Raw genomic sequence first — 119,630 nt, forward strand, 5'->3', positions numbered from 1 at the left:
ATACTGAACTAAAATTAATTAAATTTCGTTACCACTAGACAGTTTTTTTTTCACTAAGTGGAGCAAGTTAGCACATCTGTTGTTATATTTAGGAATTAAGTATATAAGATCATAACATGCCATGTGCACACTTGATGGGTTGGTACACCGTTCAGCTGCGTCACTTTAGCTGAGCGAAGTGCAGCAGCAAAGGGGTTAAATGGAAGTTTTCTTTAGTTAGTTACCAATTTCGGTACAGAGCATAACTGCTTGATTTCAGAACAAGATATTAATCATAAGTTATATAATTTAATATTGATGCTATATTCCGGTGGATAGGAATATCCAGCTTATAATGAAAGATTTGAGTTATTTGTCTTTAACATTTTGAAAAAAGAGACATGCTCCAAAAATTGAACCTTGGAACATTATTGATAATCATTCAACGCCTCCTATAACTGAAAGCCTCTACACGGTTTCTTAAAAGTACATACCTGCCAACTTTTAATTCCTTCCATTACGATTTTCCCCAGTGGTAGTAAAACGGAATTAATATTTCTATTTTATGCAACGAAATACGTTGTATTAGAAAAATCTTAACAACCATGAATGTACACATATTAATATATATGCTTAATTTTTTTAAGAATAGTGGTGATCAAAGTCATTTAAAAATTAAGTTCATAAAAGAAAAAGTAGTATATATTTACTACCACTTTAAATATAAAAATAAAATTTTACGCCAAATGCGTAAAAGTTGGCAGGTATGTAAGTAGTCAGATCTGAGCACTATGAAGGTAAACCAATGTATGAAAGAGCCCTTTAATACAAAATATAATAAAGATAAGAAAGTGGTAGCAAATATATGTCTAAAAATTAGCTTAATTTATGAATATGATTGGTTTGTCTTATTTGATTGTCAACCACTACAGATTCAATTCTCAAATATATATGATAATTTTCTCTTAAGTACTTTTAAAATTATGTTCCTTTGGGATATTTCATGATGAATGGGATAAGGGCCATTGAGTCCTCAGATGCCCAGTTCTACAACAAACGAACGAACTTCTAAAATTAAATTTTGGTTCATGCGCATAACTGGTTAACTTTTTAAGTAGTCTGCTCAGACTACTAATAAAAAACCGTGTGGAGGCTTTCTGGTGTATTGTATAGCTCGTTCAGCAAGAGTTGACACTTGACTCCACCCTCTTGGACGAAGAGTTCATTTCAGCGAGGGAGAAAAAGGAGCAACGCAAACAGGGAATTATTTTTCAGTTAGTTACTTCGCTTTATCAACTGCTGTTATACCTTTCCTTACTCTGAATAATTAAATACATTGCAGCAAAATGTCTCAAAAAGGACAAACTATTCACTCAAATAAGAGAAATATCAAATTTCTGAAATATTTAATGTTAAAAAAATTTATATAAAGATTTTGAAATAAATATTTTTGTCATAATATCACCACAAAACAGTCTTGTTCAGGATTGTTCACATTCTTCTCCCAAAAACAACGAAATTGTATGATCGGATACCACGTGATGAAGGCGGAGCCAAGTGCCAACTCCTGGTGAACGAACTATAGGAGGTGATGTACCATCTTAGTACACCACTAGAATAGGATCAATTTCATCTTAGTATCTTGACGATATATCTTGATGATATAGTATCTTGATGATGATGATATCTTAAAAAGTTACAGATTTCTAACTTTCACAGGTCATAAAATAATTACCTTCGCACACAACAGCTACATCAGTCAAAATTACATGGCTTATACAGTGAGATTCATTACAGTATTATTAAACTTGGAAGAGAGATAAAACACATAAGAAAGAAAGCAAAATTTGGCTGGAAAGCTTCATCGTGTTACATTAGGCACGCTCCTCTGTTATGAACTGGCTGTTCGTGCGAGTTCAACTAGCACTTTTATTTATCTTAATTATTTAATTTAAGATTTTCTAATAATTATGGTCGAAATTTTCATTCAAACAGTCTTTGAGTTATCTGTTTTATTGTATATTCTTGGTCTGGCTCTTCACCTGAATATCTCGGTTGCCAAATCAGTACAAATAGTTCTAGAGAGCCGTGATGGCTCAGGGTATAGAGCATTCGCATTCCAATGAGGTGAACCGGGTTCGAATCGCGGCAATGGCAGGTCGATACGAATCCGCATTCGGCTTGCACTGACCACAGTGCTGACATAAAATATCCTCAGCGGTAGACGGATCATGAGTTAGAGTCCCCTTGTCATCAGGGGCTAACCGTGGAAGCTTCTCGTGGTATTCTTCTCCATGTAAAGCAGATGCGGATTAGTGCAAAAAAGTCCTCCACGAAGGCAAATTTCTCCCAATACTTGATAAGGGAGTTCCCTTGTCTTCTGGATTGGGTTCAAAATTACAAGGCTACGAAGTTGAACATTAGAAGTCATAAACCCGAAAAATTGGGTTAGCTTTTCAACGACGGTAATAAAATAAAAATGAAGTATAGTTCTAGAGAATTAATTGTAATTTTTAATTGAGAATCTCATTTATCAAGATGTTATATTTTTGAATTTTTATTTTTAGGTGAACTATTCACACCGATTTATAAAAAATTAATTTTATACGCAGTTATTAAAAATTATAATCATGAGGATTGCTGTTTTATTATTCAAAAACTTTTGAACATTATGAAATTAAATAGTAAATAAAAAAAAACGTACTACAATTTCTTTTTGCAAGAAGTTGTGTCTGAATAAATGACTTTCTTCATGCGGTGAAAAACGTAGAAAGTATAATTTACAATAATAGTACTAGCATTTTGACGATGCTAAATAATTTAAATCATCATATTTTGCTAAAGCTTCACTACTTCTGATGAAGGTCAAAAAACGGTATGCGTCGGAAAATGATATTTTTAAAAAGAGAGGAAAAAACCATTTTTGCATCTTACTTTATGACTTAATTGGCTACTTTATGACTAGCAGGTCTTTGAACTAAGATTGCATCTTGGTACACAATTACACGAAAATCTGATCATTAGACTAAAATTTAATCAGTTTGATGCATGTTTAGCGTTCTTTTCACTTTTATCAATAGTAATTACATTCAAAAATACTTATGGCTAATTTCATCTTAATTAAAGCAGTTATAAAAATCAACCATTCTGAGCACAGATCTTTCGCATATATATTTCGTAATGACAGTTTTTCTATATATTTTAAGAATCCTTCGTAAAAAATTAGGTAAAAAAGTCTACAATTTACAGGTTGAAAATAAATATTTAATCAAGAGACAAAAAAGAAAAGCCATTAAAAGTAAACAAACCGCTACTGAGGAAAGTGAGACTGAAACTATTAAAATCAATTTAATTGTTCAATGAAACTTGGAGACATTTCTTTAAATCACCTGTTAATTTCTTCTTATTTTTTTCTTCAGATTTCAAACAGGTTTCGGTTTTTCCAGTCCCACTTTTTTATCTATTAGATTGTGATTACTAGATAATTTTTCCTTGTCTAAATATAATAGCAGCACCTTATTTGCATAAGTTTGCTATATTTTTTAAATAGAGAAATTATTTTTATATTTTATTTTAAGACAAATGTTTACAAATTCATTATTATTTTTATATAGTTCAAATGTTTTTTAACATGTTCAGTTAAAAATAAAATGCTTGAGGAAAAAATGGCATTAATTTTATATTTATAAAAAAAAACATGATGTTTTTAATGTCGAACCTTCTCTATGACGAATAAACTCATTAAACTTAAAATATTCTTATCAGGAAATCAGTTATTTAAGAATGTGTATCAGTGGCGTAAATGTTTAGTTATCTAATGAATCAGATTGATAAGAGAATACTCTAGAGATTTTTTTCTGCTGTAAATATTGTTTAATAAAATATTTTTCTTGTTTTTGATTTCTGATGATTTCTCAATGGACATTTTTGTAATTTTTCATGTACTACTTAAATTTAGAATTAACCATTCAGTCTTCAGTTTCTTCTAAATGAAACTTTTACGGATTTCTGTAAAATTAATATATCTAAATTGTGTTAGTATTAATATAATAAGTGTATATATATATATATATATATATATATATATATATATATATATATATATATATATATATATATATATATATATATATATATATATATATATATATATATATATATATATATATATATATATATATATATATATATATATATATATATATATATATATACAGGGTGTCTCAGTTAAGCGTTTCAGAACTTCTAAGAGGGGTAGGGGGCATCCTGACGACTCAAAATCATATAGCAATGTGGGGTCGGAAATGCTTTCCTGAAGCGGTGACGTACACAGAAGTACCATAAAGAAATGAGACCGTAAGAGAAAAATCGCTATAATAATACATTGAAAAAATTATATGGTACATGGGCCAAAGTAAGTGTTCGAAGTTTCTGCCACCGGCTACAATGTACAACTCACATCTCCGGCGCATGGACATTCGAACATTCTGCAATACTCCAGGCATATCTCGCAGGCAGCTACTGCGATTCTTGTATCCAGCATTATCAACAGGGGTGTCATAAACCAGTGTTTCATATGACTCCAGAAATCAAGACATGATAGGTCGGGTGACCGAGGAGGCCATATATGATTTTTCACTTACGGTCTCATTTCTTTATGGTGCTTCTGTGTACGTCACCGCTTCAGGAACGCATTTCCGACCCCACATTGCTATATGATTTTGAGTCGTCAGGATGCCCCCTACCCCTCTTAGAAGTTCTGAAACGCTTAACTGAGACACCCTGTATATACGAAAGATTAAAAGAAATCTATTTACATTCAGCAATATGGGATTTGCGATAGAGCGAAAATAGAGCTTGACCTTTCACGCAAAGAATTATTGTAAGACAGTGATAAGCAATGAGCATAAATGCTTTAATTAACCCCTTGGGAACGGGTGATTCAGAAGTGCATTCGTACAAAATCAGAATCAGAATGTAATTAAATAAAAAACGGTAACTTAAATGTAGTCGTTTCTAATTTGACAGACTTACTTGGCTTTTACTTTAATTATTGTTAGTTTAATCATATATATAATCAATGTTAATTCAAAGTATAACTAAATAGTTTTATTCTGAACAAAGTAATAGTGAATTAAATAAATCAAACAATTATAACTCCTCCCACAAATAAACTGCTAAAGAATTACTTTGATTACCAGTTTTATATTTTTACCCTGAATGATACGGTTTTATGCTGGCACGTATTTGTTACAGTCGGCCCAAAAGGGTTAAATGTTATTAGCATTAACACAAACACGTCGGTTAACAAGTGACACTCGTTATGCATTTATTTCAAATTAATAAGAAGTGGTGGCCAAAATATTTTGCTCTCAGTCTATTTCTGAAAGAGATAATGCATTGATAAGTACAACATCTTAAAAATGGCTCAGTAAGGGATAGGCATCAGATTAGATTTGGTAACTAATGAACTAAAATAAAATTCCTACCATTCTTTAATTAAAAACTTACTACCACTTTTTAATTTGGATTTATAATTAATTTTCATTTCAATTCGAAATCTAAATAAATCGGAATTCAAAGGGTCAAAAAAGCACCATAACAAATATATATGAAATAGTGAGCTATTTTTTGTGTTGAAAATATAAATGTATCAACTCGTAAATAAATTTATCAAGAGTTCAATTAAATGTAACTAACAGGCATTTTAAATTTATATTTATTTGTTACGGGCGCCGTGTTATCACTGTATTTGGTGCAAGTTAGAAACAGTTATGTACATGTGCTTGGTGCCATACCATCACCTCCTACATCAAGAAGCCTCCACACGGTCTTTTATAAGAAGTTCGCGCAGACAGTTTAAAAAGTGAACCAGTTGTGCGCATGAAGCCAAAACATTTTATAAAAGTAATTGAGAGAAATTTATCTTATATATTTGAGAATTGAATCTGTAATGGTTGACAAGTGAATAAGGCAAACCAATCATATTCATAAATCAAAAAAAAATTTAGTCTTATATTCGCTACCACTTTCTTATTTTAACTAGATTTTGTATTAAGTGATTCGTTCGGAAAGTGGATATCCTTCACAGTGGTCTGATCGGACTATCCATAAAAAACCGTGTGGAGGCGTTGGCTATACCGGGTAGATGTGCCAGAAGTGCACTGAAGAAAGTTGATACTAAAAATTCACGAAGTTGCTTTTCGTTTATGGTGAAAATTTCTCCTGGGAAGTGCTCCGAGCACAAATTTCGTCAAATTAAAAAAAAACTGTCTTCATTTGCTTGAGAAAACTGATTTCATTCAAAGCATTCGTTTTAATGACATACCTATGAATGAACACAACTGATTGAGTTATACAACATAGAATAAATTGAGCATGAAATAGTAAGTACGAGGTCATGGCCAGCAATTGAACAAGATAAATATGAGGAAGTACTAACTCGTGTACCCTTCTGTCAGTCAATGCAATTTTGTCAATTCCTTAAGAAATTACGCTTCAGTTGATTTTGTAAAACAGATTGTAAAAAGACGAAACTTAGATAAGGATTGTTAAATCATCGAATATGAAAGTTTTATTTCTTAGAGAGCAAGCTCCCTTTCAAAAGAGTATTTTTATAATTAATTAAATTATATCTTTTGTACCACCCTATCTGTCGGGGTGATTTCGTCAATTATTTTAAGAGATAACTCTTCAATTTAATTTGTGAAGAAATGCTTGTCAAAATATCAAAACTTATAAGAATCGTTAAATCATCGATTATTAGAGTTTTAATTCTAAGAGTGCGAGTTCTCTTTCAAAAGAATATTTTTATTATTATTTGAATTATATCACTTGTTTTATTTTCGTTAAAAAGTTATTCTAAACTACAAATAAATTACTTTTTTTAAAATCCAAATTAAATTGAAATACTTTTTGAATGTATACAATAATACTATACAGAAACATTTTATTGGTTGCAAGTTTCAAGAATTACAATAAAACAGTCTCGAACTTTCTTTTTTAAAGTAGAAATTCACGATATTAGAACCCTAAGGCAGTTTTTAAGAAAGATACATGCCAACGAATTTTGCATGCAGTTTGCGACATAAAGTAGAAAGGAAAATCACTTTGAATCATTCTCAAAATATTCGTTAATTTTCAAGAAAACTTTAAGTTATGCTTTTTGAATATTTATGCAGGGATGCCAACTGCTCCGCTTTCTGGAATAGTTTTAATAAAGTAGTAGCAAAATAGTAATATTAGTTATAAAAGTACAGTTACGACTACTTTTTACTTGAGTGACCAGTAGTTTGAAGCTTTAACGTTGCATTTTCTATGATACTTATAAGTTTTGATGTTCAGTGGTGAAAAAATTACTTAAAAGGAAAAATACTAAACTAAAAGTAACTTGCATTTCGATACCATTAGAAAATACTACTTTACAAAGAGGAGCAAGTTGGCATCTCTGTTTATGACACAACAGAAATTGTAAACAAAAATAAAAGATAAAAAATATCATTTATAGTTATTAATGTTAACTATAGATAGAAAAATATACTGGGAACTGTTAAATAAGTAATCTTAAGAAACTAAAGCGGTAAGATATTAGTTGATTAAGTACTTTATTCGCTTCAAAAATATACAAATTGGAAATAACAGTCGACGTGTTGAAAGTGTTCAAAATTAGTCGCGAATTAAAAGAAGCTAAGTTATTTGAAATAAACGGAAATTAACCCCTTAACATACGAAGACGTCTGGGAAACGTCATTTGTTTCTTATGTCAAAACAATAATTGACGTGTCCCAGACATCGTCAACACAAAAATGCCAGCTTGCTCCCGACAGCAAATAAATATTTTAAAGTGGCAGTTCATCAATTGTGATTCTTGATTTAATAAATTCAATTTAGAAGATTTTTATCCACCACTATTTTCAAATAATTCGTAGGCTTATATAATTCACCATTTTATAGTAATTATGTCATGCTATACCTTTAACCCCTTGGGGACGGGTGATTCAGAAAAGCATTCGTACAAAATCAGAATCAAGTTGCAATTAAATAAAAAACGGTAACTTAAATGTAGTCGTTGCTAATTTGACAGACTTACTTTGCTTTTATTTTAATTATTGTTAGTTTAATCATATATATAATCAATGTTAATTCAAAGCATAACTAAATAGTTTTATTTTGAACAAAGTAATGGTGAATTAAATAAATCAAAAAAGTTATAACTCCGCCCACAAATAAACTGCTAAAGAAATACTTTGATTACCAGTTTTATCTTCTTACCCTGATTGATACGGTTTTTTGCTGTCACATATTTGTGACAGTCGGCGCGAAAGGGTTAAAGAAGCAAGTAAAAATAGTAAAATATTTGCGAAACTTAGAATGTAGTTATTGACCACTTTTTTAAATTATTTTGGCATGCCCGGAGCAGTTGGCATCTCTGTCAACATTCCGTTGAGAGTTGTTGTTTACAGTGCAATCAAAGATCATTTCTATATCAAGAAATTTAATGATATTTCAAGGGGTTAATTTAACATTGGTCACAAAATTAAAAAAATGAAAATATTTGATAGATTTCAAAACACTTATGTTTCTTCGTATTCACATATCTGCCAACTTTTACGCATTTGGCGTAAAATTTTATATCTATATTTAAAGCGGTAGTAAAATGCATGCTTTCTATATATTCCTCGCATTTATAAACTTAATTTATAATCTTTTTGACCACCACTATTATTAAAAATATTAAACAGATATATTAATATGTAATACTGTCTTAATTGTCCACACTTTCGAAATACAACGCATTTTTCTGCCTAACCTTGTAATTTATCTACCACTTGTAATTTATCTACCTTGTAATTTATCTTCCATTTTACTACCACTGGGAAGAATCATCCTCGCTGGGCTTAAGAGTTGGCAGGTATGTTTTCACGTCTTGCAAGTTGTGGAAATGTGTGCCATATTTGTGAGCTTGAAACATGTCTACCGTTATTCTTAAGGCGTATGACGTTTTTAATCAAGTAATATTCTAGTCCTAGTGTTTTGATCTTATTGGGCACCTGGGCCGCGAAGCGGCCCCTATCTTATTCATCTGGAATTTTAGAACAGTTTTGGTTGAGCAATGAGGTAAGCAGGCAATGGAGTTGCTTTTATGAATGTTTCAAGCTCTTTGCTTGAATAACTAAAAAGGAATCAAAAATAAATTGAGCAGCTTGCTCTAAACTGTGTTTGTTTGACTTTGGAGTTGTTCAGAATTGTATCAGCATGAGTAAACGTTATTTTCAGAAAGGTTGATGAAATTATTTGTTTTGATAGTCATGATATGAGGCGTCGGAGGTGAAATGTGCAGCTATTGGTCTGTAGTTTTTATCTTTGATATAATTTTCAAATTTAAAGATTTCATTAAAATTTGCTGTTTTACATTCTATGTCTTTATCGAAAAAATCTGCGTTTAGCTTGTATATATGCTGTGATAGAGTTGGTATTTTGAGGTCTGCATGTATATTGGTATTCCGGATGAACCATCTTGCACAGGTTATTTTTCTAAGGATCTTGCTTTGGCGGATAATCAAGTAACAATAGAAATTAATCAGGATTCATATGCAACTAGAAATGATTAAAAAGTGGTAGTAATAATAATATAATTTTTAATATTTTTATGTTTGTAGCAATCAGAATATTTTACTTTCTCAAAGTAAATACATATAGATTAGCAGATATGAAATTTTATTTCAATAGTGAAAGCTAATGATAAGAAGTTAATATTTTCCAGATGGTACAAACCCTGCCGATTAACTTTTATGAAAGAAGGGAGCAATTATATAGCTTTTAAGCAAAAACTTTTTTTTCGCAAACAGCTACATATTTTTTTTTTGTCTTTCAGAATTGAAAAAAAAATTTAACAAATTTGTTTTTTTACTTTGCTCTGAATTTCCAGACTTCAATTATCTTCATAACTGAATTAACTTGAGTGTTTGAATGTCTAATTTTAACCCTTTCGTTACTAGAGTTGTATTTAACGATCATCAACGTAATCCCCTGTGTGTAAGAGCACCATAAATTGTCGGCGTCAATATCAAACCGTTTGGTAACTACCCCAATTTGTCACTGGCTAATATTCCCCTTACCTACATACATTGATGGAGAAAAAAAAAATCCCAACGCCGAAAAAAAAAATTATGGTAGAGTAATAAATTTTCGGCAATTCATTTGTCTGAGTAGAATATTTAATTGTTTAAAGTTTCAAGATCACAGGTTAATGCAAATAAGAGAAAAACTATTTCAAATGTGAAATACTGGTATAATAACAACCGTTTTAACCACCAGAATTCTGAATGCAAGCATGCAAACGGGTATGCATTGTGCCATACAGACGCTGTATGTCATTTTGAGGTTGATTGACATACGTTAATGACATACCCGTATGTCATTAACTCCCTACGCTCATCTTGGACAAAAGAGTTAGCATAGGCCAGGATATCCTGGTTAGTAGGGCACTGGACCCATGTCCAAGAATTCGTGGGTTCCATCCCAGCCGGCGGAAGACTCCCTGCGTAGTAAATGGTGACTGATGTATATTAAATCCGACTGGTCACAAAGTCCTCCATGTTTCCGTAACAAATCATACCTCTAAGAGTACAGATCCAGGAGTTTCCTTGTCTTCTGGATTGGGTTCAAAATTACAAGGCTATGGAGTTGAACATTACTAGTCGTAAACCCAAATTTGGGTCGGCTGTTTAATGACGGTCATAATGACGGTCAAAAAGAGTTAGCATAGAGCTGTGGTGGCTCACGGGATAGAGCGCTCGTCTCCCAATAAGTTGATACGGGTTCGAATCCCATCAATGGTTGGTCGATACGCATTCCACACCTGACTCACAACGACCATAAAACTGACATAAAATATCCTCATCAGTAGACAGATGATGGGTTAGAGTACCCTTGCCGTCAAGCTAACCGTGTGCAGTTTTCGTGGTTTCCATCTCCATCTAAGGCAAATGCTGATTAGTTCCTCCACGAAAAAGTCCTCCACGAAGACGCATTTCTCCCAATACTTGATTCAGGAGTTCCCTCGTCTTCTGCATTGGGTTCATAATTACTATACTACGAAGTTGAACATTGATAGTCGTAAACTCAAAACTCGTTGGGCTTTACAATGGCTGTTATAAAATAAAATAGAGTTAGTATAAAAGTGTTTTTATATTTTTGTGCAGCCCCTGTATACTTTAATAATAAAAGACTCAACATTACTTTGAAATAGCATATAATTCGATTTTTGCAGTAAAGTAAAATAAATTCGAATAATTCAAAGTTACGTTAAATTTAAATCTTAACGCAAAGTTCATTAATATGAATGGTAGAAATAAAATAAATTTAAATCTTTATGTAAATATGTATGTTTTCATTTCCAAGATTTATTCGTATTTGAGTTTTCCGGGTTGAATCCAATGTAGTTTTCCGGGATCTGAATTTAATAATTTATTCGATGTTATCAATATTTACACTGTAAAAAGTAAAATCAAATTTATAAACAAATTCCTTTCCCCAAAAAAATATGTGGGTCATACTCTATCACTCACTTAGAAAACCATCGATAACATTATTTAATCGTTCACTTAAAAAAATCAATCTAAAACATTAAGTGATTGCTATGTTTACAACAATTTACATACAAAATTGTGTCACTAGTGTGGATAACTATTCTCACTTTTAATCGATAATTATTTCTGACGATTAATCGATATGGTTTTTGTGTAAGAATATCCAATGAGGATGAAGAGGTCAAAGGACGAGTAGTTTCCCTAAGGTCAGGGAGGCCGAGTATATAAAGGAAGAAATAAGCAACAAAGTCCTATCTCATTAAAGATGGTCCTGAGATTAGGGATTCTACTGTGGTTAGGAGCTATTGTATATGCAGGTAAGCCGCAATATTCTTTTAAAGATATTGATGGTGAAAACTAAAGTGAAATTACATAAAAGAATTTTTTTAAATAAATAAATTTACCCAAAACAGCTTTGAAACATAAATATTTTAAATTTATGACATAAGTATTAAAACCTTTGAATAGTTTTTGCCAAAAAAAAATATATGTATGCTATTCTAGTGAAATAAGTTAATAATAAAACTTTATTCTATTCAAATTGAAATTTTAATATACTATTTGCAAGAAAAATATAGATATATATGTGATGGTTAAAATTTAGGTGAAATTAGATTACAAAATTATGCCATAAAAGAATTGTAAAAAGTTAAATAAATATACTTTGAGCTGTTCTAAAATATAAATATTTTAAAAATATGACATTAGTATTAAAATTATCGAAATAATTTTTACCAAAGAAAATTATATGTAAGCTATGCTGATGAAATACGCTAAGAAAAAAATTTGATTCTATTTAACACGTTTACGTCGGGAAAAGTGGAAATACTTGTAGAAGAATAGATATAGAATTTCAATATTAGATAATATTCGGGAAGAGTTAATCTATTCTCAACAATAACAATTCACTGTAAGGAAATTTATCACGGTGAAGAAGCAATTCAATATAAAAATTGCATCCGTTAAAAACAATTGGTAGTTATGGATTTTTATTATTCCCGGAAAAAAACTAAAAAATGAAATTTATTGTTACCAGTTTTTACTCCGGTGCGCTGCCAAGATGAGACAATCTAGCGTGACCCAACAGTGGGTCACCCCGGCGTGAACGTGTTAAATTGAAATTTTTATATTAAAAAATACATGATTTTAAAACATGAAGGGGAAAATATATTATATACTTATGCCCTTTAAAAAATAATAAATGTATTTAATACTATTTTGAAGTACAAATGTCTTATATTAACGAAATATATTTTAATACATAAGCAACAAAGAGCTATCTCTTAAACCGTTTAACTGTCGTATTTTCGTTTTGTACTAATGGAATAGGTGCCTTTAGCATAGCTGCCAACAACAAAGGATTTTCTGTAGTATTTCATTTTCATATTTAAAGTATCTTCTTAATTCTTGGATTTATAAGTTTAGATTTAGACCATCACTAAATGCAAATGAACCAATAAAAAAGGTAAAAAATAGGGAGAAATTAGATAAGAAAATTTTGTCTTCTAAAAAATAAACAAATTTACTTAAAACTATTTTAAAAGGCAAATACTTTAAAATAATAGAATTTATTATTATAAATAAGCAACTAAGTTCTATCTTTTTAACCATTTACCTGCCGGACTCTTATTTTGCACTAATGGAAAAAGTGCCTTAGCATAGCATAGCCGCCAACAACTACGGATTTTCGTAGTATTTAATTTTTATATTTAATAAATTTTAATGAATCTTATAAATTTCTTTTTAATTCTTGGATTTACACAAGTTTAATTCAATCTGATTTTGACTACCACTGAATGCAAATAAATCAATTTTATATATAACAGCATGCTAAAGAAACGAAAAGGAGTGTAAGCACTTGTGAAAAATTAAATTTATCTTCATTTTCATTTCAATTAGACTTTCGTTTCTTTTCGAGAAATATTTTTCTTGGAGAAAATAAAAGATGGCAGGTCTGCATTTTGAGAAACGTGGTAGCAGTATATCATACAAATTAAATGGAACATTCCTCCATTTTTCTACTAATTTTATTAAAAATTGCGACAGCTGTTTGATTTTAGAACAAGATATTTGTCACAAGAGGTGAAATGTTTTCTAATTAATAGATTTTGGTTGCTGGGGATATTTAGTTTTTCCAAATGTAAGTGCAAAGACGAAATATTTGAACGAAATTAACGAAAGATTTAATCTACCAGTTTTTAACATTTTAGAAATGATACATATTCCAAAAATTCCTTACTGGTTAAAGACACTGAGACTATGAAGTTTACTATGGATATGAGCTTTTGAACCTGTAGTTAAGCCGCAATAACGTTTTAAAGAGATTTTCTTTAAAAATTAAGTTAAAATTTCCTTAGAAAAGTAAATGCCTTTCGAAAAAGTAAAGCAAATTCGTTTCTTGAAAACTATTTCAAAGCCGAAATATATTTAACATAAATATTAAAATATTTTTAATAAGTTTTAAAAATATTTTACATGCATGTCATCGTGCTGAACTAAGTTGAGAAAAATACTTAATTCTAATAACATATAAATCGCAATATTAGCACAGCGCTTCACGTAGAAATACGTTTTGGAAATTTCGTCGATCCATACAAAAGTTTAAAAAGCGGGAACATAACTTCGTTTCCGCTCTGTTTTTTCAAAGAAATTATCCCCTCGTGAGTTCCACATACATAAATGATTCAGTGCGTATGTTATCAATACTACAATCATTCATCGTAATTTTTTTTAAATAGAAGTTGCAGTTAAGGAGACAAGAATGCTCCAACTTTTAGGAAATCTTGCAAACTACTTTTTTTTTAAGTTTTAATGTATAACAGAAGTAATACACTTTTGGAAAAGTTGCCTACATGCAATGCGTTAACTTATTAATTACATAAATTGTATGACAGGAAATGTTAAGGTTAAATTACAGTAAAAAATAATGCTTTTTTTAAATTAAAAACATAATTTATAAAAAACAATTACAAATTTAAATATTTTAAAAATATGGCATTGATATTATAATTTTCGGAAAAGATTTTGCAATAGAAAGTTTCAGATTTGTTATTGTGTTGAAATAAGTCAAGAAAAAAATGATTCCATTTGCTTATTAATTATAAAAAAATATTATAATATGACTAAGAGAATTCAATTTCCTTTTAATTAATGACAGTAATTTTAAGATTTTTTGCGTTATTTTTTTCAGAAGAAAATTACACTTATGTGAAATGAGTTAAGAAAAAACTTCATTCTATTCAAATGTAAATAAAAATGTAAACTTATTTATTACAAGAACTTTATTGGTGATATTTATTTAAAAAAATAAATAATTAGCACTTTCTAAATAATTTTAGAAAATTAAATTATTTGCATACCCTTCTATGAATTTATAAATAATAACTTCAGACAAGAGTTATTTAAAATTTTAACGTATCAGTTGCTTAAGTATATGTTATTATAAATATTTGAAAAATCCCACAGCGAGAATACTTTTTTTATTAATAAGTAATTTAAAGAAAACTTTATGTGTAATATTGTTTTAAGATGATTTCATGAATATTTGCTGCTATACGACTTTCACAATTTCAAACAATTAATCTAGAAGACATTAATTTTGCAAATCCTAATTTTAGCTAAAATTAAAGAAAAAAAATCACAAAGCATTTTTATTTTTAAAATAAAATATTTTAAGGAACAGGCTTTCACAATCATTTTCTATTTCATTGCTAGAGCTTTGAAGACGGCTAAAAGTCTCCATTATAAATATCTTTTTTATATCTAATTTGTTCAACATTTTAAAATCTAAAGTATGTCTACCTACAATGGGATTTAACAATATAGAACACAAGAAAAAAATTGTTTATCTCTCACCGCATTTTTTTTTAAAGAAAACGTTGAGTATTCTAGAGCACAATTTTGCTCTACTGATTTAATTGTTTATCATTGGTACTTATAATTTTTCATCAATGGGAAAAAAGTTTTTGTGGAAAATGTGGTTGCAAGCTTACGTTTAAATTAAATGGAAATTTTCTTCAGACAAGTACCAATTTGGTTAAAAATAGCAACTGTTTGATTTCAGAACATAATATATCACAAGACGTATTCTTATATTATAAATATATTCTAATTTATTGGGATTAAATGGAAATTTTCTTCAAAAGAAATACCAATTTGGCTAAAAAACATTACAACTGTTTGATTTCAGAACATTATACATAACACAAGATATTTTTAGATTATAAATATATTTCAGTTGATTCGAATTATTGAAATTAAATGGAAAATTTTCTTCAGACAATTATCAATTTGGTTAAAAAATACATAACGACTGCTTAATTTCAGAATATGATACATAGCACAAGATATATTCTTATATTATAAATATATTCTAGTTGATGTGAATATTCAGCTTCTCCAATTGCAATTGTTAAGAATGAAAGATTCGAGTTAAAAGTTTTTAACATTTTGAAAAAGAGTCATGCTCCGTAAACTGAATATTGGTGTTTAAGTGATTAAATTAAAAATAAATAAGCAAACAAACTTATAACAGATGATGAAATTAACGCACTGCATTTTCAATTATATATAAAAAAAAATACAAGCACTACTTTTTTTAAGTTTTTTACTTATGCAATTTTAATGAATGCATAATTGAAGATATTTGGAAACATTTCATATACCAATTAAACGAAAAAACATCATAAAAAATTTATTTAAAAGGGTGAAAATAAATTTTAAAAAGTTGACCCCCACATAAAATTACCCCCACATAAATTTTCAAAAATTTTTATTTAAATTTTAAAATAATTCTTTTTGCTATTTAAACGAAACGACATATTTCGCTTGCTTGATTTTCTTCTCTTGGAAACTAAAAAAATAAGTAGATAAATTTCGGATTAAGAAAAATGAAATATGATATCATTTTTAATATTTGATTTCTAGAGCCTGAATAATATTTCTAAGAGAAGACGTTGTTCGGAAAGTAAAATGCATTTTCCTTGGTACATAATTATTTAATAACAATTTGTTTTTACATTAAATAAACCGCAACCTAAAGTCAATTTATTTTTTTCAGTTTTGTTTGTTAAAATATTTATAATTTTTTTGAAATTGTTCAATAGTTGGCAGAACAGAAGAAGAACTAGCACTTCGGTTCTATATTCGTTAAAGTTATGTCATTTAACTAAACATTCGAGAATTAGTTTTTTGAGTCATAATTGTGCTTTACTTGTATTAAATAAAACAATTTATCATAAACATATTCAATATAAAATACGCAATAACAGTAATTGGTAGTAATTGATGATAAGGAAAAACTTCAAAATTCTAATTAAAAAATCGTTTTTAATAACAGAAAGCATATACGCTTAAAATTGTATTCTTAGCTGGAACTTTTACATTAAAAATATTCTTTGTGGTTAACTAACGTGTATAAATAAAACTTGTTTAACCGGATTTAATTTTTTTGTTACTTTTAAAGCAAATGAATTACAATGACCATTTTACATAGCTGATTTTCATACCCGCTAACTGTTAAAAATTTTTTGAGGAGTTGAGCATTGATAGTTATTAACTCAGAATTGGATCGGCTGTTCAACGCCAGATAATATGAAAGAAATAGATCACTAATTATTAAGATGTGAAAGTTTTAATATCAATAGTGGTAGCAAAAGGTTTAATAATTTTGAATTTGATAAAAACTTTTAAAATTATTTCATTAAAATAAAAAGTCATTTAAAAATTTGTAATTTTCGTCTGAAAAAAGGTTTAATTTTTTAAAAACAAAATTTATTTCTTTTAAGCACATTACTTTGCCTTTATCAAAAATAATGGAATTTTATATAAAAATGATATTTTAATAGAAACTCTTATGTGTTGTGAAATGTTGTCCAATATTGTTAAAATGACTTTTTTTAGCTGTAATTCCTAAAATATTTTGAGGATTACTTATTTTTTGATTGTTGATTTTATACTCTCTTTGTATTTTGAATAATTTCACTTTTTTTTTAATTTTTCTTTATTCAAGAAAAGAAATATTTTTAAAAACCTAATGGGAATTTAAATTTATTAAATGTTCAGTGTCCTTGAAAAAAATTGGTAATTAGTCCCAAATATTTTCAGGTCTTGAAAATTCTTTTCAAATATTTTTTGAAATGAAAAATTATTTTAAAATTCTTTAAAAATATTTTCAGGTCAATCTTACAATTTTTAAAGAATACGTTAAGGATTCTTAAAATGTCTTCTACTAATTACATCAATTAATAGCGTCATTAGTATCAATTAATATTTTAACCAATCCTAACGTGTTCCGCATTCTTTTTTCTTAAGCGATTGGATTTCTTACATGTTTCTGAGTAAAAACTGATTTAGGCGAATAAGTCAGAAATAAATTGTCTAGAAATAGCAACAAGAAAGTTAGTTACAATTTTCAATGACTATCGAAACGAAATAATTTAAATAACTTTTGATAAAAAAGAAAAAAAATATTAAATCATTCATATTTGTACATGCGCTGAATAATCCTTTATGAAATAATTACGGAGAAAACAATTTGTTGAATTAATTGTATTTTAGAACAATAGTAATTTTTAAATCTTGCTTAAAACTTACGAAATATAAGTCAAGGGTAAAATTTTTATACAAGACTGTTTCTTAGTATCGTGTTGAGTTAGGTATTTTACGAGCTTTCGCAGTTTTTGCTTGATAACAGCATAATACTCCGAAACATCTTTTTTTATTAAAGATAAAATCTTTTCTAAAAAACGAAAATGTGGTTTTTCATTATATTGACTCAAACCTTTTTATTACAAAGAAAAAATCACATTTTTACAATTTTGTGCATGAAATTTTTTTTTTAAGAAATTAAATTAAATATTATTCTAAAAATTCTTACTAAGTTTATTTCTCATATATTTAATGTCTAGAAAATATAGTTTTAGGAATTCAGATTCAATTTTATTTTCAAATTTTTAGGACCAGTTGCATGGGATGACTCCAAATGCGCTCAAAAATGCAATGGAGGTAAAATACTTTTCAAATTTTTCTAAACAATTTTGAGTATCCTGGTTAAGGAAATTGATAAATTTTTCTCTTCTTATTAGGTTCAAAGTATCAGTATTCCGAGCAATCTTCCTATATTTATTCGTTTGAATCACAGAATAAAATGGCTGCGGACGGTGCATCTGATTTGAATATGTGGATGAAAGCTACTGTGAAAGTAACGACCATCTCAAAATGCGAAATGGTCTTACAAGTAAATATCTTTTACCGTTTTTTTTCTGTCGAAAGTATGGTCAAAGCTTTCAGAATATAGAAAAATTTACCGCGTTTCGTTCTCTATAGGAACACAAAAAAGCTCGGTATATTTGACCAAAGTGATTTAGTTATAATTTTAGTAAAATTAACAATAAAATACCATTTTATAATACGTGATAAAATTTGGGGAAAGTAGTAAAACGTGGTAATTTTATAATGACACCTTAGCGCCTGGTATAAAAACCTTTTATACAGGTAAAAATACTTTCCAGTTTTGTATCTTTTACTAAACGTATAGCAATAAGAACCATCTATTTTGAAAACCAGAATTTAGGTAAACAGTTACCATATGAACAGAAAAAGTACTAAATAAGTGGTTTAAATACCGTATATTTTAGTTTTATTAATCAGAATTGCTTCCCTTTTTTATCAGAATTGTCAGTGCCATACAGTACGTTAATTTTACCAGCATTCTCTGTTAATACAGTGCGTTAATTTTACTTTTTCTCCGTCTTTTTTTACCTCTTTTTTTCAACGAAATGTGGAATATGTAAGATGATTTTGCTAAAATAACATTAAATTTACCCATCAATACCAGACACTAAAAGTGGTCTATATAAGAAAAGAGCCTATGGGAAAAATGTATACATTTGATTGTATTAAGTGAATATTTATTTCTTTAAACTACCACTTTAGCTTAAAAAAATCCCTGTGCTTTAACTTAAGATTCTGTGGAAATATTTATATTGTAATATATTGTGGTAGATAAAACTGATTTGTTATTGTAGAATATATTTTAATAATAAATACTTGTGCTGCTTTTTTTTTTAAAAAAAAAAGGAAACCAAGTGCTTTAATTTCTGATCCCAAGGAAATATTTAAATTGTAACATATTGTAGAAGATAGGACTGATTTGTTTTTGCAGAATATATTTTAAGAATAAAACATTTGTGATAGCTTTTTTTTTCTTTTTGAGAAGAAGGAACCATACTATTTAAAAAAAGGAAACAAGGTCCACATGTATAATGAAATATCAGTGAATTATTTTCTTTAGTTAATTTTAATTTTAATATTTTGCACGACTATCATTTGAAATATTTCTTTGTTTTTTTTTTAAATTGTTTAAATACCTTTTTATTTGAAATAATTTTTAAATGCATGAATTTGTGAAACATTTTAAGGAACATAGCTTTTAAATAATTTTGTCTCATTAATAAAAAACTTGATATATTTTAAAATTTTATAATCTGTCTAATGAAAATTATTTTTAAATGAGAGGAAATTTCTTACTTCCTTTAATTGAAAATAAATCTGATTAGTAATTTTAAAAACTATTAAGTATTTTCTTAACATTTTGATATTTTTATAACTTTACCTATTTAAAATTTTTTGAACATTTTTTTACTTAAAAATTATTTTTCAAAGTTTTTATAATTCTTTTGATGAAAATAATCACAATTTCCATAATTATTTTTGTTAAACAGACTTTTTACATGTTTCATACTGTTCGAATTCCTGAATTCTGATAATAATCATTTTTATTTTGATTTAGATTACAGATGTTGCATCCCAACATGGAACGATCAAAGAGACATCTTCTGTGTTCATTGAAGAACTCAAAAGGAATCCCTTACCATTTGCATGGGATGATGGCAAAATCAACCATATATGCCCTAGTCCTGATGATTCAAACGAAGTTAATAACGTAAAACGAGCTATCTTGTCTGCCTTTCAGAACACTATGAAAAGTTTTGACGCCAGTAGATATGACACAGAGGTAAGAGTTTGTTTTGTTTTTCAAAGCTCTGCTGTCAGGAAAGTAAACAAAAAAAAAACCACAGTCTAAGTTCCTTACACTCAAAACAAAGCGATGATTTTCAACTACATATATCATCCTGCGAAGAACTATCTGGGCTTTAGAACGAAAAAATAACAAATATTTAAAAAGTTAATTTTTTTAAAAATCGCCAATTTGGCGACATTTTTTCACCAAAATGAAAATTGACACAGAGGTAAGAGTTTGTTTAAAAACATTGTTTTTCAAAGCTCTGTTGTCAGGAAAGTAAAAAGAAAAACCACAGTCTAAGTTCCTTACACTCAAAGCAAAGCGATGATTTTCAACTACATATATCATCCTGCGAAGAACTATCTGGGCTTTAGAACGAAAAAATAACAAATATTTAAAAAGTTAATTTTTTTAAAAATCGCCAATTTGGCGACATTTTTTCACCAAAATGAAAATTGACACAGAGGTAAGAGTTTGTTTAAAAACATTGTTTTTCAAAGCTCTGTTGTCAGGAAAGTAAAAAGAAAAACCACAGTCTAAGTTCCTTACACTCAAAGCAAAGCGATGATTTTCAACTACATATATCATCCTGCGAAGAACTATCTGGGCTTTAGAACGAAAAAATAACAAATATTTAAAAAGTTAATTTTTTTAAAAATCGCCAACTTGGCGACATTTTTTCACCAAAATGAAAATTGACACAGAGGTAAGAGTTTGTTTAAAAACATTGTTTTTCAAAGCTCTGTTGTCAGGAAAGTAAAAAGAAAAACCACAGTCTAAGTTCCTTACACTCAAAGCAAAGCGATGATTTTCAACTACATATATCATCCTGCGAAGAACTATCTGGGCTTTAGAACGAAAAAATAACAAATATTTAAAAAGTTAATTTTTTTAAAAATCGCCAATTTGGCGACATTTTTTCACCAAAATGAAAATTGACACAGAGGTAAGAGTTTGTTTAAAAACATTGTTTTTCAAAGCTCTGTTGTCAGGAAAGTAAAAAGAAAAACCACAGTCTAAGTTCCTTACACTCAAAGCAAAGCGATGATTTTCAACTACATATATCATGCTGCGAAGAATTATCTGGGCTTTAGAATGGAAAAATAACAAATATTTAAGAAGTTAACTTTTTTAAAAATCGCCAATTTGGCGACATTTTCCCACCGAAATGAAAATTATCAAAATGGCTGCCTCAGTCTCAGCTTTTTCATATTTTTATGAGCCCAGATAATGCAGCATTGAAGTAATTTTTTAAATATTAAAAAATTAGACCACAAATGCTTTTCATTTTCTGTCTGGGCTTTTCATTTTTCTGTGACTTTTAATAATAAGTATAGACAGCGCTGACTTTAGATAGGCTAAACTTGGCCCAATAGTCATGAGTAAGTGTTGCAAAGTCTCAGCAGTTACAAAAAATAGCATATTATTTTCTCAAAAAAAATTTAATAAGCTGACGGAGACTTCGAAAAACGGGCTTGCGCTTTCAAAGACAGAATTGATTGATGCCGAAAAAATTACATTATATACAATTTTCAATGTAAACTTTTTTACGCAGATATATAAAGTTTACGAGAATATTTAAATAACTTTATGAAACCAAAAAAGTATTATTATAAATTTTTTTATGACTTAATTAAAAATTTAGCTAAAATTTATGCAATAGCAAATACATTTTCTTGATGAGCTATCTTTTATTTTACAATGTTTTGCTATGCATATTTTAAATGAAGAGAAAAATCCTTTATCGATATTTATTTTTGTTTTTTCATTCTTAACGAATTTTTCTGATCTCAGTCATTTCTCTATTAAGCGAATTTTTTTATCAAGCGTTCACTATAATTTAAAATAATAAATTCTACATTTCATTTTTAAAAAAAATCAAGCCACCAAGTTTTGTAAGCATCTAATTTTATTATTTTATTATTATTACAATTTTATGATTATCATTTGCTATTTTAAATGCCTACTTATAATTTTCTCCACCGCAATATCATGCTATTTTTTTTAAGTTTATTCATATTGATAAATTTAAAAATTAACTGAAATATTCAATTGAACAGTACAAATTTCGTCATCAAGAAGCATTCGCATAAAAAATAAAGAAAGAAAGAGTTTTTGCATAAATAATAGAAATGTTTCGGCTTTAACCCTTTCAATACGGCGAAAAATCACTAGGGACAGCACATGTCCCGTCCGGTGCGAATGGGTTAAACAAATTTGCATGTTTCATTAGGAAGGGTTCATGCGCACTTGGAAAATATTAATAACTAGTATCGATTTTGTTAAAAAGAAGTTGAAAATTTCTAAATATTTGCTTCCACTATTGAAATAGAAGTTCACGTGCGCCAAATTTGAATCTATATGTATTAACTTAGTGAAAATGAAATATTCTGGTAGGTACAAGCATAATAATATAAAAAATATATATTAATATTATTACCGCTTTTTAATTCTGTCCATGTGCGTATGAATCCTGCACCTGTCTTCTTTAACTGTTTCCGCGTTACAGACAGATTTTGGTTTTCATACTGATTAAATTGATGCTCTTTAACAAAGGTTTTTCCGGGCCTTTCGAACATTTCAGCTTTAGAAGAAATTTTGCTTTATACGGCTTTTCTTTTGAACAAAATATACTGTACCATGAAAATTATATATTTTTTCAAAATTACTTATTAATAAATCATATATATTTCAGGTGGATGTCCTAGGTTCATGTGATACAAAATACTCTATTGATAAAATAGAAAATGAGAAATATATTTTAAAAAAAACCAAAAATATTGCAACTTGTACAAATCACTTGAAAGGACAAACTATTTTGTTGGCTTCGTTTTATGAATCTGCATCGGTAAGACTTTTTTTTTTAATTTTATTTATTTTTTATTATTATTGCATTTCTATATTTTAATTCATTCGAATGAGATAATAAATTTCAATTTTTAAGAAGAATTTTACCACTAAATTTCCAATTTTGGCGTAACTTTTGATAATTTGTCTGATCAGAAAGTTAATAACAATTTTGAGGAATAAATATGTAAGTCATCATTGTCGCAAATATTCTCCACATTTTCATTAGTTCAAATAGAAAATTCACAACAATTGTAAAGAAAAATGGCAATGAAAATTCAATATTGCTAACAAATGTATCGATCATAAATTAACCAATTGAAAATTTATGACAATTTCAAGGAAAAACTTTTGCGATGAATATTTAAGTTTACAAAAGAAACATAAAATTATTAAACATTTATTCGGAGATAAAATGTATTTGGCATTTTGCTTTAAATAAGTGTGCTAGGAGTAAAAAATTTGGTTAATTTGTGTGAAACTGAAATAAGGTGTTATATCGTGTTGTGTCTAAAACCCTGATAGGATTACATCTTTATCAAGCATTAATTACTCTTAAAATTTATAATTTGTGACAAATATTATGTTCCTGCTAATGTGCCTTGTTATCTTTCTCATTTACACAAATGTATGACTAATCAATCTAGCGTAATTTCTCGATAATCATCACATTCCAATCTTTTGGTTTCTATTGTTGATGACAATGTATTTATTACGATCATAAATAAAATGATAAGTAAAACCATATTACTTTACTTCTTAAACTTCGTAAATGGTGAAACTTTTGAATAAGCACCGCGTTCCATTCTTTTTTGTTTCTATTGTTGCGTTTAAATAGGAGGATGAGTTGAACCATATTATCTCACTTCTTAAACTTCGTAAATGGTGTAATTTCTCGATAACCAAAGCATTCCATTCTTTTGGTTTCTATTGTTGCTGACAATGTATTTATTACGAGTTTAAATAGGAGGATTAGTTGATCTATATTAACTTAGTTCTTAAACTTCGTAAATGGCGTAATTTCTTGATAACTATCCCATTCCATTCTTTTGGTTTCCATTGATGCTGACAATGCATTTAATGCGAATTTGAATAGGATTATAGGTCAAACCACATCATTTTGCCTCTTAAACTTGGTTGCATGCTATTATTTTTTAACTTGAACCAAAAGTTTAACTTAGCTTCTTATTATATATAGCTGTGAATCTGTATCGGATTATGGTTTAAGAAACGGAAATTAAGGTTCAAAATTGAAACTCTTTTACTGAGAACGTAAACTGAATTACCAATTTAAATTAATAACTATTTAACTTAAACTAATGGCGTTATAAGGAGTAAGAAATGAGAGAATTATTATTTTTTTACTTTTGTAGACAAGACAACATCTTCCATTTTTATCTGGTGAAACTTTAGAGTGCATGCAAACAATAGACAGTGGTATAGTTGAAGAAGTTACTTGCGAAGAAAGTGCATCATTTAAACCACTATCCGACTATGGCTATGTTGTAGAGGCAAAAGGAAAAACAATATTGAAGAAAATATCTTCAGAACCAGCAAGCAGGATATTATGTAAGTAAAAATTTACTGTACCATATTTTATATTTTCAGAAATACATTTAAAGTTTTTTCATTCAAGATTCAAGTCTTCATTCAAGTTTTCATTCAAGTTTTTTATTTCAAGTTTGATGTTAAATTCATCAAAAACTAACGTATTTCATTTATGTTGTTAATTAACCGTATTTCAATAATATTGCTTAAGAGACCTCGTTCCACTCAATTGAACTTAAAGGTGAGTAAAGAAAGTAGGAAATTATAAATATAGTTTTAATCATCCACATCTAATTTTCTCAATTAAATTGATAAGGAATATTTAATTTACTTGGCAGTGCCATTTTATATATGTGCCATATGTGCCATTTTAAATATGTAAGTTTAAACATGTAAGTTTAATCTGCATCTTGTCCTTCAATTGTGCCAACTTTTTGCAAATCAATTTTCTCAAATTCTCCACATAAGGAATATTTAGTTTACTTGGCAGTGCCATTTTATATATGTACCATATGTGCCATTTCAAATATGTAAGTTAAAACATGTAAGTTTAATTTGCATCTTGTCCTTCAATTGTGCCAACTTTTTGCCATGTCATAGACATCTTAATTTTACGAATGCCATGGCCATCTTATTTTAATGAATGTCATGGACATTTCAGTCTCTTGAATGTCATGGAAAAACCCACTTGAACTTCGCATGGTAACAAAATTTTTGCCATGTCATAGACATCTTGATTTTACGAATGCCATGGCCATCTTATTTTAATGAATGTCATGGACGTTTCAGTCTCTTGAATGTCATGGAAAAACCCACTTGAACTTCGCATGGTAACAAAATTAGAACCCACCATTTTTATCAGATCTTTCAAAAACTGCTTGTCATTTCCGAGAAATTTCCGTAATAAGTAATTCTTATAAGATAAGGATGAAGTTGTTATGATAATAAAAATGAGCAATATTAAACATACATCAATCAATCAACATCCTCACATTCTACTTTATTAGTGACCCTTGAGATTCAGTTTTAAGAAAAAGTTCAAATGTCAAAATGATATCCATACAACTTGTGTATGTGAGTAATTAAAATTCCCTCGCCTGTTAAATTACTTCCTTAGATATTATGATTTTTCATATCTCAAATTACTCTATAACGTAAAGTGGGTCACTCTCACGAGTAAAAAGATAATATTTGAGTAAAGGTTCAAATTGATAGCCTACATCAGATTTGAAGACTTACGTAGTTCTTTTGGACCTAAATTGGCTTTAAATTGATCTCCAGTTATCAAGAAAATCTCTTATCTCATAAACATTTATTTTGCGTTTTTTAACATGCTATTAGTTTATTTATGAATTCTGTGTCTCTGTCAAAAAAACCAACATAATTGCTAAGTTTCCGAGACATTTATCCGCATTCACTTATGTTTTATATAATTTCACTAAAAATTGAAAATTAATTTTCTTTCGCTTGGTTCTTACGCACAGGGAGAAAATTTCTACTTAGTTTAAAGATGCTTCAAAACATATATATTATCACTTTTTGCACATTGGGTTAATACTTTATCCATACAATTGTTTAGTCGTAACGTTCGTTCGTAGTCGTTCGTAAGTGTTTGAAACTTTTATACATATTCACTTATCTTTTATGCACTTTCACAGGAAATTGAAAATTATTTTTTGTCTCATGGCTCTTACACACAGGGAGAAAATTTCTACTTAGTTTAAAGATGCTTCAAAACACATATATTATCACTTTTTACACATTGGGTTAATACTTTATCCATACAATTGTTTAGTCGTAACGTTCGTTCGTAGTCGTTCGTAGTGTTTGAAACTTTTATACGCATTCACTTATGTTTTATACACTTTCACAGGAAATTGAAAATTATTTTTTTTACTCATGGTTCTTACACACAGGGAGAAAATTTCTACTTAGCTTAAAGATGCTTCAAAACACATATATTATCACTTTTTACACATTGGGTTAATACTTTATCCATACAATTGTTTAGTCGTAACGTTCGTTCGTAGTCGTTCGTAGTGTTTGAAACTTTTATACGTATTCACTTATATTTTATATAATTTCACAAGAAATTGAAAATTAATTTTCTTTCGCTTGGTTCCTACGCACAGGGAGAAAATTTCTACATAGTTTAAAGATATTTAAAAATATATACATTATCACTTTCTACACATTGGGTTAATACTTTATCCATACAATTGTTTAGTCGTAAAGTTCGTTCGTAGTCGTTCGTAGCGTTTGAAACTTTTATACGTATTCACTTATGTTTTATACACTTTCACAGGAAATTGAAAATTACTTTTTTTACTCATGGTTCTTACACACAGGGAGAAAATTTCTACTTAGCTTAAAGATCCTTCAAAACATATATATTATCACTTTTTACACATTGGGTTAATACCTTATCCGTACAATTGTTTAGTCGTAACTGGTTATACAAGAACTTGATCTTACCAAATTCGGTTTTAGTTTTAGCCGATGAATTTAGTGTTTGTGTCAAAAAATCTACGTAATTGCAAAGTTTTTGAGACTTTTATACGCATTTGTTTATGCACTTTTACAGGAAATTGAAAATAAATTTTTTTTCATGTTTCATATTCACATAGAGAAAATTTTTACATGAAGAAAAATTTTGCATAGTTTAAAGATATTTCCAAAAACATGTATATATATTACAATTTTTTACACATTGGGTTAATATCTAACCCGTACAATTGTGCAGATTTAATCGTAACGGGTTATACAAAAACTTGATCATAGCCAGTGGACAGAAAAACTACATTATTTTTGTAGTTTACCACAATTACAACTACTTTGTTACAAATGTAGTTAACTACAACCACTTTTTTGAAATGTAGTGACAACAAACTGCTTTGGAATTGTAGTAACTATTTAACTACTGTAAAGAGACGAACTTTGCTGGCGAACTTAATTTACACCTATGTTCAAAATGGTTTTGAATGAGAAATTGAGTTATATTAAATATAAGGGAATATTTATTCATGTTTATATGAGCCAGTTTGTTATTCCAAAACATTTTTTTTTTCGAATTTGATCATTTAACCTTAAACTATTTATGCCTTTTTCGACAGCAAATACTTAATTTAAGAAATGCAAAATTATCAAATAATTGCGATTATTAATTGCTTAATGCTCTTTTGTTTCCTCTAAGAAATTAAGTGCATCGAAATTATGTTCCATTTCTTTAAAATAACATCGTTTCACAAGAGTGCATTCGCGTTTGAAAGTATGACCAAAGTGATTAACTATCTATTTTTCGTAACGGCTAGTTTATATATTAGTTATATGAGATTTTAAGCACGCAATTTCTGTTAAAGTTCAGTTGCAGTCACATGGTTATTTTCGTTGCATCGATTGTCAGATCCGCGAAGATTTGTACCGATCAAATTCGAAAAATTAGTTGCGTTTGAACCGTGTTTCGTTTCTAAACTAACGTAAACCTTTTCGGGACGGGAGAGTCATAAATAAATGTAGTCGTACGGATTCAGAATCAGGAGAGTAAAAATTAAAAACGGTAGCTTAAGTTTGGGCATAGCTAATTTGACAGATTTATTTCTGCTTTCACTTTAAATCTAACACATCTAATCCTTATGTGTTAAAACTGTAACTATACAGTTTATAACTCGAACTAAGTCGTGCTGAATTACCTAGTTTATCCACCCAGTTTTTCAAATATGATCACATGTCTTCGGATCATCCTGGAATTTTTCCCGAACTATTCCCGATATCCCGTTTTGTAGCTCTAGAGCAACATAAATAAGGTACTACTAATACTGTAATTGAACATCTGTGAGATTAAGGATTCGTTTAGGAATATTGTATCTGATTTGATTGCTACTTTTTTGTGAATTTTACTCAGCAGTGATAATAATAAAATGTTATCTTGGGATCTTTAAATTTGATAATAAATATAGATATTTCTGTTTCAGATCGAGCTCCTCATAAAGAGAGTCTTGTATTTAAATATACACCGAAAGTAAAGAAGGATGAAAATCTTGTCAGTGAGGCTCAAGCTATTTTAAGAAGCATTTGTGAAAGTTCAGAAACTCTGTTGTCAAAAGATGCTGCTAGCAAAGTTCATCAACTAGTATATGTTATCCGAAGATTAAGCCTAGAATCTCTAGAATCCATATACAATTCAGTCAAAAGCAAGCAACTATGCAACTCCGGCAAAGCTTTGTAAGTTTTCAGACAATTTCTATCACATATAATCCATTAAGAAAATAAATGAATGAACTATGCAAAACTTTATTTTTAATGATTGTCGTAAGAAATTTTTTAACCACTGATGTAAGTCATACAATTTCATGTTTGCTTAGTAATATTATGAATGTTGCAACTCTGGATACAAAGCCTTTTATATATTACTAGATCACGAGTTTACTGAAATGATAATCATTAAACCTTAATTTCTTATTTTTTAGAACAATTTTCCAAGACTCATTGAAAGCAGCGGCATCAGGAGGATCTATTAGTCTTTTATCAAAACTTGCTGCAAAGGGAGATATTTCAAAACTTGATTCAATTATTTGGTTGTCTCTTTTACCATTTACGTCTTATGTAGAAGAAGAATCCATCGCTGCCACATTGGTAATTTTTTTTAAAAATCTTATTTAACTATCTTTTTTTATTATATTAAAATTCATCAGCAAAATCCGTCACTGTCACATTGGTAACTTAATTTGAAAATATAATTTAACTATATCTATTATATTAAAATTCATCCACACAATACGCTGGTAACTTTTCCTAAAATCTGATTGAACTATCTCTATTATATTAAAATTCATATTCAGAATCCGTCGCTGTTACATTAGTAACTTTTTAAAATACGATTTAACTATCGCTATCTATTATATTAAAATTCATCCTCAGAATCCATCGCTGCCACATTGGTAACTTTCTTTTAAAATATGATTTAATTATATGTATTATATTAAAATTCATCCGCATAATCAGCCACTGTCACGTTGGTAACTTTTTTAAAAATCTGATTGAACTATCTTTATCTATTATATTAAAATTCAACTGCAGAATCCGTCACTGTCACATTGGTAGCTTTTAAAAATACGATTTAACTATCGCTATCTATTATATTAAAATTCCTCCTCAGAATCCGTCAGTACCACATTGGTAACTTTTTTCAAAATGTGATTTAACTATCTCCATTTATTTTATAAAAATTCACCAATTCATCATTGCATTATATATAAACATAATTTTGCTATCACTTAAATTATAAAGATTAAATCTTCCGGAAAATCAGAAATTTTGGCAGCTTTATATTTTAATAGTTATGAATTTAGTTTCCATAATTCCTGAAATCTCTTTGTTACTTCCAGCCTCTATTGAAGAAGGATTCTGCTAGCAAATATGCTTTGCTTGGTGTTTCAGCTATGGCCTATAAATATTGTTTTACATACGGTGGTTGCGAGACATCAAAAGCTGTAGGAGATGTGTCAGCTAGTTTAAAGCAGATTCTCGGTGATAAATGTCAAGCATCAAATGAAGATGAAGAAATTCAGGTAAGGTGGATTTCTTGAAATATACAGAATTGATTGTATTCTGGTTTTTTGTACCATCCTTCCTAGGTCTAAAATCAAGGAGTGGAGCATGTAATTTTACCGCGAATTTCGCGGAGTTCTGATAAGACAGTTCGACAATCAATCTCAGGACAATTGGTTCGTAAACTTCCGCAAATCAAAAACTTATAATCCGAGGAAATTTTCACGGAGTTGCACAATTTAAAATTTTGATTTTGAAACTTTCGCTAAATCCCGTTAATGAGATGCTTACTTACTTGTGATTCTTCTCCCAATTGACAAAAATCTGCCAATTTGATTCGTTTGGTTTAGTGGATTTTCGTCTTTTTGAATATTTAAAACTTTGTCGGAATCTACTAGTATCACGATTCATAGTCACGCACTTTTAATATCAAGCATTGATTTTCGTATTTATATGAGTTAAAAGTTACACAGTGCGATACGTATTCACGCAATTTAAAAATCCAATATCGTGATTCACATTCACGTCTTTTTAAAATCCAATGTTGCGATTCGTATTCATGTCTTTATTATAATAAACATCAATTTTCGTATTCATCAGATTCAAAAGCTGCACCAAGCGATTCATGTTCTCCCTAGTAAGAAATTTAAAAATCATGCAGCAGTATTCGTAATCACGTGATTTAAATATCGAATATCGCGATTTGTGTTCTTTTGTTTTTAAAATGAAATATCTCGATTCATGTTTACGTGATTTTAAAATTCAATATCGCTCTTCATATTCACATGATTTTAAAATTCAATATCGTGCTACATATTCACGTGATTTTAAAATTCAATATTGTGATTCTTGTAATAACTAAATTCTTTCTTGAATTGGTTACTATAAAGGTGTGATATTCTTCATTGGTGGGTAGTTTAATTACAAATCTTATTTCAAAAAATTATGTTATACATGCACAGTATATAAATTGGTATGGTACAAAACTTGATATCATGATCTTGTACATAACATTTTCAGGGTTTTCCACTGTGTGTCATAATCACTCGTGAATACGTATTTCATAAATCATACTTTCTTACATATTTTTTTCTTTGCGTAAAATAAAAACAAATTGATTAAAGTACTGTTTTTTATTTTTAATTTAGATTATAACAGCACTGAAGGCATTTGGAAATCTTGGTTATGTTGGAGAGAGTGCAGATAGTATTTTTGAATGTGCTTCTTTAGCAACGAATAAAATCCCTATTCGAATTGCAGCTATTGAGGCCTTCCGTAGATCACCATGTACAGAAAATGTAAGTAACATTTTAATAAATGCAATGAAACTAAGATCTTTCTCTGGCATATTTTTTTCAGTTTACTGTTGAAAGTGAATTCTAATAATGAAAGTGAAAGTGAATTTTCTCTTTAATATGAATAGTTTGTAATGTAAGCCACAGTGGTTGTTACGATTGATTAATTTCCCTTGCAAAATATGAAGGTATTTTTGAGGTTTATATGAAGTTGTTTTAAGGTGTCGAGGCTGATTTGAAGTTTACTCCAAGTTTATTTCAAAAGCAATTTTAAAAGATCAACCGCCCAAGATCTGTAATGATGGTGTATGAAGGTTATGTTTCACACTTGAGGTTGTTTTAAGGATGACGGAAATCTACTTTAGAGCAATCAGCCTAGGGAGGTTGTTTTTGAAGCGTACGGATTATTTTTTTCCCACTTCAAGCAAATATGTATAGATTTTTGAATAATTTCACCCGATCTAAACTTAAATTTTTAATGAGGTTGATTTTGTGAGATGTAAAAGAGGTTGAAATTGAGGTTTATTAATGAGGTTATGTTCGGTTTGAAATATAACCTCTTTCTCTACCTCAGGTGTTTTTTTTTTACATTTGTCACAATCAAATCAACCTCAAAAACACCTCCTTTTTTGTAAGGGTAAACATATTATAAATAAAAAAATAGATTAAAATAAAGAATTTAAAGCATAGAAAAAGAGAGGCAAATCTAAAATAAACATTCAAATTTCAAATGCTGAAAAAAATTATCGAAATATCAAAATGCAAATAAATTATGAGTGGAATACTTAGGATTACGTTGTGGCAAAGTTCTTCAGCTATTTCTTTGCATTTTGATATTTTGAAAATATTTTCTCAGTCATTTATTCTAGGTTTACCTAAACACTCCTTTCGTTAATATTTAAATTTTAACACACCAATAAAGATGAAATAGAATTTGCATTGAAAGGTATCTCCCACGACGGTACAGCATCTTCTTAAGAGCTCGATCACCTATTTCAAAATGGTAGTTTTAAAATCCCTTCAAAATGTTGCGTAAACACAAGGGTAACAGGTAATATCTATGAAACTTAAATGTCATAAAATTTTACAGGTAGTTTCCAAATTGTTGGACATATATAAAAGTAAGACAGAAGACGACGAAGTCAGGATCGCATCATTGATATCTCTCTCAAGGTGCCCAACTGTAGAGATTGTACGTCAAGTTTTGGAAATCTATGCAGCAGAAACTAGCAATCAAGGTATATAAGCTTTCCTTTGTGCAATATTATTTTTAAATTCAAATCACACCTATCAAGCATTTTTCTTCAATATTTTAATGCATGTAATCACTCCCTACGTCCCAAATTAGTTGTTACAATTTAGGTCAAATATTTGATCTTAAATTGCTGGTGGAAGAGTTCTTACAAAATGGAGAGTGGCTTAAGAGTGTAGGAACCCTGGATTTTTGAAACTAATTTATTACTGATATAAAAGGGGAATTCTGGGTAATCTAGGGACAATGTTGTTGATTGCTATGTTGTTGTCAGCATAACACTCTGAAATCACTGAATAATATTAAAACAAAATTAGAAAATAATCAGTTTTAATAATCAGTTCAAAAGTATGCAAACGCAGCAACTAATTTGGAACAGAGGGAGTATTATTGTTTTATTTTTTTTAATCATGCAATAAGCATCTCTTTTTACACTGTAAAAAATTTTTCGGTAAAACTACATGAAGATATGCTAGAAATCATGTATCAAGAATCTTTTGTAAAATTACTGAGAATTTAAAGCGGAAAATTCCTAAAAAATTATCCGCATGAGATTCGGTAATTTTACATGAATAAAGTTAAAGTTTACTCAGCAAGCTACTTCATGGCTCTTTGACCTTAAGATAGATCAGAAATCATCTAGGACATTACGTTAGAGTAAAATACATTTAAATTTCTGAATCTCAACTATGTTTTGTTTATTATTTATCTAGTTGCGTATGACGTTATTTAATTCATTGAGTGTCTTGGAAACATTTCTAAAGGACTGGAAGCTCAATTATTTCATTCTCGAAATTTATATAGGAGAAACAAGGTAGTAGTATTTACCATAATTCAGTAATAATATAAATATTTATATTTTGATCTGGAATTAGGTCATTTTGATATTTAAAAACCAAAGTGGTAACCAATGCAGAAAATTAAAAAATGAAAGCCTTGTTACTTTTCCCAATAAATGCTTTTTACGCTCAAACCAAATGTAAAATTTTTACAACAATAGTCTTAAATGGATTAATCAACTAATATTATTCATAATTCAAGTAACGAAATGTTCTGTCACTTTTCCCAATAAGTGCTTTTTGCGTCAAAAATAAATGTCGCACTTTCGCAACAATAGTCTTAAATGAGTTAATCAGCCAATATTATTCACAATTCAAGTAAGTTTTGAAATTTAATGTTTATTTTGCAAATAAGACATTAGGTTCATTTAAAGAGGTAAGTATTATTTATACATATTATTGAAGCACGTTAGACTGGTTTTGCATCGTTGTTATAAAAATAAGGTGTAAGTGTTGTAATTTATGTACAAGTTTTTAAATGGTTGTATCTACCTAAAGCTATATTGCAAAGGTAAGTTTTTGGCACTAAAAATGCATATATATTGTATGACAAAATCATTCATTTTAAAGAACACTTATGTATTATTTGTATGATGTAAAAAGTTTTCCCATATTTGTTTAAAAAAATGTTTTTCTTTGTTAAAAAATATAATTACAAAAAAAGTTTCCTTTATAAAAAAAATTTAGGTAACTTCTATCTATTAAAATACATTTAAAATAGTTATCTGTAAAATTTACTGATTTTTAACAAAATGTATATAACCTAACAACCTTTGAATCCATTTGGTATGACTTAACATGACCCCCCCCCCCCAAAAAAAAAGTAATGCCGTCATCGACGAATTCTCTTTCTTGGAGATGTTGAGCTACTTCCATACTCTGCAACTACTACGGAAGTTCCGTAGTTTTGGAAAATGCTTTTCTTAGTGGTAGCAAAAGTAATCTATTAAAAATATTAAGAGTAAAATTAATGTCTTAAAAGTAATGTATGTACTTGTATTATTTTGAATAACAGACGGTAGACATCGTAATATATGTAAACAAATATCATTCTCAATTTTCAATATTATTTAAATTACCTGATTAAAAGCCTCATTCGCTTCAAAAATATATAAAAAGGGGAAAAAACTGTCGATATGTTTCAAGCTCTTCAAAAATAGGTGCCCATTTTCAAGACTAGCCAGACATGAATGAAAGGAAACAAAAGTGATTTGAAATATAAATTTATTTATCTAATTTATTTTTTACTTTTATCATTTATTTAATTTATTATTCATTCAATTTATTATTCATTCAATTTATTATTTATTATTTATTTAATTTATTATTTAAATTGCAAGCTTTAAAGCAACCTTAAAATTATTACTTTATATTATGCATTTGAATTAATTATAATTAATAATTAGTAAAATATCACAAAATTTTCAACTTGGGTATTTCTAAGCGTATAGACATAATACTTTTTTAAATGCCCCATAACCTATGAAGCATCTAGTTTTGCATTTTGGAAATATATACATTTTTTATCAGACTACTAAGGAATAGTAATAGAAATATTTAGTTCTCAATAATCAAATTTATTTAATTATAAATTTCTCCTTTTATAGAAAAAAAATCATGTTCCCCTTAATAATTGTAAATATTTTTTTACACAATAATTCCGAAAGTTCATTTAAACCCCATCATGAGGGAACCGTTTTGCTTAAATCTGTTATTATTGTTACTGTTAGTAGTATTAGTTAAATTTATTTAAATCTAAATTTCTAATTTTAGAGGAAAAAAATTCCTTTTCTTCTTAATAATTGTAAATATATTTTCACAGTAATGCAAGAAGTGCATTTCTTTCCCCATCAGCAGGGTATTGTTTAAATCACTTACTATTGTTACTATTAGTTGATTTTATTTAACTCTATTTTGTATAAGTTTATATTAGTTAAATTTATTAAACTCTAACTTTTTCATTTTAGAGAGAGAAAAAAAATTCGTGTTCACCTTTTAATTATGAATATTTTTTTCTTAGTTTTACAAAAAATCAGCAAGGATCTGTTTAAATTACTTACTATTGAACCATCATTCATAAAGATTTATGAGGAATAATTACAATATAATGCCATTTTTTTCATAATGACACTTTTAACAGCAGTACAAGTCGGTGCATATTTTCTCCCTTCCTCAAAGAATTATTGATAAATATTGGACAATCATTATTAAGAGAATTTTATGAAGAATAAGAAGAATAATGACAAAATATGTAAGAAAACACTTTTATCAAAAGTTCCAATGCACTGACATTTCACAGATTTCAATTATTTGCAAATGATTTTACATTCAAATATTTAACAAAATTACAATAATAACAGAGCCATCAGGGAATTGTTAAAATTGGGTACCACTGAACAATCATTTCTAGTTTTACGTGGAATAATTTTAACATCATACCGTTTTTTTAGTGGTATTTACCCTGGTGGTATTTACATTTGAATACTTAAATAAAGACGAATTAAGTTTCTACCACTTTTTTACAATTTTAGTCTCCCGGAGCGTCCCTGCAAACTTTTAATTATTTAGAAGTAGTGGTAAATAAAAACCCTATTAATCGAATTTACTAAAGCAAGTGTCATACATTAGAAGACAATCACTCAAAAATATTTATCCGCTGTTCATAACAAGTTGGCATCTCTCCAACTGCTCCTCTTTCTACAAAAGTTTTAAGAAATTGGAAGCTAATTAAAAAGTAAAACTTGTAAAGTAAGGATAACAACTCCCACTCTTTCAAAGTGTCACCTCGAGCTTTATTGGAATTACGCACATTTTCAAGCGTGTGTGCTAATTTGGGTTTATGAACTTTTGTCAAATAGATGGACAGATAGGATAACACAGAGAAGGACAGCACGAAGATTCAAGGTATCAGCGGGATTCGAACCCTCTACGCCCATGCTTTACACACCACTCGGCGGGTGATACCGCTCGTTCAGGGAGGCCCTTGTCACCTCTACTTTATTTACTTTTACTTTATTTACAAAAATTGGGCACCTGGGCCACTTAGCGGCCCCTATCCCATACATCTAGAAATTTACAGAAAATGTATAGTAATAACATTTTGAATTTAGCAGTCGATGTGGTAGCTAATAGAAAAACAGGCACTTTGCTTCAGTAAATATAACATTTGAATATCTGATTCATCGAATCTAAGTTGACATAAATAAATATTAACATAAATTGATAAGTATTTCACTAATTAAATTTCTATATTTTAACTAGCACATATTTAATTATGGCATACATTGAAGTTCATTCGAATACATTGTGGTAGCCATAAAAAAAATTCAAGCCGTTTGCTTGTGAAATAATAAAACAATGAAAAAAATTAATATGACAAATTGACGTTTTTACTTAACACTAGAAATATTGATTGTAGACTTAAATTAAAAATAAAGATAAAACATGATTTGATAAGTACAGTAATTGATTTTTGAAAAATGAAAGGCATAATTGATGAATATAGATAAATCATACCTTGATACAGGATAAAATAACATATTTGGAGAAAATGCAGTAAATATATTTTATCAGAGAAACATTGCTCATTAAATACAATAGAATTTTCAAAAGAATTTAACGTGCATGAGTTGATAAATAGGCGGGCATAAATTGTCTATATTATCAGAAAATAAATTCTGGGATTGAGATGTTTCCCCGATGATCCCCCGCAGACCTTGTCACCTCTAGCTAACTGCAACAACACCTCGTATGATTGAATTTTTGATATGTAGTGGTGGAAAAATAACTTTAAAGAAAAAATACTAAACTAAAACCAACTTAATTACGTTACGACTAGAAAATATTTTTTAACAAAGCGGAGCAAGTTTGAATCTCTGCATTTCATAACGTCACAGGTTAAATAAAATAAGAAATCTTAACATGCCATGTGCAATGCTCGCTGATTGGTACACCATTCAGTTACGTCACTTTATTGGAATGGACTGTCGTAATGAAAAGGGTAAAATAATTTATTCAAATATTAAAGTATTTTCTTATGTTTTAATTAAGTATTTCCGTAACAAAATGCCATTATCTTTCAAATTAAATATAAGATAGGTCAAAAAATATAACACACTCAATACAGATAGTTTCTCCCATTATTGCTTACAATAATCTAATGTTTTAAAATTCAACGAAAACACTTAATATGATGATAATTATAATTAAATAGGAAAATATATTTCATAAGAATTGAATTTTTATTGCATATAGCATAAATATCAATAGAACTCAGAATTAGCATCCGTTAAAGTTGATGTTTCCACCTTTTGAGAAGTTCCCAGTGAATGATGAAAGATACTCAAATCAAACTTTTTTATGGTTTTCCATTGATGTACCAACCTAATATTGATGGTAACTATCAATAATTCTATCATGAACCATTATAATGTTTGATAGTAATAAACATAAGTAACCATCACTCCGATGTAGGGAATTTGGCCTGATTTATGATGGTCCAACATAAGAATAGAAACTTGTTTTGTTGGTTTGTACATTTTGAACCATCAGAAATTTTTCTTAGATATCAAATGTTTTAACGATCATGGACCACCATCATCCCAATGTTGGAATTCAGGCTGATTTTTGATGAACCAACATGCAAAAACACAAATTGTTTTTATGGTATATTCTTGCTTAACCAACAATAATTATTATTAAACCATCATGGAAATGCTTTGCAGTACCATTATAGACCATCACGAATTCCCATCTTAGAAATCAAATGTTGGAACGTTCATGAACAACCATCATCTTAATGTAGAAATTCGTACTGATTTATGATTGTCCAACATAAGGAAACCAAATCGTTTTTATGGTATATTCCTGAGAACCAACAGGAACTCCCATTAAACCATCAAGGAAATATATAGTTGGAATCTTCATGGACCATCATGGATTGTTGGTCAAACTTCTCTTGCCGGTTAACCATCATAGCTTTGAAGTTGTCTTTTCAATCATCGAGTGATGGAAGTTTGTTGGCATATTAAAAACCATGAACGCATAATGGAAAATGTTGGATGATGGTGATCATCAAATTAAGTTGGATCATCAACCAACATAACCATCAAAATATTTTGATGGGACTATTAAGAATTTTGACGTGTGTACTGAAATGGTTTGTGGTTTAGCAACCATTTAAATTTAAATATTTTTCATCGTTTAGACATCAGAGTTCTTTATGAATATTAAATTGAATTATTTTGGTGCTTAAGAACATTGTTTAATTTTTTTTCTTTTTTGAAAATATGGGATACATTTTAATGGATGCATGGGTGCAAAGAACAGACAGTGTGTGCAAATTTTGATAGGAGGAGCTCCCAAAGGTCGCCAAAAATATTCCAGTTGTAGCTTAGCTAATACTTTATATTTCTTGTTTTTAATTATGGATCATTCAATTTTCTTAATCACCACAAAGATTTGAAAGCTTATTGCATAGATAGAGAAATCTGATTCATATGAAATAAGGAAAATTTCAAATGTCTTTACAGAGATACCAACTTGCTCCGCTTTATAAAATAGTATTTTCTAGTCGTAGCGAAATTTAAGTTAATTTTAGTTACGTATTTTTCCTTTTAAGTAATTTTCACTCTACTAAATATCAAAAATTATAAGCATCATCTAAAATGCAACGTTAAAGCATCCATGTATTGGTTACTCTATTAAAAAGTAGGCGTAACTATCCTTCTTTAACGAATTTTACTATACAATTTGCTACCACTTAATTGAAACTATTCCAGAAAGCGGAGCAGTTGGTATCCCTGTCCTTAATACATAGTTTGCTACCACTTGAATATTTTTAGCGGCTATTTTTGAAGTTCCGCCTATCGAAAATGGGCACTAACTTTCCTGGCCACCCAATATAGTAATAAGCTTTCTACCATTTTAATTGTTTTTGGTTCAAAGCCTTGTTATCTCATAATAATTATCATTCACTTTACAATATTTTTAAGATTAATTGAATAAAACATTGAGAACTGTTTTAATTGATCAGTTACAGTTTCTATCCCTTACTTTACAGTATTTTTACGGTTATACCTAAAAAACATTTTTATAATTCTATTAACTTTCTCTATCTGATACTAATTATGCCATAGTATTGAAAAAACAACGTAAGTGCATTTAGATTGATTCAGAGTAAAAGTGGCTTGACAACTATTTTCCATCTATTGATAATGCTCTGAACGTTAAATAGAATTTCAAAAATTAATAAAACAAAATTTATATTTTTGAAAAAAGTTGAAATATGTAGCTTACCATACGAAGATGCCAAATATATCAAAATCTCAATTTTGAATTTTTTGCCACTTACGTTGATTAAGCAATTGCACGGAACATTTATGTTCTTTCTTATGCATTTTAAAATTGCTTGATGAACACAAAAAATAAAAATGATTACAAGGTTTCTTATTAATCGTAATAGTTTTTAGTTTCTTAAACTCTCTTTCTTCTTCATGATTTACATAAAAATACTACTAATTGCTTTCGATTCATACAATATTTTGATGACTTGATTTTAATTTATTTTATCCATTTGATATATATGATAATAATTATGTTAATAGACATTTTTGTCATTATTAGCTTTTGCTTCCTTAATAAATTTTTTTTTAATAAATACATACTTATTACCTTTTTATGAATTCATTAGTATACTTTTACGTACTTTGATTTAATTTTTTTACTTTACAGTCAAAGTTTTTACATGGAGTTACCTAGAAAATTTGCAAGAAAGTAATGACCCAGTAAATCAAAAAATTCAAAATATTCTTTGGGCGGAAGAAATCGAACGTCCTTCTTCAACAGATATTACAAAGTTTTCCAGAAATTTCCAAGTGTCTTTATTTTCTCAACTTCTTAACATAGGAGAAACTGTACAAGCTAACGTTATACATTCCAGAAATTCCTTTTTACCACGATCAGCCAATCTTGGATGGAAAATTGATTTTTTTGGAAATCAATTAGATTTACTTGAGGTAACAGAATATTTCTGTTTTTTATTAATATCATGTATATAAGGGTAGATAATAGAATTTTAGAGCGTTTTAAGCTCATAGCGCCTAAAACTGTTAAAGGTTTTGACTATCAAAAAGCAATAATCTGTTAAAGGGGATTAAATTCAGCTACTTTTTCAAGCATATTTCTCAGTTTACGATTGAAAATGAATGAAAAGATTGTTTTCTCTTTAAATATATATAACTTACAATATAAGTCATAGTACATTAACAAAACTAATGATCTCATTGATAAGGAGTGTGAAAACTTGCGGAAACGGTCGTAGTAGTTATACGTTATTTACGTCGTACCAGAGCTGCACAATTGACTTTTGGTAATGGTCTATGACGCATCCCGGAAACTTGCACTACCTTCCTTAACACATTGCATGCGGGTACCTTTGCCACGAAAATGTATAACAATTATTGTAGATTAAAATTTTTGAGAAAGTGGTAAGCAAGATTTCATAAAATTTGGAGCAAGCTTGTCACTTCAAATTAAAAATTACGAAGAATGATTGTAGTACTGATTACCTATATACTGTACCATTTATTCCTTCATTCATGTGTGGTAGTTATCTTAGCATCAGACGCACGAGGGGCTCTAACTTATTCATCTGAGTGGGAATGTATAATAAATCGCCGAAGCGCAATTGAATGGTGAAAGTTGGGGTTCAGTAACATTTACTGAGAGAAAATTAAAATAAAGTAGCCAGATTAAGCAAGCAAATATGAGAGAAGAGGTTTTTGTGGCAGACTGCCTCGTACTGTATCATTTGTATTTGCGGTAATCACGAATGGATAATTTTTTTGAAAAACACAGCGAAAACGAAGCAATTTTGCTACTACTTTTTCAGACTTTTGAAGCAGCAATGTCAAAAACGTACTTTTACCACCTTGCAACGTGTTAAAAACAATTCTGAAAGACAGTTTGATGAAAAATTCAGGAAATTTGTAAAGCAAACTATTCTAAAAATCCTTTTAATGTAAAATTCCGGAAACGTATAAAGTACCATCTAGAAATTAAAATACTACACTTGAGTTTGATGTAAAATTCTCGAAACTTGCAAAAATAATACTAAATGGCAATTACATATAAAAATGCTCTTCTTGAAAAAAAAATTGCGCTTTTATCACCATATTTCCTTAAACATATCTGATGTATTGTTGCTGTAAATGGTTAATAATGTAAACAAATATAATAATATAAAGCAGGTGATTAGTACTTATGTGAAACAGTGTTTATATGTAAATAAATATAATAATAATATAAAGCACATGATTAATATTTATGTGAAGCAGTGTTTAATAATAGTTCACAAAGAATCAACCTATTTCAAGAAAGAGTCACGATTTTTCATTTAAATAAACAAATTCCGTTAATAATGTTGAACAGCCGAAAATAAACAGTAAGTCTCTGACATTTTTTTAAACGATGATTAATGATAGTAACATTATTTTTCCCTTTCTTCATCTAAATGATTTATTTTATTTAAATCTATTTCAGGTTGGAGGTCGAGTTGAAGATTTGGATTTTATTCTTGAAAAGCTATTTGGACCTCATGGGCTGATGCCAAATCTTAAAATCGACGACATTCTGTCACTTATTCCCCCAAATATTCTAAACCGCATAAAAAGATCCGCAGATTCATACAAGTCAAAAATAGATGCTTTAAGTGAAAGGGTAGGTAAATAATTCCTTCAGTTTATTTTAATATATGAAAACGCATCTCTGACAGATAAAAAAAATTAAGGGGTCACGGCACCCTGGCATTATTTTTTTAAAAATAAAAGTAAAATCACTCATTTCATGAATGCTTTTCATGTCTACTTAACTGGTAATCAATAGTTTATCTTCAAAAAATAGTTATACTGTTTAATTATTTTAAAATTATCAAAAAAATAATTTCAAAAATTAAAAAATTTTAAATCCCTAAAACTTATTTTTGATATTTTTTTTTAAATATTTCTTTGTGATTACAAGAATCATCTCAACAATTCTGTGCATTCATTTGTTGATGTATCAATTATATCATTTCTTATAGATAATTGTGCACACAATTAGGAAAAAAAAGTGTAAAAATTCCAGTTACACGTGTATAACATACTATAATAATTCATTACCTTATAAAATGCTTATTCCATGCACAGTTTTAATAAGTGTATTATACTTCGTGTAAAAAAGTTTACTTCGAAGCCTTATCTTGAGTATAAAAAAATCCTTTGGGGTTTAAATAAAATGTAAAAACAAAAATATCATACATGCAAAAAGCACTTTAAAGTTTTTTTTTCTGAAAAGGTAATTATAACAAACCAAAATTAGCTTCAAACATTATACAATATAACTTTATAGAGTTATATATTAAAAAAGCAAAAAACACGTAAAAAATATTTTTAATTATACACTTTTTTAAAATTTAAGAACATTTAGCGAGAAATATAAATTATTCATGATGTTTGCACTATTCTGAGTTCCTTTCTCATTATCACATTTACAATGAATCATATAATTATATAAGTACCAGATATACATAAACATGTCTTTAACTTCCTCTAAAAAAACCTGGATCGGTCAGCTATACCTTATTATTCAGTACCTCATTATTAAATCAGAGTTATTTCTGTTGATAAGTGCTATTTAAGAAGTTAGAAATCAAGTTATGAAGTTAATCAAAGTTAAATCAAGCTATCTACATCTGAAGACTATCTAAATCTAAGGATAGTAAACAACATAGTAGCGTTGTCCTCTAATATAATTTTTCAGAAATAGTATTAATTTCCTAACATTTTAAAATATAGATTATTGTCATTGAGAATTTTGTGACCATTTGGTTACAAGTGTATTAAAATATTTAATGTTTTAGTTTATATTTCAAACAAACTTAAACAATAAAAAATGACTTAAATCAAATGAGCAGTTTATAAAACGTCTTATTTTTTCCTTTTTTATAAATTTTGTAAAAAATAATTTGTTTGTTGAATTTTTATGAATAATTTTTTTGCTATATTCTGTAACATTCAAAAGAGTAAAAAGAAAAAAAAATATTTCATAATGTAATAAAACAAGTCGATGAAACTCTTCATAAAAATTTAGTTCCTTTAGCTTTCTTTTTTAATTTAAGAAAGTTCAAACGTAATCACTTATGATTCGGCATAGTTAGCTATCTAAATCAAAGGGATGATGTAGGCTCTTGTTAATTTTTGTTCGAATTTATAAAAAGCAGTAATATTTTAAAAAATAATTAAAATGAACAAAATTTATTGAACTAGGTTATTATTCTTTCGTCAAAAACGATTCTTCAAATGGCAACAGTGATTCAAAATTAATGTGGATTTAAGTCAAACAAAGAAATAGATATAAATATAAATATATAATAATAAAGAAAGGAATCACTCTTTCATTTATAGGTTAACTCGTATCACATGTAATATGAAATACGAGAAATTAGAGATTTAATTTCAAAATGTGTTGTCATTTCAATACCATTCTACAATTATTTTTTAAATTAGTTTCTAAGCGCTTTTTTATAGATCAAATGGCATGAAAATTTCGAATTAAGTTTATTAAAATCTGAAAATTTAGAATATATAAGAAATTTTTATACTTTACTATATAATTTTTATCATTAATAAATTAATCATTAAAAATAATTTAATTCATTTAATTCCTCATTATATTAGATATTTGGCTTGGGGATGAGGGCTTATAACTTTTTGTGAAAGAACTTTTTGATGCTTTACCAATCATTTAAAAGACATGAAGAAGAACGTGACGCATTAAATTAGCATAGGAGTAGCATTCTTTTAATCGTTATTGTGGTTAAACTACGAGAACCAGCCTCTCAAAACTGTCTACCTCCCATTATTTCATAGGGGGTAAATATGAATTCGATTGCAAAAAGGTATGTTTCTTCAGAAAAAGCTCGTATTTTGGTTAAAATAAGCATATTAAGTCACGGTATTTACAGGTAACTATTATGCATATTTTAAGATATTTGTTTGAGAAATTACCAAGACATGATCGTTCTAACTGTACCAACAGTTTTGTCATGTAAAACCTTGCAGAACATTTTCTTGCTAAAAGAAAAGTTAATTTTTTAGGTTTAGTACAGAAGTGTTTCCATATTTTTGTTTTCCACTATTAACTTAGCTAGTTGGACAAAATGAGATTCTTTTTTAAATTTTAAAGACTAAGATTTTTGGGATTGCAAAATAAATTTTGTTTCAGTAATAAATGTTGTACGATGACCATATAGTTTGACAAATATGAAACTATTAATGCTTTAATGTATTATGTATTACTCAAATAAACTTCTAAACTATATTCCGATAATTATATAGTTATGTATTATTTACAGCTAGGGTACAGTCGAGGAAAATTACCTCATGGAAATGGATATATTCGTGTTCTTGGACACGAAATGAATTGGATTCATTTGGATAAGGATACTTTAAGTAGATATAAGGATAAAGGAGTAAACCTTAATAGCATTGTAGGATTCCTTCAAACTGTGAGTATCTTGAGATAAATTCATATTTTTGTAGAAATTTAAATTAATTTAAAAGTTTCAAACTTTTCTATACATATTTATGTAATCAGATGTTTTACAACCATTCAATAAAATGCTCGTGTGAACTTCAACGAAATTTAAACAGATATATGCACCGAAGAGCCATTACACTATGACCACCCTCCATCTATAACAATGGGCTCGCCCAGGTTTTCATGGTTTCTCGCCCAGGCACAATGTTTTCATGGGGCACATTAGGACTTATAATCCTCATAGAACAATCCCTGACGTCTGTAAGCTACTTGAACATAGTCGCAGACCAGGTTCACCCATTCATGGCAACAGTTTATTCTGCGGAAATGGTGTTTACCAACAGGATAATGCACCATGTCATAAGGGTCGATTTTGAGGCCTAAAAGTGGCCCTACATGTTATTAGCAGGGTGGTCATAAGGTAATGGCTCTTCGGTGTATATGTTCTTGCGCACGAAATAAATTGAATCCATTTGAATAAGGATGCCTTAAGAAGATATAACGATAAAGGAGTAGACCTTAATAGCATCATAGGACTCCTTCAAATTGTGGGTATCTATTTCTTTAGCAAACTTAAGTTATTCTAAAAATTTCGCATTTTTCTAAACATATTTATGCAATGAGATGTTTTACAATTAAACTGTTCGTGTAAACTGCAAGGAAATTAAGCGTAAAATGCGTCATGATAGTTTTTTAAAATCGTCCATCGTTTTGAATCATTTGTTAGTTGCGACAGATTGGGGCCACTGCTCATACATCTGCGCATCAACCGTGAATTTTTTGGAGACCACTTAATTTCCAAACAAATGCGACCTTTTTGAAGTCTAGACTATTTCGCTTCTGGCCTTTTTTTCTACAGGGATGTCTAAAAGACTTTGTGTACTTAGATTGCCTGACATCCATTGCGGAACTAAAGGCGAAAATCGAACAACAGTTAATCATGCTAAGCGTGCCAATGCTTGTAAAAATGTTAACGTGGTTTTTCAAAGCTCTTTCATTTAGGAAAATTTTTAAAAAAAACACAGTTTAAGTGCCTTATACTAAAAGTAAAACTATAATTTTATACTACATATATCATCTATCTGTAGAGAATTACCTGGGCTTAAGAGCTGATTAATAACTAATATATTTCAAAAGTTATTGAGCTTTTTAAAAATCACCAAATACCTAAAATTATTCACCTAAATGAAAATCATCTAAATCAAGACTTTTTTCGATTGTTTGCGAACTTTTGTGAACCCAGATAAAGCAGCATTGGAGTAAGTTTTTAAATATTTCAAGTTTGACCACAAACGCTTTTTATTTTCTCAAAATTGTTAGTTTTCTCCCTATTGAACGTTTCGCGCCACTTTAGAGAACAAGCATAGAGGGCGCTAGTTAAAGAAAGGGTAAACTTGACCTAACAGTCATTAGTAACTCAGTTCAGTTAGCATATTATTCAGATCAGTTAGCATATTATTCACAAAATAGCATTTAATGGAGGTCATTTTTAATTGCTTGTACTTTAGATTCATTAAACACTCCTTTTCTCAGCTGTCCATGTTACGTTTTTCTGGGTAGCGTTTTATTTGAGGCATGCACTATGTCATGTTTCTGTACGTTCGAGACATACGGTAGAATGGTAGAAATAGTTCAAATCTGGGTACACAGCCGCGAAGCGTCTTTAACCCATTCATCGAAATTAGGTGGATCTGAGATATTGTTTCAGTCACTAGTAATCTGAAAATAGAGAAAAAATAAAAGAACACAGCGAACTGTGATCTTACAAAAACAAAAAGTTGAGAGGGCGTGGCTTCATGGAAACAGGCATCTGATTGGTCGATGGTAAAAAGTTTTTGCTGAGTTTGTAGATGTTGTTTCAGGTGCTCTAGATTTTATGAGTCCGATCAATAAATTGAAGACTTCTCCATTTTGAATAAGTTTTTCAAGTTCTGTGAGGAGTAAAAGGAATCTGGCAGTAGGGGAAACATCTTTTTCCATAGATCTGGTGTTGTTCGATCTTGTGTTGTTGACTTGTTTGTGGGACCTATCGAGACATACAGAGTTGCCAACTTGCTCTGCTTTGTAAAATAATATTTTCTAGTGGTAATGAAATTTAATTTATTTTTAGTTCAGTATTTTTCATAAGTAACCTTTCCACCACTACATATCAAAAGTTCAAAGTATCATGAAATTTAATACAGTGGCTAACTTAAGATTAAAGGACAAAGCAGTGAAAGTTCACAAATTTGAAAACATCAAATTTGTGAACTAGACTCAAGCAGGATCTTGTCCCTGCATTGCAGAAACTGGGGCCTTGACCCAGTACTGTAACCAGAACATCTTTTCTCCCTTCCGGCGATTTTGGCCACCTTACAACAGACTTGACTTTCGACAAGAAGAAGCTTATTCGGAGATTCGCCTAGATATAACAGAAGCAGTGTATAGGATCGAAGGTCCTATATAGTGTCTATAAGATGCGTATTCGGAGATTCGCCTAGATATAACAGAAGCAGTGTATAGGATCGAAGGTCCTATATAGTGTCTATAAGATGCTTATTCGGAGATTCGCCTAGATATAACGGAAGCAGTATATAGGATCGAAGGTCCTATATACGAGTAGTTATTGATTTATTTTCCATGTCCGTAACGTGACAACCAACCATCATATGAAATGCATTTTTACTGCAGCTATCTTGCGGCGACACTTATAAAAAAGAGACATAATTATTTTCACTCTAAAAATTTTTTATATTTCATTCGCTACCAACTAAGTAAAACTTTGACATAAAGTGGAGCATTTGCCTACCCGGGTTACTGTATCTTTATTGCTTTTTAGTTTTGCTTCATAATTGACTCCAATTTTCTTTACAATTTAATACTAAAATAATATTACATTTATCAAATTTATAACATTATGCATTTTCTAGTTAGCAGGCACCAACAGCGTAGATGCCACAAAAAATCTACTTTTCCTGGATCTCTCTGTTCTATTCCCAAGTGTAACTGGTCGAGCTTACAAGTTAGCTGGTAATTTAAGCTCTACAATTGGATATAAAAGAGATGGAAAAGTTGACCTAACTCAACCTGATTTACCTTTTCCACGTGCTGATATTGAAGGAAGCATTCAACCAAGGTAAGCTCTATACAGAGTGAATTAAATTAGATAGAGAGTTTTCAAATTTTTAAAGAGAAAACAGTTGTAGTAAAAAAAAATCGCGTGGTAAATTTATGTGGCAAGGCATAAGCTTTTACTCGACAGAGTGTTTGAGTTTAGATCAAAAATAAGTTATAAATCAAAGAAATGTAGTTAAAAATCACATAACAGATAGTCGCATTAAGACATGTGATTTCAGTAAATAGAAAACATTTCAGAAATATTAAAATATGATTTTCATTTATTAAATGATTTCGAAAATCTTCGATGGAAGTTATTTATTACTTTTCATTGGTTCATAGGTCTATAAGCTGCAGTGCTGTCGGTTTAAAAAAAATTTAATTAAAATCAGAAATTCTAAAAGGAACAATTCATACCAATACACATAAATGTGAAGATTTTCTGATGACTATTTTGCTATTATAATTTTTAGAAAAATGGCAACCTGCTTTTTTATAACCAAGTAATTGTTTCAATTAAATGTCTGTCTCAATGATAAAGAGGCCGATACGAAAAGCTTTAATTTAAATTACACATTCGAATAAATTAGAACTAAAAATTTAGATTAGTGTTGAAGTTATTAATTTCACAATAATTTCCAATTGAATAAATTTAAATTGAAAGATTGCAAACGAGTTTTTAAAAAAAAACTGAAATTCCGCTAATTATATAATTTTTTTTTAAATATAGTATAAAAATTGCTTTCAATAAATTATTTTAATCACTTGATAAAATAAATCACATTCGAAAATTAATTTCAAAACTTACTTTATATTGCATTAAAGAAAATGATAAAATTAAGTGATTCTTAATTTTATTTTAAATATTTTCTCCAAAAAATTTTTTAAAATTGTTGCATTCAATTTTCTTAAAGTTATTCCTATCATGCATTAAAGGAAATAATAAAAGGAACTGAAATTATCATCAATTAACTGAAATTGTCATCAAGATCATAATTACGCAGGTTAACTAACAGCTTAAGGAGCAATATCCCTCTTCCTTTATTGATTTTTCAAGTAAATGGTAGTTTTTGGGACACCTTGTATAATGGTTTTTCAACTGATAACAACCGTGGTGACTCTTGTTTTGGTTGCAATTTTGTGTCATATGGCCGTACAGTCAAATTGCCTTCATCACTTTGAATCAAAGAATAATTTCTTAAATTGTAACTTCGAATTGTATAAACCTAAAAAACCTTAATATATATCATTATTTTTACTCATTTTCAGCATCTTGATTGATTCAAGCGCTTCATTCACAATACATTCAGAGAATTTTGAACCAGGAGTCAGAGTTGATACTGTTGTAAATGCTGGAATAGACTTGGATGCTAAATTTGAAATGAAAGAGGGAAGATTACTGCATTTAAAACTTAAACGCAGACAGAAACGACAAGAAATTGCAAGCATCAAGTAAGCACATACTTTGATTGATTGATCTTTTCCAGGTATACGACGATATTTTTGGACTAAAAAGTTACTATACTATAAAAGTAATACCACTACACACCCATCTCCTTCTACATCAGAAAGCCTCAACGCGGGATTTTACAAGTAGTCTGCGTTGATTATTTAAAAAGAGAAGCAGTTGTGCTCATGAACCCAAATTCTATTTTAAAACTTACTTACTTTATTTAAAAACAACTGGGCATCTGGGTCAGTTCCACATCATCATCATCATCAATATTTATATGGGCGCCTGGGGCCGTTAGTGGCCTTTGCTGAGTTCCGCAACAGTATTACATATTATTATACATGCTTAATTTTTTTAAAAATAATGGTGATCAAAAAGAATATAAATTAATTATAAATGTAAGGAATATATAGAATGCATACATTTTACTACCACTTTAAAAATAGAAATGAAATTTTACGCCAAATGCGTAAAAGTTGGCAGGTATGCAAAACGGTTTCGTCACATATGTCATGTTTTTGCAATAGCGTGCTGGCTTGAGAGACTCTGTGAGCATTTTCACTGATTAACCAAATCCGCAAAAAGCAAAATTCGATTGAAAATCGGTCAGACAGGACATTGGTAAATGCGACCTTAGCACCAGGGATGCCAACTGTTCTGCTTCCTGCAAAAGTTTTAATAAATATTTAGCGAATTAAATAGTAAAACTTGTAGAATAAGAATAATTGCGACCACTTTTCAAACGTGTCACCATGAAAACAGCAATGATGTTGCATTTCATATCATAATTTGAATAGTTGTTAGATAGGGGAAAAATTACTTAAAAGGAAAAATACTAAACTAAAAATAACTTCAATTTCGTTATCACAAGGAAATATTTTTTTACAAAGCTAAACAAGGTAAAGTGATATGCTTTAACTCTTTGTTGTTTGAGGAATAGTGGTTACTAAACATTTAAATGCAATTAGCTTCACATTTTCAGTAGTTTCTGCGGTGTTGCGGACTGACTAAACTGCAGCGGAAAGGGTTATTTACGATATGTTAATCGTTATCTTACCTATATTAACTATTCTGTGGAAAAGAGGGTTAATCAAAAACTATTCAACGATTAAATCATCTAAAATGATAAATGAGATTACCAGATATCTTTTTTTAACCTTTTTTCATTAAAATAATTATTTGAAAAACCAGAAATACTACTACATTATTTTGATAATGATTATAATGATGATAATGATTATGTGGTGATCAAAGAATATAAGAACAACCTGTAAAAGTATTTAGATGGCATTTTACGGTTTTATAAATTATGTCTTACCAGTATCCTCGAAAAACTTAAAAAACCGAAAGTAAATATTCAATGTGAATATTATAAAACTGTTCCTTAAAAAAATCTTTCCTTGTGGAGAAATTAGTTCTCTGTTATGAGAATTTTGTATTGAAGTGGTGAAGTAGGGACTTTTCAAATATCTTTATAAAATTTTTGCTATCAGGTTTTAAGTGTTCTTAGGACACTACAAATCTATGCATGACACAAAGTGAAACGGAGAAAAACTAAAAAGCAAACACAAGAAATGGGGTAAATGTCACGAAAAAAGATAAAGCCATTGATGGTTATTTGGCACACGCAAAAATAGCTGAAACAGTATTTTTATTGTTTCTATCTTCAAAACTAGGCAAGGATTTAACTAGCTAAGATTTTTGAACAAGATTTTGTATAACAATTTATATTTATTTATTTCAGGCGTACTTTATATTGTATGAATGAGAAAGGAGAAACTGAACTTCCAAAGCCTCAGTCTTACAATCTGAATTACTGTACAAAATATTTACAGTATCTTACTGGTGCTAAATACTGTGCTTCAATGGTTCTTCCTCACATTTACAATGCACAAGGAAAACCGAAAGTTCCTTTTGTTCGAGCAATGGAAGCTTCTTTGGTAGTAGAAGAAACAGACTCCAGCATGGATGGTTACGAATTTCTTCTAGAAATTCCTAAATGGGGGGTAAATATCTTTATTTCTATTTTTTTTTTAACTTTTCCAAATTGCACAATCTTAGAATCAAAAAATTAGTAAGAGAAATTTGACATTAAAAATAATATGTAAAACCAGAAGAATCCGATCCGAATCCGATTTGATTTGATAACATTGGGCATACCCTCCAACTGCTACGGAATTTCCGTAGTTTCAGAAATCTTCTTTTCAGACGGTAGCAAAATTAATGTCTTAATATTCAAAAAAAATTAATTTTAGCCTAACTTGTCCACTATTACTTATAAAAGTGCAGGCCATATGGCTAGATTCTTAAATTCTGATAAAAGTTTTATGAGAGATCCATTTGCTTTAAAAATTTCTACTTTGGTTCGCTACCACTAGAAAGAATTATTTTCAAACTCCTCATAAGTTGGATGGTATGACATTGGGGAACAAACTTTTTGTCGCATTTATACAATTGCTTGATCTTATCTAAGTAGGGCTTAGAGATTTCAAACCTTAAATTCAGAGATGCCAACTTGCTCCGGACAGCAAATATATATCTTAAAGTGGTAGTTTATCAATTATGATTCATGGTTTAATAAATTCAATTAGTAGATTTATATCCACCACTATTTCTAAATAATTCGTAGGCTCATATAATTCACCACTTTATAGTACGTATGTCGTCCTATACCTTTCAAAAAGCAAGCAAAAATAGCCAAATATTTACAAAATTTACTTTGTTGTTATTTACCGTTTTTTTTAAAATTATTTTGGCGCGTCCGGAGCAGTTGGCATCTCTGTAATTTAGTTTTGCTCCTAAAGCTCACATTTTCAGTCTATTTTTTTTTCCAAATGTTCACGATTAGAAACATTGTATACAACAATAAATGTTGCAACACATCATCAGAATTAAAATTGCATAAAAACCCGTGCCCAGAAATGTCGTCCAATTCCAGTGGGGGGTGCTTCCATGTCATGAACTGTTTCTTTATGTACTTCTGACCAGGTACTTTTCATTTAACTTTATTATCTTAATTTTTACGTTTCCGTTTATAGTCAAAAATTACATCCAGTAATCACAATTTTGTTGTAATTTAATTATTTGGTGACCTACTTGATTATTTCGCCAAATCAATAAATTAACTAACTAAAAAATCTCGTCATACATGCCTGGAAACTCTTACAGATTTTTCGGAAGATTTTATTTTTATATTTCATGTGGTAGCAAAATTTTTGCATTGATGCTTGATTCTTGTTTTAAAAAGTTTAATTTATTATAATTTTAATAACCACTACTTTTAAATGCTACGTTGCTTTTTAAGTGATGGTGAAAAGTAAATGAAGTACTTGGCTTGGTGCAACATCTCCACATCACTCCTTAAAAAACTCAAAATATGCCAGAATAAAAATCCTCAGGAAAATAACAAGAGCAAGATGGTTTTTCCGCAATAAAAACATACATCGCGACCTCAACATAGTTTTTTTAGATCATCATATTGCGAAGTTAAATTTCAGATTTTTCGAAAAGACCATAAATTGTGACACCGCATGGCAGAAACTGTGCTTATGTAAATCTGCTTATATGTACTTAAATAAGAAAGCTTATATAATTCCCCACTTTATAGTACTTATGTCATTTTATACCTTTTAAAAAGCAAGCAAAAATAGTCAAATATTTTCAAAAATTACTTTGTAGTTATTTACCGCTTTTTTAATTATTTCGGCGTTTCCGGAGCAGTTGGCATCTCTGTATATATGCTGCATATTTTTAGAACTTCATTTTAAAATGAACACATCAGTTTAAAAGTATCCAACAGAGCTCGAATTATGATGCAATGGAACCGCTTCAGCAGTTTCTGGAACCGCATCAGCAGTTTCCACAAGATACTGCGGAAGCGGTTCCAGATGTTAGAGAACATAGAAATTTGGATTGTGCCGCCTAGTTATACTTCATATTTTACACAAAAAGCATTTCATATTATATATTTATTGCAATTTATGCTTTGCATCAATTTTGAAAATTTAATTTTATTTATTTTAGAAATGGGATGACAGAAAATACAGATTTTTACTAGACACCCCAAATTCTTCTATCGACAGAAAATTTGCGCTTGACATCCATGGAAAGAAGGAAGGTCCCGGAAAATATTCAGAATCCCTGAAACTTCACACACCTTTTTATACTACAGAAATCGATGGTAATTTATGAATATTTACTCTTTTTTTAATACTGAATGAAAGTTAAAGAAACATTCAGTTCATTTAAGAGCTAGAAATATAAATTGTACAGTTTAATCTCAATAAATTGGATACCCATGATCTGAGAAAATTCCCCTCTATATCATGCTCTATGAACTATTTTAACTAAATGAATATGGTGGTTAAATAAATGCATAATTTGAAATTAGAAGTTGCATAAACATTTATTTTATCTTAATAAATCGTAATGAATAAAATTCGAAGATTGACTGTACAATAATCTGTTTTTTATATTACATGATTGATGGTTATGGTTGATGGAAAATTATTGAAAGATTATGGATAATTTACAATTTAATAGAGAGGTTTAATTAATGAAAATTATATATTTAAAGCAACATTTTCTTTCGAATGAAAAATAGGGAATTATAGGCCGAAAAAAATAAACAGTAAAATGAAAAGAACCATTGCAATATTTCATAAAAAAGAACCCTTGTAAGGAATATTCAAGAATATAAAATATCATTTGGACGGACAAAATTATACGACCTGTAACAAGCTACATAGATTCAGATAGAGATTTCAGTTGCAAAAAAAGAAAAGCTTTTATTTTGGTTTTATACTTTGAGATGCGTTGTTATAAACGTTGTTGTTGTATACAACAACGTTTGTCGGGAACATTTTATCCCCTTTTTAGTTTGAATATTACATATATATACACCACCGGTGTGAGAAATTAAGAGAATTTGCAGACTTTGTCAATTATCTCTAGAACAACTGGACCGATTTTAATGAAATTTGCTATGTACATACATTGATACAATACAAAACAAATGACCATTCAACAATTGTAATACAAAGGGATGATCAAGCGTATGTATTACAATTGTTGAATGGTTATTTGTTTTGTATCGTATATTAATTTTAACCAATAATACCAAAATGCATTGTTTTATAAACTGAAATGATATTTTTAGCTATTTTAATTACATTTCAGCTAACGTAATGAATCAAGATGACAACTTTAAACTGAACATAAAAGCGGTGGGTAATGAAAAAAGAAGATATGACCTTTCCTTAGATGTAGGAAAAACAGTTAAAGGCGCCAAATTGGTAGAATATAGTCCACAACTATCGCTTTCTCTACCTGGTATGGCACCAGTTGAGATGTCAGGTACCATAGTATACGCCAGAGGACGAAAAGAACAAATTACTATTAATCTTCAGTCGAATAGTTTTGGTTCTATGACAATTAAAGGTAAGATTTTTTATAGGATATTAAATTAAGAGTTATAAATGGTACATTCACATGCAACCATGCTTATTATCCGATTTCATACAGTTCTAATCTAAGTTACAATATTGAAATTTATTTTATAATATTCATAGAGTCTTACACCTTCAGAAATAAAACTCTCGCTTTTGACGATTCAACAATCTTTGAGCTATATTTCGTTAATTATGAGAACCATTTCGTCATGAAATCACTTTATTTTTGATGAAAGGGGAGCACTTAAATGTAAGACGAAAATGTTTTCTCAACTTGGAAGCTTATCGCTATCTTACCACCAAAATCCAAGAAAATGCTTCTTAATTTGACGAAACTAGGATGATGAAATACGAAATATTTCTTTACTTTTGATGAATTTCATTTCCTCAAAAAGTGCTAAAAAGTGACGATAGTTATTTCGTTACTTTGACAAAATGTTCTCACGGAGTTACATATCAGGACACGGTTTCGTCAAAAACAAAGGAAGTTTCGCGAAATTTGAGAATTCATTTTTTACAATGTAACAATATTATCTAAAACTCTTAAATAATCTTGCTAATACTCGAGTAGATTTACTACTCATTGAGACAAAACCTTAGAATCTGTAGTTTAGAATTCTTAACTGAAGATCAAGACTTAGAAATATTCAACCCTTTCCCTTTTTTTGCGTTGCCTGATCGATACCGACAAAGTTTCGTGGAGCGCTAAGGACTAAGGAGATTACAAAAGCAGGATTCCCAGTGCTCTGTCAAAATTTATCAAGTAGTATCACAATTTGTGTCCCAAAATGAGCTTCTTATTCAGATCAACTTTTCCTAAAACGTACCTGACCACCACAATTATCCATTAACTCAAATGAGAAAATAGAAATTTGGCATCTACTAGAAACGAAAGTACAAAAAAAATTAATGCTGAAATACTCAAAAGGGATACTTGCATACTTTTTAAAAATCACGCAATTCTATCAAATAAATTTAAAATTATTTTAAATTATTATCGAGTTTAATTAATCGAAATTTAAAAAAAGGAATTCTCCAGGGCCAATTTACTTCACTATTATGCAGCTACCAGCACATGGCGCTTTTAATTATAACTTTATTTTTGCTGTAAATGCACAACATTATATTGAAGCATTCAATTAATGATTTTGCATGTCAAGTTTTATCTCTATTATTTTCTCTTGCTTTCTTCTAAATAATTCGTTATTAAGACAACCTCAAGACAAAGTAACACATGATGAACAGGTGAAAACACCTAACGGGCCCGAAAACAGCCATATGACTATCACTGGATACAAAGATTTTGAACTTAAATTTCTAAATCAGAGAATAACATTCAACATTTACAATGAATTTGAATATTTTTGATAGATTATTGGGAGCCCAGCAGAAGATAACACTGTAATGTACGAATCTAACTAATATTTAGCGTCAGCGCTGGAGCTGGTAGCGGAATTCGTATCTACCAGTCATCGCTGGGATTCGAACCCAGATCACATTATTGAGAGATGAGCGCTCTAACCCCTGACCGACCCCGTCTCATCTTAATATATTTATAAGAAATCAGTGAAATTTATTTTCGCCATCTCAATAGTCAATATAAAATGAAAAAGACGCAATTCACTACATAGACACCGGGCAGAATAATTCAGTTGTTTTAGGCATGAAAAAAACAAACACCAGAATAAACTTTTTCTTTCACTATTTACTTATCAGAAATTTTTTTCTGAGGCATGATATACATAATTTAGCTATCTAATATAATTCCTGAATTATTGCAATCTAAAACTTAGGAAAATTAAGCTGTTTTCCATTATAAACACCAACCTCTTGAATAGCAAAATTTTGAAACATAATATGACTTTATTTTACAGGAAATCTTGCAAAAGAGGGAGAAACTATTGGATTAGACTCTGATTGGCGACTTCATAATGATTTCAATATAACAGCGTTTTCAATGATTCATAAAGTATACGGCACAATAGGAAACCGTGTTGGAAAAGGTGGCTATCTAAATGTTGGCCATCACTATGAACCTGATGGACGTAGCTATGAAAGTGTAACTATTAATGCAGCTTTGGAAGACATAAAATTCCGTGGCCGTCTAGGTTTCAAACTAAGTTCTGCAATACTTCTAGCAGAACACCAGGATCTAAACACTATGCTTAAGTGGGACTTTAGCTTAAATCCACTAGAACATCTCAAGAATGACATAATCTTTAGATACGGTGAAAACTTTGAAGACGATACACATCTGGTTCGAGTAACACAGTCCCTTGCATTTGGGGGAGATTTCGATACATTCCAAAAGTTAGATATTGAAAACAAGCTTGGCTTGACAATTTCGTGCTTTGATTTTGATAAGGCAGGGGCTTTATCAATTGTTTGGGACTTTGTAGACAAGCCTAAATTTATGGCTGAAGTTGGTCTAAAATCTAATAAGGAAAATCAGGTATATTTGAAATACGATTACACGCATGTTTCCGAAACTCCTCTAAAATTAGCATCTGAAGCAACTCTTATATATTACAAAACCAAATTGCTTTATCGTAATCAGCTTCAAGAAGTAGGAGCAAATGAATATCAGGGCAAGGCGGTCTTGGAACCAGCTGAAAATAAACAAATCAGCATTGACTATACCTATAGAGTCAAAAGTGAAGACCACTTTCACCGTGAAATTGAAGCCTCAATTGACTTCCCTGGAAGGCCAGTTCCTGTGAAACAGAAAACTGTTGTGATGTATTCACCTGCTGAAATTCAAATAAGCAGTACCACTGATTATGGAACTGGGTCACCTCATACTTTAGATTTTAAGTGGAAAAGAGGCGTGAAAGCAGAATTTTCTATTGACACTTCTTATATGGAAGGACAGTTTGCTGTGGAAAACCAATCTCCAGTGCGCTCAATTAAAGCAGAATTCAATTTGAAAAAAGTCCTCAACAAAAAAATTTCAGTTATAGGAAGTGTAACGCCAGGAGATCCTAATCTATTAAACGTGGAAGTTGAATGGGAAGGTGACGGTTCACAAAAAAAAGTCGTCATTGATGCCAAATCAAACAAAGGCACCGAAGATGGAATAGAAAAATACATGATAACAGCGACAGTTAACTATGTGGGTGCTATTAGTGTTGATATAACGGGCAAAGTGAGTACAGATTTGTTGAGAGGACCACATTACTTCAGGGCTGATTATACTGCAAAAGAACCAATCGCCATAGAGTTTACACACGAAATCAAAAACGGCAAGCTTGTAAGTTTTGGTCGATATTTGAACAATAACGCTGAAAGACTTAGAATGGATATTAAAGGTAAAATGGAGTTAACCGGTTATAAATTTGAGTTGGATGGAGGGATATTTATGACTTCGCCTTACAAATCTCTAGATGGAAAAGAAATCTCCTTTAGAATCATGGCAGATTCCACTGACGCTGTAAGAACATTCATTTCGGAGTACCGAATTATGCCGGTGTCTTTCATTAACTACGCCGGAAAATTAGAATATACTAGAAAAAGAGGATGGCCTGGTCAAATCAAATCTATTGCACTGGTATCAGTTCATAATAGGCCCTCAATTGAAGCAACTACAACTATCGATTATGGAAATGGAAAGTATTCTCTTAAAAGTAGCTTGACGCCTCTTTCAAGGAGAAAAATCAACTTAGTTTCTACATTTGAGCATTCTGGTAGATTTGCTGCTTTCCATCATTCCTTAGCTACATCGTTTGAGTATTTGCAGACTGTCGACCTTAAAGCAGTTGCAGATCTTAGAAATATGGAAGATGCCAAAATACACTCGAACTTTGACATAAATAAGCACAAACTCTATGATGTGAATTCAACTTTGAAATTCCGTACCCTGATTGATTTTGATGGACAGCTTACAATATACAGCAAAATAACACCGTCTCTCAAACTTTTCTACAAAACACAAGCATCAGGACAGATTTCCAAATACGAAATGAATCTTGACGTTGATTCTCAGAGCTTGATGACTGGCAGTGGTGAAATTAAAAAAAGAAAGAAGGGATTTAACGGCGACCTCATATTTAAGTACAGAGAGAAAGAGTTTTTGGCACTAACAATTTCTCAAGAGGCAAAATCTCAAAGAGAAAGAAATTATGTAATAAAATCAAAAACACCTTGGCGAAATCATATTGGATCCATTAAAGTCATGAAAGACAAAAAAGGTAGTTCCAAATATGAAACTAAATTCTGTAGAGAAAAAGAAGAAGATAAGTGTATAAGTATCGATCTTGCTCATAAAGAAATTCCGGACGGGAACGAATGGAACGTGTGTTACAAACGCCAAGAAGTAGACTTCTGTATTGAAAGAATTAGAGCAGACACAAAAGAAGTTTCCCGTTATCATACTGTTATATATAAAGGAGACACACGTTATGGTTACGATGTAAGGTTTGGAAAAGAAGGCAATGGATTAATGACAAGTGCAGGTCTCATCCTTCCATCTAGAGAAATAGTGAACAAACTTATTGTGGAATTTTCTCTCAGCAAACCAAAACTGAAATGGGAACTTAAATTAGATGCTGCTAAAAACCCTGATAGGAAGTTGAATGTAGACTTGCGATTTGATAATCATCTGACTGACAATCAAGCATCAAAATTGGATATAACTATCACTCACCCTATTTATGAAAAAGTAAGTTGTAAGATTTTTATCATAAGCTGTCTTAAAATTATAGCTTCATGTTATAATTCTATTTTTAATTCCTGAATTATAACGTTTTTTAATATTTTATCATATGCAGTCATAAGCTTAATGTTTTATCATAAGCTGTCTTAAAAAATTATAACTTCATGTTCTAATTCTATTTTTTTCCTGAGTTATACCTTTTTTTAATATTTTATCATATGCTGTCATAAGCTTAATGTTTTATCATAAGCTGTCTTAAAAAATTATAACTTCATGTTCTAATTCTATTTTTTTCCTGAGTTATACCTTTTTTTAATATTTTATCATATGCTGTCATAAGCTTAATGTTTTATCATAAGCTGTCTTAAAAAATTATAACTTCATGTTATAATTCTATTTTTAATTCCTGAATTATAACTTTGTTTAATATATTATCATATGCTGTCATAAGCTTAATGTTTTATCACAAGCTGTCTTAAAAAATTATAACTTTATGTTATAATTCTACTTTTAATTACTGAGTTATACCTTTTTTAATATTTTATCATATGCTGTCATAAGCTTAAGGTTTTATCATAAGCTGTCTTAAAAAATCATAATTTTCTGTTGCACTTCTTCTTCATTTATATCAATTTTTAATGTTTTCAATTTTAAAAAAAATTTTCAACTATTACATGAAAAGATATATTTTGTAAAATTTTTATTTTTGAAAAAATATTTCTATTTGAAAAGGAAGCAGACGAAGGAGAAATAACTCTTTCACTTTCGAACGGAGAAACGAACACACTTTCTTTTAGACTTGCTTTTTTTTCCATTGCCCACCTGTGTTAACATCCTTCAATTCAAGCATATACAGGGCGATTTTGTTGGCCTCTCTTTCAGGGGCGCCATATTAGGTGGGCTAACGTCGCTCCCACAGTGAGGACAGATAGTACTGAGAAGGAAAGAACATCCATGCCTTTACCCGGGATTCAAACCCAGAACCTTTCTGATGCAAGGACAGTTCCCTGCCCCCTACACAGGCCAGTCGACACAAAAAACTCTTATGAATGTTAAAATTACGGATAAATTTAAACACAAATCACAGTAATAAAACCCTTCAGAACATCATGTCTGTTGAAAAATCTCATCGAAGGTATTACATAAGCGGAGGGATACACCGGAAACTTTAAAACATCATTGTATAAACATCTTTCATTAATAGAAATATCATAATGGCCAAATGTTTGAATTTTTCTTACCAATTTTAGTGACAGCAAAACGTCTGCTTTATTGCGTAATACTGTATTTATAAATTACTTACATTTAAAATGCTTTTGACCACCACTTCATATAAATTAATAAACAGAAATACAAAGCTTAATAATCAAACAATGGTTAGTTTAAAACGATGAATAGTTATTTAAATAAAAGCATTTCTTACAATTATCAGTGCCATTTTCCTTAAAATATATTCAAATTTATTTCTTCATTGTTGATATTATAATGCAATGTTTTGTTTTAATAAGTCTATTTTAAATATTCAATTCTATTTCAGCCAATCGAAATAAAATTAGTTGGAGACTTAGAGCTATCACAAAACAAAATATTTACAGGAGAAATGTCTTTGGATTATTCAAATGACCCTGAAGACAAGCTCATCGGAAAACTGGCTGTTGAAAAGGGTCCTGTTCCAACTGCTATTCTAAATATTTACCATCAAGGTGAGTAACAAAAACATGAATAGCTTTCCTTTGAAATGCTTAGTTGGTACCAATGGTAAACCTTGTGCAGGAAATCCGAGATGCCAACTTGCTCCACTTTGTAAAAATATATTTTCTAGTAGTAACGCAGTTTAAATTATTTATATCTTAGTACTTTTCATTTTAAGTAACTTTTCAACCACTACATATCAACAATTCAAACCATCAAATGAAATGCAGCTTTATTGCAGTCATCTCGTGATGCCTGTTATAAAGAGTAGGCTAATTATCCTTATTCTACAAGTTTTACTATTTAATTTGCTACCAATTTGCTCAAACTTTTGTGCAGAAAGTGAAACATTTGGCAACCCTGAAGGAAATTTAAGCTAAAAAAGTAATAACAAATACCAGATAGAAACTTAGCTATCCAATTGTTAACCCTTCGATGCTCCCTTTTGCTTAGCTGCAGAGCTACAGTTTAAATTGGATTTTCCACCAGGATGTCTCCACTTTTATGCTACGTAGGACGTGGTAGGAAAAAGGCGATAATGCATTTCAACTTACGATGCGATAGTTTAAGGTCATATGTTTTCTTAAGTTTTGCTTTCAAAAGAGCAGATGAGTATATAGCTATGATTATAAACCTATATAATCCTTATAAACATGTACATGCAGACAACAACAAGGAAATAAACTAGACCGAAAATACCGTTTTGAAAAAGAATCTGTAGCTTTTAGAATAAAACTGAATTCAGATTCGTAATCCCTAAACCCGAATAAGATAAGGTCAAGTACTTGTATAAATGCAACAAAAAATTTTCCCCCCAGAGTTACTTTTTACTTTTAAAAAGTATGGAGTGATAGGTTAAGATAATTTGACAAAAGAATTGCCACAAGCACAACCCATGGTGGCGATACGCAGAGAAAGTGAAACTTAATAGTTATTACGTAAAGCAAATAAGCATAAGGAAAAGAGGCATAAGTATTTTACTCCTACCTTGGCGATGGTATGTAAGGGAAACCATATTATTTTAGCTTAGAGTAAAATATCTATGACAAGCAGGATTTTTTAAAAAGTTATTTCAAACAAATACAACTGTTTATCATCTTGGGAAAATAAATAGTAGTGGAAAATTTATAAATAAGAACAGCTTTATTTTACCCCTCTCAAACATCGCTGATAAATAAAATTGTTTGACTAAATTATTTATTCCCTTGACCAGCTGTCAATTGCATTGCATTGAAAGTAGATGAAATATTTTGTATTCAAACGTTTTGGGGAAAAATTACCTAATGAATCATTAAAAAATTTTCAAAATACCACTAGATTTTAAGTTTTAGTTTTAAAACGCAAGTTTGACTACCAAAAATTACTTATAATTAAAAAAAAACATAACATGCTTTCTTTTGGTGCAATTTTTTAAAATTCAAGTCGAAACTTAAAATAATATGATCAATTTTTTTAATTGGATTTCATTCTTTCATATAAAGATCTTTTAGTGGAAAGTTCTATTTCTAATTTTAAGTTGCTTTCATACATTTAGATTTTGTGGTAAAATTGAATGGAACTGTAAATGAAAATGAAGAATATTGATGAATGAATGAATATTGATAATGAATTTTTTAAAATTCAAGTCGAAACTTAAAATATTATGATCAATATTTTAATAGGATTTCATTCTATCGTATAAAGATCTTTTGGTTGAAAGTTCTATTTTTAATTTTAAATTTCTTTCATGTAGAGGAGCAACATTTAGATTTTGTGGTAAAATTGAATGGAACTGTAAATGAAAATGAAGAATATTGATGAATGAATGAATATTGATAATGAATTTTTTAAAATTCAAGTCGAAACTTAAAATATTATGATCAATATTTTAATAGGATTTCATTCTTTCGTATAAAGATCTTTTGGTTGAAAGTTCTATTTCTAATTTTAAATTTCTTTCATGTAGATGAGCAACATTTAGATTTTGTGGTAAAATTGAATGGAACTGTAAATGAAAATGAAGAATATTTTGGTTTAATATGGAATTGGAAAGACGACTCAAATGTTGATCAAGAAGCATTTATTGTATTTAACTGGTTGTTTAAGGAAAGAAAAATCTCATTTGCAGTAAGTTCAATTACTTAACTATTTCTCTGAAAGAAACCATGTAACAAGTTTTAGCTTTCCTTCTAGGCCTGGATAGCCTGGTTGGTAGGGAGCTAGGCCCATGTCCAAGAAAGAGCAAGTCCGATCCCTACAGGTTAAGACTCGCCGTGTAGTAAATTGTGACTGGTTTCACGTTGTTAACCCCTTGGGGACGGGTAATTCAGAAAAGCATTTATACAAAATCAGAATCAGGATGCAATTAAATAAAAAACGGTAACTTAAATGTAGTCATTGCTAATTTGACAGACTTACTTTGCTTTTACTTTAATTACTATTAGTTTAATCATTTATATAATCAATGTTAGTTCAAAGCATAACTAAATAGTTTTATTTTGAACAAAGTAATGGTGAATTAAATAAATCAAACAATTATAACTCCGGCCACAAATAAACTGCTAAAGAATTACTTTGATTACCAGTTTTATCTTTTTACCGTGGTTGATACGGCTTTATGCTGGCACGTATTTGTAACAGTCGGCGCGAAAGGGTTAAATCTATCGAGTCTCTGAGTCCTCCATGTTCCCATAACAAATTATTCCTCTGGCGGTACTGATTGATCGTTCTAAGATTCAGGTCAGAATTACGATCTGTGGATGAATGGGTCCGACCGATAAACGGGCTATGACGGGTGTGTGATTAAAGTCGTATTTTTGACCATAGATGGCGCCACCGAAAAACAAAAAAACGCATCCTCTTCCTTAAATTCTCTTGGTTTCACCTAACAGGCTTGCTGATATTCGCAAGTGGCATTAGAAGCAACAACAACGGTTTTTCTTCTATTTCAAAAAGCTGAACTGTATTTCAAAATAATCTAAGAAATTTTTCATCATTTCTAACGGACATGTTTGTAATTTTTATATTAGACCTTTAATTAGCATTGTACTTGTACAGTGCTTGGTAGTTGTGAGAAAGCACCTTTTAGAAAAAAAAGTGGTAGGAAATTTGCTTTTAACATATTTCATGCGGAAAACATTTCCAAAAAATACATTACTACACACTAAAATTTTAAAAAGGCAGTAGGCAAGATTTCATAAAAGTTAAAGCAAACTTGTGACTCCAACTTCGATTCAAAAAACAAATTTATGGCGAATGATTGTAGTACTGATTGTATAGATATTGAATCCTTTATATTTGCGGTTTTTACGAATGGATAATTTCTTTGAAAAACAGGCTGGAAATGAAATAGTTTTACTACCATTTTTTAAACTTTTGTATGGATCGCCGAAATTTCAAAAACGTATTTTTAATGTGACCCGCTTGCAATAACTTAAGCTATGTTTATAATTTCTAGCATGTCAATCACTTTAGAGTAAAAAATTTTTTGCCATGGATAATTTCAAATGAAAATATAACTATTTACAATATTAATATATTACGCTTAACTCGAATGTCTTTGTTTACCCGAAATAAATTTATAAAACGAAATAATTAAATTACCATAGTTTACATTTTTGAAACTTCGTTTCGAGTTAATTGCGCTTAAAATTTTGTGATCAATAATCAATATAAATGCATAAAATTTTAAAACTAACTATAGCGCATTCACACCAAGTGCACAAGATATTTCTTCTTTATTATTTTATCTAGACCTTTATTTAATTATTTCCATTATTTTTATACTTTCAAGAACTGATCTTGCCATTTTTCTTGCCCGTCTTTCCTTATGTGACACCTCATTTTTTTTCTTTTTTTTTAAGGAGCAGCCGAAATTCTGCGGTAATCTTTAATATTTATATGTAAATTTTTTTCTATCTATCTATCTATATATATATATATATATATATATATATATATATATATATATATATATATATATATATATATATATATATATATATATATATATATATATATATATATATATATATATATATATATAAATTTACTAGCATATATATATATCGCAGCGAGTCCTGCGTCTCTAGAGGCATATTATGCTGCAACTGCTACAATTTTACAAAACTAAATTCAATATTTCAGCACAGCATAATAATTTTAAAAGTATAAACTATCTAAAAATATGTAAATTTCTTCTCACATTTAGAAAATTTTGTTGCTCCCGCTTAATTTTAACCTGTTTAATCCATGCTAACTCAAAATACTTTAGGCGTTATTTCCCCTCTGAATTTCGTTAGAATTACGCTATTTTCTTCAAATTTCTCTTATTAAATTGATTATTTAGGGTCCTTCTGAGATATTTAGCCACATAAATAAAGATATTTAGCTACATTTACGAAACTATACAAAGGCTTGCAAATCTGTAACAAAATGTATAAATGACTTTTATTTCAGTATTCATAAGATACAGCAGTACGTTAATATTCATACTTTATATTAAGTATATCATTTTATCTCAATTTTATTGAATTCATATTTTAAACGAATTATCTTAATTTTATTTTTCAGTACCAAAGACCAAAGTTTTTCTACAGACTAGACGCTGATATAGTTGCCTCTCAAACACTACTGGATGAAAGTCAAGTCACTGACGTAACTTCAAATTTGAATGGAGAAATCAGCAAATATAAAATTATCAATGATTATGCAACTGGATGTAACAAACTTTATGTTTTAAATGATGATGGTATGTTTGTTAGGATATAAATAATCAAAATAAATACAAATTATTCACATCGAGAAATAATAATAGCTTTTCAGCAAGTTAGCGTAGGAAAATAAAATTTTATTTGAGTTTTTTTAAGATTTAGAGAGAAAGCTATGTCATTAAGAGGGATAATAGATGCAAAGAACCATTTCCTGACTGAAGGAAGCTAGTAAATAAAAATAAATAAATTGTAGGGACAATTAATAAAAGAGTTATTTTATAAAGAAAAAGAGTAAAGAAGAGGCGAATTTTTTTTAAATAAATAATTTAGATAATCATACTTAGCTATATGAACTGATCTTAACACATTCAAATGAATATTCACTAAAATATTTCTTTATTATGGAATCTTTATGAACAAAAGGAAAATTTTAAAAAATTACTGTAATTTTGTTTTTGATGTTATCACAAAATTTTTATTTACGATACAACCTCGACGACAGAATCTATATGCTCTATATACTCATTATCAATAACTGATATTTGCGCCAGTAACAAATGCGAAGATTTGATATCACTTTTAACATTTTTTTTTGAAAGACCGCTGAAAGGCAGGGTTTGTGCAGCTCATAAAAAAATTAAAAAGTGGTGTTTCTATTTTAATAAAGAATGCAAATTTCTTTTTTTTTAGCTTCCAGCTAAAGAATATTTAACTTAAAAAGTTAAATATTCTTTACTTCAGATTTCAAAATTCGATGCATTTTAATAATTACTACAAGCAAAGTAGTTATTAAAATAAATTTATAAATTTAATTTTAAGAGCCGTGGGAGCCATGAAAAAAGGTAATGTAAAGTTGTTTTGCTATCGCCGGGCTTGTAAAAACACAAAAATGATCCCCCTATCTTTCTGTACACTTATATATATATATATATATATATATATATATATATATATATATATATTAGGTCCACCGGAAAATTACGCAAATTCTGTGCACGAAATAAATGCGCCTCATTTAAGTTTGCAAAAGCTGCCTATATAATAAAAAGAAGTGGTTGGACATTTACCCTTAAATATATAAATACTGCTTAGTTTGGTCGGGTACTTTTGTTGCAAGTTTGAATATGAATGCATATTCTCTTTTGCGCCAGATATAATGTGTCTTTTTGATAGGGTAAATACCATATAGGGGTATAGGGTAATAGGGTAAATACCCTACCGCTCTTTTTAATGAAAGAACATTTTGTATTACTTTAAAAGAGGCGTGTTTTTTCTAAACAAGTACTCTCCTAAATAACCCCTAAATAGATCATGAACTAAATTCTGTATCTCAATAAGTCACAAAAAGTAAAGTTTGACTCACTTTTTGCTGCTTATTATTAAAATCCATATATCATACCATATATCATATCATATATGAAATAGTTGTTGAATATGAAATATATGAATTAATCTCGCTTTCTTTATCTTTTTAAAGGAGAAAATAAAAGATCCTATGAATTGTGTCACAATGAAGATGGCAGAAAAATTCTATCAGTTTTAGTTGAAGGCTTAGATGACGAAAATCAGTGGACCTTCCAATATTCACTTGAAATAATACGTAAAAATTGGTGGACCATTGGAATAATAAACAACTTCAATCCTGAATTTTTGGGACAAACTTTGGTAAAATTTATCTCTTCTTTACTCAATAAACTACATGAAGTTATTATAATTTCAATACACAAAACACTTCACGTTTTTAAAGATATACTGTAATTGTCTCGCTGACAGTTTCTTGATAACAAAGGAGATGTTTAATATTTCAATTAGGAAACATTTTCTTTACTGTTTCGTTTAGGGACGCGAAAGGAAGACTAATATTTCGAATTTTATTTCACCTTTAATTTTAGGTCAAGTTTTTATTATCATTAATATCTAAATCTCATTATCCCCAACAGTGACTTTTTTAGAGTGTGAAAATGTTTATATTCCTCACCTACATTTTGCTATATTTAATGAGAATAGCAATTTTGCTTCATTACTACAAGGACTTTTAAAATGCATGTTTAGGGCGATAATTACAGAACATTTTCACTAATAAAGTTGAAAGTTAATGAAAAAAACGAAGAGTCTAAAATTTTAAATTCCTTGCTGTATTTGTAATACTACATACAAAGTAAAATTCTACGACAATAAGTGAGAACTTAATTTCTATGCAATCATCAAGCTCACTAATTAAGTTCCACAGCAATTGTAAAAAGAATTGTTAAAGGTAATGTAGTCGAAATATTATATTATTTACAAAGATAAGTTGCAAAATAAAAGTCTGTGTTAATAAGTGAGAGCTTAATTTCCAAGCTCATTGTATAAGTTCTGCAGCAATAATGAAAAAAAATGGTAAAATGTAATGCAGATGTAATATTATATGTTACTTATAAAGATAAGTTGAAAATTTAAAAATGTCTTGTAATAATACATCTCATCAACAGTACCGTTGAAAGTATATGAAAGAAACGAAGAATCAAAAAAAGTCAAATATTGTGCTGTATTTGTAATACTACACGCAAAATAAGAGTCCACGCTAATAAGTGAGAGCTTAATTTCTATGCACTCATCGAACTCATTGGTTAAGTTTCGCAGCAATTATGTAAAGAATGGCAAAATGTAATGCAGATGAAACAATTGTTTACAAAGATAAGTTTCAAAATTAAAAATGTCCTTTTACAATATATTCTAAACAAGAAATTTCATTAAGATAACTACACTGAAGAGCCAAAAAAACTGGTATACCTGCCTAATATCATGTAGGGCCCCCGCGAGTACGCAGAAGTGCCGCAACACGACATGGCATGGATTCGATCAATGTGTGAAGTAGTGCTAGAGATAATTGACACCATGAATCCTGCAGGGCTGTCCATGAACCAGTGGGAGTAAGAGGGGGTGGGGATATCTTCTGAACATCACGTTGCAAGGCATCCCAAATATGTTCAATAATGCTAATGTCTGGGGATTTTGTTGGCCAGCGGAAGTGTCGAAATTCAGAAGAGTGCTTTTGGATACACTCCCAGATCCTGCAGGATTCATGGTGTCAATTATCTCCAGCACTACTTCACACATTGATCGAATCCATGCCACGTCGTGTTGCAGCACTTCTGCGTGCTCGCGGGGCCCGACACGAGGTTCATTTTTTGGCTCTTCAGTGTAATTACGATTAAATAAGTAATAACGCAAAACAAATTTGTAACTGCTAAAAAGAAGCATTATCAATAATAGTTATATTTCCTTTTAGTTCCGTCTTTCTGCTCTTGGAGATGAATTAACTGCAGCAGGTGTTGGAACTCTTCCCATATCAGACACAGCAAGATACAAAAAGATAAAATCTTCTTTTACCAGCAAAATTGTGCAGCCATCATTAAGATTCTTTGTCCCAGAAGCTACAAAATTTATATCTGGAATGATTAGAGACATTCAGACTTTAAGACAAAAACTTACATTTTACTATCACACTTTGCCGTAAGTTGTACTATTTTTTACATACCCTCCAACTTATGAGGATTTTGAAAATAATTCTTTCCAGTGGTAGCGAACCAAAGTAGAAATTTTTAAAGCAAATGGATCTCTCATCAAACTTTTATCAGAACTTAAGAATCTAGCCATATGGCCTGCACTTTTATAAGTAATAGTGGACAAGTTACGCTGAAATTAATTTTTTTTAAATATTAAGACATTAATTTTGCTACCGTCTGAAAAGAAGATTTCTGAAACTACGGAAATTCCGTAGCAGTTGGAGGGTATGTTTTTTATATTGTCTATGTGCGTAGTGAAACTTACTTACATAATATCGAAAAACAGTTTTCAAAATATTTATACTAGTTTAACCTATTATCGCCCAGCGTCAGATTTATAGGACAGTTTTTCAAAAACATATATTGTGGTAGGACAATAATTTAGGTCTTGGAAAATTAAAAGACTCTCGTTCACCATAATTTATTAATTATTTAGCTTTTCGTGATTATATCTCGAACTATAAGGAACAGGCAATTTTTGAAATGAAATGGTGGCTAACTGTTACAAATAGCCACTTAGTTAAATAATTATATATTATACCACTTTTTTCATTCAGCCACTTTTTGTATCACTTCATTATAAAGAGTCTGGGTGAAAAGGGCTAAAAATAAAAAGTAAATGGAGAAAAAATTAGAGATTCTCCTTCACCGTAATTTATTAATTATTTAGTTTTCCAGGATTATATTTCGAACTATAAGGAGCAGGCACTATTTGAAATAAAATCGTGGCTAACTGTTGCAAATAGCCACTTAGTTAAACATCATATATTATACCACTTTTTTCATTCAGCCACTTTTTGTATCACTTCCATACCTGCAAACTTTTACGCACATGGCGCAAAATTTTATTTCTGTATTTAAAGTGGTAGTAATGGTATGATTTTTATATATTCCTTGCATTCATAAACTTAATTTATAATCTTTCTGATCCACCACTATTTTTAAAAAATAAAGCTTATATATTAATATGTAACACTGCTTTGGTACTCCGCATGAGCTTGTACAAAATATAGCGCATGGTTCTGCCTAAAATTATAATTTAAATTCCATTTTACTACCACTGGGGAAAATCAGCCTTGAAAGGATTAAAAGTTGGCAGGTATGCATTTCATCAGAGATGCCAACTGCTCCGGACACGCCGAAATAATTAAAAAAACGGTAAACTACAAAGTAAATTTTGCAAATATTTGTCTATTTTTGCTTGCTTTTTTAGAGGTATAGCATGACTTAAGTGCGATATAGTGGTGAATTATATAAGCCTGTGAATTACTTAGAAATAGTGGTGGATAAAAATCTACTGAATTGAATTTATTAAACCAAGAATCACAATTGATAAACTACCACTTTAAAAAATATATTTGCTGTCTGGAGCAAGTTGGCATCTCTGTTTTATTATAAAGAGTCGGAATCTGTCTTCATAAAAATGTCAACCTATTGTTCGGATTTGTAAGTATATGAAAGATGGTAAAGATCCTTACAAAAATAAATTAATTTACTGATCATAACTATTTTTTTAAAGTACAGGATTGCCGCTGGCAACTAAAATTGCAAAATTGGCTGATTAATAGAAATCTAAATTTATTATAAGAGATTAAAATTAGCAACTCTTTAAAATGTTTTTGTTTCAGTTTACTATTGAAGGTGAATGCGAAAAATGTTTGTATATGAATAGTCACCTTCGTCAAAAGCGAAAAAAGTTTTGTGAAATTAGAGTATCCTTTTTTTACTGTATAATTTATTATATTTTTTACTTGGAAACCTCCAAGGTTTCAGTGAGTATAATATACGTGCCAACTTTTCCACAAAATTTAATTACCCCGTGATTTTAACTGGATTCATTTAATGGTAAAAAAAGATTTATACTTCAATATTTTAGTATTGGTTTACTAAATGGGATTTAAAATTATATCTACGTTTCACTGGAACATAAAACATTCTCCAAAGATATGCATAAGAGATCGAATAATCATGCTTTTGGTGGTACAGTTTAAAAGATAATTATTACATTACTCTCTCACTATCTTTTTAAAGTTTATGGAAAGCTAAGCATTAAGGTTTACAGTTCTGACTAACCTAGTCTTGAAAGTTTTTCTTCTTTATTTCGCTTATGCAGTTTGTCCAAAATGAAATTGACGGTATTTCAAAATTTATAACTTTAAAAAAGGTGAAGTTAAAAAGGAAAACAATTCTTGCAGCTAATTCATGTGACCGAGCATGAGTTTTTCGCACAAAGATTTTCTGGCTTTAGTTCAAAAATTTTCCAATAGATGGTGCTACCATTTTCCCCTTGCATTTCGAAGCATAAAAACTTTGTGCCAGAAGATGAGCGTAGTGAAAATACTGTAAGGTAATATTTATTCTTTGAAAGATTTCAAAAAATGGACCTACGATTTTCAGAACTAAAAACATAAATTTTTGCTACAAATTTGGATGCCCTGTCAATCGAATGCTTCTGCAAAAATTGTTCTTTTGCCCTTTCCTTTTACTTTAATTTTTCACTTATAAATTTTCAAGATTCGTCAATCTAATTTAAAACACCATGCTTATAGTTAAAAGTATCACTTCACCAAATTTGCATCAATTAAGCAAGAACGTTAAAGGCAATGTCTAACGGCTGATAGGATTTCGAAACCTTTTATAGTTTTCTGTCTTGGTAAAGAAGAAATATAGAGGTTTGCAATTGTAGTTAATGTGAATATTTTAGGTCATTTGAAGAGGTCAGGCACTGTGGAAAGAAGGTATTGGCAATTTCAAAAGCAATCGCCCAAGAAATCTGGAATGTAGTTGGTTCGTACTATAAAAACTACCTCGAAACTACTCTAAAAACTGTTCACAAGTTTGTTGAGCTTGTGAAAAAGGCCTGTGATGACAATATTGAATGTAAAGCTTTTGTAAAAGCTTACCATGACGATGGTTTTAAGGGACTGGTGAAACAGCTGAGGGACTACCTCCTAAGATTGCCAGGTAAAATTATCTTTATCTAGTTTTATTTTAATTTATCCCTTTTTAAAATTTACATTTTTAACACGCTCACGCCGGGGTGACCCACCGGTGGGTCACGCTAGATTGTCTCATCTTGGTAGTACACCGGAGTGAAAACTGGTAACAATAAATTTCATTTTTTAGTTTTTTTCCGGGAATAATAAAAATCCATAACTACCAATTGTTTTTAACGGATGCAATTTTTATATTGAATTTCTTCTTCGCCGTGATAATTTTCCTTACAGTGAATTGTTATTGCGGAGAATAGATTAACTCCTCCCGAATATTATCTAATATTAAAATAGCTCTTCTACCAGTATTTTCCCTTTTCCCGGAGTGAACGTGTTAATTAATAAATTTAAAGTAGAATTTAGTGTTAATCCATCACCTTAACATCGCTAAATAAAGTTTGTTTGATTAGGCCACTGAGAAAATAAGTCAATTTGCACAGTAAAAAATTTTTTAGGAAAGCTTTCAGGTGTATGAAATTATTTTATTCACTCCTGGGGTTGTTTTGAGGTTGATGGAAATCTACTTTAGAGCAACAAGCTTAGGGAGATTATTTTTGAGGTATACGGGTTATTTTTCTGCACTTCAAGCAAAAAAGTAGATTAGAGGTGTGAATAGTTTCACTAGATCTAAACTAAAAGTATCGTTGAGTTATACAGGGTGTCTCAGTTAAGCGTTTCAGAACTTCTAAGAGGGGTAGGGGGCATCCTGACGACTCGAAATCATATAGCAATGTGGGGTCGGAAATGCTTTCCTGAAGCGGTGACGTACACAGAAGCACCATAAAGAAAAGAGACCGTAAGTGAAAAATCGCTATAATAATACATTGAAAAAATTATATGGCCTCCTCGGTCACCCGACCTATTATGTCTTGATTTCTGGAGTCATTTGAAAACACTGGTTTATGACACCCCAGTTGATAAAGCTGGTTGCAAGAATCGCAGTAGCTGCCTGCGAGATATGCCTGGAGTATTGCAGAATGTTCGAATGTCCATGCGCCGGAGACGTGAGGTGTACATTGTAGCAGGTGGCAGAAACTTCGAACATTTACTTTAGCCCATGCACCATATAATTTTTCAATGTATTATTATAACGATTTTTCACTTACGGTCTCTTTTCTTTATGGCGCTTCTGTGTACGTCACCGCTTCAGGAAAGCATTTCCGACCCCACATTGCTATATGATTTCGAGTCGTCAGGATGCCCCCTACCCCTCTTAGAAGTTCTGAAACGCTTAACTGAGACACCCTGTATATATGGTTGATTTTGTGAGGTGTAAATAAGGTTGAAATTGAGATTTATTAATGTGGTTATTTTTGGTGCAAAGCCTCATTTTTTACCTTAAGTTTATCTTTTTGCATCTGTAAACCTCAAAAAACCGTTCGTTGTGAGGGGTACTGGTTCACTCTTTAAACCTTTCCGGTTCAATAATTGTAGTTTGGCAACTTGCATTCCTAAAATGCTACGAACTAAAAAAATTTATGACAGGAGTTAAAGCCCCCTATTAGAACTAAAACGGTGGCAAGAGAAATGTGACATTTTTTCGTTTATTTTATGGATGAAATGAGATGTATCACGTTATGTTTACAATAAGTATTGATATTAAGTTCCTGAAATAAATCTTTAAATTAAAGTGAAAGTGGAGTATTTTGATAGTTATAAGTACCGTTTAAATTTTTTTCAGTAGGCTATGTAAGGACCACTGGTAAAACTTTTATCTTACACCATTTTTTAATCACTACTATTTTTTAAACAACATAGAGATCAAAAATATTTTTCCTACCTAAAATTTAGAGTTCGTGGTCGCTGTTGCATAGTTGCCAACCAGGGGTGAAAGCGAGACGGAAAAGAGGAAAGGCTGGTAGTAAAACCATTTCAGTTATAGCTAGTTTTGGGGAGGAGTTTACTTGTTCTTTTTTTTAATTTTTCAACAATATCTACTTTATCTTGGACTTACTTACTTTATTTACAAAAATTGGGCACCTGGGCCACTTAGCGGCCCCTATCCCATACATCTAGAAATTTACAGAAAATTTATAGTAATAACATTTTGAATTTAGCAGTCGATGTGGTAGCTAATAGAAAAACAAGCACTTTGCTTGAGTAAATATAACATTTGAATATCTGATTCATCGAATCTAAGTTGATATATATAAATATAAACATAATTTGACATATATATACATAAGTTGACATAAATAAATAATAACATAAATTGATACATATTTCACTAATTAAATTTCTATATTTTAACTAGCACATATTTAATTGTGACATACATTGAAGTTCATTCGAATACATTGTGGTAACCATAAAAAAAATTAAGCCGTTTGCTTGTGAAATAATAAAACAATGAAATTTAATATGACAAATTGACTTAACACTAGAAATATTGATTGTAGACTTAAATTAAAAATAAAGATAAAACATGATTTGATATGTACAGTAATTGATTTTTGAAAAATGAAAGGCATAATTGATGACTTTATCTTGGAAAAGAAGCAGTTTTATATATATGCCAGAATTATAAAAGAAATCTTGATAGTTATAGATATTTCATTTTTTTCGAAAAAAAATGCTGGAATGAAATGTTTTCTGTACAAGGTTTTTCTCTTTTCCGTCTTGCTATATAAGGGCTTTCACCCATGTTGCCAACTGTTACGGCCTCTGAAAAATTCTTTTCTTAGTAGCATTAGCGTTTTGGCGTATCTTGAAATGTAATGTTTAAAAAAAATTTTAACTACCACGACGAGTCAATGATTTTTAAAAATAATGTATAGATGAGATCTATTTGTTGGCTTATTGTAGAGATACCATCTGCTCCTGATGCAACAAAATATTTTAAAAAACGGTGAAGAAATACAAACATTAATTTGCAGATTATTGGTTAATATTGCGAAATATTTAAAAGACTTAACACGGCTTATTGTAACAAAATGGCGTATCGCATAAAACTTAGAATTATTTAAAAGTAGTGGTGAGTACAAACCCTATAAATAGAATTTTCTAAAATAAGAACCAAACATTAAAAGACTTCCTCTCGAAATTTATCCGCTTTCTGGAGTAAGCTGGCATTGCTGTTATTATGCGTATAGATGTCTTTGTTTTGTTTTTAGAAAATTCTTTCAAACCTAATGGTTGCCTTGCTATCGCTTTGTAAATTCTTTTTAAACGACCGGTATACATTTTTAAACGACCGGTATACATTTTTAAACGACCGGTATACATGCATTACAGGTATACATTTGCTAATGCAGAGAGGTGAATTTGCTCCGCTTCGTAAAAGAAAATAGTTCCTAGTGGTAACCGAATTTAAGTTATTTTTAGTTGAGTATTTTTCGTTTTAATTAATTTTTCCACCACTACATATTAAAAATTCAAAGTATCATATGAAATTCAACTGTGTTGCAGTTATCTCGTTCTGTAGCTCTTAACTCTTTCGCGCCGACTGTCACATATACGTGACAGCATAAAACCGTATCATTCAGGGTAAAAATATAAAACTGGTAATCAAAGTATTTCCTTAGCAGTTTATGTGTGAGTGGAGTTATAATTGTTTGATTCATTTAATTCACCAATACTTTGTTCGAAATAAAACTATTTAGTTATACTTTGACTTAACATTGATTATATATACGATTAAACTAACAATAATTAAAGTAAAAACAAAGTAAGTCTGTCAAATTAGCAACGACTACATTTAAGTTACCGTTTTTTTTTAATTACAACTTGATTCTGATTTTGTACGAATGCTTTTCTGAATCACCCGTCCCCAAGGGGTTAAAGAGCAGGCGTAATTGTCCTTTTTCTACAAGTTTTCCGATTTAAATTACCGCCAATTTATGAAACTTTTGCAAAAGCCGGAGGAGTTGGCATCGTTGGCTAATGTGCTGCTTGTCTTAATTTTAGTCAAAAATTGTTTGATTGGAAAGGTTTAAGTAGTCTGAGAAGAATACCTTAAAAAACCGCGTTTTTTATTGCATAAGGCGGACAGTAATTACGCAAGAGGAGCTGAAATAAAATCAATAATTTTATATTTTGACGAGGTTTATATGGCACACCCTATACATTTTTCTCTGGTTTTCGCCAATTTTTTTTACCTTTTTATTAATTAAAAAGTCACTGAAAACAAATTATGAACTCTCATTTGTTGAAATGGAATACGCTATTGGAATACAAAAATTAATTTGAATTTTTCTATATATAATGCTTTTACAATCTTTTACTGTGTTGAAAATCATATTCTTTTCATCATCGTCTTCACAAAACTTAGTAATTCAGTATTTATTTATCTTTTCAGATCGAATTCAACACTTTTTAAGTCAAGAACATCCAGAACTCAGAAATTTCATGGGCAAAGCTGTTACTTTATTAAAGGAATTCCTTGAGCCTCTCACAAAGTATCGTTGTGGTGAAATTGTTGTAAAAGTTGTTAAACTCAGCTACGAGAAGCTGGAACCCATTGCACAAAGATTTTTACGAGATTTCCCATCTTATTATAGAGCTGTTAGAGGAAAGATCGTCTCTAATCCATACGTTATCCAAGCAGCAAAACTTGCAAAAGAAACTTACTTGAACGTAAGATAATTTTTAATTATTCTGTCAGTTGCATGGTATGTGATATTTTAATATATTGCTATTTTATAGTTTTAAAGTTGCTTTCCAAATTAAACATAAATTAAATTTAAACTAAAAAATTGAAGATTGACGAGTTTAAAACACAAAACAGCGAGAAAAAGCACAAATAAAAGTACACCAATTGACACGCTGCTATAGTTCCATAGTTCCATCCTCGGTGTCTAAATGTCAAATGAAGGTAAAGAAGTAAAGAGATGAACACGCGTAAAGCGGTTTAACCAATAGGGATAAAGGAACAAGTTTGAATTAGGAAATATTTCCATGTTCAAATACCTTTATTTGACTTTTAGACACAGAGGAAGGTTCTTGTTTGTAGAACTGTCTATTCAGGCTCTTTCATTTGAGCTTTTTTCACGTTTTTTCTTTACTTTAGTCTACATAGCACAAATTATACCCCTTGTTTTGTTGGATAGATGGGTTTATTTCATTGTTTTCAAGACTGTTAGAGAATCAGAGAATCCGCATGACGTAAATTAGCTTTTTCACGATCAATCAATCCACAAAAATTTGCCTCTTCTATACTGCAGTAAATAATTGAGTATTTAAATATACCGGCATTCGGTAAATGATGTGAAAGTCTTAGGATTTTGTGAAAGCACATAGAAAGGCAATGGAGGCATACACTGCCCCCTAATATTAAAACTATATCTTTAAAAAAGCAGAGGTAGCAAAACAAAATTCTCCATCTGCATCAAAAATTTTAGTGTTTGTATGTATATTATAGGTATAAGTACTTGTATACTGCCTGTTTTATCAAAAATTGCTTCAAACTGAAGTAAGGGCTCATATTAATTTTAATTTATTAATCATTTAATTAGAATCAGCCTTTTGGATGCCAAAAAAAGGTATATTTGAAAAAAGTCGGAGTTAGGGTTTTTTAATTTACGCTGAGATTTATACGCCAGGTTTATACTAATACTTTAACTTACCTCATTCGGAGGGGGAGCGATTTCAAATTTGAAATTCGCTTTGCTTCGAAATCTGTAGTGCACAGTGATAAAATATGTTAAAGTACATTTAAATGAGCTTGAAGATATCAGCTTTAAAACGCCAGCTGTTCATAAAACTAGTTTTTCTTAAACAAAATAAGTATCTTTTGAAATATTTATGAAAATGAATTAATGTTCTGTGCCATCAGTATACCATGCTTTGGTCAAAATTTTAAAAATCAAGTTTTTATATAATCCAAAATTGGATTTAACGTGTTGAAAACATACTTAACGTATTCAAGTGTTCTCATTCCTGAAATTATTATTACGGAATTATTTCAATGACATTGAAAAAATTACGACTGTAAATTTATAGACAAGACTCATGATAATGAATCATTGATAATGAATGAATGATAATGAATGAATGATAATGAATGAATGATAATGAATGAATGATAATGAATGAATGATAATGAATGAATGATAATGAATGAATGATAATGAATGAATGAATGATAATGAATGAATGAATGATAATGAATGAATGAATGATAATGAATGAATGAATGATAATGAATCATTTATTTAAAATTCCAAAATTTTTCTTTCTTTATTTTTTTCTTTTTTAATTAAATTATTTATGTTGAAAAATAATTTTTAATTAAAATGAAAACTGTAAATAAAAGCTTTTGATTTCCTAATCGAAGTTCAATGTCTAAAATGAAATTTATTTATTTTATTTTTCCTTGCTTGTAAAATTTTTGAAAATAGTTTTAACTTGTTTTAAAATAATAAACACTTTTTCAAAAGAAAAAAAATTTATACATTGGTTTTTAGTTTTGATTTTAGATTTTATCAGTTCTTGCTAAAACAATTACATCCATTTAAGCAAAATTTTATTTTAGGAAATAAATTAATAAAAAATAAACAAACATGCATTTATTACAGATCAGAGAAACACTTCTGAAAATTGACTACAAAAAACTCTATAAGCTAGCCATAGAAAAATTGGAAGAATGTTTACTAAACGTAAATCCACCATCTCTTAAAAAGTCATTCAAAGTTCTTGCTCTGAACACCGAAAAAGGCATAGCTGAGTTTGAAGTATACCTTGCAACATCCCACCCACTACCAAGAAAAATCATTGATTATACTGTTTCAACAACCATAAATATAGTGAAAAGGTTAGCAGATATTCAACCAAGTTGGAAAACTGTTCTGGTGAAAGTTAAAAGAGTAACTGATCTTAACTTTTTCCCGCCATACAAAGGTATGTTTATGATTTTAAAATGTCTACTACCTATGCTCTATAATATTGCTGTTATTGTCGGCCGTTAAGACAGAGAGGGTGCGATTGTTCTTGTTTACCAGTGGCGCCATCTATGGCCAAGAATTTGACTTCTGCCTCACCCATAAGTCACACCCGGTGGATTCATTCCTACATCCATTCATTCCTCCACAGATCGTAATTTGGCCCTAAACCAGAGAACAACCAATTACCAATTCAGTATCCCCAGAGGTAATAATTTGTTATGGGAAATTGAAGGATTTTGTGACCCGACAAGTTTAACTATGACCTGTCACCTTTTACTTCACGGGGAATCTCCGGCCGGCAGGTATCTAACTCACGACTAATTGAACATGAGCCATATGCTCTGCCAACCAGGCTATCCCAGCCGCTTTGCTCTATAATAAATGTAGGATTCAACATAGTGGACTTATATAAAAATTTATAAGGCTGATTTCCAACAATTTTTACAAAACTAAATCTTAAATTTAGCTGCAATGTATCAGCAGAAATCACATTTGTGGATCGTAATCTATGGGCCTTTACAAAAACGTAAAGTGTTTTTGAGGTTTAGTTAAAGTTGTCTTCAAGAACAACCTCAAAGAATCACCCTCCAGAGGTTTATAATCAAGGTGTATGAAGTTGATTTGTTCGCACTTGAGGTTCTTTTGAGGTTGATAGTAATCTATTAGCTTAGGTGCAACCAGCTTAGAGGTTGTTTTTGAGATGTACATGTTATTTTTTTACACTTCAAGTAAATAAATATGTTTGAGGTGTGAATAATTTCACCCGATTTCAGCAAAAGGAATTGCTTAGCTGTATACCAGATTGATTTTATTAGGCGTAATTGAGGTTGAGGTTTATTGATAAGATTGTTTTTGGTGCAAAATATAACCTCAGTTTCTACCTTTTTCACACCTGCCAGCCTCAAGAACACTTTTGTGTAAAGGGGTCATGCCAATGAATATCGGACCCCAATTTTAATAGAACCAATTATACATACATATATATATATATATATATATATATATATATATATATATATATATATATATATATATATATATATATATATATATATATATATATATATATATATATATATATATATATATATATATATAATATCGGTCCCCAATTTTAACGTAGTTTAATCTAAAAGATAGGGATAATGACCTCCACCACGACGGTATTCGTCTACTTTACCCACTAATCCATGGATCGTGTCTATAAACTTTGGCCCCCAATTTTAGCATGGTTTATTCTAGAAGATGGGAGAAAATAATCTCCAAAATAGTTTCAACTCATCGGCGTAACCATGTGATTTATAACTAAATTCTTCTTGGAGTTATTTGAATTAACTACTTAGTTACATTACAACTTATATGGTATTGAAGAAAATTTGGTGGCGATATGTCTAAGACTACTAATTATTTCTATATTTTTGAAAACTAAAAATGTGTTGCCCAAGTGGAAAATAAAATGCAGAATATCGGCAGTCTTGTTAGCGGTGACTATGTTATTGATAAAAATGATAATTTTAATACCCCTTTTATAGATAATATCGAATAAATTGGTAATATTACATAAAAAAGATTTATGGAGGTGAAAACATAGCATTTGATTTACTTAGATAATTGCTGTTATTTTTGGGGCTTTCATTTCTTTTTAAATTGACATTTAGACTAATTAAAATTAGCATTAGTATAACATTGTTTTCAAAATATAAGAAAGTGCTTAATGACCTTTAAATCTCTAATGCGAGTTTTAGTTGATGAACTGTACAATGGACTACGGAAATAAATGCTGATGAACTTCAGAAAAATAAAATCGAGCTTTCTTTTCTCTGAAAGTACAAAACACTAATTAAATGCATTAATTAAAAAATATGTTTTACAGCTCAAGCAATGATACTTGGGAACCAACATTATGTAACCTTTGACAAGGAATTCTTCGATTTCGCTGGAGAATGCACTTATCTTTTGACCAGAGATTTTGAAGATGGAAATTTCACCTTTGCACTGACACCAAAAGAAGGAGAAAAAAGTCCCTCCATTTTAGCATGGATAAATGATGCCAGCGTTGAATTAAATCCAGCTGATAAATCAGTAAGTTTTTAGACATTATAGTCATTTATTTCTTTGTAAATCCAGAAATAATGTATATTGTCTTAAGAGGATGATATACAATGAACGATAACTTTCCTAAAAAATTCAGTTTCATCTAAATAATTTAAAACTTAAAATTCAAAAATAAAAAATTGGGTAAACATAGAGGGAATGTTTTATTCTTCTGAAAATCCACTTATATTTTCGTTTTGGTTTCTTTCGCAGGTCTTAGTTGGAGACAAAGCTGTCGAGTTACCATACATATCGAAAGACTTCGTTGTTTCTCGATCTGGCAATGCTATAACTATTAATGATCGTCATGGAGTTGAAGTTAAATGTAACTTAGTTCATGAGCTTTGTACATTTTCTATAACTGGATGGTACTTCGGCAAAACTGCTGGTCTTTTAGGAACGTACAACTATGAACCTAAAGATGACTTCAAAAGACCAAAAGGACAGATTGCCAATTCTGCAACAGTCCACGCAAAAAGTTGGGAGTTAAAGAAAGGTTGCAAAAGTAACAATTTAGTCTCTGAACCCCGTATCAATGAACGAAGTGACTACTATAAATTATGCCGGCAACATTTTGTTGATGACGCATCACCTTTATCAGCATGTTACTCTGAAGTAAGAAACAAGATCTTGCTTACTTTATTACTCATAATTATATTAAATTTTTGCTCTACATAAAATGAGCAAACAAATTTATGGAAGTAGTCCGATTATTCTGCATATATACAGGGTGTTCCGAAATGACTACCCAAATGAATTTATTTTAAAATCCTGATTAAAAAAGTTACATAAAAAAAAGTACAAACTAAGGGTCTCAAGCTAATATTTGAGGGAAACAATAAAAAAAAAATTATTGAAATCTGAAAAATCAATAAAATGGATAGCAGAACTGTAAACACCGGGAAAACAGGAGTTGAGCTATGGTTATTTAAAAACTGCTCTAAGTTTAATCATGTAATCATACGATTTTGATGTTAACAGCTCAGCATTTCTAAATAGTGATTAAACCTGATTAAGATAACAATTTCCTTTCTCAATTTCTTAAATATGTAATAGTAACTCATTATGCTCATCCTTTCTCAATCGTTATTAATTGATTCTCTGATTATTGATCGCGTCTACTTAAAGCCAATTTTTGACCGATTTCTAACGATCCAATTTCTAACCATTTCTAAACCAATTTCCAATTTCTAACCATTTCTAAACCAATTTCCAATTTATAAGATTCAAACAACAGATCACTCTCCAATTCTTATAATTTCAGATATTTTTTCCTGTACTTTGACAAAGATGCATACTAATAACTCTTCTTCAACTTTTTAAATATTATAAGTAATTATATATGAAATTTAAAACGAAAAAATTACATAATTTGCTCTTGTGTACTCCTTTGTTCTACCTTATTTTAAACTACTACTCAAAGTCAGCCGTATTTATAAACTAACTGTATAATTCAGTGGTAGTAAGACACTGCAGGAGAAGTAATAATTTATTTTTCCTCTTGGTATTTCATAGTACATACTTTTATTGCATAAGTGTTTATTTCTTTTACAGAAATGAAATGTCTGAATTACCATTGCGATTTTCGTTTTAATTTTTAATTAGTTATTTATTTACTTACATATATTTTCTAGACTTGCATAAGTATTACTATTCTATGCATATTTTCGATAAATTTAGCTGTTTATTTACGTATTTCAAATCTTGAAATTGTAACGAGATTTACTATACAACTTCAAACTTTTAAACAGTGATCCACATTATTTACAATACGTGTTTGATTTCACTATTTTGCAGAAAGCAGCAAATATAGATAATATTTTGGTTCATCAAGATAAACTGCCTACTTTTTATATCATGCCATTTTAAATATTCTTATGTTAGTTACAGTTTTAAGGATTCAATTACCAGGCACAAATGAATCTATTGGTTATTAAAAATAGAAATTTATGATGAAATTTTCATAAATATAAATAAAGATGTATAAACTTGGTTTAAAATACTCACAACTTATGTTATGTAATCCAAAACTTTATTTAAACGTTGAACTTATGGTAATAAAAATAGCAATCACACTGAAAGCAGTGCTAAACAAGTTCGCAGCTAGATAAGATCAGCAAAATGCTGATCTTAGCAAACAGCTAAGATCAGCGATTGAAAATTACACGGAAAAAGTATGTAATCGTTATTTTACCTTTTTAAATATCGTTATTTAAAGCAAACACAATATTATAAAATGTAATACAGAACTTCAGTTAAACAATGAACCTATGGCACAAAAATTAAAAGTCAAAATCAATACAGTGTTGCTAAAATCAGCGATCGAAAATTTGTCAAGTTAACTCTGTGGCGTAAGTAGAACCAGAGGACAGATGTTTTAAATACTTTCAAGCATTTATATTCTTTTTTATTTTTCTCAAAACTGACAATGCAAATATATTGTATCAAACTTTTCACACTCTTGTTTAGGAAAAACCCATAACACAAATGACTTAATTATTTTTTTCAAAAAAGGGAAAAGAAATATTAAACAAAAATTTAATGAAGAACATTTCACTTTAAGACTTTCCAGAACAGATAATTTCCATAGCAAATTTTAATCAGGCAGGACATTAACAAGTGCGACTTTAGACAGTACGTTTTAATTGAAACGACATAAATTAGCTCTCGTTGTTGTTTAAAGTATGGTGATAGTCAAACGTCTAAAATCAACTAGTTTTGCATTCTAGTGGTTCTTAACATCTGTTAAATTAGCTTTGCCAGACTGGCTACACTGCTCTGAAAAAGATTAAAAGCCTACATTATCATAGATTGAAGAAATTAATAAAATAAATTGATTTGTAATTTGACTTAAAAATTTATTTCATCACAAATTGAAAAAAAAAATGGTAAAAATTATTGGTTCTGTGTTTTTATAAAAAAAATATTGTTATCATATATTAAAGTAAATTATGAAATGAATGAGCTCAAATCTTTAACTAAAATAATCATAAAGATCTTAATTAAGCAGGAATGAGCCGTGGCTATAATTAATAATTTTTATCACTTAAATAAGATAAAGCAAGCGAGAAAGCGATTCAGTAGGTTTAAAAATACAAATGAGCTGCCATCAAATACTAAAAATCAAAAAATGACCAAAAATTTTAAAAATCATTTTAAAAACATGGGAGATGGAAATATATAGTTTGTTGCGTTCTGCCGTGGAAATCATTAATTTCTTCTCGCCAAGTTTAAAAATAATTTATGAAGTTTGTCAACAGATGGCGATAAGCTATAAAGCAATATGTTCAAAATAACTACCATTTGCAGCAACAACGGGAGGCATCTAAATATTAAATTGACAAGACGTCTGTGCAACCTCGAGTATGGTGATTTTCAAACGTCTAAAATTAATTAGTTTTATATTTCTAACGATTTGTAACATTTGTTGGATTAGTGTAGCAAATCAAGCTACATTGCATCAGAAAGTGTAGATAATGGTTTAATAAGAGTAATAAATTAGATAAGTTTCTAAACTAATATGTTTGGAAAATTTCTTTTCTTAGGTTTCTCCTGCAGATTACATGCAACTTTGCCTTCGTCATCTAGCTTCAGCTAGTGACTCAACTAAAGCTTTATGCCGAGTTTCAGCTGCTTATGTTGCAGAATGTGAAAGAAATTATGTAGAATTAAGCCTTCCAAACAAATGCCGTAAGTAAAAAGATATGCCATGTTCTAAAAGTCTATGTTGATTCACAATAGCAGATAGCATTGTCCTTAAAGCGAACTCGTTATAGCTGTTATATGGTAGTGAAATTACTGTTAAAACTCTTATGGAAAATTGGAGGAGTGGATGGCCATGGTTTAGAACCTTAAAAATTTCCTCTTAAGCTTACACACAAGAAATGTTACTATAAGTTTATATTAAATTGGAAGAAATATTAAATTGTATTTGATATTACCTAGAGATCACCAAATACTACTATGGATTCTCGGTAATTTTTAATAATTTTTTTTTCAGTATTAATGTACTAAGCAGAATTTTCTGAAACAAACAGATATTTCAAAATAATTATTAGAAATTAAGTATTTGTCTATAGTCTATATTATTTTATATTTAACTATTTAAATTACTTGTGTTTAGTGGTGGAATTTTTTATTTTATTTCTAATTTACAAAAATAAAAATAGATTACATTATCCTTACTACAACTAAGAATTTTTTTTTTCTCAAACTACGGAGAATCCGTGGTAGTTGAATGATCTGGTTTTACCTTTAGTTTTTTTTTTTTTTCGTCTCACTTTCAGGCCAGTGTGCAACTGCAAATTTAGAAGTGAAAATAAGTTAACTAATTTGCTGCCTTATTTTTTTAGTCGTTTGCACTGGACCAGATGGTTCTACTTTAGAACACAGTGACAAGAAAAAATACGAAAATCTGTCCAAGAAATCTTCTGACGTAGTTTTTATAATAGAAGACCATGAATGCAACAAAGCCGTCATTGGGGAATTGAGCAACATTGCTCGATCTATTGACCGAGAGCTTCAAACCGAAGGATTTAAGGATAACATGTTTGGTGTAATTGGATATGGTGGAGATGTTGGATCACCTGAAATTTTTACTGTCGGTGGAAAGACTTTCTTCAATTCCAGAGATATTAATTCAATTGTTGGCAGGATCAGCTTACAGAGTAACAAAGTGGAATCTTCACGAGCATTTGAAGCAATGAAATTAGCAGTTACCTATCTATCAAGAAGTGATACATCAAAGAATTTCGTATTATTCTCTTGTTCTTCATGCAAATATGATTTCAAATCAGTAAGTTTATTTTTATAAAAATTAATGCTTGCAAAATGTAAATCTATTAGATTCTAAATGTTTATACGATTCTTCAGCAATGTTAATGGGCCTAGAAACGGGTAATAAAGCATGGGTTATAAAAATAGTCGAAATTTCCCAAGCGAAGTAACAAAGAGGAATCTTCAAGAGCATTTGAAACAATGAAAATAGCTGTTACTTATCTATCAGAAGTGATACATCGAAATCTTTCGTATTATTCTTTCTTGTTCTTCATGCAAATGTGATTTCAAATTAGTAAGCTAATTTTGATAGAAATTAATGCTTACAAAATGTAAATTTTGTCGATTCTAAATGTTTATGAAATTCTAGAACAATGCGAATATGTCTAGCAATGGGTCAAACAATGTGAGTTATAAGAATAGTTGAAAGGTCCCACACAAAATAAAATGTTTAATTAACATCTCGGAAATATTCTTTACCTACTAAAAGCATAATATTCATTACCTTGCAAAAATCCAACATTCTTCAGTTTTCAAAAACATACCATTTGTAACCAGCAGGACAAAGGTTTGATCTTCGGTATTAAACATCAGGTACCATCCTACAAATAAAGAATAAATGCAGTGGTAAATTCCAATCCATATTTTCGTTCTGCTTATAATTTATTTTTATAACCGCACTCAACTGCACTATTTAAACAGTGACAAAAATATATTTGTTGTGTAAAAACAATTTGAGAATACGGTTTAAAACTAAAAATTTATTTTTTGAAAGAAAACACTGTGTAAAAAATCTATTTTTGTTTCTGCTGCAAAAGATTTATTGAACGTATCCTGGATTTTTTACGTCGCTGCAATAAGTTTCTTTCTATGAGCTACATTTATTATATTCTTGGTCGGGATTTTTGTAAAATTCGCTGAAAGAAATACTAAGTGCACTCATTTCTTTGGTGCATGGGGAATAATTATAAGAATATTTTCGTTCTGCTTATAATTTATTTTTATAACTACACTTAATCGCACTATTTAAACAACGGCTAAAATATATTTGTTGTGCAAAAACAATTTGAGAATATGGTTTAAAACTACAAATTTATTTTTTGAAGAAAACACTGTGTGAAAAATCTATTTCTGTTTCTGCTGCAAGAGATTTATTGAACGTATCTTAGATATTTTTACGTCGCTGCAATAAGTTTCTTTCTATGAGCTACAGTTATTATATTCAGGTGTTTCTGTTGCATGAGATTTTTTGAATGTATCTTAGATATTTTTACGTTGCTGCAATCTGTTTCTTTCTATGAGCTGCAGTTGTTATATTCTTCGTCTGGATTTTTTTTTAATTCACTGAAAGGAACACTAGAAAGCGAAAATACATTTCAGTTTTTGTTACGATACGTTAAGATCATATGCGTCTGTCTTAAGTGTTATTTTAAAAGGATGTGACAAATATATATGTATGCATATAAAACTGTATGTGTTTCATAAACTAGTCATTCAGACAAAAAATAAAGTAACAAGTATATTACGTTCTTTATAAACATTGAGACTTAAAATAAACAAAATTGAAAATGACATTAAACCTGTAGCTTTCCTAAAAACAACTAATTTCAGACTTGATTTTCCCTCCCCTGAATTATGTAAGATCAGGTACTTTTATATATGCAACAAAAAATTCGCTCCCCAAAGTGATTTGTTGATAGCATATGTATTAATTTTAAATTTATTCTCAATAGAGTTTAAAAATTGGCAATGCAGCAATTTCATTAAGGAATCTAGAAAATATATTGCGATAAACTAAAATTACCATTTTTTAAGGGAAATCTGTAGTTTTCCGAAAAAAACTAACCTCAGATTTGATATCCCCATACTTGAATTCAGCAAGATCAGGTACTAATATAAATGCAACAATATAAATGTTTTCCAGTGTTGTTTGTTGATAGTATATATATTAATTTTGAATTTATTCACAATAGGCTTTTTAAATAGACAAAGCAAAAATTTCATTTAATGAAGCTATAAAAATTAAAGCTTTCTTATTCTAAAATTTACTATTTTTTACTACTTAAAAAATAAGAAAAATTAAGTTCTGATTTATAATATTGGATTTCTCAAATTTAATTAGATGTAATATTGTACTAGTAGTGATTAGTACTTTTATTCCTGATGTGTTTACATTTTTTTTTCAGTTACAATATCCTGTTGTTCAACAAATTTTGCTTGAAAGAGGAATAAGTTTGCATGTAGTTCATAGTGCTGAAATTTCAATTCGCAAAAGCAAAGAAAAAGACATAATAGGTAATGGTTTCCCAATTTCCTTTTTATAAATTTAAAAACAAAAATAAAGTTTTTTGTTTATAAAACTTAAAATTATGGTTTTTACTTATGAAAAAAAAAACATATTTTACTTGAAAAATGAACAAAAGTAAAATTTTGAATTATTTTTACAATTTTTGATAGCGGTATGGACGCAGGGCAAATGTTCCTAATATAATTTTTACGAAACACTTACATTCAAGATTTTTTTGAACAGTTATGACGCATTTGTAGAGCGCTGCTTTTTTTAACCCAAAATAAAGTAAATAATTAGGAATAGTTCATATTTAAAAATAGTAATCGCATCCTTTGTCCCACCCCATGCGTCACACCCGTTTATAGGGCGGAACCATTCATACATCCACAGATCGTAATTTTGACCTGAATCAGAGAACGATATATCTCCAATCCAGGACCCCCAGAGGTATTGATTTGCTATGGGAACATGGAGGACTCGACAGATTTAACGTGCATCAGTCACTTTACTACACGGGGAGTCTCCGGCCGACGGGGTTCGAACCCACGAACTCTCGGACATAGGCCAAGCTCCCTACCGACCAGGCTATCCCGGACCCTGTTTTGTAATATAAAAGAAATATATCAACAAATAATATGCTTATTGAATTTTCATGAAATATCGAATTTCGATAGTCAATTATAATTTTATATTTTACACAATGAGTGTTCACGTCATACACAAAGCAATAGAGATTTAGTCTGAAGTGCATATACGTCAAACGTGTTTTACTGGTTTTCTTGGAGTAAAAAGTAACAAGTATTTACAACTGCAAGTATTTACATTGAAGTTGTTTCATTTCGATTTCATAATATCTTTTTGATTATTTTTTCAGGGGTCGACCCAGATACAGTCTATCATTCCAAAGACGTAACTCAACGAGAACTTGTTGGCGAACCGGCATTAAGATCTCAAGTTAGCATTCCAAAAGATCTTTGCATTGCACTTTCTCAGGACGTTGGAGGAAGTTTCTTTTCAACTTATCCTCTCAGTAAAGGAACAAGTGACGCTAAAAACTGGCGAAGTGTATTTTCAAGAAAGTTTATCAAAGCCGTCCAAAGTTTCAAGTGCCAATGGTGTGACTGTTCATCAACCAGGGACCACATCCCTAATACTGTATGCCAACCTTGTGAAACCAAAAGACCAAGGCTACCATATTCTGTATGTAGATCTTGTGCACTTCCCAGAACTGTTGAAGTCTTTCTGTCCTATATACGTCACCTCATTTAAGTTGTACTAGTAGTGCATTATATTAAATTCGAAAAGTATCTTTCACAGTACACTACTAAGAATGGTTTTAACTTTAACATTTAAAAACATTCTTAGGTCATATTGTCATAAGGAGGAAAATTTCAGAATCTATCAAAAAAAAATAGGAAAACTTTTTTAATAGTTGGACGAATGCATAATTTATAAAAGTTTCAAAAACAAGTTATTAATCATCGTGACAATTTAACTAAAATTTTATTCATAAATATTTTTAAATTATTTGATTGAGTTGATCTTTTCAATTGCAATAATTATTTTTAATTAGAATTTAAAACATGCTCTGAAATATTTCAAAGCATCGTATAAGATTGAAAATTTGCGTAAGAGTTTGAATTTGAAAGAAGTACTAAAAACATGATAAAAAATCTACTGCATTTATTGTTTTATACAGATGCAGTGAAATTGTAAACTCATAGGGAGTATATAACTAAATATCATGCAATAAATAGTTAATTTCTGCCAATACACAAGTATTAATAATCATGTCTAATTTTATTCTATTCTCATATTTTAGTTAACTCCTAGCATGAATTTTTTTTTTAAATTTTGCTTAAAATTATAATTTCTATAGTAATCAACCGAACTGATTTGACATTTAATGCATGACTGAAATATTATTTAGTTGATTTTGAATTATTAAGTGTTAAAAAGCTTTAATTTAAAAGTATTCAACTCTCAGATTTTATAATTTTTTTTAAATGGATTAAAACGTAAGGAATGTAATTAAGCAAAAATATGTTTAAAATAAATTGCATTTAGTTTTGAAAACCTTTTACTGCACTCTACTCATTAGAAGGCCAAATTGTTTTTAAATTTCATAAAAAATATCACTATAATTAAATCACGAGGAAATACTTCGATCATTTCATGGTTCATTCATTTTTTTTCGAATTCTTATTTGTAAATTACTTCATGAAAAAAAATGTATCAAATACTTTAACTTAAACTATTCTAACAATGTCAACCCTAATACTCAAAGAAAACCCATGATTTTTTTTTTTTAAAAAGTCATTAAAATAATTACAGATTTTTTTCGATTTCTTAATCAGCTTTTGATTTCAATGCTGATATTCTATTTCTTATTTTTTTTTATTTTTAGCTGTACCTCACTACAGACGTCAAGTATTTCTGATGTTTGATTCTGAGTCGACATGCATTATTGTCATGTGAGGGGCTTTCAGTATTTGGGTTGACTGGTAAAAAGTAGACCACGATATCTATTTTGTTACAATATGTCCTTTTTGTGTTAGAATTAGATCAAATTTTAATAAAGAGCTTTTAAAAGAAAACAATGACACATCTTTATTTGTTGCATTTGACACAGAGTACTTTTATACATGATATAGAAGTTTTTAAGATGAACGGGAATCAACAAGTAATTTAACCTATTAATATACAAATAGTATACAATTTAAATTAAAAGTTAGAAACCAAAAATAAGCAAAACGAAATTTTAAAGATATGTCTGTTAGCAAAAACAGCACTTCATCCAGGGACACACTGTCTGCTAACACACTGGAGCCTTTCTGTAGTAAGTGGTTAAACCAAAAGCAGACTGTGTCCCGATGACCCATAATGGAAGAACTAAATAAGAAAATGCAATACCTCGAAAATTCAGATATTGCCTCACGCAGTCAGCTTTTGGTTTAACCACTGACTTGGTTAACCTTTCTGTAGTAAGTATTTAAACCCAAAGCAGACTGTGTCCTGAGTCCCCATAATGGAAAAACTAAATAAGAAAATGCAATACCTCAAAAATTTAAATATTGCCTCTAACAGTCAGCTTTTGGTTTAACCACTGACTACGAAAAGGCTCCAGTGTGTAAGTAGACTGTGTGTCCCCTGATGAAGTGCTATTTTTGCTAACATACATATCTTTGAAATTTCGTTTTGCTTAGTTTTGGTTTCTGACTTTTTACTTAAATTGTTTGCATAAAACAAATTTGAATTTAGCTGCTTTTAGCGTTTTTCCATTTTGATTTATCATTTTAAAGTTTTGTCCAACAATTTTTATCTTAATATTTATTTAAATCAATTTCAAATTCTGATTGGATATACAAGTGGTATGTGCTACTACTTCTTGCGCACATGTATTTTTCAAGTACACACCCCTTTTATGCCCTGCCATTAACCTCTTCAAGACGGGCGAGTCATATATGCATTCTCAGGGTGTCGATAATCAGTTTAAAAAGAATAAAACTGGTAGCCTAAATATTATTTATTGCAGTTTATTTGTGGGCGGGGTAATAATAATTTGCTTTATTTAACTCACCACTACTTAGTTTGAATTAAAAATTGTATAGTTACACTTTTAACACACAAGGATTGGATGTATTAGATTTAAAGTGAAAGCAAGAATAGGTCAGTCAAAATAGCTGTGCCCAAACTTAAGCTACCACTTTTTATTTTTTACTATCTGATTCTGATTCCGTACGAATACATTTATGACTCGCCCGTCTCGAAAAAGTTTAAGCTATAAAGGGTTTTAGGCAAACAACGTTAAAGGGCACTAAAATATTTATAAAATACAGACAGCTGTTTCGGATGCTCAAAGGGCAACCTTCATCAGTGCAACAGAAAGAATTTAGCACAAAGGTCGCCCACTTGTGTATTTATAAAAGGATTATTAAAATTAAGCTTGTTTTTAAAATTTCTTCTTCAGTTCATCACCACTAGGAGATATACACCGAAGAGACATTGCATTATGACCACCCTCTATCTATAACAATGGGCTCGCCCAGGTTTTCATGGTTTCTCACCCAGGAACAATGTTTTCATGGGGCGCATTAAGACCCATAATCCTCATAGAACAATCCCTGACGTTTGTAAGCTACTTGAACATAGTTGCAGACCAGGTTCACCCATTCATGGCAACAGTTTTTCCTGCGGAGGATGGTATTTACCAACAGGATAATGCACCATGTCATGAGGGTCGAATCGTAGAGAAACATTCCAGTGACCTTCAAGTCATGTCTTGGCCCCCAAATTCACCTAACCTTAATCCAATAGAGCATTTGTGGTCCTAGTTCGGAAACCAAATCCGCGCTGCCACGCTACCCCCTCGCAATGTGAGGGAATTGCAGGATCAGTTGGTGAGCGCTTGGTACCAGATACCTCAGACTACCTATCAGCAAATTGTGGAATCAATGCCATGGCGGGAGCTAGCAGTTTAGAGGGCTAAAGGTGGTCCTACATGCTATTAGCAGGGGGTCATAATGTAATGGCTCTTCGGTGTATATCCATATAGATCATTTCTATTGACGCTAAATTATATTTATTAAATCCAGTTTTCATGGCCCCAACACTGGTGCCATTTCCGCACTAAGAAAATGACAATGACTAAAATTAAAATCCTTTACGAAAAATGATGCACTTTGAAATGATAATATTTTGAAGTCAATGGAGGTAACTTCTAAGAGTGACCAACCTCCAATAACGACCATTGAACTGTAGAACCGAGACTGGTCGCTCCTGAGAGGTTTCACTGTATTTTATACAATGCGCAAAATAAAAAACGGACTATCCTGAGTGACTTTTGATGAAATAATTGGATCTTCACTCTCTAGGACTCAATATTAATTTTTTGAGAGGATGATCTCAAATATGCTAATTAATTTGTGCAGACGATATTTTAAGTTGTGAAGTTCGATGCAAAAACGCGCTTTTTCTGAATAAACAAACTTTTTTTCCGACGAATTTGGATTTCTGACCCCCAAAAATATAGGAAGCAGCCATAATCAGGAAAAAATGAATTAAATGGCTTGGTCAGGAGAAAGGTCCATACTTTGGACCTTTTAATGGTAATTTTACTTTTTGCATATTTCACTATGTTAATAAGCTACCTCTGGAAGAAATTTTTCTACAAAGTGTGAAAAATGGTATGTTTGGGAATATGTTTAAATAATGTGAATACAACTCAATGCGAGGAACATTTTTATTTTTCACAAAAAAAATCATAACTAATGATGAGTATGAGTACAGCCGGCAGCTCTAGTGTTCCTCAGTATAGCGCCTTCTCGATCTAAAAAAATAAATTACATTAAAAAAGTACAATACAGACAAAACACATAAAATAATTATAACAACAGTAGTAAAAGCAACTAATAAGTCTAAAAGTCTTAGTTGTCCCGATATAATAGATCAGTGCCTTTTTAAAATAAAAAGTAGTGAATTGCTTCATGACTTGGTATATCTGTGATATATTTTAGAGATCTGAAGTACAGAGATTACCGCAACTAATTAAAACCTTAAGGACACGGTTTATGCCAATTTTCGCACATTGCATGTGAGTCTTGTAAAAATATATTTATGAAAGCGTATTGTGTTTATAAACAATCTCTATGTTCTGACATATTTTTGAAAATTAACGGCGAAATTATTTCAGTTTTATTTTACGTTTTTTAAAAAGAAAATTTTTTCGAAAAACCCAACTTATTCAAGACTTATTCCAGGGCTGACTACTTTCAACGCTTTTTGTAAAACTTTACTCTAGTGGAAGCTAAGTTTATGTTTTAAAGTATTCATTTAAACTTATTTTCCACACCACTACAGATAAATGTTCACTTTATTCCGGCTCTATCCGGGAGATGAGGCATTTAAAATGTTGGCAAGATTGCTAAACATTCTGAAAGCTTCAGTTTAAAAAAGTCTGCCACTCTATAAAATAACTTGCAAAAATCATAGTAGTTAGCAGGCCACTTTTGTTGTATTTATACAAATACTTGAATTCTAGTGTGTGGATTTCAAATTTAATATAAGTTCTATATATATATATATATACAAAAAATCAAAATTATTTTTTATCGTATTAAGTTGAACAATAACAAAATGTGCAATTCATAAATTTTGTTACCAGAATGAATATAAAAATAAAGTCTGTCGGGAAATCCGGAAGAGTTTTCAGGTATGCAAGTGTTGGCTTAAGGTCATATATTATATAAATCGCTCGACTCGAAGATGTCATATGCGAGCAACTACTTTTCATTTTAAAAACACTGCATAACCCCTATAAAAATCCTCCACAATTACTTTCTTTTTTTCCTTGAAAAATCAAGAGGAGTAGTTTTATACAAGTCAATTTTTGCAATTTCAAATATTTACTTTATTACTGTTTCATTTTACTTGTTCTAAGGATCCGTTTTGAAACAAGTTTATAGATTGGTGGTTTAAAGTTGCAATGGTTTCAGATATCTGCAATACTGAAAATGCGTTTGAACAATCGCTATTTTTCTTTTTAATAAAATGTCACGTTTTTCAAACTACATATTTTTGCAAATTGAAAAAAAATGTTCCTCATTTTATAAGATGCATTTTAATATAGTTGTTTTCTACTAATCGTTAATTTTTAACTTATCATTATAGTCATTTTTTTTCACCTAAAATTTCTTAATTTCTTTATATTATAACCAATTGATATCAATCAATCAATTACGCTTTTTAACTGTTTTATAAATTTCTCGTAGCAATTAATCCCCTTAACGTTGTTTTTCGATGGTCTGTCTTCAAGAAAAATAAAAAAATACATAGTTTAAGTGCCTTACACTTGAAACAATGCGATGATTTTAAACTATATATATAATCTTGCCGTAAAGAATTATCTGGGCAACAGCAAACTAAGCAAACAACAGCTTAAAACAAACAATATAAATATTTTAACAACTTTTCTTAAAATCGCCAATTTGGCGACATTTTTCCACCCTAGATGAAAATTATCAAAAACTTTGCCTTATTCTCAGTTTCTGCAAATTTCTATGAGCTCAGGTAATGCAGCATTCGAGTTAGTTTTTAAATATTAACAAATTAGACCGCAAGCGCTTTCGTTTTCACAAAACTGTGGCTTTTCTCAATAATGACGTTTTGCGCTATTTTCAAAATAAGCGTTGACAGAGACCTAAACTTGACCTAACAGCCATGAGTAACTGTTGTAAACTCACAGCAGTTATAAAAATAGTATATTATTCGCAAAAAAGCATCATTTCATATTAAGACGGAGCCTTCGAAAAACAACCTTTATCTGACATCGTGACAAAGATCTTGACAGCTATATCATAAACTGATTTTTAAAATAATGTCATGATGTCAAAAATGGTTACACTTAATTCTAATGTATCGAAAAAGTATTAAAAAATTATCTTTGGGAAATATTAAAAATTATATTTCTTATTTATTTATTTATTTGTTTGTTTGTCTGCTTATTTATTAAATTTTTGTGAATATGAATATTATTTTTAACATCGAACATTAATCACGTGCTCTGAACACGCATTATTTTTACGAATAAAAATAAAAATTGCATACATAATTTTTAACAACTTAATTTAAAAAATTTAAGCATTTTCTATTACGACAATTTAAAAAGGCATTAAGGCATTATTTTTCTTAAACTTGAGAAAGAAAATAACAAAAGGAATATAATTCTTAATTTAGTGTTCTTAACCATACTCAATTACTTTCCGTTATATTTTTCAGTATCACGACAAAAATTCTGTCAATTTTTCGTGCTTTAATAGTTAATTATGACAATAAGTATTGATTATTGTTGAAACGTTTATTTATTCAATTAGTAAATAAGTACGCTTATTATGAACAGTTTATTATATGCAAGCTAACAAGTTAATATTTTAAAAGTGTTAAACGTTATTATTATTATTTAAAATTATTTTCATTTAATAGTATTATTTATTAGTCACCATTGTGTAATATCAGTTTTAACACTGAAAATGAAAGTTACATACCCTTTTCTTATCCAAGTGATTTTTTTACTTTCTCAAAATCAGCTGCTGAATATGGAAACAATTGATTAACTCATTGATTACTAATGACTCAATTGATTAACTCATGACTCAATTGATTAACTAATTTAATTGACTCATTAGTTTAAAAAACAATAAAGTAAGTCTGCCTAAGTATCAAAAACTCAAATCATAAACCTGTTCAAAAAATTTACAACAGAAAAATAAATCATCAATGAAGGATTCCAGGCATCTCAAATGTTTCTTTAAAATCTTAATTGAAAATTATAGACAGTAAACAGAATAATATTCCAGTATATTAAATATTTTGCATCGCTCGCAGTTTAACATCCATTTTAAAATTTAACCAAAAAATAAAAATAGTATGCTACATACAGAGTGTCCTAGAATTATTGGAATATACTTTATAGGGAGGTAACAAAGATTCAGATTTGCAAAGGTGACGGAGTTAAAGAAGGTAACAAAGATTCAGATTTGCAATGGTAACGGAGTTAAAGAAGGTGACAACGATTCAGATTTAAATATTATATCACAAAGATTCAGATTTGCATAGCAACCCATTGTCGGAAACATCGCCATTTGCCGCTAGGTTAGTGTTGTTTATAAAATGGATTAGGCCTGGTGAACCAGTTCTGGCCACCACACTCTCCTGGTTTAAGCAGCATGGATTTCTTTATTTGGAGTACACTGAAAAGTTTTGCGTACGCAATGCCTGTGGATTCCTAAATGAATCTGGGTGTTAGAATCGCTTTTGCTGTTGCGGATATCCAACAAAATCCGGGTGTATTTGAACGAGTTCACCAATCCATGGCTCGACGGTGTGATGCATGCATTGCGAGCAATGGTGGAAACTTTGAACATCTTTTGTAACATTTTCCCATATTATCAATTGCAGCACATGTAATGTCTTTGACAAATAAATATCACAGATAATTTCTATCTCGTGTCTCTTTGTTTCCTGTATACTACTTTTTAATAACTCTCCCAACCATGAGTTGCTATCCAATTTTGAATCCTTGTAGTGTCCTCTACTTTCCCTAGAAGTTTGTCCCAATAATTACGGGACACTCAGTGTAGGAATCCTACTCCACAGCAAATCAAGTCTAATAACTTTCGAAAAGCTTCAACTAAGGTTATAATAGTGGCATCAAAGTATAGTAAAGTGGCTATGAGCTACAAAGTCAGATCTCTCCCAGCACCACATGGAATACTGTGGCTTTAATAAAATTAAAAAGATAATTTCAAAGTGTTAGAACATCATCGATTTAGAAACCTTGTTTGAATTAATGCAAAGAAGAAAAGAAAAATTTAAAACACGCGTTTGTTTGCGATTTTCCAAACTAGGACTTCATGAAACAATTTAAGCGATTTTCCCCTCTAGCACAATCTAGTGTGTAAATCGGTGATACTCTGCACCATTGAGTTCTATGTTTGCCCTATCTTTCCCCATTTTCAAAATAAAAACACCATTTGCAACATATGGCGTGTTAAACAGCACGCCACATTGCAGCTCGTAGTCACTTTACTTTATATAAACACCTAAACACCACTATAACTCAAGCCGTTCGAAAGTTAAAAATATAGATATAGTCTTTGGGTGTATAGTCACATAGAAAATGCGTAATAAATTCCAATTTGCTAAAATATTTCAGTTTAACAAAACGCATATAAAAATAAATTGTTTAGAGCCTCATTACAAAAAGTCAATTTTTAGGGATTAATTATTTGATTACGGAGAAAAGATTCATATCCAAAAACTTAATGTAAAAAAATATTATACAGGGGTTTCGTTACGATCCCTATTTAATTAAGCTTGTTTTATTTTTATAATTTTTAATGCATTAATTTTAAAATTGTGATGTCTATTTTGCAAAATACGTTTATGTTTAGCATTTAACTTTTAATTCTAACATAAAAGCTAAGCAAGTATTACGAAACTCAACAAAATATTTAATCTTGCAACTTGGAAAATCTCATTTAAAAGAAAATTATCAAATGAGTTATACTTGTAAATTAGTCCAGCATTTAATGCTCGTGTTAGAAGATGTTAACACATTTACTTTATTAAACAGATTTTAACCACCATCAGTATCATCATCATCATCGCCTTTTGTGAGAACTCTTGTAAATCTTCTTATACTAATGTATCCTTCTCTATCTACAGGAGCTTCTTTTAAACATATGTCGGCCTAAAATAAATAAAATCATAAAATATCAATGAAAATTGACCAATTACATGCCATCTTGTACGGCCATTGAGAAATTTCTTTCTTAGAGGTAGCAACATTATAGCGTTTTGACGTGTTAAATCTTTAGTTTAGAGCTTCAAAAAAGATTTCTACCTACCACGAAAAATCGGTAATAAAAAAAAACAAGTGGATATGATCTATTTGTTAGCTTAATTTTCTCTTGTATGTTTAAATAGTTAAACTTTCAGAAAATATTTCTAACTTTAATTGTTGTTTCACTCCCAGTTCGTGAATTATTTTTCAGCTACCGTAAAAGTTGACAAGCATGCTATTTCGATTTAAGAAAAATTGCAGAAAACATTTTAGAGTTATAATAAAACTGCAAATAAAGTTTTTTTTTTAATTTCATCAGTTTTTTATTTTTTTTTATAGTATCTAGGTCATTTTTCGCTTCTTAATATTTTAACCTTGATCATTATTGTGAGAATTGCAATCTTAAATGTTTCCCTTTCTTAATGTTTTTTAAATGTTTCCCTTTCTTAATTTATTGCCTTAAAAGAAACGAAATCTTTGTTAGTGGCATTAAATTGACTCAAATAAAATTGTTCCAAAGCACAAAATGTTCTACTATTCGGAAGTTTTCACAAAGCACAATATTGCAGAAATTTTCCCACAATCTTTAAGTTGTATGTTTTTTCTTAAAGAAAAAAATTTTACACTTCCCAGTGACAATATTTAAATCTTGTACGACTCGAGAGTACAGTGTTTAAAATTTAGTATATAAACTGATACTAAAAATAAAACTTACTTCTTCTTCCGTAAATTTGTCTCCTCTCTTGCGTAATGTGCTTTTTAATCTGAAAAGTATGAGAAATAGAACTTAAAATTGGCATCTACATAAGTATTCCCCTTTATATGAGGTAGTAAAATATGAGAAACTACTATACTGGCTGTATCACAGTAAAACCGTTATTTGCAAGGTTGCAAAAAATTAAAAATTTTAAAGGAAGGGAATAATATTTTGTAAATTGTGAAAAGTATTAAAAATGAAGAAGTTTAAAGGAGAAACTTTTTCATTAAGCACTAAAACAGCTGCGACTTCAAAAATCTAAGAAAAATATAATTTTACAAAAAAGTCACATCTCAGTATTGGTATGCCTTGCAATAAGATGTGTGGCTGATCTTCCTCGGGGTACTGAAAAATGTTTAAAGATACAGGGGTTGGGCAAAATTATGATTATACTTCTATACTAACTCATTGTTTCATATTTCTCAGGAAATACTTAGAGAATTATTTCAAAACTTTAGAAGTGTTTAGGACATGCGATTTCTGATACATATCTATAAAAGATTAAAGTTTTTAGTGATTTAAGGGACCGGCATTAAATTACGATAAAAAAGGAATGTGTTTGAGCCCCCAATGATAAAAATTATAGAGATAAGCTTATAACTTGCATAAGTTACTTCGGTTATCAAATGCAATAATTGCGCAAAATTGTCGTGTATCTAGCTTTAATATTCATGGAGTATGTGGACATTTTTATGAAAAAAAAAAATTTATTTTCTCTTCGTTTTATTGCTATATAACTATAGAAAAATTCAAACAAATTAAACGAAACAAAAGATTTAGAAAAAGTTTTATGTAGCAAGAATATAATTTTTCAGGAATATAATTCATTATAATCAGGAATATAAACAAGAATATAAGTTTTCAGGAATATAATTAATAATAATCAGGAATATGAACAAGAATATAATTTTGCTTATAATTTTTATATAACAAGAATATAATTGTCCCGTGCCCCAGGACTGTGTGGGGAGTTGTGTAGTCCCTCAATTTTTGTGAAGAATCTTTTCATATTTGCTGTCTGAAAGTGTTGTCCAAGCTTCCATTTTTTTGACAAATACCGGCGCTCTTTTCTCTGTATTTCACTTTTACAAAAAAGAATATTGCAAGAGTTGCGCGCACTTTTTCTTAAATTACTAATAATTAATTATAAAAAACTTTCTTAAATTATTAATAATATTAATTATAATGGCTATTTATAGTTAATTTTTATAAAAATTTCTCCGCACAGATTACAGATTTTAAGTCTCTTGTAAGTATCATGTTCATGTTCATTGTTGAATGGTGCAAAAAATTAAAAATTTACCCTTAGATACCTTTTGATCTACAGATCGGATTTTCACGTACAAGGACTCAATCTTAATGTTTTGAGGACCTACTCTTTATTATGCGAATTAAATAGCACCGGTGATTTTCTCAAGTTAAGAAATCACGAACACTTCCATTTTCTTCATGAATATACCTTTTTTCAACTGATTCAGATTTTAGATCCTCAAAATGTAGGAAGTAGCGACAGTCTGAATAAAATAGGTATAAACAATTTGTATTATTTCTTATATTTTAATTGCAGAAGGAACGAGTTAATTTTTAGACATGTAGTTAAACATTTTTGTATCACATCAACTTAAAAATAAAAATATTTTTGTAAGTTGGTAATACAGACTTCTTTAAGAGGTTTGTTATTTTTTTCCTTATTTTTCTCTCTATTTATCAAAATTAAAATTAAAATAATTTAAAAAACAGCCTCTTATCAAAAATTAACTTATCGTGTAATGTAAACTGAATGTTATCTTGATCTTATCATTTCATGACATTTACTCACACTTCCTCTTTCATTTTTCCATCGCCTTCGTCAAAAATAGAAAAGGCTGACATAATGACATCTTCTTCATCGGTACCTAGTAAATAAAAGTAACTATAAATAATGCTAAATAAATAATATTACTTACTTGTCAAAGAATCATCTCACAAAGAAGTATATCATAGAATTCTTGGCTTTATTATTTTTAAGTTTTTATTCAAGGGCTTAACTCTTTGATGTAGAGTTTTCATTATAAAATATTTTTCTTAATTTTTTGATTATTTTGTATTAATTTAGTTCAAAACTAGTGAAACATATTATATTTAGCCTTTTAATAATTAATGGTTATGAAATATATCATGGGACCCTTTCTGCGTTATAGATAAACCTTAACAGTAATTTCTCAAATTTGATCTTATTTGCGGCTATTTAGATTTAAGAGAAACAGTAATTCATCATTGAAATTTTTAATGTGCAAAATCAATTAATGATAATTTATTATATAGAATGAAAAAAAATTCACACTACATTTCTTTTGGATTTTATATTTTTGTACAAATACAACTCCAATAATCTAATAGATTTCATTTAGCATATATTAGATTGATTCTTATAGTAAAGAATACCAAAATGTATTTTTACCAGTAATTAAAGCTTCAAAAAAAATATTTATATCGGGATCAAACTACGCTACCACAATGCACTATATATATATATATATATATATATATTTATATATATATATATATATATATATATATATATATATATATATATATATATATATATATTCAGAGAGCTAGAGAAAAATATAATTCCGTGTCCCAATTAAGCCAAAGGAATAAAGTAATTAATACAATTCATAAGAGATCTCCTTCATTGTGACCAAATTACAGAGCGACTATAAACTATAAATATAGAGCATCAGAAAAAATATATGCATTGGTGTCCCATCTGCGCTAAAGGGTTAAAGTAGTTCATAGGATTCTTAATAGGTCTCTTTCATCTGGACCCAACTCATCTGCCAATGGTGCAAACGCAAAGTTAAATTTACTTTTAGTCACTGATAGTTAAAGTTAAATATAAACTAAAAGCTTGTTATTATCTCTAATTGACATTATCTTTTGTTCATTAATTTTTCGACAAGGTGAGAATCAGATTCAAAACCTAGTCAGACCATGAGAAATATAGTGCTTGGTGTTGTAGAATTGCCATGGAATTTTTCTGACAAAATTACTCCACTACAATTTTGCAATGAGCATTTTTAAAATGGTAATTAATTGTTATACATGTGTCTACTTTTATATTTTTGAAAAAGATATTTCTTTCTTAGTAATTTACGTTAAAAGAAATTTTCAGCGTCTTAAAAATCAGTATTAGTCAAGTTAAATAAAAGAAAGAAACTTAATATTGAAAAACTTAAATAATAAATATTAAGTAAGTATAATATAGAATACAACTACATTCGTATTAAATTACTTATATAAAATTACTAAGTGCATAATTTATTGCGTTAATTGACTGAGAAGAGACAATTAAAATTATACTCCCACGTTCCAAATTAATTGCTACATGTAAGTCGAAAATATTGTCTGCAACCCTAACTCAGTGAGACAGTGATTATTATTGTATGAATGCAGCTTACTCTAACGTACAGATTGGACAAAAATAGGAAAACCCTTCTTTATCAACTCTACAGAAGCAGTTTCTCTTTTAGCAGTAAATGTTTTAAGAGATTGCAATGTCCTAATGTACAACAGAATGTCCTAATGTACAGAACATGGCAAATCTGTTGACACAATATTAAAAATCGAGCTTGATGCTTTTAGAAATAGTGTCCCATCTACTCATACATAATTTACATGAATCAAACTGAGAGTATAGTTTGTCCATGTATAGAACTTCCCCAGCCATTCATCTGGAGCAGTGGTGGTAACTATGGTAACTAGGTTTAACTATTTCAAGTCATTTAAGACAGGTTTTGGCTTGAGCCGGTGAGATAAAGAGAATCAACGAAGAAAGAAGCTTCCCTCTTTGAAATGTGCTATTTATTGTTTCCAAAACAGCAGATGGCCTCAGACTTCGTGGCGAGAGGAGTTCTTACTATAGACAAACTATAGGAAGTTAAATAACACTTTTTAAATAACACCTTTTTCAATAACACTATAATTAAGAAAGTATTCTAATATGAATATTTCAGTCCTCTAAAATTATTTCAAAATTGCTGGTCCTCAAAATAATATCCCCTAATGTAATATTATTTGAAATCATAAATTTCAAAATCATATATTTCAAACTCCTATTACTCAGAGTTAAATATTTCAAGTCCTTATTATTGAATGAAATAAATATTTGCCTGATATCCGTTCGCCAAAGATAGTGAGAAACATTGTAAAGTTTAAAGGTCCTGGTGCTTCAGCAAGCATTGAAGTCAAATCTTCATCGTCAACTTCTCGGCCTAAAAAATAACAGAGGTTCATTAAAAGTTATGATATTTCATTATAATTTCTCTAAAACTATAACATCTGGGCCAAACCAAATTGCTTTGAAGCATACATTAGAATTATAAAATTAAATTAATATATTAATCTAATCAAAATATATTATTTGAAACAATATTTCCTTTTAAATTATGTACTGCACAAGGTGCCATGTAATTACCCAGGGCTAGTAATTACCAGCTTTAGTATTTGTTTCTAAAATCTTTACAGATAAAGAGGTTAAAAAAGTATGCACATTAGGTATTGGAAATTAATATTTAAGTGAGAGAAAAACTTTATCGAAATATAAATAATAACTAATAAGAACCCGGTGGTTGCCGAAAGTATGATAAAGCAAATCAAATGCAATAATTAGAAACCCATTCAAGTTTAATCAAGCTATATAGTTTCGACGTTTCTAATGTTGCCTTCCTTACTACTAATTTATATATATATATATACATACCCTCCAACTGCTACGGAATTTCCGTAGTTTCAGAAATCTTCTTTTCAGACGGTAGCAAAATTATGTCTTAATATCTTAATATTCAAAAAAAATTAATTTTAGCATAACTTGCCCACTATTACTTATAAAAGTGCATGCCATATGGCTAGATTCTTAAGTTCTGATAAAAGTTTTATGAGAGATCCATTTGCTTTAAAAATTTCTACTTTGGTTCGCTACCACTAGAAAGAATTATTTTCAAAGTCCTCATAAGTTGGAGGGTATATATATATATATATATATATATATATATATATATATATATAAGTTCAAAATGAAGAATAAAACAAAGAAAAATTATAGACATATGAAAAAAAGGGGGTGGGAAATAATAAGTAAAAAAAAAACAACAAACAATATTTTATTTTAAAAAAAAAAAAAAAAAAAAAAAAAAAAAAAAGTGAAATGTTAATTAAAAAACCGGAAAAAAAGCCGGAAAAAAAAGATATAATCTTTTCTTCAGCCCACACGATTATATCCGCAAAACAGAGTGCTTTCTGATATTGTATCAATAAAGCCAAAGCAAAATATATTAATACAATAGTGTGAGGAGCACTCAAAAAAATTTTTATTAAATAACAACGTAAAAATATATCATAAAAAGTAAATATAACATGTAAAAACAGATAATAAAATAAAATAAAAAGAAAAAATAAAATAAAAAACATTAAAAAGGGGGGACTATAAAGCGAGTAGCAAAATCATAACAACTTACTTGGACAGTTATTTTTCAAGAATGATTTAAAAATGTTTTCGCAGAAAGATTGCCAGATTACAAAATATGAAAACAAAAGATGAAAACAAAAGCGCAAATTGAGTGTAACAAAAGGGTTCTAAAGTGTCGTTCTTACTGCACTGCTGAAGTGATTTGTTATTCTGAGTTTTGATTTGTTAGTTACCAAGGATGGGCCCGAAATGGATGTGCACAAGGTAATATTATACTGGATAATTTTAAAAATTGATCATAAATAGTTTTAGAAGATAGATGTTTATTTAAGAAAAAATATAAAATAGAAAAGAGAAACATAAATTGCCTGCTTTGTAAATAATTTTAGCCGCGGATTTGCACGATATGGATTAGTACATAGAAAAATTATTTAAATTATCAAAGAAAAAATTTTAATAGATAATTTTTAACACGGATTTGCCCGAAATGGATTTGCACATGGAAAAATTAACAAAGAAAAAATTTTAGCAGATAATTTTAACCACGGATTTGCCCGAAATGGATTTGCACATGGAATTGTATAAATTAATAAAGAAATTTTTAGCAAACAATTTATCCACGGATTTGCCCGAAATGGATTTGCACATGGAAAAACTGTATACATTAACAAGGGAAATTATTTAGCAAAGGAATTTTTAGTAAATAATTCTAACCACGGATTTGCCCGAAATGGATTTGCACATGGAAAGATTAACAAAGAAAAAATTTTAGTACATAATTATAGCCACGGATTTGCCCGAAATGGATTTGCACATGGAAAAATTACATAAATTAACAAAGAAATTATTTAGTAAATAATTTTGGCAATGAATTTTGGCCTGAAATGGATTTGCACATGGGAAAATCATAAAAATTAACAAAAAAATGTTTAGAAAATATATCCACCAAAATATACGATTAATTCAATGATTTTATATAAAATTTTATTACATTAGTTGGGTATCCATTGTTTTTTATCAGATTTTGAAAGAGTTTATCGATTTGTATTTTGGATAAATAAATATTACTACATATTCTTTTAATTCTGTTCATTTCATTAAAAGTGGTATTTAAATAGATGCTCCTAGAAACATTAGAATTCCAAGTAACTAGTTTATTAATATTAAAATTAAAATCATTTCTTTTATCGTATAAATCAACAAAGCAGATATTTTCAACTTTCATAATACCCAAATCCAAAAAATTGAAATTAATATTATCATCATGATTACGAAGTAAGATTAATTCCTCAGGGTATATATCACTCAATAAAACAGTAAAATCTTGGAAATCTTCATTTTGAACTTATCTAATGAGTGCTGTTTACTTGCAGCTTAAGCGCAATAAATGTTACTTATTGTTTTCTTAATTTTCTTAGTGTTTTCTTGTATTTATTTTTTTATTATATATATATATATATATATATATATATATATATATATATATATATATATATATATATATATATATATATATATATATATATATATATATATATATATATATATATATATATATATATATATATAAATATATATATATATATATGTATATATGTAAGTTGGAACCATTTAGAAAAGAGAAAAAACAAGATAAAGTTTTTTTTAAAAAAAAACGCATCTATTGGAATATTTTTAGTGGACAATATATTGAATTACGTTCACGCTGAATACATACCCAATAGTTCGAAGGTAAGCTTCAAATCATGTTTCGAAATAAATCCGTCCTTATCTTGATCAATAAGTTGAAATGCCTGTAAATATACGTTTAATAATTACTTTGTACATGTATTTAAATATTTTATGATAAAATATAAATAAGCTACAAAAACACTGCATTGAAAAATTTTTAAAAGAAGGAAGTCCAATTTTAAAATAGCAAATCAACTAATTAGTAGTTAATTCATTAGTAAATTAGCTTTTAGAAACACTTGATAGTTTAGCATTATTAACATATTTATTTGCGGAAGGCACAAAAACATACCTTCAGGCGGTGAGGGGGGGAATAATTATATAAAAAAAAGCGATAAGACATTTACTTTTAAATTAAACATCCCATAAAAATTCCAAAAAAATAATAATAAATAAGTCTAAAGAGTAGATCTTAATCGCATGAAAAAGTGAAAAATGCTTTTCAGACATCTTTTAAAAATAAAAAAAAATTATTCCAGGAAGATACCTCTTTGAATTCTTGCACCTTCCTTTGCGTAAACATCGCAAAAATATTCGAACCACATCTTTGAGCTTTTCTTTTTGTGGATGCTTTTTTTTCTGGTACTGGAACTGGAACTTGAATCTCTGGAGGAGGAGGTTCTTGTGGTGCTTCTTCCTCTTGAACTACGTTTTCTCCTTCTTGAGTAGCATCAGCATCTTGAGTCTTCTTTTTGCTCTTCTTCTTCTTTTCCTTTTTTTCTTCGTCACCCTAATGATTAATGTGAAAGTATAAACAAACTTTTAAAAAAAATGAAAGCGTAAACATTTGATCTATGATTCATTTTTTATATATATGCATATATAAACAGAATTCTTTTTTGAATCTGATTTTTTTCTTTCTTTTAATATCAAATCGGATCGGAGATATTCAAATCGTCTTTTTTTCATAAGTTGCCAAATAAGATTCACTACAAAATTATAATGAAAAAAAAAATTTTTCCTCCCATACGCACCATAAAAGAATTACTTTAATTATTTATATATTACACAGTTTTCAGCAATTTTTTTTGCAAATTTTGAAGCAAAATTTTAGTAATTTATTTTAAATTACTAAAAAAAAATTTTTCATTTTATTGAATATTCTTAAAATTATTGCAAATAAGAGTAAGACAAAAAAAATAGGTTTTTATAAAAATGTTTATGTCCCCACAAATATTTAAGTAAGGCTTACAAAATTTTTTGCATTATTGCACATAATGACCAAAATTATTGTTACAAGTTATAAATTTATTACTACATATTTTGGCATAGGGTGTTCAAAAACACTATTTCCCATTTGTAATTTATTGTTGGTCCCTCAAACCTCTAAAAGTCTTGAACTTCATTGATATGTATGAGAAATCGCATGATCTGGAGTTATAAAATTATTCTTTAAGTATATCTTGAGAAATATTTAAGAAAAAAACATTTTAGTAATAGAAGTGTTTCAAGTGTTCAAGTGTTGTAAAATAGTAATTTACATTTTCACTTTTTCTATTTAACACAGTACCTTATAGCTACAGAGAATAAATAAGGTATACTTATTTATACCTCACTTATTTCAACTGAGCCAGCTTTTTAAGTAAGATATTAGTATAAATGTATGCCTTTAGCAAGTATTGCTGCATACTAAGATATCTCAATTTCTTTAATTTTTTTTTTCCTTTTTATCCTAAATCATGATGAACTTATCACATGAATTGATAATTCAATAAGGAAATGTAAAAGACCCCATCGGGATTTAAAAGCCTATCTCAGACTATGACTACGATATTGCTTCAATAATTAATATGAACTTTGCAACTCCTAGAAAAATATTTTCCCCAAAACAGGAAAATGTGTGCATCCGTACATTTTTATGAGTTACGATAAATTAAAACAAAGAAAAAAAATAGTGCTCGGTGCCTTTTTAAAGCCTAAGTTTTAATTAACGGAACCGCCAACTTTCAGTGCCTTTGGGGGAAATTTCTTAAACTAAGCTTATGTTTTAATGTATGATTTTTTATTTTGTAAATTTGATATTAATTAATTTCTCACACCATTATATGTAAATGGTTCAAAATATTCTTGTGAAAGCGCTACTGTGTTCCTGTTGACACATGCAAAATTAACACTTGTTCAGAAAGTTTTAATTTTCAATTGTCTACCACTCTTTAAAATATTTTGTCAAATGTCTAGCAGTTGACAGTCGTTAAGACATTTTTTTTTTTTAATTTGAAAATTGTGGTCGAGCATTAACAATTACAGCCTACAGTCATATTTATACAGCCTCCATAACATTACACAGTCTCCTCCCGTTATTGAGGAACAAGTTTTGAAGGAAATTAAAAAAAAATTCATCGCATGTAGCATAGAAGAATCAAATAAGAGCATTATAAATTGCAATACAACTTAACTCTGTGTTATATTTAAAGCTTTTTGATGTCATGAAAAAAAAAAATTTTTTTAATAGATTAAGAAAAACTAAAAAAATTCATTTAGAAAACAGCTGCTATTATGATCTTTTCACAGCAGTATTCGAAAGTTTATTTAATTTATTCATTATTTTTCGAAAAAATAGAGAAAGCACCACAGTAATTCCATAATTAGCATTTTCAATAGAGTCTCGTTAACGTGAATTTCTTTTAACGTGAACTAATTTCCAATTCCAGGTCAAATTGTAAACGGATATAATACTTGCATACTGATATAATATTTTTAAATATTTTTAACGTGAATGATCTTTTAAAATGAACTCGAATTTCCTTATCCTTGGAAAAAATTCTATTTTTAAAATGAACGGAGCATTTATTTTCCTTCTGATAGGTCAGAAAACTGATCATTCAATTCATTTGAATGCTTTGTTACAGTGTTGATAAGGATATTAATTAAACCACTCCATCCTATAAAGGGTATGCGGAAAAAATAAGACCCCCCCCCCCAAAAAAAAAGATGCAGATTCGTCACTGACAATGCTGTCTAGAGGGCCGGTGAAGCCCCTTCCCCTTGTGACATTAATTTAAAATCCAATAAAATACAAAGAAGCATACCGGTGACTGTAAACAGCTCGAAATTTACAAAATTAAAATCAAAACAAAATATCGTTATAATTGTCAAGGCAGGGGGCAATCCTGACTGCAAGGGGACTCTAACCCATGATCTGTCTACCACTGAGGATATTTTACGTCAGCACTGTGCTTGGTGCAAGCACGAGGCGGAAATCGTATCGACCGATCATCACTGGTATTCGAACCCGTTTCACCTCCTTGAAAGGCGAACGTTCTTTCCCCTAAGCCATCACAGCTCTCTCCTTATAGTTAGTTACTTTTAAATATTTTTTTATTTACTTCTACAGAATTATAAAAAAATTTTAAAAAATTATTTAAAAAAAATAGAGCACTAAAAGTAAGTACACGTTTTGAATTTCTCCAGGAGTATAATTTTTTCCCCTCCTTTATAAATTTACTTTATTTTTGAATATAATTTGTTGCATTTATTATAAGATGCATAGAAGTTTTTAATTTAACATGAAGCGCAAAATAAAAACATTTACCGAGAAGAAATATATATTAATTTACATTTCATATTCATAATAGAAATTTAAGATAAGAAAATACAAATAGATAACAGAAACAGATAATAGAAAATGTCTGTAGGTACGATTTTTATCAAAAGAATTCTTGTACTGATAACGCGAACTATTTTTATGACGAACAAATTTCAAAATCTAAGTCAAACTTTTTTCAAATTCGAGTCGTCCACAAATAATGTTACGTAATTTTTAAATATATTTTTGAGCCTCCTTTCTCCGTTGTCACACTTCATCATACCCTCTTTCTCCCTCTTGTCACATGTCATATTATATTTTACTCAGTCTAACATAAACTTGCATCCCCACACCTGAATTAGATAAGATCAAGTACTTTTTTACTGGCGTTGAACAGCCGATCCAATTCTGAGTTTGCACTATCAGTGCTCAAATTCATGGCCTTGTAATTTAAAACAAAACCCAGAAGACAAGGGAACTCCTTTATCAAGCATTGAGACAAACTAGCCTTCGTGGAGGACTTTTTGATTGAACTAATCCCCCTTCACGTTACATGGAAAGGAAAACCACGAAAACCTCCCACTGTTAACTCGTCGGAAAGGGGATTCTAACCCATGATATTTTAAGTCAGCATTGTGGTCGGTGCGAGACGGGAGCAGAATCCATATCAACCAGAAACCGCTGGGATTCGTACCTGTAGTCTCTTATTGGGAGGCGAACACTCTATCCCTTGTGCGATCTCCTCTATATTATCAACTAGTACTAGTATAAATGCAACGAAAATTCCCCAATGTAATTTAATAACATTTTTTTAACTTTAGGAACATAAAATAGTGCTTTAAATTGCCATCAGTGAATAAAGGACTGAAAAAATTAATTTTTAGTTAAACACTCAAATTTAATTTCAGTTAATTTTAGTAAAAGTTCATTGATAGTAAGAACTCCAGAAAATCTCCTAACTTCCTTTTTTTAGTGGTAACAAAACTTAAACCTGAATATTTTGCATAGCAGCTAACTTACACGGAAGAGGTTTTAGGAAGTTTTTAGCAAGCATAATAAAAGCTAAGATATTGAGCGTTTTCCTTGAGAGACAGTTTCAATGAAAGAATTGTCAAAAATAATGAAATTTATCCACTCATAATTACTGATAAGGATACAGCGCATATTTACTGATAGGGATAAAAATACACATATACAATAGTAATACATGCACAATCGCTTTATAATTCCAATCATTTGCGTGTGTTGCATAACTTTATATTCCCTGTAAGTTAGATTCAATTTGCATAATTCCTTCATGATGATGTAATTTTCACTAACATAAAAGTATATATATGTACTTCTACTTTTTACATCATTGCAAGATTTGTGTTTGGGCATTAATAGTAAATTGTTTAATAAAATAGGAGGATGACATACTAGAAGTAAAGTAACTCTCAGGAAACAATATTATGGAAGTGTGTGTTGTGAAAATGTCACCTCTTGAAAAATTGAGCTCTATCACATATCGCCCTTCAATATCTTTATATCTATATATCTTTATAATCGACAATTTAACAATATTTCATATCTGTCAGTGCTTACTTTTTCCGAGAATGATTTTTATTAAATTAACGATTAAATTACAATTGCAGGCTAGAAAAAAAAATTTTTTTTGAATTATATATTTTGTGCGTGCCTTTAAAAATTTAAAACATATTAGTAACGTTAAGACAAAAAATTTTGTTTTATAGTATTCGTAACAACAAAATTATTTCATCATTTCTAAACGAGAAATCCTGTTTTTCTAACAAATTTCTACTCGAGTTTACTTCCACTAGAAAAACGTGTTTCGCCGAAAAAGTATTGTGCTTAAAAAACTATTACTACTAAAAAACATAGTAGTAATGCTAAGACAAAAAATTTTGTTTTATACAATTCGTAACAGCAAAAATATTTTATCACTTCCAAACTAGAAATCCTGTTTTTCTAACAAATGTCCACTCGAGTTTACTTCCACTAGAAAAAAATATTTCGCCTAAACCACAATTTTTGAAGAATATGAATGTTCCTAATTTAAAGTTATTACTTAAAAATTAATACGAAAAATCCTTGCTGCATTAACAACATGGAACAATTTTAAAATCACTATCAATAAGAGAACATTACTTACCATAATAAAGAGCTAGAAAGATAGGAGCACACACTAAATTAAATTTAATCCAAATGCATAAAGTAGAAATGGCAGCTACCGTTTGAAACCTTAAATAGATATTCCCTCATTAATTGGGACGTTTTTTTTTTAATGTAACTTCCGTTTCGTGTAAACTCACCTAAATTTGGAAACCTGTGGGCTGAGGCTTCAAATGACAACTACAGAAATTAAAAATAAAAATCTTATTTTGTTTACATTATACCACAAATAAGCGCTCAGTAAGAGAAGGGCGAGCACCTTTTTTTCTTAATTAATGAAGATCTCTGAGTTAAATTCTCAGGTAAAAGAGCCAAATATTTTTATCATAAAAATAAGTCTTTTAAAATTACTTCTGTCGGTGAAAGTTGAGACTTCACGTGAATGAAAAAGCTTGTTTCAAAAATAATTAAATTTCATTAAAAAAAAAAGTCTTTTGAATGATAAAATTATGCATTATCTACACTACCAGAATTTTCTTTCTCTAGTTTGTCTACCATATTACGTTTTAGGACCATCAAATGAATGCCTAAGTGATCTCATAGTTATTTTTATGGATATTTGATATTATGTAGAAAAAATAATAATTTTTATTCTAATTTTGTTAAAGATGAGACACTGGACTACTGATCGATGCTATCTTCAGAGTTTAATCAGTGCATTGTTGGATAAATTCGATACTTTTGAAAGTGAAAATTCCCTTCATAGTAAATCCTGTTCTTTGTTACATGCTATAGTGGTATAAATTTTAACTGAAACATTAATTCAACCATAAGTTAGAGTTTTTAGTGATCTGTCACGTATTTTATCTTATGTTATTCGTTAATTTTATTTTATGGATATTAGTTAATAAAGAAAATTCAACTGAGACATTAACAGTTGCCAAACTTCCATCAAACTCTTATAATAAATCTCAACGAGCAATTATAATGCCTTCTGATGATGTATCTGCTGTGACAAAACAAATAATTGCCAAAAAAGTTACTTCACCATCCAGATTAACTGTACCTACGTTGAGCAATTGTAATAAAAAGCTCCAAATATCAGCGAAAATCCCGGTCATGAACTCAGTGTTGAAAGCTCAAGTTTTACTTCACTAGCTGTTAGCTTAAAATCTTCAAGCAATAGTTATCTTTCTTATTATGATAAATGTAATATAACTCATTTAGAATGTGATGGTAGCGCATCAGATATCTGTGATAATGCTTTGATAAAATGGTCTAAAAGTGCTGATTACATACGACAGATGCCACAATTTAAAGCTCTGAATGAAAAAGATTATGACATAAAGTTGCAAAAAGGAAATAATAAAAAGTTTGTTGTTGTCAAATCTGATTCAAATTCCAACTGTAGTATAGAACAAGAAGAAGCTGTGGAATTAGGAGTTCCTACTTTATTTACTGATTATATAAAATTATGCATAATCTATACTATAAAAATATTTCTTGTTTTTAATGATAGATTATTAAATTTTCTTAATCATTAAAGTGAAACTTATCCGATCATTAGATCAAAAGTTACTCAGGGTTGTCAGTTTTTTATTTTGCTCACAGAGATGCAGGTATCTGCTCCGGAGACGCCGAAATAATTTAAAAAAAACGGTAAATAACAACTAATTAAATTTTGCAAATATTTGACTTATTTTTGCTTGCTTTGTAAAAGGTATTGCATGACATTACTACTATAAGGTGGAGAATTATATAAGCCTACGAATTATTTAGAAAATCTACTAAATTAAATTTATTAAACTAAGAATCACAAGTGATAAACTACCACTTTAAAATATTTATTTTCTGTCCGGAGCAAGTTGGCATGTCTGTGCTCATTGTTCAAAATACAGTGAAACCTATCTGGAGCGACCATTTTCTGTTACACAGTAAAATGGTCGTTAATGCTGGTTGGTCGTTCTGAAGGGGTTACCTCCATTGACTTTAAAATATTATCGAAGGTACGTGATTTTTCACCAACGACTTTAATTTTAGTCAGTGTCATTTTCTTGCTGTGGAAATGAAACTTGTTTTGGCGTCATGAAAACCGAATCGATAAATAAAACTTAGCTTCCATCAAAATGCTCCCAACTGAAATAATTATGAGTAAAAACAAATTTGTCAATTATGAATGACAGGATTATTTTAAAGAAATAAGCAATTATGTTTTTTGTTTAAGTTTGAATTTAATTTTACATTGTAAAAATTAGTTAGTCTTAAGAAATGAGAAAAGGTTTGTTTTTTTGAGATGCTTAGTTTTTTTTTTCTAAAATAACTTTTTTTTTCTAATTTAACTTTCTACTCTAAAACAAAATCAATGATAGCATCCCTTTTAGTGCACTTTGGCTGCAACATGAGATTGTCGCTAATCTTTGTAGATGTGTCTTTTTGTAGATCTCTTTCAGAGATCATCAAAAAGAACACTCTAAATAAGAACTACTCATTTTGAATACATTGAAATCAGCTTGTTTTGTTAATATTTTTTGTTTTGATATTTCTTGCGTGTTTCCTTACTTGACCTTTTCCACATTTGGCACAGAGGTGAGCCTGGTTGCTGGAAGAGATTTTGGTGGTATCTCCTAAAAGTTTTCTTCAACATCAAGTCTATGGAAAAAATTCCGTTCCTCCCAATAGTAGTAGCAAATAGAGCAGGTCGCTAAAATAGAGGTGGGTTTTTCGTAGAGATTCTACAGTAAATTTAATTTAAAATAAATTTGACCACCAATATGTATGAACAAATTAAGCAGATATATTAAGGCTTGAGTTCAAGCTACGCTTTATTTATTACATACAAAATAATTTCTGTCTGCAATTGTAATTTGTCATTTCATTGCCTCTCTGGAAAAGCATTTTCAACAAGCACAAAAGTTGGCCGGTACAAAGGCTAGACATAATAATAGATACATCTCTATACTTACTTATTTTGCATATTTCTCAAGAAATACTTAGAGAATTAATCTAAAACTTCAAAAGTGTTTAAGTCTTGTGCTTTCTCATACATATTAATAAAGTTTAAGGCTTTTAAAGATTTAAGGGACCCGCAATAATTTACAAACGAAGAAGAATGTTTTTGAACACCCTATGCCAAAAATACAACAATGAGCTTATAATTCATGTCAATTACGTTGATTATCATATGAAATAACTAAACATAATTTCATAAACCTAGCTTAAGTACTTATGGAGATATGGACATTTTTACAAATAACTTATTTATTTATTTTTTACTTAGGCTTAAATACTATCTGCAGAAATACTCAATAAAATTTAACAAAATTTTCTGATAAATTTTTAATTTATTATACATGTTAATTAATTAGGTTATTATTACCTTAAATATTATAATTAATTATATTTGAAATTTTTAATTAATATACTTAAAACTTGAAAATTTCGTTAAAAATTATGTAAAATATGAGTATTTAAAGTAGCGCATGCACGGAAAACAATTAAAATTTATTTTTCATAATTTTACTTAGAATAGTATTTGGTAACTTATAAAAAAAATGTTCGATAATAAAGTACAGAACTACTTTGAAGCTTGCTATTATCTTTTTACTTTTTCAAGATATTCAAATCGGACTTTTTTCGTAAGTTACAAAATACGATTCTAATTGTAATTAGGAAAAAAAAATTTAAATGGTTTTCCGCGCATGCATAGTATGAAATGATGTATGAATACATGAATGGTATTACTCCATTGGTATAGTATGAATATTACTTCAAATACTCTATCTTGAGCAATTTTTACCGAATTTGTTTCAAATTTCAAAATTATAATTTTATTATTAATTAAAAAATACTTAAAAATTATGTTTCATTTCATTGAATATTTCTGTAGTTATAGTAAGAAAACTTAAGTCAAAAAATTAGTTTCTTATAAAAATGTCCATAACTCCATGAATATTTGAGCTAGGTTTACGAAATTGTGTGCAATCATTTCATATAATAACTAACGTAATTTAATTGCATTATATGCCTATCTTCGCTTCATTTTTTGGCGTAGGGTGTTCAAAAATATTCTTTTTTATTCGTAACTTATTACCGATCCCTCAAACCTCTAAAAGCTTCAAACTTTATTGTTTATGTAAGTGAAATCGCCTGATTTAACCACTTCTAAAGTTTTAAAATAATACTCTTAACATTCTTTGAGAAATATGAAAAAATGTGTTAATATAAAAGTGCTTACATCATTTTGTTCAAGTCCCTGTATGTTAAAGTAATAAATTAAAAAAAAAAAGCATGGCAAGCTTTCCCCTTTTTTATGTAGTGATATTAACTTTTTTAAATTCGTTTAAAGCTCACGTTAGTTAAGGCTTAAGATTTATAAAGGCATTTGTTAAGACTAACCCTATTGGAAAAAATCGAAAAACCAGTATCAAAAACCAGTAAAAATTATGCCAGGATCATACCGGACCATAGTATGACCATACCGGAAATTAAAAACCTGGTATGGCACCACACTGGAAATTTTAAAACCAGTATAGCACCATACTGGAAATTTTAAAAGCAGTATAACACCATACGGGAGATTTTAAAACCAGTATAGCCCCATACTGGGAAGTTTGAAACCAGTATGGCACTATACTAGAAATTTAAAACCAGTATGGATCATACTGGAATACCAGATTTAAAATCGAACTGGAAATTTTGATACCAGTTTTCAAACATACTGGGAATTTTAAAGTAGCTTTAAAGTATACCTTCATTCATAGTAAGTACATATTTTTCTGGAAATCTAACAGTATTGACATTTTATTCTATACTAATTTTAAATAATTAATTTCTTAGATTTTTATAAGAATTCTTAACGCATAAATCAAGGGAAAGTTACACTTTCTATGTACATTAATTAAAAAAATACATATTTAAAATTATTAAAATCATTTTATAATTTTGGAGGGAAGGACGTTTTTGAGTAAGATTTTTACACATTTTAATTACTTTAAAATCTGCTTAAAGTCATTTAAATGAAAGTAGTTTTATAATAAAAGTAATTGAATAATAAATTGTGTTTTTATTCGTTTATTATTTATTTACTTATTTATTTTTTGATTTACAAAACTTATTTTAATCAAAGTCATGATGACAAAAGAATATTATTAATTGTATCACTTAAAATTTTATTATAAATTGTTTTTATTTATTTATTTATTATTATTATTTGTGAATTTATTCTAAACTAGAACAATGTTACTCCTAACCGAAACTAATTAATCAATTCGCAAGATAAATTAATTAGTTTAGGTTTCAAACAACTTCGTAGCAAAAGAAATATGTTTACATAAATAAAAAATTTATAAAAATCTCAAACTTTTCACCTTCAAACATAAACCTATCCTTCATAAATTTATAAATTTCAGTACTTTTTTGAAATTTGTAATTAATAAATTTAAATCATAAAACAAAATAAACTTTTTTGAATTAAATAAATAAATTTGTTTCGTATCTATATAGTTAATTGAATTCGATTGAATCTAGAAAAGAGAAAAAGAGCGATTAATTAAAAAACGAATGGGAACCACGCAAAAGACGAGAATCGACTTTTAGTCGATCGTTGAAATTATATCAAGCTACCCACACTCCGAATTCGGAGAATGCTCCTAGTTTTTTCCGTTTCTCAGTCTAGTATGAACTTACAGCCAATCACATTTCTTCGACTGACTTGTTTACATTCGGAACTCGACATCATGGAAGCATCGTTTGGAATAGAAGTCGAGCGTTTAACGCGTTCTCCGCCTGGTCGAAAAGCCATTCATCCATAAATCGTAATTTTGACCTGAACCGGAGAACGATCAGTCTCCAATTCAGTACCCCAAAAGAATTGATTTGTCATGGTAACATGGAGAACTTTATGATCCGACAGATTTAACGTGCACCAGTCACCATTTACTACACGGGGGTCTTCGATCGGCGAAGATCAAACCCATGACTTCTTGGACATGGGCCCAACTACGTACCAACTAGACCAGGGGTGGCGAACCTTTATACACCAACGTGCCAATTTTTCTAAAAAATTGTTTAATGAGGTCATAGACGTGCCAAATAATTTTGACTTCGTGATTATTTGGAAAATAATAGTACTAAATACTTATTAATTATAATTAAGGCCCGGATTTTGATGACATTTGCATTTTTTTGCATTTTTTGCATTTTTGGACATTTTTTGTCTTTTAGAGCATTTTTTTAGATTTATAGGGCATTTTTCTTTAAATTTTGGGGCGTATTTTGCATTTAATGCATTTTTTAAAGTTTTTTGTTAATTTTTTCCAATTTTTATTATTTTTTTATCAATTTTCATTATTACACTGGCTTCCAAACAATGAAGAAAATCTATAGAATATTAACAGGTGAAGCAAAATCTTTTCAAATTGAAGAAGAATTGTAAGTAAGTGAGACCGTCTTTTTCAAGTACTCACCTATAACATCAGTAGACGTTGAAAGAAGCTTCTGCAGGAATGAAAATTTACTTTCAGACAAGAGACGCTCGTTTACATTTCAAATTATCAAAAAAGATTTAATAATCCAATGTAATTCTGATATTTAGTAATAT

General features: G+C 29.5%; 2 protein-coding genes across 4 annotated transcripts; one reads left to right on the forward strand and one right to left on the reverse strand.

The window, feature by feature from the left end:
• Positions 1-11,774: 11,774 nt before the first annotated feature.
• On the forward strand, positions 11,775-91,712 carry LOC107450568 (apolipophorins). Of its 2 annotated transcripts, XM_087156188.1 has the most exons (35): positions 11,775-11,887; positions 18,528-18,575; positions 18,656-18,807; positions 20,362-20,586; positions 23,291-23,443; positions 24,816-25,011; positions 28,962-29,211; positions 29,457-29,622; positions 30,375-30,557; positions 31,686-31,835; positions 32,923-33,070; positions 40,656-40,939; positions 42,465-42,641; positions 45,316-45,468; positions 48,410-48,615; positions 49,866-50,048; positions 51,794-52,055; positions 54,073-54,229; positions 55,228-55,488; positions 57,374-60,156; positions 61,688-61,853; positions 63,788-63,948; positions 66,394-66,571; positions 68,011-68,198; positions 69,805-70,028; positions 72,786-73,045; positions 77,372-77,649; positions 79,590-79,911; positions 81,829-82,037; positions 82,263-82,664; positions 85,595-85,739; positions 86,402-86,844; positions 89,012-89,120; positions 89,990-90,315; positions 91,523-91,712. In XM_087156188.1, exons 1-35 carry the CDS (start codon positions 11,836-11,838, stop codon positions 91,553-91,555), a joined length of 9,633 nt encoding a protein of 3,210 aa, XP_087012314.1. In that variant the 5' UTR covers positions 11,775-11,835; the 3' UTR covers positions 91,556-91,712. The 2 variants fall into 2 exon arrangements, with proteins under 2 accessions (XP_087012314.1, XP_087012313.1); XM_087156187.1 differs by lacking the exon at positions 91,523-91,712 and having other exon boundaries at positions 89,990-91,421.
• Positions 91,713-94,339: 2,627 nt separating this feature from the next.
• Positions 94,340-113,180, reverse strand: LOC107443858 (myosin regulatory light chain 12A). Of its 2 annotated transcripts, none has more exons than XM_071188188.2 (8): positions 113,073-113,180; positions 107,882-108,124; positions 107,381-107,456; positions 104,369-104,470; positions 102,034-102,109; positions 100,173-100,221; positions 99,259-99,364; positions 94,340-94,444 (listed from the first exon to the last, which is right to left on the reverse strand). In XM_071188188.2, exons 1-8 carry the CDS (start codon positions 113,073-113,075, stop codon positions 94,383-94,385), a joined length of 717 nt encoding a protein of 238 aa, XP_071044289.1. In that variant the 5' UTR covers positions 113,076-113,180; the 3' UTR covers positions 94,340-94,382. The 2 variants fall into 2 exon arrangements, with proteins under 2 accessions (XP_071044289.1, XP_042897989.1); XM_043042055.3 differs by having other exon boundaries at positions 99,236-99,364.
• Positions 113,181-119,630: the final 6,450 nt, after the last annotated feature.

The sequence above is a fragment of the Parasteatoda tepidariorum genome, chromosome 12 (genome assembly GCF_982258835.1).
Source record: "Parasteatoda tepidariorum strain Cologne lab strain chromosome 12, Ptep-v5.0, whole genome shotgun sequence".
In the NCBI taxonomy this organism is placed as follows: Eukaryota; Metazoa; Arthropoda; class Arachnida; order Araneae; family Theridiidae; genus Parasteatoda; species Parasteatoda tepidariorum.

Bases quoted from the DNA above. Each gene is read 5' to 3' on its own strand.
- LOC107443858 (XM_071188188.2), bottom strand. The intron at 102,110-104,368 runs GCAAATATTTAT...TTTATTTACTAG, and splicing joins CTTTGGCGAACGGATATCAG to GTACCGATGAAGAAGATGTC. The intron at 99,365-100,172 runs GTAAGTTTTATT...TATTTATTTTAG, and splicing joins ACAAATTTACGGAAGAAGAA to GCCGACATATGTTTAAAAGA.
- LOC107450568 (XM_087156187.1), top strand. From the start codon at position 11,836: ATGGTCCTGAGATTAGGGATTCTACTGTGGTTAGGAGCTATTGTATAT. The intron at 33,071-40,655 runs GTATATAAGCTT...TTTACTTTACAG, and splicing joins AGCAGAAACTAGCAATCAAG to TCAAAGTTTTTACATGGAGT. The intron at 89,121-89,989 runs GTAATGGTTTCC...TTATTTTTTCAG, and splicing joins CAAAGAAAAAGACATAATAG to GGGTCGACCCAGATACAGTC.